This window comes from Rattus norvegicus, chromosome 2, assembly GCF_036323735.1.
Source record: "Rattus norvegicus strain BN/NHsdMcwi chromosome 2, GRCr8, whole genome shotgun sequence".
Lineage (NCBI taxonomy): Eukaryota > Metazoa > Chordata > Mammalia > Rodentia > Muridae > Rattus > Rattus norvegicus.
In genome coordinates this window covers 189,121,933-189,243,828 of record NC_086020.1, presented here as the reverse complement: position 1 = coordinate 189,243,828, position 121,896 = coordinate 189,121,933, and the positions used below count along the sequence as shown (strand labels likewise).

At 42.7% G+C, this 121,896-nt stretch overlaps 1 protein-coding gene, 1 long non-coding RNA gene, 1 other non-coding gene and 1 pseudogene across 7 annotated transcripts; 2 read left to right on the top strand and 2 right to left on the bottom strand.

The window, feature by feature from the left end:
- Positions 1–10,222: 10,222 nt before the first annotated feature.
- On the bottom strand, positions 10,223–93,507 carry Wars2 (tryptophanyl tRNA synthetase 2 (mitochondrial)). 5 transcript variants are annotated; one of them, NM_001168641.1, is made up of 6 exons: positions 93,369–93,468; positions 47,198–47,455; positions 25,968–26,048; positions 23,260–23,345; positions 14,848–14,966; positions 11,972–13,305 (listed from the first exon to the last, which is right to left on the bottom strand). In NM_001168641.1, the coding sequence occupies exons 1-6, from the start codon at positions 93,456–93,458 to the stop codon at positions 12,857–12,859; spliced, it is 1,083 nt and encodes a 360-aa protein (NP_001162112.1). In that variant the 5' UTR covers positions 93,459–93,468; the 3' UTR covers positions 11,972–12,856. The 5 variants fall into 5 exon arrangements, with proteins under 5 accessions (XP_006233090.1, XP_038959090.1, NP_001162112.1 ...); XM_006233028.5 differs by lacking the exon at positions 25,968–26,048 and having other exon boundaries at positions 10,223–13,305; positions 93,369–93,507; XM_039103162.2 differs by lacking the exon at positions 47,198–47,455 and having other exon boundaries at positions 10,223–13,305; positions 93,369–93,471.
- Positions 93,508–94,672: 1,165 nt separating this feature from the next.
- LOC134485938 (uncharacterized) lies at positions 94,673–100,860 on the top strand. The gene is made up of 2 exons (XR_010064358.1): positions 94,673–94,812; positions 99,500–100,860. It is a non-coding gene; the product is annotated as an uncharacterized LOC134485938 (long non-coding RNA).
- A 3,560-nt stretch (positions 100,861–104,420) lies between these two features.
- Rpl8-ps2 (ribosomal protein L8, pseudogene 2) lies at positions 104,421–109,375 on the bottom strand (annotated as a pseudogene).
- A 3,080-nt stretch (positions 109,376–112,455) lies between these two features.
- On the top strand, positions 112,456–112,582 carry LOC120101313 (small nucleolar RNA SNORA17). Its single transcript, XR_005501685.1, has one exon. It is a non-coding gene; the product is annotated as a small nucleolar RNA SNORA17 (small nucleolar RNA).
- The last annotated feature ends 9,314 nt before the right edge of the window (positions 112,583–121,896 follow it).

The following is a 121,896-nucleotide window of genomic DNA, read 5'->3' as shown; positions in this document are numbered from 1 at the left end:
TTCTCCCAGACTTTGCCCCAACTCTCCACCTACCCAAATCCACACCACTTCTTTCTTTCTCAGAAAACAAACAGGCATCTAAAAATGAAAACACAGAAAAGAGCCAAAGAAAAAGCACAAGAAACATAGATTTGCACCCGCAGCACAGAAATTCTATAAAACACAAAAGTGCAAACCATAACACATAGGCAACGGCCTGTGAGGTTAAAAAGAAAAAAACATCACGAGTCAAAACAAAACAAAAACAAAAACCAACCGATCAAATACCCTAAAAAGCACTACTGAGTTCACGAGTTCATTTCGTGTTGCCCATCTACTGCTGGGTGTGATTTCTATAACCAGTGAGACTCCGGGGGAGAAAACTAATTTTTCTTTTGTGGGTGCTTGTCAGTCCACTGGAGACAGCTTCTCGGTTAGCGATTGGAGCTTGTGTTCATGTCCTCTCTCAGTGCTAGGACCCCATCTTGCTAGACCTGAGCAGGCGCTGTGCACGCTGCTATCGCCTCTGAGAGTTGTATGTGTGACAGTCATGCTGTGTCTAAAAGGCCTGGTGCGCTCTGACTCTTACAATTTTCCTATCTCCTCCTCTGCAGAGTGCCCTACGCCCCGAGGGAAGGGTTTGATGGAGACATTCCACCTAAGACTGAGTGTTCCAGGGTCTCGCACTCTCTGCACACTGCCCAGCCATGGGTCTTTATCTGTTTCCATCTCCTGCAGGAGGAAGGTGACAATGGCCGAGCAAGACGCCGATCGATGGCTCTAGGACAATATGGTTTGAGTCACTTTATTTGCAATTTTATTTTATTTTATTTTATATTTTTAAAAAGCACCCTCTGTTAGTTTGCCAGGGCTACTGTAACAAGACACTATAGGCTGGGTGATGTGGCTGACATTGGCTTATGACTGTGGATTCTAGAAGTTGCAGGTTAAGGTATGGGCAGGTCTGGCGTTCTCTAAGGATGCCTTCTGCCTTTGTTCTCATGTTCCGTGTTTCCATGTGCACACTCCTGGTGACTCTTTGGGCATTCCTTTTAAAGACTCTTCATGTGAAGAAAGACACCAGTTGGGTTTTGTTGTAGTGCACATTAACAGACTCAGCTTTTAGGTTGTGTGTGTGTATGTGTGTGTGTGTGTGTGTGTGTGTGTGTGTGTGTGATATACATATATACATATATATTATGTATATATGTATATTAGGTATATGAGTATTTTGCTTGCATTTATCTCTGTCTATACACCACCAGGTGTATGCCCTGGTCCCCTTGTTTGCTGCCATGTAGGCTGTGGGAATCAAATCCAGGTCCCATAGTAGAGCAACGTGCTATTAATTGCTGACCCATCTCTCCAGCTCTAACACACCAGACTAATTTTAAATGTAATTATCTCTTCAGAGAGTCAGTCTCCTCCAGATAGTCTCAGTAAAAGGGTAAGATTTTTCTCCTTCTGTTCATTGCTGTACAGCCAGTGCCTAGAATAGTGGCCACCATACATAACAGGCACTGAATAAACATCTGTAAAATGCTGTAATGCATTTGCATACTTGTCTGCCCCCTTGAAACCATTTGAGTTGACAACATCTAACCTCTCTCCAGCCAGGGTTATTTTCAATCAATCAGCCTCACTTTCGCATCTATTCTATGTGCACTAGTGTTCCTCATGCTAGAATAGTCTAACAAACAAAAACAACAATAAGAAGACACTGACATTTTTGCAATGATTTATGCCAAAATGTACTTACAAATAAGTACATATAAAAGGGGTACAAAGAGTAGTGAGGTGCAAACTTTAACTGCAATAAACAGGCTAGTTGGAAACATTGTAATCAGGGAATTATTATCTATAAGAAAGGGATAGTAATGCTAATGTATTGTATAAAACCAAATAAGCCAACCAAATATCGAGAAGACCAAATAACAGGAACATATTTGAAGAAAGACAGAGATCTCTGGAAGCCACACGAGGCCTCTTGTGGATGGTTTTCGAGGACCAGGAAGGAGTTAATCTGCCTGGTAGTGCCCAGGGACTGTTGGTCCTGGCCAGCAAATGGAAGCAGATCAGAGATGTATTTCTTGTAACATGAGCGCTTGCTGGGGGGGAACGGGAGGGCATGCTAGAGCCTTGTAGGGGAGCCCTCTCTAGTCTGCCCACCACGCTCAACTCACCCTCCATAAAAATGCAATAAAGATCTCACTTGCCTCCACGCTGGGAAATACTTTTAATTCCAAATTATTTGGAATAGCTCTTGTAATTAATATTTTGGGGAAGAACTTAGAGGAGGTTCTTGAAAAGAGAAAGAAGGAGAGAAAGGAGGGAAAACAGCACCATTTTACCAGAATGGATAGCAATTTAATGACAGGGCAGAATTTTCAAAATATACAAGTCAGGGGATAAAGTGACATAAAGCACTAAATGGCAGGCATGTAGAGTAAGTTTGGAGTTGCTAATCGTGGACGGTAGGACCCAACGTATGTGTAGTCCAGAAGGACGCTGGTAATGTTACCTGCCACCTCATCACAGCTGGATTCACAGAACGTCCCTCGCTTAGGTAGCTTTTGATGCAGGAAACACTCCTGCACTGGGCCATCTCTCCGGCTGCTCTTCCACATGTTACTCTAGTCACACTGTAAAGATCCTGTGCTGAACACAGAAAGTAATTTTACTTTGTATAGTAATAGCAGCATTTTATCGTCTGTGAGTTTGTTGGTTTTTCTGTTACTGTAAGAAAATATAATCAATATAATCAATGTAATTAATATCTGATATAATCAATGAATAAAGAGAGAAGGTTGATTTTTGGCTCACAGCTTTGCAAATTTCAGCCCATGGTCAGCTGAACCCAACAGGGTTAGATCTACGGCCAGTCCATCATAGTAGAAATATGGAGAAAACCTGCTCACCTCATGGCTGGGACACAAAAGCAGAGAAAGAAGAAGAAACTGGGATTATAATGTCCCCTTCAAGAACATGCTCCCAATGACTAGAAGATCTCCATTCAAGTTCTACCTTTTACATATTTGTCCCAACAGTACCATGGGCTGGGACCAACCTAAGCTTTTGGGGGGTACAGATACTCAAACCAAAGCATAATTATACAATGCTTTCAATTATCTAGCTGTGTCTTGTTAATAAGAATAATGACATGTTAACTTTATTCTAAAAACTTGATTCTTTTATGAATTGCATCTGCTATATACTGTCCATTAAATCCACCTTTGTATCTAAAATGTGAAGAAGTTTTTAGATGAAATAAGCGCAGGAGTCTTTACCTTACCGAGTCTGCTTACCAGTGCATCACCTGTCCTGCACCCATCTAGTCTGCTCTAGAGTTCTGGGCACTGAGTGTCAAGGAACTTTCCCTCTGAGGTGCTCATGCCAGTCACTCTCAGAAATCATGTGAGCATTCCTAACTTGTGCTTAATACAGTTTTATGACTTTCTCACTCATAAATTTAATCCACGCTCAACTGTTTTTATTTCTAGACCGTATAACCCTTTACAGGCTAATAAGTACTGTAATTTTATTACCCACTGTGTAAATAACTCCCTATTCTTTCTTGTCTTTCTTGGCTTCAGGGACTCTTCATTAATTTCAGCATTGGGGATCGAGAGTCTGTTCACCTTATCTACAACTGTAACTGATTATTTCCCCTTTTATGATCTGCATACACTCAAATGACCCTAGGTTTCAAGATTTCTGTAATCACTTCTACAAACAAAAACAATTCAATATATATTTTTCTGAGTAAATCTGATTATTTAAAAAGGAAAAGACAGGAAATAACAGAGATCCAAGATAACAAGTATTTTTATGACTGATTAACTCTCACCAATGTAAACAGGTTGAAGACAGAGACTGGTTTTTATTAAAATTTTTAAGGCTTCACTCACAGTGGCTCTTAAATGCCTATACATCCATTTCACCTCAAGCTAAAAAACTCATAGCTAAGCTTCATTTCCAGATTCTCATTCAGTAGCTATGAGGTAGAGACTGGATTATATATCTAGCAAGTGCCCAGGAGACCTTAGTACATCTGGACGAGGGTTCATAGTTGCTAGACCTCTGCCTTAGCACACGGAGTGTAACCCACACAAGGTTAAATAAAGCAAGCTGTAGAGGAGCGATTAAGCAAGACACGAGTATGGTTAGTGTCTAGTATTCTGTAACCCAGAGAGCCCAAGAGGAAGTGGCTTAAATGGAACAAAGGTTATTAATCATAAGTAGGTCAAGTGTGGTGGGTGAGCCAGGCAGCTAGGCAGCAGGGCTTACTGAGTGCAGGTACCCAGGCTTCAGGGTCGACTCTTTCCATCTTCGTCTTCTGAGTGAGTCAAATGCGCTACTCCAGGAAGGGAAGAAAAGAAGAGCATTTTCCTTTAAAAGAGATAAGACTTGGAAGGTTGCACACCACTTCTAATTCTCCTGGCTATTGGCTAGAACAAATTCATTGTGCTGGATAGCTTTATGTCACCTTGGCACAAGCTAAAGTCATTTGAGAGGAGGAGGGAACTTCAATTAAGAAAACGCCTCCTGCAGAACTTGTGGGAGTGGCCAACCAATGACTGCTCTACACCACAAAAGGGAGCCCAAGCCTGACACTGCTTGGATGACCTGGAACCAGAACCTGGATATCCCAGAATCCTAGGTGAGAAAAATGATCAAGAAAGTGATTCCTAAAGATACCCTGAAGCAGCGATCACAGCGTCTGCAAAGGTATGTGCCGGGTCCTCTGTATACACGTTACAGTCGTGTAGCTTGGTGACACCTAAGAGAGGTGTCTTATGTGACACCTAAGAGAGGGGCTGGGGAGGCTTCCGACTCTTGTTACTGCTCTTAGGACCCTTTTCCTCCGAATGAATTACCTTGTTCAGCCCTGATGTGAGTATTTGTGCTTAGTCTTCTTGAAACCTGTTATGCTGTGTTCAGTTGACATCCCTGGGAGAACTGCTCTTTTCTGAAGGAAAACAGAGGAGGAGTGGATCTGGGAGAGAGGGGAGGAGGGAGAAAGTGGGAGGAGTGGAGGGAGAGGAAACTGCAGTCAGGATGTATTGAGCTAGAGAGGATTTCTTTTAAAATGCCTCTATAAGATTGGGCTGTAGGCAAGCCTGTAGGGTATTTTCTTCGTAAGTGATTGATGGCGGGAGGGTCTAGCCCATTGTGTGAGGGCCCATCCCTCAGCTGGAGGTCCTGGGTCCTATAAGCAGGCTGAGCAAGCCATTGAGCAGCAAAAGCTTTCTTCTTACACGTCTTTGTATAGGCTTCCAACATAAGGCATGGTCCAGATTAGAGATGGGTCTTTCTACCTCAAAGGATCTGGATTAAAGACATGTCTTCCCACCTCAAAGATCGGGGTTAGAAATAGATCTCCCCACTTAAAATTAAGTGCAAATCCCTCACAGGTGTGACCCCCTACTTTTGGGTTTTAGTTAATTCCAGATGTAGTCAAGTTGAGAACCAGGAATAGCCAACCTACTTACCTTACTGCAAGTTGGAAAACGTAGGGCCTACCTGGGACTAAGAGCTCTGCTGAAATTCAGGGATGGTTCTATTGCTAACAAGGAAGAGGGAGAAGTAAATCAGGAAGAAAGAAGTTATTCGAAATCTATGACAAATCTATAAATAAAGCAGCGAAAACCTGAGCAGCAAATTCAATACTGTGTGTGTGTGTATGTGTGTGTGTGTATGTGTGTGTGTACACATATGTATTGCTTTCTAAAAGGAGACAAAGGGGGCTGGAGAGATGGCTTATGGTGGCTCAGGGGTTAAGAGCACTGACTGCTCTTCCAGAGGTCCTGAGTTCAATTCCCAGCAACCACATGGTGACTTACAACCATCTGTAATGGGATCTGATGCCCTCTTCTGGTGTGTCTGGAGACAGCTACAGTGTACTCATATAAATAAAATAAACAAATCTTTAAAAAAAGGAGACAGGAATGAACCATGCTTAATGTTGAGGTTGTTCACCCTCAGTGTGTCAAACATATCAGTCAATCTGAGAGTTTTTTCCTCAATAGAGGGATGTGGAACACCAGATGGTTTGATGAATATCCAATTGTAGACTATGCCAGACATGGCATGGAAGTCACGACAGTGGCTAGTACAGAAATAACCATAGGGCTAAGAGTAGGTGAGCCATATGGGGTTAGTTACTCTAGAATGGTGGGAGGACACAGGAGTTTAGATATACCATGGCTACAAAGAGGCCATATTGACTTCAGTGGTGTCAGGTATCAAGAAAGACGGTGAAAGAGGGTAAAAAACCTACGGAAATCTCAGGAAAGAACTTCCCTTGGTGACAGGTGGCAATGTGTGAGTTATAAAGTGCTCAGCCAGAAGAACCGGTTGCTTGGCCGTGGGGATATATTTGTTTGGTTTGCAGGTTAAAGAAGGCTGTGGAGAAGAGAAGTCAGGGGCAAATGTTCGTGACCATTCTGTACACGTGTTGAGACACACTTATCAGGGAATCTCCTTGGAACTGAGCTTGCAGCTGAGAAGGACTGAAGACGAACAAAGACCAGCAAGCAAACAGGGCAGGCCGAACAAGGAAGGATCTGCCAAAGAGCCCGCAGCTTTCAGAAACTCATTATTTATTATTGTTTTTTCTCTGTGAGGAGTCAGGGAAGAAACCACCCTAAAACAACTCTGTTGTCTTGTAGGCTCAGGAGTTCTTAGCTCCTCTCCCAGTTCAAACACTGTCTTCTGGAGTAGTGTTAAGAGGTGGGCACTTCTTGCCCATGACTGTCTGATGGGAACACTTCTCTTCCCATGGCTAGCTCCCACAACCATGTGTAAATAACTCACCAAGTTTAACTTAAAAAAATAATCACATAACCTCATCTTATGGGGAGTTCTTGAAAATCCAAGGAAGTCTCAGGATGATCCATTTATTTGAATTGACAATGGTCACGCAGGGCCTTCCTGTGGGACATGCTAGTGTGGTGAGACCGAGAAGTAAGAGCCAGCCCACACTTCTTCATTACGGTACCCATGTACATAAATCAGAATATGGCTTCCTTCCAAGGAAGAACTTGTATTTTTAAATATTACTCAAAAAAGGGAAATCTGTTAAATTGGAGTTCAAAATACAGTCATAAATTACATCATCTGCCATTCAGAAATACCTTTTGAAAATGATTAGTGTAGACCTGATTTATATGTGGGTCAGGGTGGGGAGGTTATAGGAAAGAGTGCATTCTACAGAGCCAACAGTTATACTAGATATTAAATGTTTTCAGTTATGTGAAGACCCCCGAGTGTGTGACATCTTGCATGGTTTGAGTATGTTTTGGTTCTGAAAATTCTGGTGGACTGTAATCCCAGTTGTGAGGTATTGAGAATATAGAAATACTGTTGAAAAGCTGCCTTAGCAGTTGAGAGACCTCTCTCTTTTAGAGCATCTGAGCTGGATTCTCAGCATCCATATAGTGGTTCACAACCATCTATTAACTCCAGTTCCAGGGATCTGATGCCCTCTTCTGACCCCTATCGTTGTCAAGCATGATGCAGTGGATGGATGTAAAACACTCACACATAAAATAAAATGATTATAGTTTTAAAAATATCCTTTCTGCTATCCCTGATCTGTGGTATCCTTCTCCTGAATATCCATGTTAATTGCTCACCCAGCTTATCCAGCACTTGCTAGCTTGCATCTCTGTATGTCTTCTGCTAAATAAGTGTACTGCATCTGCTCTCACAAGGTAGACCGGTCATCACATGATCAGTGTTGAACTACATATCTGAGGGTACATTTGTAATGCACTGAACCCCTGGTCTACTTCCCAGAGAAAGACGCAATCCCCACACAGCCAACAGGACAGAATTGCTGAGAGTTAACATAGAAGCGCTTAAAATGATTGGCCTTGAAGCCTCCCGGGTGCGTGCCCCCGGGTGCTGGAAAATCCTAATTGCTAATGATAGGCAGTCTGTTTTCAGATCCATCTCAGGGAGGAACTGACTCTTCCCGTGCAAAAAAATTTCAAAAGAGCCACCGAGTTGACAGAATGAAAAAAGAATGATCACAGGGGGATAACGCATAGTTAATGAGGACACAGAGACCTCGTGTTAAAGAGACTGAGAACTGCCACATGGCACAGTCTTTCCCGATAACTCACAACAGACATGGGCCACTTGACTGGAAACAAAAGCTAAGGACTGTGCTGTGTACACAATCAGAGTTTTAGGGAATAACTATAGGAATACTGGAATAAGCAGAAAGACCAGGAGAAGCAGGAGTGGGCAGAGAGTGAGTGTAAGGATTGGGAGTCTAATGGAGCACAGAAGAGAAGATTGTGGACTAGCAGGGTCTGACCACTGCCTGGGGCTTGCTGGTCAAGGCATACCTCGGGCTCTCAACGGGGAGAAACCTGAAGTTGAGCATAAGTACGTGGCTTTGGACATACTGCTTATTTAAAGTTTCTCACTTTGAAGACTAGAATTGAGAACTCCTATCTTACAGGGTTGATAGAAATATTAAATGCAATATTGAATCAAAATACACTTAACTCACAGTGTATGGTAATGCATAATGTATTATAACTTATTATGTAAGTGGTGTTTGGAAAACTATGTGGAGAAACTATACTGTCTTCATGAGGACCCCTGAAGGGGTCCTCATGAACATCCCATGCCATGTTCTTAACGTATTCCAAGCTCAAGAAATTCTGTGTCTCACAGCAGCACTGTCCAACCAGCAGGTCCTTTATGGGCAGGTGCTCTATCTGCATTGTCTGGCACCACCCCCACCAGCCACGTGGTATTGTGTCTGACAGTGTTGTTCTCAGGACACAGCAGTCATGTATACCAGAACACATTGTGCCCTGTGGCTTAGTGAGACTGGATCCTGATTACATCCCTTAGAAGCTGGGTTGAAACCCTGCCTCTACCATTATTAGGAGCTGAACTATAGTGGCTACATTTCTCAACCTCTGACAGCTAGTTCACCATCGACCTTAGTCATATGAGGTTGAGAGCACAGTGCTGTCTAATTTATTGGCTGATAAGGATTAAGTGAGAGAACGTATATAAAGCCTAGTTCTCAATACCAGTGGGTACCTGACTCACCTGGAAAGGTGCTGAAATGCAGGTTGCTGCCAGTGTTTGGATTCAGCAAGTCTGAGGTTGGGCAGAACATTGTGATCCCAATGGGCTCCTAATTGATGCTCAGTGACCTGGTCTGGGGACCTTCCCTGGGAAAATTCTGTGTTACATGTTGGATCATGAGTGTTTACCCTGGGTGGATGAGATTAAAGTCTTGGCGCCTGCCCAGCATGGCACAGCTGGGAGGTAACAGAAACACTGAGGTGGGGCCTAGGGGACACACGATGGTCACTAAGGGGTATGTCCACAGAGGGGACACTGGCATCCCGTCCTCTCATCTTCTCTTCTTGCTGGCTGGCCACCATGAAGTAAACAGTTTTGTCCTGTTTGGATGCACGGTCCTGAGGTAGGTAAAAAAGCAAATGGACCAACCAATCATGGACTTAACTCTCAAAACTGTATAAAAGTGAAAATAAATGGTTCCCTTTATATAATTTGTGTAAGTGGTGGGTACTAACATACACTCCCACCTTAAACCATTTAGCACAGTACCCAATAGTCAGCGAGAATCCAATAGTGCTGGGAGTTGTTTTGTGATAGCCACACTTGTGGTGTGTGCATCGGGAAGGGTTTCTTTGGGGGATGGGGATTCCTGGTGGGGAACCACACAGAAACCTCTAGCACATTTTCTGGCAATACTCTGATAACTGTGTATCATGGACTGAAAAGACAAACTTATGAAGATAAACCTCGTCATTGTGGAGAGGGTCTAGGTGGACCAGGTGAATCGAAGTGGGATACGCCAGGAGGCAGTTACAGAGCTGCCGGACAGATATTGCCATCTGAAATGTTTTTACATTTCCATTCATATAATGCTAGTAGGAAATAACAATAAAATTTTCCTTTTGAAGCCAACCATGCTGGTCAGTTGTATTTCCAAATATATATATATTCATTCTTGGGCCAGCATGGTGGTACAAGCCATTAATCTCAGAATTTAGAAGGCAGAGGCAGGAGGCTGTCGGTTCAAAGCTAGCCTGGTAAACACAGTAGACCAGTACAGCGAGGGCTATGTAGAGACCCTGTATCAAGAAAAACAAATAGCTGGGCCTGTAAATGATAATGGGAAGGCTGTGCAGAGCCTTCACTCTTGTCTTCTCAGGTGACAGGGTGTGAAACGCTTTCTTAATTTTACTTTTTTTGGGGGGGGGGATGTCTGAGGGTATTTCTAGAAAAGATTGGAAACTGAGTCAGTAAATGAAGACTTACCCTTGTCAATATGGGCAGGTACTAACCTGTAGATCGAGGGAGTACTTCAAAAACTGTGGGGAAGGTCAATTTGTTCTTTCCTTGAGCTGACCCACCTTGGGACATCATAGACTCTGGGACTTATCACAGGAGTCCCTGTGCAGTCTCTGTGTTCTGAATGCCTTGAACTGACTGTGCACCATTGACTATTTAGCCTTTAACTCAGGACTGGATTACACTGCTATCCTGAGTCTCTAGACTGAAGACAGCATGCTACGTTTCTCCAAGTCTTTGTAATAGTATGACCCAATCCATATGGCAAATTATTATTAGTTTTTTTTATTAAGTATGTGTGCACATGTGCATGAGTACAGGTACATGCTAAAGCCAGTGATCGGACCCCTTAGAGCTGGAGTTTACAGGTAGTTATGAGTTGCCCAACATAGGTGCTAGGAACTAACTCCATGTCATTGGCAAGAAAGTGTATGCCATCGGCTACTGAGCCATTCTACAGCTCCCGGTACACTTTCTTCTGATTCTCTTTCTTTTTGTTCCTTCCTTCTTTTCTTTCTTTTTAAGGATTTGTTTGTTTATTTATTTAATGTAGATTGAGTACACTGTCACTGTCTTCAGACACACCAGAAGAGGGCATTGGATCCCATTACAGGTGGTTGTAAGCTACCATGTGGTTGCTGGGAATTGAACTCAGGACCTCTGGAAGAGCAGTCAGTGCTCTTAACCCCTGAGCCATCTCTCCAGACCCTTCTTTTCTGCTTCTATGTGTCCTATTGGGCTTGTTTCCCTGGGAAACTATAATACATTGAGCAAGAATCTTAATTATTATGGCAAATTTAGGTTTTATGCAGTAAGAGTCTTATATAACAGGATGTACTGAGTGCTCCTTAGAGGTTATCCTGTTCTAATGCTTTCTCTCTCTCTCTCTTTCCTTTTCGTCTTTTGGAGATCTTCTCCCATTGCCTTTAGTTCTTGCTAGACAGAAGTGTTGCTAGGGGGTAGAGATCACAGAGATAAACAGGCGATTGGCCTGGTAGATATAATTTCACTATTCCTAATAGGTTTCCTTTAAAAGGAAAGTGAGAAGGTGCTGGTGGGTTGCCTCAGCAGGCAGGGGTGCCTGCTGCTAACCCTGACAGCCTGAGTTTGAACCCTGTAACCCGTATGGTGGAAGAAAGCCAGCTCCTGCACTGTCCTCTGACATCACACATGTTCTGTGGCATGCATGAGTGAACAGACGCAAATGCAAACAAAGATAAAATATAAGGAAAGTAAAAAGATCTTTATAAGAAATACCCCCAGTGATGCCCTCGGACTACAGACAGCTCCCACTATGATGTAAAAGATAAAACTTAAGGGCCAGCGAAATGGCTCAAGGGAAAGTACGGCTGATGCCAAGCCTTATGACCTGAGTTTGATTCCCAGGACCTATGTGGTGGAAAGAAAGAACTGGATCCCACTAATCATCCTCCGACCTTGACAGGCACTCCTTGGCATGATCCTACTCACACAAACACACGCACTAATAAATAAATGAATTAAGAAAACAGTATGCAACCTCCCCAAAGTAAAATGCACCCTCTTCCTAAAGCAAGTTAGTGTTTTAATCTGGACTCTGGGATATAGTTCCTCCTAGTTCCAGTTATCTAAGTATTGTAAAACCAATCTTAAAATCCAAAAGTAAACATTTATTTATTCTGTGTGTGGGTAGGTGTGTGCATTTCATTGTGGTGTGTGTGTGTGTGTGTGTGTGTGTGTGTGTGTGTGTGTGTGTAAGTTACAGTACAACTTTGAGGAGTTGGTTCTCTCCTTTAATCATGTGGATCTCAGGGACTGAACTCACATAGTCAAGTTTGGTTGGCAGCAAGAGCTCTTTACTGCTGAGCCATCTTGCTGACCCTGCAAAATCAATCTTGATATTAGGCCTTGGTGTGCAAGCCAGACCTGCCCCTCGGTTCCTATGTATTCCACAAAGGGAGCACTTGGTGAGACTAAGCTGAGATGCGTGTAAAAATAGAAGTGCTTATTAGGAATACAACCAGGAATGCAGGCCCTGGAGCTGAAGCAATGTTCTTCCATGATCACCTCCTGAATCACTGAACAACAGTCATTTGCTGAAATAAGTCAGTGTGTGCTTCTCAGGAAACAAGTCATTCAAATACATCAGGACAAACAGCGTCACAGTGACACGTGAGCTGTGAAATCTACCTCTTAATGAGCTGCAAATAGCACTGGACTCGGATTATAGCTTGGGCCTGTACAGCGCAGATGAAGTGCACCTGATACAGTGAATACTGCACAGCAAGCACACTTCATGGCTCAGTCACTGTTCAAGTTTGCGGGAATACTTCAGACCAAAAAATGGGCCTCGTTTAACTTGAGCTGAAGAGCTGTGCCTGCCTCAGCTCTCAATTACAGCATTTGCTGATGGGACTGGAACATTGCTCAGTTGATGGCTTCATCAAATGCAACTGATCATCAAACTGAACTAAATATGGACAGGCTAAAATCTGTGGGAGAAAAGCTGCCTTCATTGGAGTGCAGTGACTGGCTGACCTTCCTACAGAATCCCCACCAACTTCTTCACCTCCTCGAACACAGGAGAGGCTAATTCTTTGGCTTTTGCAGATCCCACAAGTAAAACCTTTCTTAAATGGTCCTTATCCATTTTCAGTTTTTCAATTTCACTTCTGATTGGAGCAAATTTCTCAATCACAGCGTCGGCCACTAGCAGCTTGTAGCGTGCAGTGTCCACGCCTGCACTATTGCGCACCACCTCCTCCACCGAGAGGCCTGACACGGCCGCATGGATCGCCACCATGTTGGAGACACCAGGTCTGCTGTCCGGCTCGTAGGTGACTTCTGACGTGAAGTCCGTCACAGCCTTGCGGAATTTCCGTACAATCTCCTCTGGGCTGTCTGTTATTTGGACAGTGGCCAGTTTGTCAGGGTCCGATTTTGACATCTTGGCAGAAGGGTCACGAAGAGATTTCACTTTCTTCATGGATGCTAGTGAAAACAAGTCACAGAGAGAGATGTTACCGTCTTGGCCTGGAAGGCGCCAACCCCACCAGAGATACTGATCGTACAATGGCAAGCTTTCATCTTGAAGAATTTGTGCAATTTACCAACTATGGAAGTAAAGACATCAGAAACAGGTCTTGTTAGTGCGACATCCACAGCATGCATTGGTAATGGCGCATCCAGTGTATAACTGACACAAATGAAACTATGCTGGCCATGCTGCTATGCTGTGCACACTTGAGGGTTCCACAGATGCAACCCAAGTCGCAAGCCTTGCAAGGCAAGTGCCTTTATCCTCTGACCATCTCTTGGCTCTGTGCACACTGAATTTTTAAATTGTTTTTGTGTATACAAAATATATGTGCAGCTATGCATGTGCCAGGCAAGTCTGTAGCCAGAGAACAACTTTAGGGAATTGGTTCTGAGGCGGGGTATCTCTTGTTCTTCCTGCCACCATGCAGCCGGCCGGTCTCTACCTCCCACCTTGCTGTAACTGTCTGTGACAATCCTTCCATGTCTCTACACAGAAGTATAAATTTACAGACACACCTGTACATACACATACACACAGTGATAGAAACACACACACACACACACACACACACACACACACACGGAGTGGGTGTTGCTTCATAAACAAGTGTTCCTGATAACTGCTTAGTTTATGGCTATTAGAGAAACTGTGGCAGGTTAAACAGCAGAAGCTGGAACACTAATATTTTGCTTATTGCTGTGAAGGAGGCTGACTTCAGTGCCTGGGACGCTCTAGCAGAGCTGAGGCTGGCATTTCAGATGCAGTGGGTGGACTGTCTGTCCCATCTCTCCTGTCTGCTTCAGACAACAGTGTGAGGGTCACTGGCTCGCTCACCGTGTGGATTACGCCGAGCAGCTCTTGCTCTCCCGACACTTCTCTCACTGTGAATGCTGAGAAGGGCGAAGTGCGTCAGTTTTGGGATCAGAAGAGCTGACAGGGCTCAGCTTTGTTACCAACTGGACACACGGCTTGGACACAGCCTTGCTGAGCCTTAGCTGGTGTGTAAAACTCTGTGCAATTTGCTCTATTAAACCAAATGTTATGTATGTATGTTACACATACAATCTATTGACATAATCTTAGAAATCATGATTTTTTAAAAGTTTCTCCCACATTTTCACAAATTTCAAAGATTTATTTATTTTATGTATATGAGTGCTCTATCTGCATGTATACCTACATGTGAGAAGAAGGCATCAGATCTCATTACAGATGGTTGAGAGCCACCATGTGGTTGTTGGGGATTGAACTCAGGACCTCTGGAAGAGCAGCCAGTGCTCTTAACTGAGTCAGCTCTCCAATCTTCACTTTTTAAAAAATGTTTTCTAGACTCCAGTATCACCTCCTATCCCACATGACCCCAGACAATAAGGATTCCAGTTATGAACCCTGAAGCCTGTCAGTGAGACAAAGTCAGGGCCAGTGAAGTTGCCGGTCTGCAGTCTACTCTTCAATACATGCCTAGATATCATAATCGTCTGGCTGTCACTTACTGAGAATAGACCTGGGCAGTGGAAAGAGCTCGCCATACTTCTGGTTGAAACTCCGAGCTAGATCCTGAACTAGTTCCATGTGCTGGACTTGATCTTCCCCGACAGGAACGTGTGTGGACCTTTAATAGAACACAGACAGAAAAGTTCAGCAAGGCTCCTTAGCTGGAAATGATATTGCAAGCAGCTGCATTTCCTGTGCCTACTTCACTGTTGGTGTTCAACAAATGTTCGCCAACTACAGAGAGAACACTGCAGCCCAGTCTTTATCTGAGGCATGTTTGTCTATTCTAGTTCTGTTTCTCCCATTGCAAAAGGGTAGAGCCATCAACACCAGCACGACGGGATCTTGCCGGGAGGGAGCCATGGCGTCTTCAATAGCACATGCTGTGTGCATAATTGTGTCTAAAAGCCACTCCTCATCCCTCACCCAGTTAGCAGATTACTCCAGCCTAGACCAGATGACTTCACCTCAGAGCTGTGGCTCAAACTTGAAAGACACCCTGCCCATTCTTCAAATTAGAGATGGCAGACAGCTCTTCTGGCCAGAGGTTTTCCTCCCCATCAAACAAGACATGATTCAAGACCTCTCTGCAATATGCTTCTTCATTTTCAAGTATTTGTAATTGGAAGATGGTTAACATTGGGGAAACCAAATGAAAAGCTCACAGTACACTGCACTTGGGTCTTAAGACAACATAGAGGGAAGAAAGCAGACTGCAGAGCTGTGAAGGGGACACTGCCATTTGTCTAAGACAGTAGTGTGCAGGTATGCGTGTTTTTAGGATGCACAGGTGTGAGGTGACTATGGAAACATTGATGAAGGCCCTGGGCTGAACCCCCGGGACTGAAAGATGGACAAAAATAATGATCATAATGATGAGAGAAATAAAGAAAATTAAGACCCACCCAAACCACCTTTTGAAATCATTAAATACCTGCTTTTAGAGGTGAGAGAAATGATTTGAGAAAAGGAACAAAGAAGACTTGAAGTTTATCTAATTTTTTTTAAGAAATGAGGATGTGGAAAAAAAACCCACTCGGAACGTAAGAGAATCCATGTATGATGATGTCACTCCCGCGTATGCAGTTCAAATCATGGGATCCTGAGGAGGAATGTGGGTGCAGACAGGTGATTTCAAGGTTTTAGGTTCGATAGCACAAGTACAGCTCCTGACTAAGGAAGTTTAATTTGGATGAAGCAGTGTGCTACCATCTAGAGTTTCTCCCTCTTCCCAAGCCTTAGCGTACCACCCAGCTGGTTTCTAGGGTTACCAAGCCTTTCCTGAGGTAAGTGCTCAATGCACGTAAACAACTGATAAGACAAACACTCACTAACATTTGATACAATGAGGGACAGAACAGGTAAGAGAAAGGCATAGATAGCCTTACGGGAGGCACATTGATTTTTCTCAAACAACAGCGTCTTCGTTTTAATAGCCAACTCACCCTGCAAAACAAAAATACCAATGTTCAACCCCTGACATGGTCACACCCAGTGGCAATCCAGATTTGGGTACAAAACATGCATGAAAGTGATGGGTAGCCCCCACATATAAACTGTTTTACAGGAAATCTAGGAAGTCTGACAGAAGAAAACAGAACAGCAGTGAAAGGGTGAAGGTGTGGCTGAGGCCATGGACTGGCCGTGCTTTCTCTTCTGACGTGCTTTCTCTTCTGACGTCTGAGGTCAGCAGGGCTGTGCTGGGAAGCTGCAGAGGGCCCAGGAGGGCTAAGCCCCCAGCAGGCCAGTGGCTGCTCAGTGAGTAGTAGAGACTCATGGTTACTCTGAACCCTCTGATCTGGACAGGGCTGCTGGGGCTCTTCTCTGGGGTACGCAAGCACATGGCCCGCTCTTGTCAATTTCTCTTTGAATGGTCTTTGCTACTCTTAGGTGGTAACTATAGTGAGACCCATATGCAGAGGTCACCTTGACTCCCCCAGACCAAATTAGCCAACAGAGCAGGTTAAAAAGCAATTACAGTAGCCCATCGGAAATCACAATGGACGGCAACTAACACAGAAAAAACAATTACCATAATCAATACACTTTAAGCACATCAAAATGAATATTTCCACATGTCAAAATGGTTCCAGATTCCCAAAGCCACCCGCTAAACAAAAAACACATTCAGTTTTCATAGTGACGCTGTGTGTGACTCGCTTTCTGTCGGATCCTTGACTCTTTTCTTACAAATCTGTGGGGTTTTGATTTTTTTATAAGAGGATTAAAACCATTTTAATTTTTTTCACCTGGCCCCGCTGCTCCACGTGGAGCCTGCATCTGCCTTTGGTTTGTTTGTTTCTGGTCCCTCCTCCTGCCGCTTTCACCTCCTGTAATTTATCTTGCCCTTTGCTTCCCATCAGCCGAGTTCACACTTTACTTCAGTCAGTCTGTCTTTGATTCCACTCACTTGTGGGGCTTATTCTCTTCACGTTCCCAGCCTCTCTCCCCGTAGTCTGCCTTTCACTTCAAATAATTTAGGGTTGCCCTTTCAAAATTTATATCCGACATAATGATATCCATATTAATACCCCCAACTCTTTCTCTCCTTCCCTTTTGTTCCCTCTCACCCTGGCTGCGCTTTCTCAGACACAACATAAAACAAAGTCTTTCATAATTTTGATTGTTATAACTTCTGTCACATAATAATGCCTCTGATCTTCTTCCTTGGTGACTGGGCGGTTTTTCCTCTGCTTCCAGCCTTACTGCCTGGTTTCCTTGGGCTCCATCCCACCCCTTTGGCAGTATTAGTGTCCAGATGAGTGATCACTGTCTGCGTGGATATTGCTTTCCCTGACTTGCTTGGCTGTGCCTGTGAGTTTTCAGAACTGCTGCCTTTACTTAGCAGGCTGGGAAAGGGGCTTGGAGCTGTCACAAAGGGCTGGTTCTCCCTTACTGATCGCTTACCGGACATGCCTCTCCCTTCCAGTAATTACTTATTAGATACAGATACTCATTAGTTATGGAGTTAAACTGTGGCTTCTGACTAGTCCTCTCCTAGGGCTGCTCAGCTCATTGCAGCCAACACCATAATGAATGTGTGTGGGATCTTCCTCCTATCCCCACCGTCATGCTATAGGCTGGTGAAACAGCCTCCAAACAGCAGGGCCCGGCTACTGCTCTCCTTTAAGCCTTCCTCTGCATTAATTGGTGTTCAATTAGATGGCACTGATGACACCGACCTCACGCTGTCCTTGAAATACACAGACAACTTGCTGCTCTCTCTTTGTGGGGTGCATATTGGCTTGTCTGTTGACAGCCTCCATCCACTCTCCTCTCTAACTCCCAGTTTCTGGGGCCAGAACCTTAGCCTGCCTTGCAATGGAGTTTGTTTAATGTAGCACTGTGCCCTACAGATATCCCAGTAAGAAAGAGAAGGCATGGCTGCATAGGCCGTGTGGTAGAACTAAGCTGGGGCAGCAGCTTTCAGGGTCCTGTAGGACAGGCTAGGTTCCCCAGATCAACGTTTTAAAACCTGCTCTACAAATGCTTGCTCCCTGTGGCAGCGCCTCCACCCTCAGACAACAGGGAGACTCTCCTGGAAGCTGAAGCCACCAAACTCAAGTTCCGGGCCACTTAGCCTACTCTCTACATTGCTCCTTTTCTTCCTTTGCACTTTGTACTTTAAATGTCCCGCCAGAGACCATGTGCTAAAGGCTTGGTCCCAGTCTATGGTGTTACTGGGAGATGTGGAGCCACTTAAGAGCTGGGCCTGCTAGAAACAAATTAGGTGTGGTCCTGGAAGGGAATTTGGGGACCCTGACCTGCCTTCTCCCTACACCTCTTTTTGTTACCATGAAATAAAGTAGTGTTGTCCCACCATGTGTTTCTGCTATGACATCTTGTCTCACTCTACACTTGAAGCAATGGAGTCAACCAATCATGTGCTGAAACCCTGAAACCTACCGTGGAAAGAAATCTTTCTTCTGTCAAGTTGATTTACCTTAGGGATTTTGTCACAGCATAAGAGTTTTTAAAGGCTCACTGCCTCATTCTCCTGCATCATTGCAGGCTTTGTTTACACATGTTTATTTATTTATTTAGTGTGTGTGTATGTGCGCGCGCGCGCATGCGCGCGCGCATGTGGTCAGAAAACAACTTGTGGGAGTCAATGCTCTCCTTCCGCGTGGGTTCTGAGGCTGTACTCGGGTTGTTAGGCTTGGAGGTAAGGGCCCTGCCCTGCTGAGCAACCTCACCAGGCCCATTCCAACTTCTGACTTTTCTAGTCTCAGCCTTTAATCCTGTTTGTCCACTCAAATTCTTGAGAAACATTCATTAGGCGATCCCTCTGTCTATTTGTAGAACTTAGCAAATTACTCGGAAGAGCTAACTTCTCTTTCTTTTTAAAATTTAAAATTATTAGTTGTATTATAACTATTAATTAGATAACTAATTTAATTAATACTTGAATATTAATTATTAGTACGCATTTTTGGTGGCACCTCACATATACTAGGGAAGTGCTCAGACACTACACTATCTCGCCCTGAAACCTAATTTCTTCATCTGGAAGTGGGAATATCACCACCTGTCCCACAGAGCATCATGGGAATTTGAATGTTATCTATCAGCTATTAGGATACTTGGAGAATGCCACTTGGCACTTGTCAGTCCTTCCTTCTATCCCCTTCAAGGGCATGCACAGCGGCACTGCCTAGACCTGCCGCATTACAGGTACTTAAAAAAAGTGTTGACTATGAGTACACCGTGTATCTGTGTACTATGTATACGTACACAGGAAGAGACAGAAAAATAAAGTACATATTTACTTAATATATGGCCAACCATTTATTTTTTTGAGAATCTCATAACAGGTAGCATTATTTACATCATTTCTACTCTTCCTTCTCCTACCTCCAACTCTTCCCATGTTCACCCCAATGCTACCTTTTCTTCTATAATTATTGTTACATGACACAGACTCATAGATTCAGACACACAGACAAGGCAGACAGACAGACACACACACATACCCTCTGAGTGCATCTAGTGTTGCTCCTACATATGTGTTCAGGACTGAGCAGTGGGGGCTGAGTGACTCTCAGGGGCTTGCCCTGAAGCAGAGTAATTTTCCCTCCCTGAGCAGCAGTAACTGCCTATAGCACTTTATCTTGGGTTGAAGCCATGTGAGATTTCTCCCATCCATGCTGGGGTGTCATCTGGCGATGTCATTACGTGGGTCTTCTTTAGGTGACCATCTTGTTGAGATACCACAGGTCTAGCTTCCCTGTGGAGTCTAGAAGACATTATCTAGCAGCAGGCCTTCTGGTCCTCTGATGTGCCACTCCTTAAAATCGGGCGTTCAGATAAGTAAGGAATATATCAATTAAAATTAAGGACTTTTGCAATTTTCAAGCTTTGTCTTTTTCGCATATCTGCTATTACTGTTATTACTGGTATAGAGACTGAGCCTGGAGCTTTGTGTACACTAGATAAGCTCTCTACTCCTGAACTACATCACTTACCCTCCTATTGCTTTTATTTTGGGACAGGGTCTCACTAAGTTACTCAAGCTAGCCTTGAACTTATTCTGTGGCCCAGACAAGTCTTGAACTTGTGACCTTCCTGCTCAACCTGGTAAACAGCCAAGACTACAGTCCTGAACCTCCAGGCTTGGCTTAAATTTCTGTTGTTTATGCTCTCCAGATAAGATAATCTCAGCTTTCCATGCCTGGGTTCCTTAAGCAGCTCCTGTGGAAACAATTATGCATGTCTTTTATAAGCCATCTGAAGCTGCTTCTCTGTTCATTTCCTAGCATGTTCCCTGGCTTACCACAGCACTCATTCTGATGTTGATTCTGATAAAAGCAAATACAAAATCGGTATCAGACTCACATCAGTATCTTATGAAGAGGCCACATAGACCTTCAGGTGGCTAGCAACCACAGATGTTGTACCTGTCCTTCAATCTATCAATCTACCAGTGTTTATAATATAAATATTCCTAGACATTTCATGACTTTTCCTAGATCCAGAAATGTGTGAAACAAAACAAATACAAATACAAAACCCCCAACTGCACAGATGGTCTAGTCCAAGACTAGACAGAAGGGAATGCTGGGCTGTTTCTTTTAGAAAATGGACACGCAGGTGTCCATATCTGTAACCTAATCATGGCTTTAGATCTGGCAGAGAGTTTCTAGGCCAAGGAAGGAACTACCTTGCAGTAGTGATTGTCAGGTCTTAGAAAGAAGCATTTTAATCTGTTATCTGAACAAAGAATCTCTACAAATCAGAACAGAACACAAGAGCTTTACCACGAGCACCCACCACCTTTCTGAAGCTCAGGAGAAGCACTGTTCTAACCACCAGTGAGACCTGTAAGGGTTAAGAAGGAACACTACAGAATGGGGAAGAAAGGCCTACCCTGGAAATACTTAGGACTTTCATCAGTGAATCCTGCTGATGTTGGAGGTAGCCTGAGACAGAGAGGAAGCCAGCATGAAACTCTCAGGGATACCTGCCACATCTGAACCATGGACGGTTTTGTGTATGATACTAGGACATTTGCAACCTAAGACCTGACTCTAAACATGGTATGTAAAACATGCTTTGAGATCTTAAAAGTCTACTTCTCTTACGTCAGCCTTCTAACGGTGTTCTCCTGTATCTGAAAATAATAACTGCATAGCACTTCGTCGTGGGTTGAAGCCATGGAAGATTTTCCCATTCATGTTGGTATATCATCCCATGTCATTATGTGGGTCTTGTTTAGATGACCATATTGCTTCAACCATGTGCTATCAGTCTTACATAATTTGCTCAATAACTCTGAGAGGTGTTCCCTGTTTATCTATCTTGCAAATAAAATAACTGCTAAAAATAAAATGACATATGTTTATATATATAAAATGTATATATGTATATATGTTATCATTTTGCCAATTATTTGGGAAATTGATAAAAATATATCTCAGTTGCTTATCACGGTTTTAGCTTTTACAGCTTCAGTTACCTAGAACCAACTGTGGTCTAAAAACTTACATGAAAAATCCCAGAAATAAGCAATGTTTTAATAAGCACACCACTGCTTTAATATGCCCATCGCAGTAAGCAGTGCACGGTCCTTCCCCTGCCTGTCATCAGCCATCAATCAGCACTTCCATGACGCATGTGGACCTCGACAGGCACATGAGCTGTCACATCGGTGGCTGCAACCCCACAAGGACTTACTGACATCATACTGGTCCCAAAGCACATGCAGTGTTGCTGGCAATTCAGATATGCAGGAGGGAAGCAGTGAAAAGATGGGTGTTTCCAACTTAAGGAAAAGGAAGCAATTGTGTTTTATGACTGCTAAAATCTATACTAAGAACTAATCTGTCTAAGAAATCACAAAGAAGGAAAAATTAAGTTCGTGTTAATTCTACCGAACTAAGAAAGCATGATAAGCACTCACTCCCTCTACTGAAGTCCGACGACGTCATCTGACAGCAAGAGAAGCAAGGCAGGCACTGCATAGAAAAATAAACTTGGCGCTGGGCCTGGGCGCAGCCTCTAATTCCAGCTACCTGGCGGCTGAGGCAAGAGGAACATTTATTTGAAGGCTGTATGAATTCACACAGAGTGAATTCAAGGCCGGTATGAACAACTTAGCCAGACTCTGTTTTTGAAGCCAAAACTTAAAAAGGGACTGTTAATGTATCCAGTGGTGGGGTGCTTGCAGAGCAAGTGTGAGCTCTGAAAGTCAATCCCCACTATAGAAAACAAAACAAAACAGATACATGTAGAGAGTGACCACTCATATGACTGCCACACCAGATGAGCATTGTACCTGTTCTTGCCTCCTGTCTTCCTTCCTCCTTGTCTCTCCCCTCTCATCTCCCCTCCCCTTCCTTCCCCTCCCCTTCCTTTCCCTTCCCTTCCCTTCCCTTCTCCTCTCCTCTTTTGCTTCTTGGCCACAAGATGAACACTTTGTGCTCACCCCTTCAGAGACCCAAAGTGACAAACCTTCCAGATCTTAGACTGAAGCCCTTTCTGAATCAGACCCTTGCTCCAAACCTTCCTAGCTAGCATGACCTTGGATCTGCTGCTCACCACCCTGAGGCCCAACCGTGTCTTCTAAGGAACAGAGTAACAGTGATACATTTTACAAGGCTGTTATCAGGTTAGCACACAAAGAAGACTTATTGAGGTCTCTAGCACAGAGAAGGCATTCTGCACTAACTCTGAATGGCACTTGTGAGTCACTGAAAGATACATATTCAGTATGTTATGTCGGCTGGTATATCTGATCCTTTTTGTACTCCTCCTCCACAAATCAAACCTTCTCCTGAAGAGTTAAAAACACTCCCATGTGGCACATGCCTGCAATTCCAGCACTCAGGAGCCTGAAGATTACAAGTTCACAGGGAGACCCTGCCATGAGCAAACAAACAGACATTCACACATGGGGCTGGCATCCTCCTTACTTGTAGCACAGAATGTCTGCCGCCTGGAGTACAGGGTATGTGAGCAGGCCTACTGTCCCATCATGCTTCTGCCTCGCAGCCTTCGCCTGTGGAAACAAGGAGAGAAGAGAAAGACATCTGACTTCAACCTGATTATATTGCTCAATTACGAAACTTTTAAAGCAAGCAAAGTGTGCTCTGAGCCACCTGTAATAACATATATTTCGGCCCATTCAGCAGCTCTAACATCATCAGGCCGCTTATCGTGTTCATGTTCCTGGCTTCAGAAGTGAGAGGGAGGGATCTGTTTTCCTATCTCCATGGCATTTTATTTTATTTAGGGAGCCAGGGCCTCCTTTGTGCAAAGCCCACCCAAGCTCTACCACTGAGCTACACATGGCCCCTTGCCTCAGGGCAGATCCTATACAACCTCCATTTCTCATTCTTTTCATTAAGGACAACGGTGTTTTCTAGATTCCGAATCTGTTAAGTTCAGAAATTATTACAAAATTAAATTTTTCAAAAATACTTATTACAAAGTTATTGTGTATAAGATTAATTTAGAGAGGAACAGTTTGGGAAAAGAAACATAACCTCACTTTTGAAAAGCTGCTACCAGGGTGGGCAAGGCAGTTCACTGGTTAAAGGTGCCTGACACAAAGCCCAAGGACCAGAGTGCAATCCCCAGGACCCGGAGTCTGGAGGCAGAGAACCGAATGCAGCAAGCTGTCCTTGCTCTCCACATGGCACCGCTCACCCGCCACCACCGTCCATGATAAATACAGATGTAAGAGAGAGATTAGAAAATGAAAGCTGTGCTACATTAATTAAAAAAAATTATTCTTATATTTTTAATTTCATGTGCGTGGTGTTTTGCCTGAATGTATGCCTGGGTGAGGGTGTCAGATGCCCTGAACTGGAGTTATAGGCAGTTGTGAGCTGCCATGTGGGTACTGGGAATTGAACCTGGGTACTCATGAAGAGCAGCCAGTGTTCTTAACCACTGAGCCATCTCTCCAGCCCTAATGTTGCATTAAATTCACAGGTAAATTCTATTTATTTATTGATTGACTGATTGATTGATTGTGTGTGGGGTGTGTGTGTGTGTTTGAACCTGTACATGTGCATAGGTGAAGGCATATCAAGCTTGCACGCAGAGGTCAGGGAAGAATTTTTGGAGTCAATTCTCTCCTTCTATTGTGGGTTTTGGGAACTGAATACAGGTCCTCAGGCCAGTGCTGAGTCATCCTGCCATCTAATTTATAAATTTGTTATTATTATTATCCTTGTTATTACTTATGTGTGTGTATGTCTTTGTGTGTGCAAGCTACATGTGTGTAGGTGCCTATGTAGGTCAGAAGAGGGTGTAGGGTCACTGAAAGTTGGTTTTCCAGGCTGTTGTGAGCCACCCAACGTAGGTGCTGGAAGAGTAAGAAACGTTTATAACCCCGAGCAGCCACCTCTCCAGTCCTGGGTTTTTATGTCAGCGCTGGTCCCTGAACCTACAAAGGAAGTGAAGTAGAGAACACTGGTACTTACAGAGTGCTGTTAGCCTGCTCCAGGTGCTTTCCCCATCCAGCCTGCAGAGAAGCCTGACCTGGGCAACCCTGACCTGCCTTCCCATCACTCCAGCTGTGTTTGCTGTCCCAATTGGAACTGCTCTTAGCATATCCTCCCAGAGCGAGGAAATTCACTTCATTACTAGGTTCAATCAGGAATTAGTGGTATAATGTTGTACTAAAACAATGAAGTCTCGTCGAAAATTAAAACGCTAGAAAACATTATAAGATGTTGATTTCAATTCCCAGCATGTGGTCAATCTGCAGCTTCACCAATAGTGTGATATTTAGTGTGGGGTCTTTGAATATGTACAAGACAGCCATTTCTGCTGTGAGCTACAGAATAGAAATGGAGTCAGGGAATACAGGATTAAGACAAAGTCCAGAGCTAGGGAAGAGACTCCACTGCCACACCCCCAAAACTGGTGAACGGTGCCTCCTTCCATGTCCTTAGCATGAGAGAGGGGAAGTGGCTTGTCTCTAAGAACAACAATCCCGTTTAGTGAGAGACCTACCCTTCTTATCTCAAGTCCCAGCTGTTGGGGGTTGGGAGAGGGGCACATACTCAGACCCAAGGATACAATCACTTCAGGGGGCTTCTTTCTGCAGTTTCGGGGATGGCTTCTGAAGACCTAAAAATATGCTCAAAAGAAGCTAAAGCTAAAATTATTGCTGACATAACTGAGACGACCTATGTCTAGATACCCAACTGCAAAGGTAGACAGCAGGAAAGCACTATGAATTATCTAACTTAGCTTTCTTTGTAAATGTCTTACAAGACAGCCTTTTTTCTCCCGCTGCTGTAGGTTTGAGCTGTTGCCTATGTTGTCTCTCATCCCCACAGGAAAAACATTCTTAATTCCAGGGGAAGGAAGGCAATATCGGGGGCCGGTGTCCCAGAGACTCTGAGTGTAATTATAATGCAGAAGGTTCCACGCCATGACCAATCCTATCAAAGTACAGAAAAACAAACAACAGAACGATTCTGAAGTCAGAAGGAGCCTGGTGGACCCTTCTATTTTCTGCCTGACACCGGCAGAGCTGTGAACGATGGGGCTCTAGCCAACAGTGGGCGGCGAACCAGGGTGGTGAATGAACTTGGACTCCCCGCACCTGGCACAGCACGGATGGAACCTTCCTTCCCGTTAATTCTCATGCTCTGGCATTTACCTTCCACTGGTGTAAATGCTGTAGTCGAGGCAGTCTCACCATGCAGGTGAGGATCCAACTTAACTGAGTGTGTTCAGACACCTACAAAAGAAAGAAAGGTGGCCATTGTCTTTCTGCATATAAGCAGTACTAACTAGACAACAGGGACAGGCTGAAGTAGTTGAAAATAACCCAAGTGAAGGTTATTAAAAGGGAACAGGTGAAGGGCTGGGCCATGATTCCTGGGGCACAGATAAGGATAACTAAGAAGAAGTTATTAAAAATCAAAACAAAACCCAATTAACACAAATAAGAGCCTACTGTTAAGTTCTTGGCACTTCAGTGAGAGGGCCAAAGCTCTTTCAGTGTCTTCGGTATGAATCCTGCTATATCCTAAAGCATCCACCCCCTTGATTTTTTTTGTTTGTTTTTCAGGATGGTTTCTCTGTGCAGCCCTGGCTGTCCTGGAACTAGCCCTGTAGATCAGGCTGGCCTAGAACTCAGATCCGCCTCTGTCTCCCTAGCGCTGGAATTACAGGTGTGCACCACCACTGCCCAGTTCATCTATCCCCTTGAGATGCCAGGCTAATCAATAACTCCATCAAGTGTCCTGTCCTCTCCTCTGTTCTCTCCCCTCCCTCACATACATCTGAAGTCCTCTCTGACTCTCAAATCCCCGACTGTAACCACAATACTTTTCACTTATATGGTAAAGCAAGGCACCCACTCCAATGGAAAGTCTGGGCCTCTTCAGATCTTCAGCAATGAGAAGAGAGCTGATCACCTGCACCCCCTGTCCTTCCAGCTCCTCCTCTCTTTTCTCCACCTTTTTTTCTCTTGTTTTTCTGCCGCCTACCATTAATCATCATCATCAACAACAACAACAACAAAAAATACAAATTCTCTTCAACCTAGTTTTGTTTGAATCAAGTTTAATCAAGTAAGCAAAACCTGGCAAGGATTGGGATGATTCTTGGGCCCAGGCCATATTCTAACTGATGACCTAGATTGTGAGCCCTAAGCATCCCATTTCTGGGCCCTGGGGATTCTGAGTCTATTGATTGTGGCATTTTGTGTCCATATGATTCCCTTAAAAAGCAGAGACTCTTGCCAACTCTGCAAAGTGGCCCCAAATGTGTTCTCTGTGGGTTTTGCAAAGGGAACATAAAGGCCTGGGGATGAACCAGCCCAGGCCTGAATCACTAGCAAGGATTCACAAGCGCTCCAACATCTGGAGTAAGATAGTTTCTCTCTCTCTCTCTTTTTTTTTTTTTCTTCTCAAGTTATATAGAAAGAAGAGTTGTTTTTTCACATGCTTGACAAGGAATTGCTTTTAAAGTTTTGCAAGTCGCTGGATGGAGTCTGTCATCTTTCTTTTAAGTGGCCTTTGGGTTTCAGTGAAGGCAGTGGCAATGACAACATGTCCAGGAAGACTGCTAACTCCTGCTGTAAACAAGCAGCTATCCTGGCTTATCCGGCACAAACAGTAACCCAGAATGTAGCTGAGGGAATTAGAGTTGCTCCCAGTCACCAGAGCAAACACACTCCCATTCCAATGCAGCTATCACGCACTAGCTTTAGGCATGAAAAAGGGGAGAGGCTCCTTTTTCCTCTTTGATGAATGGAGGAAAGGCATGAAAACACAGCAAGTGACTGTGGATGTGTGGACAAGGCGAGATGGTTTTCCCTTCAGTGCCGGTCCAACACAGGCTTGGCAACACGACCAAAACCTCACAACTGTGTCCCCGTGAATGGAAGTATTTTGCTTAGAGTAGCTTTTTGTTTGGCCATATGGGATGAGAATTATTTAATATTCACCAGAGATTTTTATGTTCAAATTAGCATTAAATTAATTCAAATCAATTCTAGTAGAGAAAGAAGGTAAAAGGTCAAAGCCAATTAACTTTTTGCCACTCATCTTCAATAATCACATGAGAAATAATAGAAATGGTTGTCATAGTCACAATGATCACATGGAAAGGCACAGAATTCTGTTTGCAGCAAATGCAAAAGAGATAAATACCTAAATATATTATTTTCCTATATTGCAAAGCTACAAACAAAACAACTAACTATATGACCTGTAGCTATAGACACACAAAGGTACAGGACAGCAATTGGCCTATTAACCATCCACAAACAAGGCAGCAGCCATCAACAGAGCAAGACAAGCCTTCTTCAGTCACTGCAGTTTGCCAGTCTTGTTCAACCCTGTAAAACCCAGGCTGATGCACCAGAAGCTGCAGAAGAAACGAACTTACAAACTAACCTGTGGATGCAGACAGAAGCAATTTTATGGGAGTGACTGCAACGGAAGCTGAATTATAGAAGGCGAAGGGTAAGGCTACAGGCAAGATGTGAAGACAGACAGGATGGCAGTGAGACTTAAAGCTTTGTCTTGAGAGCTTGTTTGAAGGTAGCACAGCTCAGGGGAGCACAGGTATTTTTATACCCTTGACAGAAGCATGGTCCTCTTCTAGGCGGGAGGCTGCCCTCTCAGACTGGGTGTAGGACTTGAGGGAGGGGGGAATGAGACCCCTGCCAAGCCAGTCAGATCACCTCATACCCAAGAGCTTCATCTTTTGGAGGAGGGGAGCTGGGTCTGAATCCTAGCTCTGCTCCTCAGCTACTCCGGGCATGCTACGTCACCTCCTAGTGGCCCACTCTCAGTACCTATGAAGTGAGGCTCCATAGAACAATAGCTAGCACAAAGTCAGTCATTACTGTTATATACTGAAACAATATGGCCTCCTTAGTGCATCCTGTCACCTCTGGGCCAAACCTCCCTCCATCTTTGCTCTTGGAGTCTAGGAAGCTGGCCTTTTTATGTTTCTCACCTCGGTAGCCTTACATTGGCTCTTTTCTCTGATGGAAGTCTCCTTCCTTACTTCACCTTAAGTCTACTCAGCCTGTACCTCATAAGGCTTACCAGATCGCACCAATAGAAACAGCCATCTGTTCCCTCACTCTCATTGCCAATTTTACTTGATTCTTTTCTTATGCCACTTATCGCCTAATATGATGGTCTAGATGAAAATGGCCTCCACAGGCTCATATGGATCGGGGGGTGGGGGGGGATGTGTGTGGCCCTGCTGGAGGAAGTGTGTCAGTGGGCTGGCTTTGAAGTTTCAGAAGACTCACGCCATTCCCAGTGTGCTGTCAGCCTCCCGCTTGTGGATCAAGATGTGAGTTCTCACCATGCCTTAGCTGCACCACCATGGACTCTTAACTCTCTGAACCTCTCAAACCAACTGAACGCTTTCTTTTATAAGTTGCCTTGGACGTGCCTTATTTTGTCACAGCAATAGGAAGGTAACCAAGACACCTTCTAAGAGAATTTATTGTTTGCTTATATACTATTGTTGCTGTTTATTTTGCTAAACCAACGGAAATGATTTTTCATCGGAATTATTCAGTGGCACAGCATGAGCATTTAGGACACAATAAGTACTCATTATGTTTTTGCAAAATTTATGAGGAGGATTAAAGTCACACAGAGAAATGACAAAATAAGTGTGGCAATACAATGACACATGTGGTCGTCACAGTTCATCTCAACTGTGAACTTGATTCGATTAGGCATTAATACTATTAGGTATAGTAACAGGCGTGCTTACAAGCAGCTTTCCAATGATAATTAATGGAGGAGGGAAGACTCAACTCTGAATGTGGGCAGCACCAGCCTAGATCTAGGATCCCGACAATAAACATGGGAACAGTGGTATACTGGCATCCCTACTATGCTTCTGATCCACTGAGATGTATGCATGCAACCTCGAGGCCCCACGGTCACAGAAGAAAGCCACCCTGCCATCCTGCCTTCCCTGCCATGACGCACTGTGCCCTCAAACTGTGAGCCATAATAAGCCCTCCCTCCCTCCCTCCCTCTCTCCCTTCCTCCCTCCCTCTCTCCCTTCCTCAAGTTGCTTGTTTTCAAGCATTTGGTCACAGCAATGAGGAATGGACTGAGTACAGTGGTGTAACGATCTGAATCATAAATACATATCATAGAAATATGCCGTTCTGCCAGGTGTGGTGGCACATGCCTTTACTCCAAGTCCTTGGGAAGCAGAGACAGGTGGATCTCTGTGAGTTCCAGGCCAAAGAGTGCTACAGAGTGAGACCCTGTCACAAACAACTTCCCCCAATCCAAATCACAGTGTTCTGTGAAGAAACTGTGAAATATATTGTACCACAATATATTATGTTTGCAAAATGTTTGACAGTTACAAAACCAAACAGCATTATATATCCTCAATGAAGTGTAAAATACGTTTGTGGAAAAACAGTATCAATTATAAGCTACACTGATCATATGAAGTTTAAGATTGTGGCTGTCTAAAATGAAAGGAAATGAACTTGAGGAGGCGAGATAAAAGGGATATACAGGGAAGGATTTTAAAAAGTTGAACTTTATCTATGACTGTAAAAGTTTATGCGGCTGGAGAGATGAAGCACTGGCGTCCTCTGGGTCCAATTCCCAGGACCCACATGGCGACTAAAATCCATCTGTAATTCCAGTTCCAGGAAATTCTACATCTTCTGGCATAACATGCAAGTGGTGCACAGACATACATGCAGGCTAACCACACATACTCATAAAATTAAAAAGTTTACGGTGTATATGTGTGGGTGTGTGTGTACAAAACTTACATCCTAGGATTGATAAAAATTAACATATTATTGAGTATTCATACTAACTCAATCAAAACACATTTTCCCCAAAACTTTCAAGTAGGATTTACCTTTTATGGACTCAGGAAATGGAGTGTAACAAAAAACAAAGCACTGAAAACACTTAGACAGACACTTACCCAATAAAAATAAAGGTCTGCTCCTGGCCTTTTAATAAAAATAAAGGTCTGCTCCTAGCCTTTTAATTAGTTGGAGATAAGATTATACACTCAAATATCCATAAACCACTGTCAGATTCTTTTAAAAATTTCATAAACTTTAAGGAGAGGTATCAAGCACATTTTAAATTTTAAATAGCTATGTGTTTTACATTTGTGTATGAGTGAGTACGTGTGTATGAGTGTGTGTGTATGAGGGCATGTGTGTGTGTGTGTGTAAGTGTATAAGGGGGTGTGTGGTGTGTGGTGTGTGTGTGTGTGGGGCATACACACCACACACATCATACACACATGCATACTGGACTTCTTTCCTCTTCATTTTTTCAGATTGAGTCTCTCACTGAAGCTGGAATTTACTGATTTGGCTATACTGGCTGGTGAGTGAGCCCCTGCAAGGGTCACTCTGCCCACTTGACGCCAGGGTTACAGAGGTGTAACTGGCTTTAAGGTGGGTGATGAGGACCTGAATCTGGGTCCTCATACTTACAGTGCAGGCACCTTACCAACGGAACCATCTCGCCAGCCTCATCATCCATAATGTTTTTTTAGCTAAAAGGAATGGGAAGCAAATACGATAAGACACTAACAACATTCATCTTTGTGCTGAGGACACCAGTGTCCCACAGGCCATTATCTGTATTTTTCTATATTTTTAAAATAAAGAAGAAATTAAGAAAAAAAAGCATAGGGGGGCTGATTCCAAAATATATATTTGCTAGATATTAATCAGACCTAGCCAATTACCACCAGTCAGTAATTCTTGGGTCAAATCTCTGACACACTCCCAGAGTTCCTTAGGACTTCTCTAGTTCCTGTGCAAATGCCACCTTCCCACGAATCTGGTCCTGGAAGTTTTAGTAAGGACACTTGTAGTCTATTCAGACTCGCAAATTCCCATTTATTGCTTCCTCTCGGAAACGTGCAATTTCATGCTGAGTTATTTTTATTAGACTCTTATCATCCCCATGACAAATCCCTTTAACAAGAACCTTGTTTGGAGATCTGATTTTAATTAAAAGAACATACTATCAGATACTTTCTCCCTCTCTTCACTTGGGTTGCCTCCTGTCAGTACTCACATTGGCCAATCAGCATTGGGCTGTGCATATCAAGAGTTCACTAACTCTCTCCTTGTCTAATATTTCCCAAGCAACATATGCTGGTTCTATCTGTCAGCTTCAAAAGTCATCTCTCTACACCCTGTGACTCGCTGTGTACATATGGACCCCTGTGCATAGTTTTTCTTATTCTGAAGTATTTTATTTATCAATCTATTTAGGATAAACTGGGTAACAAATTGCTCTTGATTTTAAGAGACATTCTCTCCTTCTTATTTATAATATAGTCTGATATCTATAGATTTTCCTTGACTTTGTATTTCCTAGACTTCATTTCAGAGTCTAGCCTGAAGGAGTAGCCCTTTCTCTGGAACTCCCCATTCTCATCCTAGAGGGGAAAACAAAGAGAGCTAGAGCAAGCATGGGGTGCTTAAAGATTCCTCTTGGGTAAGTGATAACGAGAAAGGAATCAAAGATTGATACCACAAAAAACAAACAAACAAAAACAAACAAAAAAAAAAAAAAAAACACTGACTCACAAAAGGGGCCAAGTGAGGAAGAAAGGAAAAGATAGCCACAAAACAACCAGAACAAAGACCAAGACAACATTAAGTTCTTCCCTGTCTGTAAGCTGAACAAATGGATTAAAGTCACCAATCAAAGGGTACAATGGTCAATAGGTAAAAAACAACATCCAACCATCCATATGGTGCTAATGGGAGACCCAGGCAGCACAGAAGCTAGAAATGAGTTTCCACACAAACAACAGCTTAAGAGAACAAGGTGGCTTTATTTCTATCTGATAAAATAGCCTTTGAAGCCTGGCAGTGGTGGTGCACAGTGGTGGTCCACGCTTTAATTCTAGTACTTAGGAGGCAGAGGCAGGTGGATCTCTATGAGTTAGAGGTCAGCGGGGTCTACAGAGAGTTTCAGGACAGCCAGGACGAGAGAAGCCCTGTCTTAGAAAGAAATAAAAAAAAAAAAAAGCCTTCAAGAACCACTCTTGCTTGGCCATGATGTGCACGGTGTCCCCACCTTCCAGTGGCTAAGGTACATCAGTAGACACTCCCACTCAAGGAAAACCAAAGAGTGTGGCTACTGACAGCGTGTCTGCTTTCTCGGGCAAATGTGAATTTTAGGAAACGTGCACCATTCATCCCCCAATACTTAAAGTCTCCATGAAGAGATCTATGATGAAATTACCACCTCGGGTTTTTAATATTCAATAAAATGTGACGAATCCCTGAGTTTTATGTAACTCAGACTTACATGTGAAGAACAAAACTCAAAAAATCACTTTGATGGTAATAGTTCTCTAGCATTAAGCCAAAGGAGAATTACTGAAAACCTACATCATAGGAACTCAACCACAGGGGGAAAAGGCCTTTCTATATCTATAGCTACTTGTCTTGTTGCTGTGACAAAATACCCAAGGAGAGCAACTGAAGGAAGGGTTTACTCTGGAACGTATGGCAGCCATAGCAGAAGGCAGTGGGCACACTGAATGCAGGATACAGAATTTAAGGATTCTTGTGGTCAACTACCTTTTCTTCTCTGATTAGGTTCAGGACCACAGTGCGCACAGTGATGGCACTACTACAGTAGGTCTTCCCATTCCAACACACCCAATTACACACACACACTTACACACACACATACATACATACATACACACACATTCACTCACTGAGTAAAACAGCATATAACAATGGGTTAGTATTCAAAACATGTAAAAAAAATTTTTCAAATTAAAAAAAAAAACACAATTTCAAAACATGGGCCAAAAATCAAAACAAATGAAAACGGACAAGGAAAAAAAACAAAATGAAATAAAACAAAAACAAACAAAAAATAGATATGAACAGAGGGGTTAAGAGAAAGATTGTTTAGTTTCAACCAAAATGCAAATTACAACAAGACAGCACAGTGCTCATGGAGGAAGGAGAACACCTAGTGGCACTGATGTAGCTGAGGACACTGCTGAGGGCTGAGAGGCTCTGAAGTGGGAATGTAACAGATCCAGTCCGGCAGTGTGAGCAGGTCTACGGACGTGCATCCTCACAATTCTGTTCTTGGTAATGCACTTAGAAAATCATCTTCCAGTGCAGTAAGGGGACTCAAGCCTGACTATGGAGCTGGATCCCAAGGACCCATGTGGTGGGAGGAGCAAACAGGTTCCTGATAACTGTTCTCTGACCTCCGCATGCAGGCCATGGTGTATGCACGGTCCCCTTCCCCCAACGCGCACGCAAACAAAAAAAAAAATTAAGACAACAAAACAAAAATCAAAAAAACCTTTCTCAAGTGCACAAAGGGCATTTTCAAGCAGGACCATAGTATGGTTGTTTGTAGCAAAAACAAAAAATAAGTTTGGAAAAAAAACCTAAATATTCTTTGCCAAGGGGTAAAAAAATTGTGGGGCCAGAACACTGTACAGCAAGAGAACCAATGAACAGATCTCAGAAGTAAAAGATGCGGGAGACTTGCAGCAGGACATCATTTACATAGTTTAAAACTGTGCAAAGAAATAATATAGATTATTTATGGCCATATCACATGCAATAAAAATATAAACACATATGTGGGAATGAGAAATACCAAATAGATATAGGGGCTGCCTCTAGGGAGGCAGAGTTTTGGATGGAATTTGAGTGAGTTAAAAAGTTTCTGCTAGATTTGCAATGTTTTATTTTGAAAATCAAAACCTGTATGAAGGAAGTTAATATTTCAAAAGGCAGTCATTCATATTCACACTTTTCTGAGTGGCTGAAATATTTCTTTATTATCTAATAGTCTTGAATATCCAAAATATTCCTTGCAAAAGAAAAAGTGAGCAAGAAGTTTCTGAAAATATTTTATTAAACAAGACTAAAAAGAGACAGCCGTTAGCTGCATGGCCATCTGCCAATCCACTTCAGACAAAGCCTTTGCAACATCAAGGTGCCTGTGGGTAACAAGAGGCACACAATGGCTAGTGATCGAAAGTTAGCTTTTGCCAAATGTGACACCTTGTTTTTTTGTTGTTTTTTTTGTTTTTTGTTTTTTGTTTTTTAAGCCCCTACTGTGGTCACTAACAGGAGAATTTCAGAAGAAAATTCATTATTTGTCAGTTGTGACACAAATGAAAAGAGACAGCAGTGACATTCAGTCCAATGAAGAAAAAGTGTATACTCTCCCTCCCTTATTCTGAGTGAGGCAAGACCTCTTCCTGAGGCATGACCAGTCAAGCTATGGTCCTGTTCCTTCTCATCGAGTCAGACAGGAGCCAGATGTAGCCAGGAAGCAGTACCTGTGGTTCAGGTGGGAAGTATGCAGAGAAGAAAACACATGTAGAGTCTGGCTATATAATCATTTCTTCAACTTACGGTTTATTCCACAGGCCATTCAGAGCCTCACCTCCCCCAGGAACTCCAGAGGCATTGCCAACTTTACAAATACATTCCCAAAGACCACTAGTCTGCACAGATGTTTGTCCTCTTCGGTGACGAGCTGAGCACACACTCCTTGTTGGTAGCTAACAACTTGGAGAGCTCAGCAATCGTAAGCATATATTCAAACGCACTTGCAAAAGTACCAGGATACACAGAGCTCATGTGGACTCTGCCTAATTTTAGGACGTGGCTTCCTACGTCTCCGGGCAGAGAGGCGTCAGGTATAATTGTTATGTGCATATACTGAAGCAAGGTCCATGCAGTTAGTCCTTTTGGCCTTCACTCAGAAACTGATTCTCCCACAGTACCCTTTAATTTATTATTATTATTGATTTTAGTTTCCTGGGAAACAAAACATAAGGCCAGAGAATGAGGCTACATTGCAAAGGTTTGGATCCAACCTGCTCCCCTGACTTTTTCTGGACTGTTGTGGACCTTGAGTAACTTGATATTGGATACTCCAAACCTCCTTTTGTCCTGACCTCTGCAAGCAGCCAGACCTGAAGGCCACGTCTTCCGCTCCTATCTTCCATCCACAGGGTGGTTATATCGTGGGGAGTGACAGGAAGACATGTCTACTTCACAGACATCTGTGGGACTGAGACTGGATCTGTGCTCAGGGCCGCTGAAAACAAAAGACAAAGCCTTTGGCTTCGCCATGGAAACCTCTGCCAAATGCACACACAGGCCTTCTCCCCACTCCACCCTTCCCTAGCACAAAATGCACGTGTGAGCACAGTCATGTGCACATGCATACTCGTGTGTACTCTCAGATGCGAAGGTCTGCAGGCTCTCCACACATGGCAAGCATATTTCGGGAAGCACTGTGAGTGCAGGCCAGTGGGAGAGGAAGAAAAAGAAAATAATGGGGAAAATCTTCAATACGCCTAAACTGTTCCAGTCAGGCTGCTGAGAAAGAATGCAAAGGATTGCAGATGAAAAGTATTGGTAAAATCAGCATTATAACATAGCCGAATTCTTTCCCCATTGAAAATGACTACGAGGCCTTTTCTAATGCACAACCGGGCACATGGGAAAATCGTCACTCAATGGCTACACCTAAGAACATTCTATGGTAGAAAAAAATTTTTTATCTAGTTCACAATTTCAAAAACTATTAATTCTATTTGTTAATAGTATCAGGCATAAATTATCTTAATTGGCCTCAGTTCCTAAATCTTGATAATGATTTAATAAATTTATGTTCTTTCTGTTATAGCTTTGCCAATCAAATGCTTACAAAACTGCCCAGATAATGGAAGCTACAACACCAAAACCACCTACTAATGTAGATACATGACTGGAGCACTACCTGTCCCTACATTAGGAAGTGACTTATTAAAACTTCTCAAAATTAAAAACAATCTCAGTAGAGGTTCTGACAGTTATTGGTAAAAGTCAATCAGAGCACGAGACACAAAATAAACTGAAGTTGAGTTGATGTCGCTCTGGTACAAGTAGCGTGGTGTGTGTGGTGGTGTGACAGAAGGGCTAAGCTGTGTCCTCCAAGGCTCACCGCTGAAAGCTTTTCTAGCTAAATTGGGGTAGGGCTTGGCCTCAGGGTAGGTAACAGGCTCGTTCATACCTAGTGGAGAGAGGCCTGCAGCTACCACTTGGTGATGCAGTGTCACTCTGAGAGGAGGGCCAAAGCCTGAGTTTCCCACTGGCCCTCTCTGCTTCCAGCTCCTTAGGAGATAGCACATGGAGGGCCAGCAGGTGGGGCAGGGGCATGCCCCAACCCATCACTTCATACACATAATCCCATACTCTTCCCTGTTATTTTGTTACTTATTTTAGACTCCACAGGTTCATTACTTCAGATCTCTTTAACTGCTTGCTATACTAAAAAGTGAGATTACATGTGTTGGCAAAATCCTGGAAAAGGGAAATCATGAGTGGGAATGGTGGGAAAGCACAGTGTTCTTGAAAACAGCTCAGAGGTACCTAAGGGAGAACACATAAATACCTGTATAACCCCACAATGGATGCGCCCCCAAGGCTATGAAGTCAGTGTGTCATGGGTAATGGGAGGTATCTGTCCTCCCTCCCATCACAACACCTTTCACAAGCTGCAGGCCCACAGGTCAGGCTTGGATTTCCATCAACAGACTAAAAACTGCTACTATAACAGCTACTCTAGTATATTATTCTGTCTCTAAATAGAAGGAGCCCTGCCATCTGCAACAATATGGATAACCGGGGAGAGTATATGCTAAGTAAAATAACCCAGGTGTAGAAAGACAAATGCCATGGGGACCACATACAAAAGAGAAAGAAACTGAACTCAGAGCAGGTAGTTATCGGGGGACAGTAGTGCGGAACTGGGGAATTGTCAAAGGGACGGGCTGCACACTTATAGTTAGACATAAAGAACAACTTTAAGAGACCTACTACAGGGCTGGCGAGATGGCTCAGTAGATAAAGACACTTAAATACAAGCATCAATACCTGAGTCTCATCACCAGAACCCAAGGTGGAAGGAGATACACATGCACATTACACACACACACACACACACACACACACACACACCCCAAATTCATACATGCACACTCCAAAACAAACCCCAACAAACAAAAAACCCAATGTATGGACCTGGGTAGATGACCCAAAATAATTTTGGCATTAGATGTTAATTATGTTTGTCATCACCCCATAGGTGTAATGATAGCACGGTATTTCTACACAACGTTTCCTTGATCTATGCAGAGGTGTACTGAGACGTCTGAGGAGAGAAACGCAGGTGTACGCAGTAGCTGCTCTAAGGGACACTAGAGTGCCAAGGAGGCAAATAAAATATTAACAATGTGAGAGAACAGCACAGCACTCTGCTCTTCGCTGTTCACACAAACATCTCAATATTTTCTTTTCTTTTTTCCTTTTTTAAAGATTTATTTATTTATTAAGTATGAGTGTTCTATCTGCATGTACATCTGCACACCAGAAGAGGGCACCAGATCTCATTACAGATGGCTGTGAGTCACCATGTGGTTGCTGGGAATTGAACTCAGGACCTCTGGAAGAGCAGCCAGTGCTCTTAACCTCTGAGCCATCTCTCCAGACCCCAGTATTTTCTTTTTCAATATTAAAAAAGGAGAAGGCAGGAAGTCCCACACCGGCGGATCCCGGACCGCAGCAGCTCTCTGCTCCCAAACCCCGTGGGAGAGAGACCCCACCACCTGATCAGGTGGGCACTCCTGAGGCTGCAGAGCGGAGGAGACCACCAACACTGCCCACTCCTGCCCACATCCCTGGCCCAAGAGGCAACTGTATAAGGCCTCTGGGTTCCCGTAGGGGAGGGCCCGGGAGCGGCAGGACCCCTGCGCCTGAGACACTGCCAGAACCTGAAGGAAACAGACCGGATAAACAGTTCTCTGCACCCAAATCCCGTGGGAGGGAGAGCTGAACCTTCAGAGAGGCGGACACGCCTGGGAAACCAGAAGAGACTGCACTCTGTGCACATCCAGGCGCCAGAGGAAAACACCAAACGTCATCTGAAACCCTGGTGCACGAGGGTCCCGGAAGGAGCGGCACAGATTTTCCGGGTTGCTGCCACAGCGGAGAGGACTTAGGCAGTACCCCACGAGCAAACTTGAGCCTTGGAACCACAGGTAGGACCAATTTTTCCCCTGCAAGAAACCTGCCTGGTGAACTCAAGACAAAGGCCCACAGGAACAGCTGAAGACCTGTAGAGAGGAAAAACTACACGCCCGAAAGCAGAACACTCTGTCCCCATAACTGGCTGAAAGAAAACAGGAAAACAGGTCTACAGCACTCCTGACACACAGGTTATAGGACAGTCTAGCCACTGTCAGAAATAGCAGAACAAAGTAACACTAGAGATAATCTGATGGCGAGAGGCAAGCACAGGAACCCAAGCAACAGAAACCAAGACTACATGGCATCATCGGAGCCCAATTCTCCCACCAAAGCAAACACGGAATATCCAAACACACCAGAAAAGCAAGACCTAGTTTCAAAATCATATTTGATCATGATGCTGGAGGACTTCAAGAAAGACATAAAGAACTCCCTTAGAGAACAAGTAGAAGCCTACAGAGAGGAATCGCAAAAATCCCTGAAAGAATTCCAGGAAAACACAATCAAACAGTTGAAGGAATTAAAAATGGAAATAGAAGCAATCAAGAAAGAACACATGGAAACAACCCTGGACATAGAAAATCAAAAGAAAAGACAAGGAGCTGTAGATACAAGCTTCACCAACAGAATTCAAGAGATGGAAGAGAGAATCTCGGGAGCAGAAGATTCCATAGAAATCATTGACTCAACTGTCAAAGATAATGTAAAGCGGAAAAAGCTACTGGTCCAAAACATACAGGAAATCCAGGACTCAATGAGAAGATCAAACCTAAGGATAATAGGTATAGAAGAGAGTGAAGACTCCCAGCTCAAAGGACCAGTAAATATCTTCAACAAAATAATAGAAGAAAACTTCCCTAACCTAAAAAAAGAGATACCCATAGGCATACAAGAAGCCTGCAGAACTCCAAATAGATTGGACCAGAAAAGAAACACCTCCCGTCACATAATTGTCAAAACACCAAACGCACAAAATAAAGAAAGAATATTAAAAGCAGTAAGGGAAAAAGGTCAAGTAACATATAAAGGCAGACCTATCAGAATCACACCAGACTTTTCGCCAGAAACTATGAAGGCCAGAAGATCCTGGACAGATGTCATACAGACCCTAAGAGAACACAAATGCCAGCCCAGGTTACTGTATCCTGCAAAACTCTCAATTAACATAGATGGAGAAACCAAGATATTCCATGACAAAACCAAATTTACACAATATCTTTCTACAAATCCAGCACTACAAAGGATAATAAAGGGTAAAGCCCAACATAAGGAGGCAAGCTATACCCTAGAAGCAAGAAACTAATCATCTTGGCAACAAAACAAAGAGAATGAAAGCACACAATCATAACCTCACTTCCAAATATGAATATAACGGGAAGCAATAATCACTATTCCTTAATATCTCTCAATATCAATGGCCTCAACTCCCCAATAAAAAGACATAGATTAACAAACTGGATACGCAACGAGGACCCTGCATTCTGCTGCCTACAGGAAACACACCTCAGAGACAAAGACAGACATTACCTCAGAGTGAAAGGCTGGAAAACAATTTTCCAAGCAAATGGTCAGAAGAAGCAAGCTGGAGTAGCCATTCTAATATCAAATAAAATCAATTTTCAACTAAAAGTCATCAAAAAAGATAAGGAAGGACACTTCATATTCATCAAAGGAAAAATCCACCAAGATGAAGTCTCAATCCTAAATATCTATGCCCCAAATACAAGGGCACCTACATACGTAAAAGAAACCTTACTAAAGCTCAAAACACACATTGCACCTCACACAATAATAGTGGGAGATTTCAACACCCCACTCTCATCAATGGACAGATCATGGAAACAGAAATTAAACAAAGATGTAGACAGACTAAGAGAAGTCATGAGCCAAATGGACTTAACAGATATTTATAGAACATTCTACCCTAAAGCAAAAGGATATACCTTCTTCTCAGCTCCTCATGGTACTTTCTCCAAAATTGACCATATAATTGGTCAAAAAACGGGCCTCAACAGGTACAGAAAGATAGAAATAATCCCATGCGTGCTATCAGACCACCACGGCCTAAAACTGGTCTTCAATAACAATAAGGGAAGAATGCCCACATATACGTGGAAATTGAACAATGCTCTACTCAATGATAACCTGGTCAAGGAAGAAATAAAGAAAGAAATTAAAAACTTTTTAGAATTTAATGAAAATGAAGGTACAACATACCCAAACTTATGGGACACAATGAAAGCTGTGCTAAGAGGAAAACTCATAGCGCTGAGTGCCTGCAGAAAGAAACAGGAAAGAGCATATGTCAGCAGCTTGACAGCACACCTAAAAGCTCTAGAACAAAAAGAAGCAAATACACCCAGGAGGAGTAGAAGGCAGGAAATAATGAAACTCAGAGCTGAAATCAACCAAGTAGAAACAAAAAGGACCATAGAAAGAATCAACAGAACCAAAAGTTGGTTCTTTGAGAAAATCAACAAGATAGATAAACCCTTAGCCAGACTAACGAGAGGACACAGAGAGTGCGTCCAAATTAACAAAATCAGAAATGAAAAGGGAGACATAACTACAGATTCAGAGGAAATTCAAAAAATCATCAGATCTTACTATAAAAACCTATATTCAACAAAACTTGAAAATCTTCAGGAAATGGACAATTTCCTAGACAGATACCAGGTATCGAAGTTAAATCAGGAACAGATAAACCAGTTAAACAACCCCATAACTCCTAAGGAAATAGAAGCAGTCATTAAAGGTCTCCCAACCAAAAAGAGCCCAGGTCCAGACGGGTTTAGTGCAGAATTCTATCAAACCTTCATAGAAGACCTTATACCAATATTATCCAAACTATTCCACAAAATTGAAACAGATGGAGCCCTACCGAATTCCTTCTATGAAGCCACAATTACTCTTATACCTAAACCACACAAAGACCCAACAAAGAAAGAGAACTTCAGGCCAATTTCCCTTATGAATATCGACGCAAAAATACTCAATAAAATTCTGGCAAACCGAATTCAAGAGCACATCAAAACAATCATCCATAATGATCAAGTAGGCTTTATCCCAGGCATGCAGGGATGGTTTAATATAAGGAAAACCATCAACGTGATCCATCATATAAACAAACTGAAAGAACAGAACCACATGATCATTTCATTAGATGCTGAGAAAGCATTTGACAAAATTCAACACCCCTTCATGATAAAAGTCCTGGAAAGAATAGGTATTCAAGGCCCATACCTAAACATAGTAAAAGCCATATACAGCAATCCAGTTGCTAACATTAAACTAAATGGAGAGAAACTTGAAGCAATCCCACTAAAATCAGGGACTAGACAAGGCTGCCCACTCTCTCCCTACTTATTCAATATAGTTCTTGAAGTTCTAGCCAGAGCAATCAGACAACAAAAGGAGATCAAGGGGATACAGATCGGAAAAGAAGAGGTCAAAATATCACTATTTGCAGACGACATGATAGTATATTTAAGTGATCCCAAAAGTTCCACCAGAGAACTACTAAAGCTGATAAACAACTTCAGCAAAGTGGCTGGGTATAAAATTAACTCAAATAAATCAGTTGCCTTCCTCTATACAAAAGAGAAACAAGCCGAGAAAGAAATTAGGGAAACGACACCCTTCATAATAGACCCAAATAATATAAAGTACCTCGGTGTGACTTTAACCAAGCAAGTAAAAGATCTGTACAATAAGAACTTCAAGACACTGAGGAAAGAAATTGAAGAAGACCTCAGAAGATGGAAAGATCTCCCATGCTCATGGATTGGCAGGATTAATATAGTAAAAATGGCCATTTTACCAAAAGCAATCTACAGATTCAATGCAATCCCCATCAAAATACCAATCCAATTCTTCAAAGAGTTAGACAGAACAATTTGCAAATTCATCTGGAATAACAAAAAACCCAGGATAGCTAAAGCTATCCTCAACAATAAGAGGACTTCAGGGGGAATCACTATCCCTGAACTCAAGCAGTATTACAGAGCAATAGTGATAAAAACTGCATGGTATTGGTACAGAGACAGACAGATAGACCAATGGAATAGAATTGAAGACCCAGAAATGAACCCACACACCTATGGTCACTTGATTTTTGACAAAGGAGCCAAAACCATCCAATGGAAAAAAGATAGCATTTTCAGCAAATGGTGCTGGTTCAACTGGAGGGCAACATGTAGAAGAATGCAGATCGATCCATGCTTATCACCCTGTACAAAGCTTAAGTCCAAGTGGATCAAGGACCTCCACATCAAACCAGACACACTCAAACTAATAGAAGAAAAACTAGGGAAGCATCTGGAACACATGGGCACTGGAAAAAATTTCCTGAACAAAACACCAATGGCTTATGCTCTAAGATCAAGAATCGACAAATGGGATCTCATAAAACTGCAAAGCTTCTGTAAGGCAAAGGACACTGTGGTTAGGACAAAACGGCAACCAACAGATTGGGAAAAGATCTTTACCAATCCTATAACAGATAGAGGCCTTATATCCAAAATATACAAAGAACTCAAGAAGTTAGACCGCAGGGAAACAAATAACCCTATTAAAAAATGGGGTTCAGAGCTAAACAAAGAATTCACAGCTGAGGAATGCCGAATGGCTGAGAAACACCTAAAGAAATGTTCAACATCTTTAGTCATAAGGGAAATGCAAATCAAAACAACCCTGAGATTTCACCTCACACCAGTGAGAATGGCTAAGATCAAAAACTCAGGTGACAGCAGATGCTGGCGAGGATGTGGAGAAAGAGGAACACTCCTCCATTGTTGGTGGGATTGCAGACTGGTAAAACCATTCTGGAAATCAGTCTGGAGGTTCCTCAGAAAATTGGACATTGAACTGCCTGAGGATCCAGCCATACCTCTCTTGGGCATATACCCAAAAGATGCCTCAACATATAAAAGAGACACGTGCTCCACTATGTTCATCGCAGCCTTATTTATAATAGCCAGAAACTGGAAAGAACCCAGATGCCCTTCAACAGAGGAATGGATACAGAAAATGTGGTACATCTACACAATGGAATATTACTCAGCTATCAAAAACAACGAGTTTATGAAATTCGTAGGCAAATGGTTGGAACTGGAAAATATCATCCTGAGTGAGCTAACCCACTCACAGAAAGACATACATGGTATGCACTCATTGATAAGTGACTATTAGCCCAAATGCTTGAATTACCCTAGATCCCTAGAACAAAGGAAACTCAAGACGGATGATCAAAATGTGAATGCTTCACTCCTTCTTTAAATGAGGAAAAAGAATACCCTTGGCAGGGAAGGGAGAGGCAAAGATTAAAACAGAGACTGAAGGAACACCCATTCAGAGCCTGCCCCACAGGTGGCCCATACATATACAGCCACCCAATTAGACAAGATGGATGAAGCAAAGAAGTGCAGACCGACAGGAGCCGGATGTAGATCGCTCCTGAGAGACACAGCCAGAATACAGCAAATACAGAGGCGAATGCCAGCAGCAAACCACTGAACTGAGAATAGGTCCCCCGTTGAAGGAATCAGAGAAAGAACTGGAAGAGCTTGAAGGTGCTCGAGACCCCAAAAGTACAACAATGTCAAGCAACCAGAGCTTCCAGGGACTAAGCCACTACCTAAAGACTATACATGGACTGACCCTGGACTCTGTCCCCATAGGTAGCAATGAATATCCTAGTAAGAGCACCAGTGGAAGGGGAAGCCCTGGGTCCTGCTAAGACTGAACCCCCAGTGAACTAGACTATGCGGGGAGGGTGGCAATGGGGGGAGGTTTGGGAGGGGAACACCCATAAGGAAGGGGAGGGGGGAGGGTGATGTTTGTCCGGAAACCGGGAAAGGGAATAACACTTGAAATGTATATAAGAAATACTCAAGTTAATAAAAAAAAAAGAAAGAAAAAAAAAAAAAAAAGGAGAAGGCACCTGGTCCTCTAAAGAGACACAATTCGACTGTCTAAGTCAAAGCACAAGGGAAAGGTGAAGACTCAGTAGGCCTTGTGGCTCCAAGGCCCCCGAGGAAGTTTCCACATGGGTTTTGAGGGGAGGATTGCGGGACATACATAAAAACAGTATATTCCTCATCGTTTACCACACTAACTATCAAAATAGAGGCAAAGCAGCGTAGCAGTGTTAGAGGCTGGAAGCTGCGGCAGGCAGACTCTCATCATCACCACCTCTCCCTGACTAGATTCCTAGCCACCTGGGGACCACTGAAGAGAAGGTGAACACTTATTTCTCACTTATGGGACCACGCACATGCACTCTGTTACACTGTGGGCTACTTGTACTTAAACGTTTTTGGCTAAAGAAGTTCTCTCGGTTATTGAATATTTTATGTGTCTATAGAGGCCACTGTCATAAGTCTGCTACAGAGAAAGAAATATTTATAATATGCTAATATGATGTTGAATATTATCATATGGTAATTATCCTTGGAGGAATGAGCTGAAAGTACAGTTCTTGGATGCGGCTTCAAAATAGTCTTTAATTTAAAGATTACTTCAAAAGGTAACCAGGCCAGCAGTTACCCTGGGGAGGGTAGACATATTCACCTCCAAGAAATATGGCAATAGGAACTTGTGGCTGAGAATGCAATTTTTAGGAATAACATCAAATAAGGATCAAAGAAGAGGTTGTCTGAAAAGCAGCTTAGGTGGAGTGAAGCCGATGTGCTTTGAGAGATGCATTTAAATGACGTCCTGAGGATGAGCAGCTCTGCAGTGCTGGAGACGGGGACAAAGGTTGCACTGAGCTAGAACCATGGACCACAAGCATCACAGTCCTTCAGAAAGAAGGTGACGTGCTTCTGAGGTAGGATGACTGACAGCTCGAAAGGACTGGGACCAGCAGCCTGGAGACAGTAAGACTGGGGCAGGGGGAGGACGCATGGTGAAGAGCACTGTCTGTTCTTGCAGAAACCAGGTTCTGTTCTCAGCACCCATGCAGCAACTCCCAACCATCTGTACTCCAGTCCCCGCTTCCGGCCTCCACAGGCACTGCGTGCACACGGTGCACAGAAAAACACGCAGCCAAAAGATCCATACATAAAAAGTAAGAGTAAGTCATGGTTTAAAAGGAAAACTGGGATAAAGATGGTGCGAAGTAAATGTGCGAGTGTTTGAGGAGCGGGTGCGCAGGGATACAGATGGTTCATTGCTGCTTTTTAAAAAGCAAAAGTTACCGCATAGAAATTATTGAGGAGGCCAGATTTGTCCAATTTAGATAAATACTTAAGATTTGTCCAACATTAAACTTGAAGAGTCCTAAGCAAAAGCCTCCTGATCAACTGTAGAGAAAAATCCAGCTAAGCTGCCTGTACGGTCCTGTCGATGATGGCATCATTTTACTATGCATAGGACTGACAAGCTTACATCGAAGACTTTATTTTTGAAATGCATCCTTCATTTAATGTGAGTGTGCTTGGCCTTGCTGGGGACTCAACTCAGACTCTGAGCATACTAGGTAAGTATTCTACCCCTATGCTCTTTAGCAGTAACTCTGTGATCCATTACAGTATGTTCTGGGTTGATAAAAACATATATAAAAACATATATTCAGTAGAAAGAAGCATGTGTGTGATCAGGAGAGGGGACGCTGAGACTTTGCTGTAGGTTAAGGCAGATATGTAGCAAGGGTGCGATCCAGTAGGAGTTCTTGTCTTCTTTGCTAGCCTGTCTCTAAATTGCTGTCTCTGGGCCAGGATCTCTTCCTGTCTAAGGCTAAACTGACTCATCCATAGTAAAGGTATGAGTCAAATATTTTGGCTTTATTTATTTTGGCTTTCTGAAGACTTTCTTGGCTTATACACAAAACTCTGGGACACTCTGTCTTATTTCCTGGCTTGTTTTATCAGATCCCTTCAAAAGTGATTATACAAAGAATGAACAATGGACATTATCCAACAGGCCTTCCAAATTCAGTACTCAATGAACTGCCATTGGAATTACAAAAAATTGTTAGTCACAAAATTCCCGCCTGATCACAGGGAGCTTAGTGACCAGTGGGAGGTCACTGGACTGAGGGCAATCCAGCACAGGAAACAACCCGGGGTCCAAAGGACGAATGTGACATCACTTTAATAACCCTGGGGCAGATGAGAGAGATGAAGTACAGTAGGAGAAAGCTGGAAATCAGTATTAAAGACAAAGATACTGTATGATATGAGTGTATGTAAATATCAAACCGGAAACGTCGCATTACATGAAGTCATCCTTGAACAATTAAAGATTGTGAACATGGGCTTCAGATGACACAGAGCCCCAAGTCTCTGGCTCTGCTCTGAGGTGCTGACCTGAGACTGCTGGAAAAGGATACTTCTCTCTGGGTCTATGCCGCAGGCAAGGAGCACGGCAGTCATGTCCAGGATGCTCTGCTGCAGGATGCCGGGGTCTTGGGGGACAGTGATGGAGTGGAGGTCCACAATGCTGTATATCACCGTGTCATACTCCTCCTGTAACTTCACCCAGCTCTCGATGGCTCCAAGGTAATTTCCCAGGTGGGGGATTCCTGTAGGCTGAATGCCAGAGAACACTCGCTCCCCGCTCTCCTTCTGTAACAAAGCAAAGCAGACAGTTGCTCCAGAGGATCACCATGAACTCTGTACGCCTCTCACCATCCAGTCCTGTTTCTGCAGTGTCGTCTGGTGGCCTTCCCCTTGTGCTGTCTGTGTGCACTCTGTAAATCACTATGCTGGGCACTGTTAGACACAAAGGCACTTAGGAAAAGATCTGCTTGGCCAAAAGACAGCACTCTGGTTGAAGACAGAGGCTGTATTCACCCAAAGGTGAGATACAAGGTGGCAATATGGACATGATCTGAAGGAAGCAGAAGTGAGGTAAGTGGACAGCAGTTCCTAGGAGGCAAAGCTTGGCTTTGGTCCCAGTAGGCACCGCGATGCTGGCACACACATACTCCATCTCATTAGACATTAAAGAGCCTTAGGATTTTACGAGTAGTTTCACTTTTTTAGTTAAAAAAAAAAAAAAAAAAAAGAAGGCCACAACATTAGGCTGAAATATACTGTCACTTAGTTATTTCTTATTGTTGATACTATAATTTAATGGGTAGGATCTTGGGCTAGAATGAGAAGATATACACTTCATTGCAATATATTAAAGATAGTTCTTTTCATGCTTATTTTTGTAATCATATTAGGTTTTACTTTACCAAGAAAGTTTTAGAAATTTGTACAATTTTCTTAATTGTACAAATATTTTTTTAATCACAGTCATATGTTCCTTTTGAGTAAGATTTTCTACTGTGGTTATTAAAAAAATGAGAAGAAAAAACTAAATTAGAGTAACATTATTTTTCTGGAGTGATTTACTATTATATAGTGACAAGTCAAAAAGTTTTGAGTGTGCATCAGTTAATGTGCAGACTAAATGTTTACTGGACAATTATGCTGATAGCATTTATGCCCAGTTCTTCGCATACAGGATCACATTTCATTGAGTGCCTAATGCTTTAGGCTTATTACTACCTCTGTTTGCAGATGGGAACCTGAACCTTACGGATATCAAGAGACTGCCCACGGTCACACAGCAAGGAAATGGCAGGTGTGGGACTTCGGTCAGCCTACTCTTGTGGTAGTTTGATGAGGAAATCCCACCTCTGCTGGTTTACCATCTGAACTCTTGCTTCCCAGTGGGTGGCACTGTTTGGGTGAGGTTATGCGATGCAGCCAAGCCCTAGGAAGTAGATGTCGCTGGGGATGGGCTTTGAGATCACGCACCCTCAGCCCACTTACAGTTTGAGCTCTCTGCTTTGTGCTTGTGGCTGAGATCTCAGGCTCCTCTCCTGCTCCTGCTGTGACTGCTGTGTCCTCTGCCATGATGGACACAGCCCTCTGGAACAGCAAACCAAAATGAACCCTGTCTTCTTTAAGTTGCCCTGATCCTGCTGTTTTATCACAGTGACAGAAAAGGAACTACTACAGTCAGCTACCATGATCTCTTCACGTCGCTGACTAAGACTTTATTGTTTTTGGTAAAAATAATTCTGTCATTTTCCTGTAGGTCTGAAAATTTGCAAGATGGTTACAGAAGAATAAAAACTATTGTTACAAACATCTCTGCAGGCCACTTGCCAGTTACTCCATAGGTAGGGGTGAGATCGCAAAATCAGAAAGTATATCATGCGTCTTCAAATACGTCAGAGCCTGTGAGCTATTCCCAAGTACAGAGTCAGTTCCCATGACTCCGGATTCCCACCCTTGGTACTACTTATTCTAGTCTTTTCAGCCAACAGAACAAATACAGGCAGAGTTTCACTACAGTTTAACTTCATCTCCTTGATTATTAAAGATGCTGAGAGTCTTCTATTATGGTCTGGTTTTACTCATATTGTGAAAAGCCTGGTCAAGCTGTTCAGTGCTTTATTTACATGAGTTGTCTTCATTATTTAAGAACGTGCTCTGTTCTAGATACACAGATGATAACACGTAGAGGAAGTGCATTCTCAGAGCACGTGCTTAGGCTTCCTGCTATCTTTTGATGAAGAGAAGTTCTTTAGTAGGTAAATAAATATAAAGTGGCTGACTATAGACTTGAAAAGCAACAGAAAGGTACTGCAGCCAGCTACCATGTTCTCGTCAGCATCACTGATTAAGACTTTATTGATTTTGGTAAAATACTTCTGTCACGTTTCAATCTTTCAATACTATAAAGTCCTGAAGACATATGCACATACATACATGTATGTATATTCATATAAATTGTATGTGTGCATATAATGCTTCATTCATCTTTCATATCTAGGTCTGGATTATTTGGCATGTTTTCGTTTGTTTTACATAACGTATGAGGTAGGAATTACATTCTCTTTTTATGAGAATCTGATTCTTCCGGCACTATATGTGGAAAAAGCCTGTTTCTTCTCCTTGCTCTAGAATGCCATCTCTGTCTTAGGAGAGTGTGAGGAACTGGTTAGAGCCTGAGTGAGACTGGTTGGGGCAGAATGGACATCTTTATGACACTAGACTCTCCAATGTGGGAAAACATACAACATACTACATCTGTATCTGTTTTCTCTAACAATAGGCCCTGTGAGCTAATCTACTTTAAATAAGTGAGTGTCAAGGCTACTTAAGTTTTTCTCTTCTCTTTCTCCAAGAACTCCAAATTCTACAAATATAGTTTGTGTTTTTCTCCACTAATAAGATGACAGTGCCAAAATAGAATGTTACATCATATTTCCACGGTCCAGTATTGAATCTAATCCAAGCAGTCAGCAGGGGGTCCAAAAGATTTGTAGCTCTGAGGATATGAGAAATGCCATTCACGTAACTATGAACAAATATAACCAAACAACTGCCAATGTCATCCCCCTTCCTCACACAGTGTCCTTTCAATGAGCTCTTCAAACCACAATCTATAAACAGTGCTGAACAGATTTCCAGGTCAGAATTGAGGGAGGTGAAGAGGGAGAAAAGGAAGAGACTGGGAGAAGGGCAAAGAGGGAAAAGAAGAATAGTGACGGAGGGAGGGGGAGAGGGAGGGAAGTGAACAGAGACTCGGTACTCGGTACTCAGAGGCCTGAAGTAGCCCGGTGTGGGAACAAGAATGGGTTTCCAGAGCTCTGAAGATGATTAATGACTGATGAAGGGGGAAAGTAAGGGAGAAGAGCAAGCCCGACCTTTAGTAAACGGAAGTGAAAATACCATCCGGAAATACCTGACCAGGAAGAAGAGCGGCTGTTTTTGGTAATATAAAGAGAGATCAGGAATATTGAGCTGAGAAGAGGAACATGAATAATTCCACATAAATTTCTCTATGGTCAAACTCAGAAACTGTGCCCCAGGAGAACTGGAGAAAATAAATTCTTGAGAAGACTCAAAGAGAAAAGCACAAGAGGATGGACTGTGGGAAAGGGGCCTCATGAGCAGTGGGAACGGATTAGCCATGAGCTAATACATCTCGTCCATTCCCTGGTTTCTGAGATTCTGTACATCAGCGCAGAGGGAATGATGTTACCAAGAAATAAGAGCAACAAGGAATGTTTTGTTCAGTTTTCAAGGGGCTATTAAACAAATACAGCCTCTAAATGGGATCTGGATCCCTGCTCTTAAAATATACAGAGAGCGTCCTGCTCTTCTGCGCCAAGTTTATGTTGTAGTCGGTTCCTCAGCAAGAGCCAGCAGGCGGTCTGACGGCATGGCAGGGGAGACAAGCCTGGCACCATGAGATCACGGAGCTGGAATGTGGACTTCGGGTGGTGGGAGGATGGGGGTCTCTGTGTTCAAAAGCACTATAGTCAGAAAAGAATGAAAATGAAAGGAACATAGGCTCCCCAGTGGACAGCAGGCAAGCCACAAAGAAAACACCATCAAGCCTAGCCCACAGGCATGCATGCGCTAGCCAGGCGGATTCCACTGTAGTAGACAGAGTAAGGGGAACATTTTATACCTCCCTCATTTTTAATTTCAGAAGCCACCCCTCAAGCAAATTAACTGGCTCACTGTAGCCCAAACACTGGCACTGGACAATGATGAAGCCCAGAAAAGAGCGTGGGAGATCCAATCAAAAGTGGCACAGGTTCACCAATTTCACAACAGAGCTGAAACTCTTCTTGCAGAAGGTCCTGGGCATACCAAAACCTATACCTCTATTAATGTTAGCGACAGCACTCAGAAGCGACTGAAAAATCCCAAACTGTTAATTACTGCAAAAGATAATACTTGAGATCACTCAAGAGAAGAGAGCTTTTGCTGTTAATCCCAAGTGTGCAGGTTACAGCAAGTGAGTTCTGTGGAATGGTTCCTCCTCCTCCTCCTCCTCCTCCTCCTCCTCCTCCTCCTCCTTCTTATTATTATTATTATTACTTTTTTACATTTATTTATTTACTGGGGGATGTGCATTTGGACACCTTGTAGGAGTCAGTTCTCTCCTTCCAGCATGTCCCTGTGGGTCCTGGGAATCAAATTCAAGCCCTGAGTTTTGGCAGTGAGCACCTTAATCGATGAGCCATGGCTCTCACACCAGGAAACCCTGAGAACAGTGGTGGGAAACAAAGACTCAGCAGCATTCCTACAAAGTTCAGCCATGTACAGGGAGAGCATTAAATGCCCCATCGCCAGATGCCTTTTAACTGTGGTCATCAAAGGCAAACTCAGAGACGTAAATGAACAAACTCAAAGTCTAACAGGTTATCTGAAGGGCCACAAGGGATCAGAATGGCAGCACACTGTAGTCCAGCCAAGCTACAGAGTAAAATCACGCTTCCATATAAAAAAAAAGGTATTAAAATCACTCATTCACTTATACACTTACTTACTGCATAAGCACTGGCCACCCTGCTAAAGCCTTCTAGGGGGTTACAGTGGGTTTAACTGGAGCCAACAGTGCTTTTCTATTTATTTACTTGTTACTATTCTTAGATCAATATATACAGTACTGGGCTTTGTTACTGTGTTGCCAGACAAAATTAGCTTTTGTTGGTTCTCCTCCCCCTGGTTGGCTCCTCTGATGCTTGTCCACATTTCCCTCAGCCTCCTTTCCCCTTCCATGTCATAGGCCCCCACTGCCCTCCTCACATCCTTAACTCTTTCTTCTGCCGGGCAATCTTTTTGTGCACCGGGGTAGTCTTTGTATTATTCAAACGTTGATTTCTGTATAGCAGAGAACTGAGTACAGTCCGGACTTTAATATTGCTATTCTTATAGATCATCACTTGTATCAGTATTTTTTGTTCTTTTATATTATTTTATTTATATGCATCTCAAATATTCCATCAGTATTCTGTAATAAAGATCTGATGCCCAGTAGCCGAGGCAGGAGAGGAAAGGAGGGGCCTGTTGGCAGAGATAGGAATCATGGAAGAATCCAGTGGGAAGGATTCCCCAGTGCAGGATGGATGTGGTCGGAGAAGGATCAGGTGCCAGGACTGAGTGAGAGGTGTTGGGCCATGTGGCAGAAGTGGACTAGAACACTTGGGTTAATTTAAGTTAAGAAGAGCTAGCTAGGGGGTAGCCTTGCTACAGTGTCTAAACGTTCATAAGTAATGGAAAGTCTGTCTGAGGCAGTCTGGCAGTACTTCTCTCTTAATTCCCATTCTCATTTCATTATCTATGTGATTTCTGTCTGGATTTGGGTTACCTTGCTTAATCTAATATTTTCCAGCTCTATTCATTTTCCTTCAAATTCTTTTACAGATTTCAGGATGCTTTCTCATCAGTGGTACCCACATGGGAATTCCCAGGAAGCAGAGAGCTTCTTAATGTCAGCTACCCGAGCAGAGCAGCAAAGGATACGGGACACATGAATTTTAATTGTGGGTACTGGCGCACTTCGGATTTCCCAGAAGTGGATAATCAGTCAGCTCTGGAAATTCCAATGGCTGAGCCTGACCTCAGTTATGGACCAGATCAACATGAAAGACATTAAGGCAAAGGATGCCACTTGACAGAGTGGGATTCATGACCAGAAGTCAGATTCTACCATTGGTGCTATGCTGTTCTAGCCTTGTGGCTATTCCACTAATGTCAAAAAGCACACGGAACTTACTGGGCTATTCACACCACTCCAGAACCAGAATTTATGTTAGCGCTGAGACATACTCCAGCGAGACTTCCTCTGACCAACTGATCAAACAGCCGTGGAAGTCCTCCAGCTAGTACACTCTGTGTTAATCAGAGTTCTGAATGCTGTGCAGGGCTTTCTTCTCACAAGACTTGAGTTTTAAATTGTGACGTCAGAGTGCAGTGAGTACTTTTTTATTTAGTCACTTTTGCTCAACAACAGAATAACCAAAAAATCAAATTAGAAATGATACGCGGATGGGCAGTGCTTTCCATGGTCACTGCCTGGTAGTTGTGAAAGCCCTAGGTGTACAGAGGCGCAGCCACTTAGAAGTGCATGTGCTATTACATCAAGGAGTCGATATTTTCCACGAGTTCCCTATGTATTTATGCCCTTTGTGCCACTCTTGCTGGGGAGCAGAAGTGCCTACAGGAGGGCTTTTGCTATACAAACTTTACTATACAAACTGGAGACCCTCTAGTTTGGTTTTGCACAGTACAGCATTTCTGTATGTAATGCCCCACTGACCAGGCTTTTGACTTTATTAGGTGTTGGCCTTTGCTATCTATTGGGGCCTGTTCTGTTAAATTGTTCCCAAAATTCTACAACTTCACTTTCTAAAACTCAGAACTCTGCTAACTCAGTATGTGGTATTACCAGTTTTATCCAAGCCTTTCTTTCTGAAGAGTTTTGTATTACTACCTATTTGCCAATAATTGTGTGTTATATGTATATATAATAATCTATAATTCATATATAGGTATATATGTATATGAATTCATATAGGAATATATACATATACATATGAATGCTTAGGGAGTGCCTTGAGCCAAATAGCTTCTACTACTGAGGTTACTGAAAACCAATTTCAAGTTCACACAGATTTGCTTTGTCTTGTTTTTTCTACTCTCAAAAGGGTCTTAAGTGTTCACTGATGGAAGATACAATTTTATTGTTATCTCTAATGTCCAATTAAAACCATTGTTCATATGTCAATGCCTGCTTGAAGTCCCTTATTCAGCTACTTGTTGAGAACATTAGCTCTTTTGCTAGTGCCTGAGAGTTGTCTACTTATATGAAAGCCCTTAGACATAATATGTGAAGAGTAGACTTACACTGACTTGTTTTAACTTTTCTCTTTTTCTTTCTCCCTTTATTTTTGGTTGGATAATAGAAGAATTAACAGGTGTCTTTTCATTTGTTTGTCCCAGCCAACATCAGAGATCACTTCACAAAGTCACCCAAATCTATTTGGCGCAAGGAATTTCCTAAGCATTCATGTGTGTGTGTGTGTGTGTGTGTGTGTGTGTGTGTGTGTGTGTGTGTGTGTGTGTGTGTTCCTATATGAATATATATATATATTGTAACACAAAGCTCTTAAAAAAGAAAGGGTGGGATAAAAGTGGAAATACCACATACTGAGTTAGCAAAAGTTTTCCTTTCTTCTCTGGGATAAGGTCCAACACCATGGCAGTTCATACCATCCGATCACTATATCACTATGCAGGGAGGACCACGCACATACCCCTCAATTCACACTCTCTTTATCACTATAGAATACCTCCTTCCTTTTCTACCACAAGCATACTTCCTGATCATCAAGCAATAATAAACTTTCCTTAATTTTATACCCATTACACCCCCCCACACACACACTTGCAGGCATGCAGGCATGCACACACAGGCACATGCATGTGCAACTTTATTTCCCACAGTATCCTTCACAAGCAGAACAGATCTCTTCATCAGTTTCCACTGTTGAACATATCACATCAGAAAGTTAGCAAATATTTTCTTGTTTGCTTAGTAAACACTTCCCAGCTAGGGTACAAGCTCCTCTGGGACAAGGGTTCTCTCTTTCATCTTGCTTCCCTAGTAAATAGCATAGGACCAGGTGTATTCAGGGCACCTAATAAACGTTAGCTAAAGGCAGGACAATCACTTCTGTACCACTCTTGCTTTATATGGAATGGGCAAGATAACTGTAAACAGTTGAATTGCTTTTTTGAAATGCAGAAATTTAATTCTCTAAGTGGTGACTAAGCCCCTGGGAGGCAGCTCATCAAAGGCCCTCGAGCCCACAGAATTCCTAAAGGATGGTTGTAACAGCATGATCATCTTGGTTATACTCAAACATTTATGAAACTATTTTTGTGGGAAAATGAAATCCAAATCTTACACTGGGATATCAAACCCCATCTGGCTTTGTCTCTAACTCTGTAGTAGAAGGGACTTAGGGGGATCAATGTTGTACTGGGAGGCATTTGCTTTTGCATAGTCCATTGTCTGTAATTAGCTTGGCTGAGTTTTTGGATATGAGTGACATATTACGCCTCCTCTAGAATGCAGAACTTTTACAACACTGAGAGTTTAAATATGGACTGCTTGAGGCCATTACCCTGAGCATCCCTGGTAGAGAAGACCAGAAGGAAAGTGGGAAGAAGAGGTCAGACCAGAGGCTCTCAAAGTAAAGTGTATTCCTGGTACCAGGAGTATCATTGTAATTTGGGCACCTAATAGAATCTCCTAGATGTCTATGAGGAATTCTAACAGGTTTACCACAGAAAAGTTACACAATGCCGGCTTTGACACATCTCTAGGGTGATTCTGATACATGCTATAGTCTGAAAGGTGCTTCTGAACAATGTGATACCCACTATTCAGCTGAACACCTAGGAAGTCAGACCCCGAGCACACACTCGTAGGGGTTATCTAGACAACAGGCAGCCTCTGAATTGATGTGGGAAGACCCACTTCCTAGGCAGAGAATCACTCAGCCTCAGTGCTCTTTCTGGTTATGGAGATCATGGAGCCAACTCTCTTAACTGCTGCCACTGTGCCTTCCCATCACTACTGTTGTAACCTGGAGCTGTGAGTCAAAATCAATCCTGCCTCTCTTAAGTGGCTTTGGTCAGAGTCTTTTGTCAGAACAACCTGACATCTAAGACAGGCACCATGGTCTGTTCTTTACCTTCATTTCAACCTCACACAAATGTAGAGGGAAACACTGTCTAGGGTTCTCAGTTTTACCTTGGAGCTTTAAAAGACACTGATGCCCAGGTCAGTCAGAGATTCTGATTTAATCAGTCTGAGATTTGCCACGAGCATTTTCAGTTTTAATAGTACTTCAGATGACTCTAATGTGAGACCAATATGGAGAAGACAATAATTTGACAATTAATTACCATATAATTATTCTCTGAAGCTGCTAAACTGTTCAGACACACACACACACACACACACACACACACACACACACACAATTAAAGTGTCCATTTGTCTACAGTTTATGTCACAAAATAGTAAAACTTGTGAAACAATTCATCACTAATGGTCAAAGCAGCCATGTGGCCGCTGTAGACAGCATAGTTGGAAGGTATGTCTTATGACGGACAAAAGGACACCATGACAAGCAAGTGTACCATCTTCAGTCGCTGGTGAGTCTAACTCGGCGAAGTCTAGGTCTATAAAATGTATATGCCTTGGGAATCCAGAAAGCTTGAACGCATTGGACTTCACAAAGAGATCATTAAGACATGCCTGGGACAAGCCTGGCTGGGGCTCTCTGTTCTATCCATGTCCCTGTTTGGCAAGACTTCTTGGCTCCTATCTCTCACCAGAGTCTAGATTCAATACTCAAGCTCCATTGTAATTGATAGTGCAACACTAGATATCCTGTATCGCATATGAATATTTCTAAATATTATAAAAGTAAAGCATTTCTGACCTCCAATGGTGGTTAGGTAAATTCTCCAGGGTGTGGGGCTTGGGTCTTATGAGAATTAGTTCAGTTGGTTGATCCAAGCTTGAGCTAGTAACAGCCAGCCTTAATCAATTGAAGCTGAAAGTCCAAAGATTTTACACAGAATATACAAAATCCCAGCACTCGGGAGGCAGAGGCAGACAGAGCCTGAGTCCAAGGCTAGTCCAGTCTAAAGAGTGAGCTCTAGGATAGCCAGGGATATACAGAGAAACCCCTGCCTCAAACAAACAAACAAACAAACCAACCGCCAAACCCTATGAAATGATTGTGATTTTGTGACTACTTCAGGGTTCTGAACCTTTGGAAGACATAAGGTGAATTTTATGCATGGAAACAAAGAGTACAAAGAAAAGAACTCCAAGAAACTACTATCCACCAGCAGGGGAAGTTTTAAAGAAAGTAGGATTAAAGACATTGTGATTAAAACTTGAGAAATCGTGCCAGATTTCCTGGGTTCAATTTTTTTTTTCTCAAGTAGTCCTGAGCAAGTGAGGACAGCCACAGTACCTACCTCACAAGTGAGGACAGCCACAGTACCTACCTCACAAGGCTGGGAGGCTTTGGTATGCAAACCTGTGGTACCTGTCTCACAGTAAAATCCCTTCATAAGTTACCTTTGGAGACCAGAAGTATGAGCGATTTATTTTTATCCAATCGCTCATTCAAATAAGGACATCTGTCCTACAGAAATATTTATCCAAGAATACAGGGTATCTGGTGTTACATCATCTTTTAGATATAAAAGAACTCCAAGCAACTACTAAAGAAATTTTAGTTTTAAAGATATTATAGTTTTCTGTATCAACATGGGTTAATCAGATGAAGGGAGGAGAGTCCAACATAGCTTACAGTGGCTAGGAAGGGATGTGAGTAATTTACAACAGACTTTCTGATATTTAGTATTAGTTTTGATAATTCTTATTAGTTTTCTAAGGGCAGAATCATATTTTCTCATCAAATTAAAAAAGGAAAGCACTAATCCAATCTGTAAGCATATAGCTTGGGTGTCTGGCCTGTAACCGAGAGTCTCATAGCAACATGAATAACCATGCTCGTGTTTTATGTCCTGGGGAATTAAACTTAGTATCTAGTGGTTTATACAGTTTGCATATTTAAGTTATTAATATCTGAAAACTATAAATGCACTAGAAATAATGTGGCATAACCTAAAGGACATGAGTATTGGGGATCAGAGACTGGTAGGGCCAAATTCCTACTATGTCCTCTAATTAATGTTTATATCACTTAACCTGTCTGATGCTACTTTTTTATTTGAGCAAGGGCCAACACTAGCTAACGTTTAGTGAGAACTTTTAGGAGGTAGCCATATATATATAACAAGGGTTATGAATGGTGTCTCAATTCCTGCAAAAGCTCCTATGTAGTTATTTTACAAAAGAACAAACCAAGTCTCAGGAGGTTGAGAGTGAGTGGACAGGACATAAGAGATAGGCCTTGAACCAGGCACATCAACTCTGGCTACAAAAAATCCTGAGAGGATAGTGAACAAGACAATTATTGGCGTTTACCTCTTGGAGTCACTGATTATGTCAGCCTTCTAAAATAGATGACCTAAATTCTACTTTAATTTTATGTTGTAACAGTCATCTAAGGTAGACATGTGACTCTCTCTCCTTCCCTGTTCCCACTCGAGATAACTGCTGGATGTGCTTGTTTTCACTGAGGAGTGGTGGCCCATACCAGGGCAGGTGACAAGGACAGTGGTTCTCATTCATCTGGGCAGCAGCTTCAGTGCTAATTCTAAACACAGGTGGTGAGAGAGACAGCCAACAGGAAGGGGGAAGGACTCGCCGCTGACATGAGCAACTGGGAAGATTGATGGTTTCCCTCTCTCCTTTTCCCCAATGCGTCAGCCTGGGGGCAGAGATGGAGGAGCCGCTGTGCTGGGGACAGTAAAATACACAGCACAGTGTCTGCCTTGCTGCAATGCTGATTAATGAGACCAAAATGACACCGAAAACAGGCAGTGCTTCAGGAGGAGAACTCACAGGCGTTTCTTTCTTGAATGATTTTGACAAAGCAGTTCCCACAAACCATCAGGTCTGAAGTGCAATAGCCTGTGGTTAGAGCAATGCAGGGGGGGTGTCTGTAGGAAAGTGCGCAGCACAGGGTGAGCACAGGAGGGCGTGACTAACTAGATTCACTTACTAGCCAGTTTGCTCCAAGTGTGTCACAAATTCCTCTTCTCTACTTGGCTGAAAAAAAATTCCACAAAGTTCTAAATACGGTATTTACTTCCCTAACTTAAAAAGGACACTAGAATATACACTCACAGACATTTCACCCTTTTAAGAGTACTGTGCTTTTTAGAAGACAGTATTATTTTCCATGTTTCACTGTAACTTTGAATATTATATTATTCAGAGCTAACAATGTTAACAGTAAATACTATTGCCAACCCATTATGGGCAGCCACCTATATGGCATATCCATTTGCATTTCCAACCTGCTGCCCACCAAGCACAACACTGTATCCCAAACTCATGGCACAACTATCTTCCTCCAAACCTGCTCAGTCTAGGAATAACATAAATCCAGTCCTGATTCTTTCTTCTTCCTTACTACGTCCTATGGTATCAGTCCCTGGCTCCTTTCACTGCTACCTGTGTGAACGTAGCAAGTATTTTCAGTTTCTTCTACTTCGTGGAATTATTACAGGAATTAAACACAGGAATATATCAAACGTTCGTAGTAAGCACTCAATAAATATTAGCTAGCATCATTACCAGCTAAGCAGCTACAAAAGCAGCAGGGATGCTGTCACTTCCCCATCTCTCCTCTGACGTCTGATTACTATGGACTTTATAGGACGCATACCATCAGCTGAACTGTCTTCTCAAAACAGTGAGTAGTGACTCCCAGTTGTTCTTCTCTCAGATTAAGCCCACACCCCTTGCTTTATTGTAGCATGGCAGAGGCAAGTGTCTCCAGGAATTGATCTTAATTCAGCCAATGAAGAATCTCATGGGAAACTTTGGGTTTGTGATTTGCCTTCAACACTTCATTTTTAATTAAGCATCCTTGACCTAGAGTCAATGTCACATTCAACTAGCATGGTAAGAATAGTCAGCAACGGCAGGAGCTGATACAGGGGTCTGCTGAGAGGCTCTGCCAGAGCCTTACGAATACAGAGGTGAATGCTAGCAGCCAAGCATTGAACTGAGAACAGGGTCCCCAATAGAGAAGTTAGAGAAAGGACTGAAACAGCTAAAGGGGTTTGCAACCCCATAGGAAGAAGAACAATGTCAACCAACCAGACCCCGCACCCCACCCCAGAGCTCACAGGGATGAAACCACCATCCCAAGAGAACACAGAAATGGACCTATGGTTCCATCTGCATAGGTAGCTGAGGATAGCCTTGTTGGGCATCAGTGGGAAGAGAGGCCCTTGGTCCTGTCAAGGCTCAATGCCCAGTGTAGTGGGTGGGGAGGTGGGAAGGAGTGGGTAGGTGGGTGAGGGAGCACCCTCATAGTAGCAGGGGCTGGCGGTGGGATAGCGGTTTCTGGAGAGGAAACCAGGAAATGGGATAACATTAAAATATAAATAAAAAATACAATTTAAAAAAAAAGAATAGTCAGCAACCTCTAGGTTGCTGTAGTTCAGTGTCTAAACAGAAGAAATATTTATATAACGACTGGCCTTGTTTCAGGGTAAAATTAAATACACAGTACTTCTATTGCTTACCTATGTTTCCCAGAAATCCACATCTATATGGAGCTCCATATTGTAACCATATCTGGAAGATAAGTCTTTGCAGATATAAACTGTTAGAATGAGGCCATTCTTGACTCAAGTGAACCATAAACAGTTTCCCTATAACAGTGGTGAAAAGGAAAGGCAGCCATGTTGGGTGGAAGGAGAGGCTGGAGTGATACAGCTCCAAGGTGAGTGGATACCCTGCAGACCCCACTTCTGTCTGCCTTAACCCCAGAGTCCTAAGAGACGCTCCTGCTGCACCAAGTGCTTCTTCACAGCGCGGGAGCGCTTTCATACAGAAGTCTTAGAAACCAGGAAGCTCAGCTAGTGCAACAAACACACGTGCACTTCTGCGATCTACAGTCTGGCTACCATAGACTGGCTGTAGATCATATTCTTCTAGAGTGAGCCTGGCACGGAACCTCTTATCCAGAGCTGCAGGGGCCAGTGCTGCAGGGAAGGCAGATCAGCTTAAAAACCCTAACTGCCTGTGGTGACAGGCCACACCACAACTGTACATAGGTAGTGGGCTGTGTGGCAAGCAGCATTATTGGACAGACCACATCAAATAAACAGCACAGATCAACTACGAGGGTGTAATCATAGATGAAGCTGCTGGTATTTTGTTCTAGGATCAGTTCAAAGTTCTAGGGTTATATTTGCATTGATTTCTTAAAATTATTGCACATGGTTTTGACTTTAACTCCACTTATTTCTTCCATTTTAAACAGTACCACTGGAATTTCCATTAAGGATAATTACTCAGAAAAATGTAAATGTGAACTTAGAAATATATATATATATTTTTTTTTTCTGGTAAGAATTACTCACTGAATTTTTAACAGGTTTTCTTTTCTCTTTCTTTCTTTCTTTTCTTTTTTTTTTTTTTTGCATAACCACTATAGTAGTACAAATGGTTTTGAGATATAGGTTTCTTTTAAAAAAATAAACAGTGAACTATTTCTTTAACTTTTGAAAAATCAAGTACACATGCCTGATTTTTCTTTGAAGCTCTTTAGAAAGAATTCTTAAAACACTGTATTATAATTAATAAGATGGGGAAAGGGAATTCAAATTTGCAAATCAGTGTCAGCTGATCATTAATCCCCCATCCCTCTTTATGTTCAAAAGCACATGCCAATAATCTCTGGAACGTCTCAATGACAGCCCATAATGTTAGAGAACAAATAGCCCAATATATTTTTGACATGCCACATTGCTTCCTGCAGGTCCTGTCTTTGGGTCTCTTATAAAACTGTGGAAGAAAGCTGGTAGTGTGCATGCAGACACAGGGAGGATGCTCTCAAAGAGGTACTGGGCTCGAAAGCATTTCAGTTTTCAGTTACACAAACTCACTAATCAGCTTCAGTTTTGCGTGTGTGAAACTTGCCTCTTCCTCTGAAACTGCCCTCAAGGACAGTTCTCTGGCCCTGTGTTCAGTGGCGCCATCCTGAACGTAGCTTACACCCACTGTGCGTTGCGTATGTGTGAAATAACTCGGCAGCCCTACCTGTCTTCAAGCCTGACTAAATTCGACATCCTGTAATTAAGAAAGCCTTCATTTCCTGATTGTTTATAATTTCTCATTCTGTTAAGTCAGCAAATCACATATTGGGGAACTATGGCAATTCCCCACTTTTGAAATAACAGCACATGGTTTTGTTGCTCTCGTTCTAATAATTTGTTTAAAATGTGTGCATTCTCATAGCAATCGAGGTGTGATCATGTACACCAAGGCAGCTGTCCTCTTTCACATTTCAGTTTGCTTTCCTAACACCTTCAGAAGGCTGCCTCTCTTTACCAAGGGGACACTCGTCACATTGCTTTCATAGCATATGCTTTTATTCCGGTGCACCTTCTATACATGTTATTTCTACCTCTCTATTTTATGTTTTCTTCATTATAACATTCATTTTTGTATCCTTTGAGTCAAAACTGATAATTGTTCCTCAACAGCTTCACCACAAAGCAGTGCTCCCTCTAACCAGACATCTAGAAGTTTTACACTGTTCAAAACTCACTACAAGTACATTTAAGTAGGTACAATAATTAGCATAAACGATGCAGCTTCCTCTTATTCTTCACAATGCCACCTGCCCATCTGAAAGTGCACCTTACAGGTGACAATGGCTGTGCTGGGCATCACTGAGGGTAAAATATTTGATGTCACAAGCAAAGGTACTACTTGTGTCAGACTCTAAATCATGGGAACTCTTGTGAAAACCACCAGATTCCTGTTTGATATCAGTGTTTCAAAATCACGATTACATCCCCCGCCCCAGGAAGCGGGAAACAGGGAGGAAGCATGAGAAATGTAAGGACCAGTGGAACAGAGCTTCATGTGGATGGGTGCGGAGCAATCCCGGGTAAAGATCTGAAATGTCATCATCTGAATTGCGAAGGAGAGACTTTTCTCTATTTTTTTATCCTGAGAAAACTTTAAATTTTAAAAATATCACACAGCCCAGTGACCTATCGGGTGATTTAGGTAAATGGAGAATTTCTCAAATCCTCCCGTTTCTATTCACCTACCCATGCGCACCACTATGCTAACAGGACTGCAGCTATGCCTGGACTTGTCTGCTTACTTCTTGAGAAAGCTCCATTGTCTAAACACCATGCTCTTACACACACAGTACTTTCTTCCTGGCTCCCTTCCCCTTCTGATGAATTCCAAGTGAATCTTTGAGAGATCGCCCATTACTGGCCTCTTCTCTAAGTGTCCCGCACAGGACAAGTTACTTACTTGGTCCCATAATCACTTACTTACTGTGCTCTAGCTAGATCGTCTCTCTCTTACATCACCAAGTTGTAATTATCCATGGACCTCTCACCCTCTGTCTCATATGTAACACACTGTAACTTATTCACCCATACACCTCATCAAGCAGTGGAATTCTGGTCCCTAACACCATCAGAGTGGGCAAGTTCCAATGTATGTAAATGAATAAAATGGATGAACAGAAACTAAGACCCTGTGAGGCTTACAGAACATAGCAGTGAGAAGTCTGGTCCTGTGATCTGAGGCACTTAGGAGTCCTAGGAGAGGAGGATGTGCAGAGGGCATTTTCTGAGATCAGCATAGGGGATTTACAAAGATCTTTTTCGGGCTCCCTACACAAATGCGGGAATATCCACAACTACTAGAACATCTTCCTATAGCCTTAATGCAATAAAATGTAACTGAATTTATAATAAAATACCCTTAGAATAATATGCACTTAATAACTACTTTTATAAGCCTTTTAAAGTATTCTACCCATCTTACAGTGCAAGGAATCTCTTAAGGTTCAGTATGGACTGCATGTGATGCTTTCATATGTATTTATCAAAGGAACACAGGGAACTTTGGGTATGAATTCAACCTCATCTGATGAGCTCTGCATTTAGGCAGAGTGTGTGTCTAGTCTACATCACAAGGCACTTCTGCTGCTATGGAGACAGGCACTGAGTGTGTCTGTCCACTGGGTACCAAGGGCGCTCCTAATGCAGCAAGGGGAGGAACACAGCAGGGTGTGGAGAGCAGGATGTTTTGAGTTGAATTATGGGATGGGGTTCATGGGAAAACTGAGTGGAAATGTGTTTATGTTTTTAAAAACTGAATCTTTAAAAAGAACAAATTAAGAATCTCAAAATCAGAATCAGATGTTGGATGATGACTTCAACACAACAAGTAACATCTGAAAACAAAATATTTTGAAATCTAGTTCGTTCTTTGTTCATCTGCTGCTGCAGTGGTTCACAGGGTCAGGACTTCCCCTGCGATGGTTCCTAATGACCAAAGGCCCAGAGAGAAAAGGTTCAGTCCTTTCAGCATCCCCCAAAGGCAAATATCTAATGCTGACCACAATGTAGAGGAGCGCTTATTGAAGACCATAATCATTTCAACTTTCTTCTTTGGAAGTAACCAATTTGAAATATTAGTATGTTCATTTGGACCAAAACAAGACACATACTATTTTTTAATGAAAACTACTTAAAATTGCAAACAAACAAGCCATAGTTAATTGGCCTTGCCTTATAAAATGTTCTCTGTCTTATAGTTGTTCAATATGTCATTATTGTTTTAAAAATTAATCTCTTTGTACCTGTGTTTTTATTTTCATTTGAGTTTAATCACTATTGTTTCTATAGCTGGTGACTGAATCTAGAACCTTATGCATGCTTAGCATATCTTGAAGCACTAGATACATAAAGACTGGATGAATGAGTGAATTACAATCAATCACTTTCCCTTTTCCTACGATAGAGAAATTAAAGGCCATAAGTAACTTTATTCTCCTTTTTCAAACAGAATCTGTCTATGGGCTGGATAGACGGCTTAGAAGTTAAGATCTCTTGCTGCTGCTCTTCCAGAAGACCCAGGCTTGGTTCCCAGCACCCACACTGTGGCTCCAACCATCTAAGTCCAATTCCACCAGATCGGATGCCCTCCCCTGGCTGCCTCAGGCACTAGGAATATACATGGTATGTAGATATACATGCAGACAAAACACTCACATGTAAGACAAATAAATCAATTAAAAAATCCCGTATTATCCAGATCTGTCCTTCCACTTCAAAATCTTTCACTAATTAAAAGGCATCTGTCAGAAACCCTGATGTCCACCTGCCTAACACGAGACTATGACACCACGCCTGGCTTCCCTTCCCTACCTGCTTCCCAAGCCCTTCCAGTGTTTCTTACTGTGAGGAAGCATAAGGAAGCACAATCCTACCCTGGGCTATCTCTCCCTCCACACTATTTAGACATTCCAATGACAGCCATATACCTACCATTCACCTTAACTTGGCCTACAGTTTGGTTTCTCACCCAAAGAATTACTAAACTCATAATTAAAGTTGAGGCGGGATCTCACTACATAATCCAGGTTGTCCTCAGACTCTCAGTCCTTTGCCTCAGTCTCCTGAGTGCTGTGGCTAGTTTCACGTGAGCTGCCATGCTCAGAAAGCACTTCTGAAACCACAAGGGACCCCTTACCCTAATCCAAGGCCCACCTTGCTCTGCTGCTGTTTTCTTCACAGATCTCTTTATATTTTTCAACTGACACTTTTGTCATCCTTTTTAATGTCTATTAAAATGTCATGATAAAATCTATTATTTTATATGTTAACCAACAATTAATAACAATAAAAAGAACTGAAAAAAATCATGAAACAATGACTTGTTTATTCTCAGTAGATCAGTAGACTCAAGACTACTCTACTGCGTTTCCAACTTCTTCCTGTTTGGCAGGTGATGTTCATCGAAAGGAAAACCTCCTCTCTTCATCTGCTCTTGTTCGGGGCTCAGATGAAAGGACTCTGTGGAACTGATCCATGGCTAGGCCATGCATTTAGCAGGGGAGCTTATCCTACAAGTCAACGCTAAGCCTGGCCCAGTTCTCTGCCTCCTCCCTCATCCAGTAGCTCGGGCTGGTCTCTTGCTCCCTCTATCTAAGGTAGCTGGTAACTCACATTCCAAACTTTGAGTGGGTGGAGAGCCTTGGGCAAACCAAGACCACACGGATACCAGAATAGTCTTTCCGTTCTCACATGCTGCTGCCGCCGCTGCTGCTGCTACTGCTGCGCATGCATCTCCATGGAGCTTTCTGGGGGATGCAAACTGGCTGTTACAGAAGCATCCTTCAAATTTCAGGTTAGACTGTCTGCATTTTCTTCTTTTCTTCACTTCATTAAATTAACACGGACCTGCCGTACTTGCTTCGAATAATAAGCCAAATCCAAAACCACATAAAAGAGCTTCAAAACTCCTCTTTCCTTCTTTATGTTAGACCTGGCTAACACCATCAACAGTAAGACAGGAGTAAAGCCTACCCACACTTTACTAAAGTCAGTGGTAAAGGCACACCAGGCAAAACTGCTCTTGTGGATGACTCTGCATGACTACTGTATGTGCCAGCAACCTGCCAAGGGCATCCTCCCAGGTCAGCACATGGAAATGGAGCACACTTGTTAGAGTTACCTCATGCCCACCCATGCAGCAAACTCGTTATAGTTACCTCGTGTCCACAGTATTAGGGCCCTCTCTCCCTCCTCTGTCTAAAAGCTTTTCTTCGAATCTCTTTGTCTCCATGCTCTTCCTCTGGAGAACCAGAGGGCACAGGGTTTTTTAAAGTTATAACTCAAATCGCAAAACACAGTTCCAATTACTACAACCTTAAGGTCCTAATATTATGGAGCTTAAATTCCAGGAAAAGACCTGGAAAGAAAAGATAATTGTGATAAATGAAGACTGTGATTAGGACCAGGAAGGAAGACAAGGCTGGGGCAGGAGCACAGTGAAGGAACACCTACTTCAGACAGATCATTGTGAAGAATCCCGGAGTACACGGCATCTGAACTCTGGCCTGAAAAGTCAAAGAAAAGCCAGGCATGCTGGGAGACGCCAGGAATTCTAGAACTCAAAAGGCAGAGGCAGACAGACTGAGTTCTTGCCTCAAAATTTTAAAATAAAAAAAAAAGAAAAAAAGATTATTTTAAGAAGTGAAAGGCAAAACAAATAGAGCAAGAATTAAGAGGAGGCAAAGAGGAGGCCAGCCTGCATCCCTGGAGTGCAGCAGTCCAGGGGAGACGAGCATGGGAGGGGAGGCGGAAAACAGGGCCAGCAGATGATTGACGGTCTTGGAGCTTATGGCAAGGAGCCAGATTGGGAACTGATTCAATGACCCTAAGTAGGAGGGGACTGATCAGATCTGCATCTTTTAAGGATGAGTCTGGTCTCTAGATCAGGAAAGAACGGGAGGCAATCAACTGGTAAGCAAGGGAGCCATAGAGGAGCAGAGGCTTTGCATAGGAAACAGTCAAGAAAACAGAAAGGTACAGGCAGCCTGCCTCCATATTTGGAAAGGGTGGATTTGCTGCTGGAATGCACAGGAGAGATGAGAGAGACTGAGGAGAATGGAGGTACCAAGGATGACCCTTACACACTGCCCTGCAAAACCAGCGCCTGGGAGCACTTTCTGTGGTAGATCAGAAAAGAAAATCCACACAAGAAAATCACCAAAAGTTCTTTGTATATTTTCTGTATTTTATTTCTATCTCTCTTTCCCTATAAAAGCCCCTTCCCCACTTTTCTACTCAGAGGACCTGACCCAAATTTCTGAATCAACTTTAGTTGGCAAAGCTTGTCCTATAAATTGCTGTTTGTAGAAATAAAACACTGAAGCAATACTTAAAAGTTCCATTTCAGAGAGTCAACGTTTCAGTCTTCTACATGGAAATGGTGGATGCAAATTTGGTACTCGTGGGAGAGCTGGAACTAACTGAAAGGAATGCACCAGCATGTGCTGGCGCTTAAAGGTTTACTTATTTATTTATCCATTTATTTGTATGCATGTATGCATGTATGTATGTGTGTGTGTATGTATGTATGTATGTATGTATGTATGTATGTATGTATGTATTTGAGACAAGGTTTCTCTATGTAGCCTGGCTGTCCCGGAACTCACTCTGTAGACTGGTCTGTTCTGGGACTTGATCTGCCTGCCACAAGGCATGCCCCACCACCATCTTAACCCAGCAATTTATTTTCAATTGTGTGTGTGTGTGTGTGTTACTGTATGCCACATGTGTGTGCTACCAAAAGAGAGTGTCAGATGATGGCCCGTATCTGGAATCACCACAAGTTATGAGCTGCCTTGTAGGTGCTGGGAACTGAGGCTCTGGAAGAACAGCAAGTGCTCTTAACCACCAAGCTCCCTCTCCAGCCCCAGACTCTGCATTTAAGGCAGGGAAAGAAGATGGCACCACTTAGGAAATCAACGTGGGAGAAGCTGGGGGTAGCAGAGGACCCTTCACAGGTTCTGTGTGGGCTTGCATCTCACGTAGTCACCAGCCATGAACTGACTGTCACTGCTGAATGTACGGTAAGAAGATGCTAAGTTTTATAAGAAGCCGTCTTTCAAAGTGTCTCCATTTTATCCATGAACAGCAGATATATATTCTCCTCTCAGGTTCATAAGGAAAATCCACCAAGACAGACAGCATCCTGAATCATCAAACGCTTCTTTGTAAGTTTAAAGATCAGAACCATATAATGCCTGACCATATGGAATCAAGCTAGAGATGAGTAATAGAAAGAAAGTTGGAAAAAAACCCAGGTATATGGAGATTAAACAACACTCTTCTAAGTAAGTGGTCAGAGGAAAAACACACAGGAGAAATTTTAAAGTATTTTGAATTGGCTAGGCTTGGTGCTGCCACCTGCAATCCTAGTACTCAGGAGACAAGATTACAAGTTCGAGGCCATCTTGGGCAACAGAGTATGTCTAGACCAGCTTGAGCTACATGGTAAGATTCTCTTTCAAACTAACAGAAAACCATTGAATTAAAGGAAAATTAAAATGTAGTTTATCAAAGCTCACAATATGAGGGCAAAGCAGGGTTCCGAGGGAAACTCATAATAGTGTATATACATGTTAGAAAAGAATAAAGATTTAAAATTAATAATTTAAGATTCAACCTTAGGAAACCAGAATAAACATCAAGCAAAGGAAACAGAAAACAAATACACAGTCAAACTGTCTTTTAAATAGCCTCTGTGGACAGATAGGTGATGCTCTCAGCTTTGATCAGAGAAGTGTCTCACTGCACAGGGTGATGGCTAATGCAGAGTCACAACTGTTAAAGTCCCGAGAACAGTGACTGTTTAGTCTTCAGCCCCAACCAGGACGTTTATAAGACCCCCTCCAAAAACCAGGAAACATGGAGGGAGAAGGGGTGGAAAGACTGTAGGAGTTAGCAGTTAGGAAGAAGTCCTATGAAACGTTGTTTTCTGGATGCAGCCATCAGGAACATGAAGTAGCAGCAGCTACCCGCATAAAGCCTGCCTAAAGCAAATACATGAGAATGGGAGGGGACTGGCTGGGAAGAGGGTGAGAAGATCATTAGAAGCGGGAGGGGACGGAAGGTGGTAATGGAGATGATTATCATCACCATGCACTGTGTGTGCATGAAACAGACAAAATAATGAAGCCTTAAACACGTAAGCAAAAGAAAATAGATAGTGAAAATTAGATAAAATATCAATGTCGTCAGGCTATGAGTAGAACTCTAAGTGATAGAGAACAAGAACCTGGGCTCATGCAATCCCCAGTGCTAGAAAAAAGGAAAAAAATAAAAAAACAAAAAAACAAAAAAACCCAATGAAATCAAAATTAGGAAGTGAGCAGACAAGACTTAAAACCAGAAGGTGATTCTTTGAAATGATCCTTAAAAAGAATCATCCTTGAATCCTGTGGTAAAGGGAGGAAGAAGGATTATAGGAGCCAGAGGGGTCAAGGACACCACGAACAAAACAAAACAAAACAAAACAAAACCCCTACAGAATTAACTAACCCGACCTATAGGGGCTCACAGAAATTGAATTGCCAACCAGGGAGCTTGCATGGAGTGGACCAGGCCCTCTGCACATCTGTTACAGTTGTGTAGCTTTGTCTTCTTGTGGGACTCCTAACAGTGGGCTCACGAGCTGTCTACTCTGCAGCCTGCCTTTGGGACCCTCTCCTCGTACTGGGTTGCCTTGTCTAGCCTTAGTAGGAAGAAAGGCACCTATTCTTAGTGCACCTTAATATCTATGGGAAGTCTGCCCGTTTCTGAAGGGAAATTGAGGAGGGCATGGGGTAGGTGGTAGGAAGAGGGTGGTAGGGGGCAGGACTGAGAGGACAGGAGACAGGGGAAACTGGTGGGGATGTAAAACAAGCAAACAAGCATAATCACTCTCAGTGAGGACAACTAAGAAAAAAAGAGGTCAGCTGTATTTTTAAAGTCTTTACAGAAAATCAAACAAGTGAAGAAAAGGAGTGAGGATGTAATTAAAAAAATTAAAAGGTCAGTCATCTGGTCCCCTAAGGATGTCAATCATGTGAGCAGCAGTACCACATCTGGATCTCTGTGAGCTTTACTTTCTCTGGCCACACTGGGCGCCACTGGAGAAGCATGCAGGGGGATTGCTTCAGGATCTAGGCATTGACACACACTTTCCATGCAGGACTCCAGCAGCTCGGGGAATAGGAGCAGGAATGGCATGGGAGCATTATTACCATGCTTCTGTACAGCTTCCTCACAGATGAGTAAATGGGACAGAGGTCACCAGGCACTCGGAAGGGGAGGAGAGTTATATACAAGGGTAAGGATAGCCTACAATGTTCTATGATATCCTTCAAAAGAATTTAAGTGTCTAAAGATTCCCAGTACAGAAAGGAGGTTTGATGAGATGCAAATACACATAGTAACACTAGTAAAATCATCATATAGCCCTAAGTATGTAAAAACATTATGGGTTAACTTAAATAAATTAAAATAACTTCTGTACACCAACAGGAAAAGAAACATGGAGCAAACAAACAGAATGAAGATCAAGGAAAAATTCTTGTTCCAAAGACTCATCTGATAGGAGGCTACTACCTGGACCACAGAGAACTCAAAGCTTCAAATAACAACGGAACTGGTACAGAGGATCAAAGAACAGACAAAGAAGTGAAAAGGCAAGTTCGCATCCTTAGCCGTCAGGCAACCACAAAGCAACAGTCCCCTGAAATTTACCTTAACCTCGGTTGGAATGGCTCCTACTAAGAAAATACAAAATAAAAGCTGGTGAGGATACGGGGAAGACCCCTTACATGCAACACACACACACACACACACACACACACACACACACACACACACACAGAGTTTATAAAGAACACAATTGTGTTATTTGCAGGGAAGTGGATAGAACTAAAGATTGCCATGCTAAGTAAGTAAACCAGTCCCTTAAAGGCAAGGATCACAAGTTTTCTTTCATGTGTACAACTGAGGGGTGAGGGAAAAAAGGAGCATGAAGGTAAATGGGGAATTCCTACGAATGAGGAAGGGCAGTGGAAAAGGCACAGTGGGGATGAAGAGAAAAGAGTCATAAAGATGTATCAGCATTTATGCATATGCATAAATATATAGCAATGTCAGAAATAAAGAAGACACTAATCACTAATATAAAACTTAAAAGAAACGTCAAAATAATGGCCATCAAAAGGCTGAAAAAAGAATCTTGTGAACGTAGAATTCTATATCCACAAAATTAATAACATTGATCAAATGAATCAATTCCTTGAAATGTACAATTTATCAAAATGTATACAATAGAAAATGAACAACTTGAATTGGACCACAAGTATTAAGGGGATTGAATGAATGATTAATAACTTCCCAAACAGAAAGCACCAGGCCCAGGGTGTTGGTATCAGGAACTGCTTTCCCCCTCCAGCAGTCACATCGCCTGGTCACCTGTGCATCTGTTGCCAGCAAGGGACATACATTCCCAGCATACCTTTGGTTCAGCTCCCACCTTCACCTGGGAGCAGACATTTTCTGTCTCTCCTCTCTCTCTCTCTCTCTCTCTCTCTCTCTCTCTCTCTCTCTCTTTCAGACATTTTCTGTCTCCTCCCCCCCTCTCTCTCCTCCCTCTCTTACCCCCCCCCCCATCTCCTCCATTCCAATAAACCTCCTCCATGTGAGACTGTGTTGGTCTGGTGTGGTTTGTCTGAACCCGAGCCACATTTCCATCCCAACAAAGGGGACCTCACTAGTGAGGTCTAATAAATATCTAAGGAAGAAATTATTCCTATTTTCTATAATCCTTAAAGGACAGAAGCTGAGGAAATAATCCTTGACTCATTCTGGATGTCTAATATGATTCTGTACCAAATATAAATTAAAAATTACAAGAAAATTATAGATCAATGTGAGCATGGATGCAAACATTCTCATTAAAGACATTAGAAAGTCAAACCCAACACTGCATAAAAAGGACTACACACAAGGAAAAGGTTTTTATCATGTACTTATTGATTACAAGAAAATTTCCACTAAAATCAGGAAGAAAAGAAAAATGTCAGCTCTCAGCACCCTTTTTCAATATTACCACAAATCCTAGATAATTAGGTCAAGAAACTATTCTAATTTGAAAGGAAAAGAAAACACAAATAACATGATACTCTACACAGAACACACAAAAGAACTAATAATATTAAATAATAAACCCTATGTCAGCTAGGAGGCAGGACACAAGTTTAACAAGCAAAAGGTGATGTCACTGTTGTAGCCATCAAGAGCAAGGAAAACCTGAAATTAAAATACAGCCTGAGGCTGGTGAGACAGCACAGAGGGTGCGCTCTCCATGGGTGCCTGACAACCTGAGTTTGATGCCTAGAAAAAAGCCAGATGCTGTGGCATGCACCTGCAATCCGCTACTCCAACCATGAGATATGAAGGAAAACTGGAGACTCACCAACAAGGTCTCAGACCAGCTAGCCCGGAGTTAGCAATGCCACAGAAAAAAGAGAGACCCGCCTCACCGCAACAAGGCTAAAAGAGAAAACCAACTCCAAAGGTTATCCTGTGACACCTATATACACATATATGTGCATGCTCTCTCTCCCTCCCTCTTACCATATTTGAAAATAAAAATATACATTACTGTCTGTATTGGTGCCTTCCAAAAAGAAATGTTTATATATAACTTTCAGAAGGTATGTCTATGATCTACCAGAGGAAAACAATAAAAGTCTAGTGAAAGGTGTCAGAGAGCTAAAAAGAAAAAGACATTCGTGGGTATCAGTAAAGACTCGACTTAATCCTAGTTCAAACTCCAGCAAATTATCTTATAGATTTCTACAAATGTATTCTAAACTTTATATGGAGAAACAGAATAGCCAACTCAATTCAAGAACAAGAGTTGAAGTGCTGCCCAAGTTTAAAACACCATATTGTCACAGCATTCAAAACAGAGAGGACTGTAAAAACCAGCACTGGTGGACTGGGACTCTCACGTCTGGAGGACTGGGACTCTCACGTCTGGAGGACTGGTCCTCCCATGTTTAAAGCATGCTGTACTAATCAGGACAGCAAGACTGGTGAAAGGACGTGGCTAGAGGGATAACATCACCCTTGTTTAATACAGTGTAATGCTACAGTAATCAAGACAGTATGCACACAGAACAGATAAACAGATCCATGGAACACAACAGAGAGCACTGTGTCAACTGATCTTTCTCATATAGAAAGAACGATTCAGCAAAGCAAAGAGTCTTTTCAACAACTAGGCTTCCACTCTTGACTAGGCTTCCATGTGCAAAACAGATACAGATATTAAATATTTTATAAGAATTAACTCAAAATGAACCCTAAGTCTAAATACAAAATGCTAAAACATGAGATCCTAAAATATGGAAAACATTACTGACAGTGGATATGGTGATGATTTTTCAGATGCAGCACCAAAGGCGTAATCCACAAGGAAATAATTGATAAGCTGGATATAATTAAAATTATAAACTTCACCTCAACAAGTTAGCATGCCAAGACAATGACAAGACAAGATACAAGTCTGGAGAAAATATTTGAAAAAGACATAGGGCCAGGGAGATGTCTCAGTCTGTACAGGCACTTGCCACCAAGACTGACAACTCCAGTTAGGTACGGAGAACAGGTGTGGTAGAAAAAGAGAACTGATTCTTGCAAACTCTCCTCTGTCCTCCACATACCTGCTGTGGTGGGCTCACCACCCACAAACAAATGACTACATAAAGAAATAAATACATATACCAGAAAATAAATACATATACCAGAAAATAAATACATATACCAGAAAATAAATGAGAAAGTATAATTAAGGTCTTTAAAATGGGACATATCTGTCAAAGGGTTGTTACCAAGAAAATATAAAACACACACACACACACACACACACACACACACACACACACACACCCCTCTTAAATCTTACAATAAAGAAGAGCAGAAGGGAAAAGAGGGCAAAAGATCTGATCAGACACCTCAAGAAAGATATGCAGACAGCAGGGAATATATTTTAAGAAAACATTCAACATTATTTGTCATTAGAAAATTGCAGGTTAAAGAACAATGGGACATCAGTTCACATATCACAGAGGCCCAGAGCAAGACACAGTATTAAATGCTGGCAAGCACAGAGAAAGACAAGGACCTCCATACTAATGCAAGAAACCCAACGTGACACAAACATTTGACAGTTCAGTGGTTCCACATGAAACTAAACACACTCTATCACACATGTGTCAGAGGAACCCTAAAACTGCCCATCTGACCCCTGCAAGACTCAGAGATGGATACAAGTGAGTCCTATTGCTTAAGCCCAGCACCTGTGCACTTACTGTTAATTCTACCCTAGAGCCTCAGTTTCCATAGCAACAGAAGGGGTGGGTGTTGTTTCACACAGATGCTTAAGCCAAACTGGAGTTTACTGATACTAGGGAAGAGGACAGATGTCTTACTTGGGGTTTCTAGTGCTCTGATAGAACACTATGACCAAAACAAGTTAGGGAGAAAGTGTTTGCTTGCATTTCCATATCACAATCCATCATCCAAGTCAGGGAAGGAACTCAAGCAGCTCTGGAACCTTAAAGCAGGAACTGAAGCAGAAGCAATGGAGGAGTGCTGCTCACTGGCTTGCTCTCCATGGTTTGCTTGGCCAGTTCTCCTATAACACCCATGGTCACCAGTCGAGGGGTGGAACTGTCCACAGTGACCTGGGATTCCCATGCCAATCACCAATCAAGGAAACACACCACAGGTCTGATCACAGGCCAATGTAGTGAGACGTTTTTGAAATTGAAGTTCTTCCCAAATGATTCTAGTTGTATCAAGTTGACAGAAAACTAAACAGCACAACAGATAAGGGCAACGAAATGTATAGAAAGGGGAGGGGGAGGGAAAAGGGGGCTTATGGACAGGAAACTGGGAAAGGGAATAACATTTGAAGTGTAAATAAATATATCCAATAAAAAAAAAGAAACACACAAAAAATGTATAGAAAGAAAAATAGTAAAGAAAAAATAGAAAGAAAAAAGTTAAGAAGTAAAATCTTTAACTTCTTTTTAAACAATGGGGTGGGAGGTGCCAAGGACCAGCCTTAGCTTGGAGAGGAGTTCTAAGGAAGAGGTGTTTGAGAACAAAACGAACAACTCAAGTCAATCGTGGGTTACAAGCTGGTAGCCTATGCTGTGCCTGCTTTTGCTATTCTAAAAACTCTGGATAGCTCATCTCCTGCAGATCAAAATCCCAGTCTTTTATTTATATATCCATTCAGTCATGACCTTAGGCTTCCTTTTTTTTTCTTTTTATTGGATATTTTCTTTATCTACATTTCAAATATCCCCCTTCCTGGTTTCCCATCCAGACCCATCCAGGCTTCCTTCTCATTATCCCATGAATCAGCATCTCATGAGCCCAGCCCCTTGATTCTTAGAGAGGCAGCAAGCACATTTTTTTTTTTTTTTAAGCACAGACAATAGCTAGCTGGGTTCACAGACATAAATAGCTAGCCAGGTTCACAGACAATAACTAGCTAGGTAGCAGCCTGCCCAGAAATTACCATTCCTACCAGGTCTGGGCCTGGACCTAAACTCCCTCTGTCCCAGGCTGACCTTGAACTCAGGAATCAGTCTTCCTTTGTATCTTTCTGACAAGCTGGCTCATAATGCTGTTGCCTCTGCTTGTCTAGGTCCACGAAGCCGCTCATATAATTCATATTGTATCCTTCTATTTTGCATAGTTGAGAAATTCTGTTTTTGAACTCCTACATTAAGCATTCTTTCCCACATCTTTAAGGGCTGTCCTGAAGTTTACAGCATTCCACCATTTTGCTAAAATATTAGACACACCCTTACCTCTGGGACTTGTGCCATCTCTGATTATCACGGAATCATTAACCTCGGCAGAGAGAACATTCCTCAAAGGAGGAACGTGAAAATATGTACTATTATTATACAAACAAGCCTTACAGCCACAGCAACAATCAAGACTCCAGCACTCCTGGAAGCCCACACAATGCTGGCTCTGATCCAGGGGTGGGAGCCATGTCATATCATCCCTTATCACTGCCAGGCCGGACTTGGCAGGGGTGTTTCAAGAACAACAAGAACCAGTGTTAACTGCATAAACACACAATGAAGCCCCTTCCTCAAAGGGCAAACACGTCCCCACATACAAGCAAGACGACAATAAAGAGATTAAATCTTTGAGGTCCTGGATTTTGTGAGGACTAAACTACTAGTTTTTGCTAACTGTGGTTCTACTACTCCAAAGCTACAAAGATAATAACTGAATTTGCAAGGCTCTCCCTTGCTCCATTATTTCCAGTTTGATAATTCTTGAAAATTTTCAGTAAAATTCAGGATAGTTTCATTTATTGTTATAAAGGCTATATCGATAAATACATCAATAAAAGACTAATGATGATTAATGGTAAAATAACCCAATCCTTTGTGCTTTTTTTGTAGTCTATTGTGACAAAATACACAAGACAACCCGATTAACAGAAGAAAAGTTTGTATTGATACAGTTTCACAGATTTTAGTCTCTAGCCATCTAGTGCTACCACTGTGTTGGCACGGTACATCACAGTGGGAGAGCCTGATCGAGGGGGCCTGTTCATCTCACATAGCTAGAAGAATAAGAGCCCAAGAGACAGAAGTCCCAGTACCCACGAGGGAATGTCTCCATTGACCTAACTTCTTTCACCTAGGCCCTCCTTAAAATTTCTTCTACTTCCAACAGTGTCTCAGGATGGGGGATAGAGATTTTTACATGGGCCTTGGAGTTCATTCCAGACCCAGAGTCCAGCACCTGTTTATATAAAAGCACCAAATAAACACAGTGACAGCAGTAAGTACACCTTGAGCGTTTGGCTGCACCACGCTGTCCTCTTCTCCTACAGTACTCATCTGTGGAGACTAAGCTATGTACCACAGCCCATCATCTAGGGGATCTAGGCACAGATAGGCTGGAGACGGTAGTACCAGGAAGTACTTGTGTCTGATGACCTAGGACTGTCTTAACATCTTAGCGACGCCACTCTCCCCCAACTTTTAACTTTTTTCTTTCATCCTCCTTTATTTATTTTTTTTTCTCCAAAGAAAAGACATCTGCTGTTAAGTTAAACAGTAGAAAGGAATAGAACTGTACGAAAAACCTGTGTGTGCACAAAGCTTAAGAGCCAGGCCATGCTGCAGAAGCACAAGGACCTGCATTCAGACCACAGCATGCATGCCAAGGTTAAAAGTGTGCACAGCTGTAAGTTTGGCCTCGGGTGGGGATGGGGCATGGAGGAGAGGGGAGAGAGGAAGATCTTTGGGGGATGCTGGCCTAAAAACAGTGAGCTCCAGGTTCAGTGGGTTACACTGTCCAAAATAAAATAAAATAAATAAAATAAAATAAAATGAAATAAAATAAAGGTTGCATCTATGTATTTAGAAATGTATATATTTCTAATATATATTAGAATGTATACATATACATATACATATATACATATATACATATATGTACATATATACACATATATACATATACATATATACACATATATACATATACATATATACATATATATACATATATACAAATATATATAAAGAACAAGCCATGAATTGAGGAGAGCATGGGAAGGTACAAGGGAAGGGTTGGAAGGAGGGAAGGGAAAAGGGATATGATATCATTTTAATTTTAAATGTAAAAAAAAAAAATAAAAAAAAATAACAATAAGATGGAGAACAACAGAGGTGGCTAACCAAAGCCCTAGTTAGTCAGGGCATACACAGCCCCACACACCCTGCATACACATGCACAGGCTGTGAGAATCCTAAGAGTCAGCTTGACCATGGTAAGAAGAGATTCTATTTGTTAGACTTAATCCTGAAGAATTGTTTCTTGTTCCCAGCATAGAAAAATCAAAAGGAAAAGAGGCACAGAAGATTCTGAGCAGAAGGCCCTCCGTGGTGAGGAGGTGGAGGCCATGACCTCCTGGAGAACACAGACAGAGTGTAAAACCTAGGAGCGCAGCACATGCCTTCTGATGACAGCCGGAATTCAGACACAGTGACTCCAGCTTCCTCGGTCTGAGCAGGAAATCTGTGACCTGCCATTTGTTTGAGATGCAGGCTGAGGATAGCCCTTACCACAAGGAAACTGATTTTTATTCTTAGGCTTTCAAGGTTGTCCTGTGATCTTGTCTCACCATAAGGGATGCAAAGGCAATCCCCTATTGCTGCTTCTTCCTACTCCAGCATAAAGTTATGGCTGGGTGCATCCTGCAGAGGTCCAAAGCGAAGCTGCTGTATTGAGAGTCCAGCATTAGACAGCCTTCGTTACCTCAAAACACAGCCATTTGCTTGCTGATATCACACGTCCTAATCTGCAAGCCTCCTCCCCATCTCTGGGAAGACACAGACATGCTGCTGCCATTACTTCTTATCCACATTTAGTCAATCAATCAACCAATCAATCAATTCATAATAAAAACAACCTAACCACAATTGGCCCCATTGGTGTGAATAAGGAGATGTGGTTATTAGACTCCTGGACAACTGCGGGCACAGCATTAGCTGGCCAGACACCAGGCTCCCTTATAAAGACAACAATGAGTACTAACTATTTAAATAAGGTCAATTTTAAGATTTCAGATTGGGAACTTGGGTATGGAATGAAACAGTCTATGAATTAGAATCCTTCCTGGAGTAAGTAAGTGCTGTCCATGAGAAAGATGGCAAATTGGAATAGAGAGAAATGAGCTTTGGAAATCAAGCTTTGCCCAATTGGGAGGACATATGATAGAGGAACCCTACCTTTGACAAGCTGGCAGTAAGCCTTGTGATCTATTTTACTGGGATATAAATTGTCACTGCAAAAATGAAACATGCTACAAGACTGGAGCACAGACCCTGCCTGTGATCATTAGGCAGAATGGACCAAGAGCCTCAAGCCTTTGATGCCCTGACAGATTATTTTCTGGATGGTGTCCAGCAACCCACTGCAGAATAGCTTTTTCTCTACTGTATCCAGATGGTAAATGGAAGAGATCAAATTCAACAGTTTCAGGGCTGACCTTAATGGATGTGAAAGGCTGGCTCCTCCACTAGCTTTTCAGGGATCGACGATACAAAAAGGCCTTTGAACAAAGAGACAAATAATTGCCTTCCCCCCACACCCCTCTTTCTTCAAAACTAACTCATAGAAGTGGTAATCTGGTTCAAATCCATCTTTTGGTTGAAAAAGACAGCCAAATATCCAATCGATTCTAATCACACATTCTCATGATGCTTTCTGTGAAGCTCTGATGGATGGTTCTGCTAATATTCTAAAAAGATTTTCATTCCTGTCAGGAAAATATTTTCACTTCTATTGCCATCAAAACTATAACCAAATGTGTGTGAGTACTGTGTGTGTGTGTATTCATGTGTATGTGTGTATGTGTGTGTGTATTCATATATGTGTGTGCACAGGCTCTAAATGTTCAGGCAGCATCATGTCACAGGTTTTCTTAGGAAAGACTGAACTTCAGAATCAGCTAGCAACCTTAGACATCTGTGCTCTCGTGTGAGTAGACTTCACTGAAAGTTACATGGAGAAGGTATAACGGTCTGGGCTCCTGAGCCGAGGATTTACTCACTGAAGTATTAGACACCTCTTCGCTCACATACTGTATGTGAAGGTCAGAACAACTCTTGAGACTTGGTTCTCTCCTTCCATTGTGTGCATCCAGTCAAACACAGGTCATCAGGCTTTCCTCCCCCTCCCCCTCAATGCTTCCTAAACATACTATGATCACACATCCAACTTCATGGTAACTTCATGCATACCCTACTAAGAACTCTTAAATGTCTGTCTCCCCCTATACCTCTCTGCTGAGCTGGTCTGAGGTATCAGTCTGCCTGCCTAACAATTCCATGGAAGTGCACACCAGGCATTTCAAGTCAGCATACCTACCCGATCTCAGATACTCTCTCCGTATAGTGTTCCTGTCATAAACAGTCGTTACCACCTCAGGGTGAATTCCTTCTGTTTAGGTTGTCCTGGCTATAATCCATTGAACTACAGATGGCCAGAAAATCTTGCTAATTTCACTTCCATTTAAAATATCCAGAACCCAATTACTCCACCCTGCTCAACTCAAGGCACCATTATTGTTCACTTGAATCTCACAGTTGTCTAATAACTGATCTCCCTGCATGTACTCTTGCTCTTCTGCATTAAACTCTACCAAAGCACCCACAGTGGAGGCTTTAATACCTATGTCAGACACTACCAGGTTACTCAAGCCTTCTCATGGCTTCCCAACTCCCATCTCAGTAAGGCCAAAGTCTTTTATTTTAATGATTCATGTGTGTGAATGTGTCTTAGTATGGGTTTTACTGCTGTGAACAGATACCATGACCAAGGCAACTCCTATAAGGATAACATTTAATTGGGGTTGTCTTACAGGTTCAGAGGTTCAGTCCATTGTCATCAAGGCGGGAACATGGCAGATGTGGGACTGGAAGAACTGAGAGTTCTACATCTTCATCCAAAGGCAGACAGAAGACTGGCTTCTAGGCAGGTAGGACCAGGGTATTAAGCCCGAGCTCACAGTGACACACCTACTCCAACAAGGCCACACCCACTCTAACAAGGCCACATCTCCTAGACCAAGTATATACAAACCATCACAGAGTGTTTTTATGCATACATGTATGTGTACCAGTGCATGCATGGTGCTTGTGGAGCTCAAAAGAGGACATTGGTTTCCCCTGGAACTAGAGTTACAGATGGTTGGGGGCTACCACGTGAGTGCTGAGAACTGAACCTTGATCCTCCCTAAGAATAGCAAGCACTCTTTATTTTTATTTATTTATTTATTTATTTTTTATTAACTTCAGTATTTCTTATTTACATTTCGAGTGTTATTCCCTTTCCCAGTTTAAGGGCAAACATCCCCCTAATCCCTCCCCCTCCCCTTCTTTTTTTTTTTTTTTTTAACTTGAGTATTTCTTATTTACATTTCGAGTGTTATTCCCCTTCCCGGTTTACTGGCCAACATCCCCCTAATCCCTCCCCCTCCCCTTCTTTATGGGTGTTCCCCTCCCCATCCTCCCCCCATTGCCGCCCTCCCCCCAACAATCACGTTCAGTCTTAGCAGGACCCAGGGCTTCCCCTTCCACTGGTGCTCTTACTAGGATATTCATTACTACCTATGAGGTCAGAGTCCAGGGTCAGTCCATGTACAGTCTTTGGGTAGTGGCTTAGTCCCTGGAAGCTCTGGTTGCTTGACATTGTTGTACATATGGGGTCTCGAGCCCCTTCAAGCTCTTCCAGTTCTTTCTCTGATTCCTTCAACGGGGGTCCTGTTCTCAGTTCAGTGGTTTGCTGCTGGCATTCGCCTCTGTATTTGCTGTGTTCTGGCTGTGTCTCTCAGGAGAGATCTACATCCGGCTCCTGTCGGCCTGCACTTCTTTGCTTCATCCATCTTTTCTAATTGGGTGGCTATGTATGTATGGGCCACATGTGGGGCAGGCTCTGAATGGGTGTTCCTTCTGTCTCTGTTTTAATCTTTGCCTCTCTATTCCCTGCCAAGGATATTCTTGTTCCCCTTTTAAAGAAGGAGTGAAGCATTCACATTTTGATCATCTGTCTTGAGTTTCATGTGTTCTAGGCATCTAGTTCAAGCATTTGGGCTAATAGCCACTTATCAATGAGTGCATACCATATGTGTTTTTCTGTGATTGGGTTACCTCACTCAGGATGATATTTTCCAGTTCCAACCATTTGTCTATGAATTTCATAAAGTCATTGTTTTTGATAGCTGAGTAATATTCCATTGTGTAGATGTACCACATTTCCTGTATCCATTCTTCTGTTGAAGGGCATCTGGGTTCTTTCCAGCTTCTGGCTAAAATAAATAAGGCTGGAATAGCAAGCACTCTTAGGCCCTAGCTGCCTCTCCAGCCACAGCTACTCCTCTCTTAGTGCTCAACTAAAAAGGCAGTGCAGCATAAAACCATCCCAGGCGTCACAAAGCATTGATGTTTTCACCTACTTAGCCTTTATTGCTATCTCCCACTTCTTGGATATGCTCTTAAATTTAATACAGTTTGAGAATCTGGTTCTTGTCAAACTCAACTATCCAAGGGAGCGCAATACCAGGCATTTGAGTCATCTAGCACACTAGCTTTCGATACATTTGTCTGATTTCAACTAACTGTTTAATCCATGCTGTACCTGAGATCTTAAAACCATCCCACCATCTTAACATAAACGTCAATATTCTTCCACTTGGACGGTGCACCCATGAGCAAGCTCAGCTCCATGTCCCACCGGCCAAGCAAGACTCCAATTGGATTAAGGCTGGTAAGCTCATTAGATATTTAAATGCTAAGTAGTTTTGGCAACAATATAAATGTCAAAACTCTGTAGAATCTATACATAAAACCAGTTTCTAGTTATAATTTCAGGTAGCTTCTCAACACTGCTTACCAAATATTTTTTTTTTAAATTTATGCTATACAATGTCCCTGATGCTGTTCTAGACTCTATCAACACTAACTCAGGTAACCCTCACAGCAACCAACACAGGAGGAAGCAGTATTATTGTCTTCACTTTACAGATTATAGGAAACTAGGCTCACATACTGGCAGCCTGGCTGTAGAGTTCTTGCAGTTAACTCTGACCTTGCTTATCTTGCCGAGGAAGACAACAGTGAGCTACAAATTCCAGTGCTTGCCCTGGACCCCAACTTCCATTATGTAATTATCAAGTGGAAGAACTTGGATTAGAACAGTCTGTGACCTCACAGCCCATACTTTAACCCATTAATCTACACCATTTCTACATCAACCCCCTTGGAAGAGCTAATGCCCGATAGGTTGGGAAATCCTCCATTGCTCACACTCGTTCCAGCTCAACTAGAACCGCACTTCTCCACCCTTCCCCAGAGATGGCGTTCTCTCCTCCCCGCTCTTCAGTCACGCTGGACGGTGCTTATTCATTCCTTATCTCCAACCGCTCCATCTTCTTTTATACTTGCTTTTATAATCATGGTCAGCTTTCCTAGATCCTAAAGACAACCCCAAAGTGGGCTGAGGGTGGCAACTTTTACAGCTCCCTTTACCCTCTGAGGCAGTTTGTGCTCAAGCAGGCTGTTTAAAGGGCAACCCTCACTTTCTCAGCTCTTGTCTCACTGAGAAGAATTTCCAGTCTCAAAAAACATTCAAATAACATAGTTATTGATGCTATCATCCCTGGGTATAAATTAATTATAAATGGCATATAAAAACTCCAGTCTTTATTTTACTATATCAATACCTTACCTTAAGTTGATTCTTGAAGATCCCCCCCTGGAGTCCCTAAGTTGACCCTATAATGATTATTCTTCTACCTAGTTTCTTTTTACATTCTTCAACTTTTACCTGTAACCCCGAGTTTAAATTTTTGTTTGTCACTTCATATGCCTATGTTCCTTCTCTCTCTCCTTTTTCTCTCCCTCTCTTCCCCCTCCATTGCTCCCTTCCTTCTTTTCTTTCCTGTGTGTGTTGTATGCATGTGTGTGCACAGGCGCATGTATGTGAGTGTAAATATCTGAACTTGTCTGTGGAGGTCAGAAATTGGCATCAGGTGTCTTTCTCCACCACTCTGTGCCTTATTCTAAGAAAGGGTCTCTCACTGATTGGCTAGACTGGCTGGCCAGAAAGCCCCTGGGATCTTCCTGTTTACCTCCCAGTACTGGAATTAAAGACACACAGTCATGTCAACCTTTTTACATGGGTGCTGGAGATTTGACTTAGTTCCTACCACACGCACACTATCTACTAAGTCATTTCTCTATCCCCATATGACTTACATTCTTAATTATCTTCTTTAGAAGACCAAACTTTAAGTGTCATTCGAATGATAGTAACTTCATTAGTGATCATAGCCTTGTCGCTTAATTTTTGAAGAGCCAGCCACTTCCCGGGACCCTCTTCTACCTAGCATGTGAGCCAATGGAAGTGGCTCATCTTGTATCCTGTATCCATATGATCTAAAGTGAACATGTAACTTTCAAAATGAAAAAAATCACTGACCTGATCAAAAGTCCCACTAGTTAGGAAAAAAAATCAGAGAACAAACTGTGTCTCTATTTAAGGCATAAACATGTTAATATATTCCTGATCAAAATTAAGGACACATGGTCAGCAAAAGAATTTCTGCTCCATTTTTGAATGTGAAAAACAGCTGGTAGATGTCATGTCAACACTGAAACATTGGAACATCCAACACATTTCAAAGATTTGTGAAAAAGTTTTGATTTTATAAGATGTTTGACCACTGAAATCACTTACAAAATAAACGATGCGTAACACCAAACTTTATGTTGCATCTTAGCTCGCAACGTGATGGCAGGGAGGTGACTAGGTCAGCAGCGGGTGGTTCTCACACACTGCTGTCCTTCTGAGACGTCCTAGGGAGGCCTCATGCTCTCCCCATAGTGAGATGGCAGCTCCCTATGAACTATAAAGGAGCCCCTCACCAGAAACAGAATCCATTAGCACCTTGATCTTGGACTTCTCAGCCTCCAAAAGTATGAAAATGATATGGCTGGTGTTTAGGCTATCCTATCTATGGTAACTAGGCTATCCCCCATCTATCCTAACTAGGCTAAGGCGCAGGACATGTTACAACCCATCCTACTCTCTTTAAGAAACACGATATTCCATGATTACCCTGTGATTACATGGGTTGATTTAAGGCTTATTAAACACACACACGACAAATTAGTATGAGAGTATAACAATAAAGCTTCTCTGAGCAGATGTCAATGTACCATGAACCACTTCGAAAGAACACAGAAATGTTTTTAGTACTTGATCATACAAAATCTAGCATTATGCTAATCCACTCTTAACATGGTACAAGTAAAAGCAAGGGCACATTACATTAGGAGCTTTGAGCCGGGCCACACCCTGTCTATCATGTGCTTGCAGTGAGACACATTACATTAGGAGCTTTGAGCCGGGCCACACCCTGTCTATCATATGCTTGCAGTGAGACACATTACATTAGGAGCTTTGAGCCTGGCCATACCCTGTCTATCATGTGCTTGCAGTGAGACACATTACATTAGGAGCTTTGAGCCGGGCCACACCCTGTCTATCATGTGCTTGCAGTGAGACACATTACATTAGGAGCTTTGAGCCGGGCCACACCCTGTCTATCATGTGCTTGCAGTGAGACACATTACATTAGGAGCTTTGAGCCGGGCCACACCCTGTCTATCATGTGCTTGCAGTGAGACACATTACATTAGGAGCTTTGAGCCGGGCCACACCCTGTCTATCATGTGCTTGCAGTGAGACACATTACATTAGGAGCTTTGAGCCGGGCCACACCCTGTCTATCATGTGCTTGCAGTGAGACACATTACATTAGGAGCTTTGAGCCGGGCCACACCCTGTCTATCATGTGCTTGCAGTGAGACACATTACATTAGGAGCTTTGAGCCGGGCCACACCCTGTCTATCATGTGCTTGCAGTGAGACACATTACATTAGGAGCTTTGAGCCGGGCCACACCCTGTCTATCATGTGCTTGCAGTGAGACACATTACATTAGGAGCTTTGAGCCGGGCCACACCCTGTCTATCATGTGCTTGCAGTAGAGACACATTACATTAGGAGCTTTGAGCCGGGCCACACCCTGTCTATCATGTGCTTGCAGTGAGACGTAGGATTGCTTTCTATGCAGAGCACACCAACACCAACAGGGTAAAAAGTGCTAGGTATGGTTCAACACACTGCTTTAAAGAGACTTCAAATTGATAACTCAATGAAAACAAAACAACCCATGATTAACATATGAGTTCTTACTTCCTTCCTGAAAGGTAAAAAGCACATCCTTATTCATAACAACAGAATTATAACAGTAACTACTGAAGATAACACAGCATATTAACTGAACTAGATGGTTCCTTGAAGCAAAACTGGTCTCAAAATAAAAGCTTTTCATCTTAATTGTGAATGTTTACACTTCCCAGAATACAGAGCTAGCAAACTTTGGTATAACAAAACCCCCAGCGTAATTAGTAGTACCATGAACGATAAGACTAGAGCTGGCAAAGTTAACTTCAGCCACGGGAGGAGGTTAGAAACCAAAGTCTACTTGGATGATCACCGAAGCGCAATTGCCAGGCCCTTCCAATAACATAAATGCCTGAGAAGGAACGACTCCGCTCACCACCTGCATCAGATGGAATCAATTAAGCACGAAGTACATTAAGATGTACGGTTCCTATTCAACAACATGCTTGATACCAATACTATGAATTTTCTAATGTGCCCCTGCATTGACTATGTTTTTCACGGACTTCATTCAATGAATAATCATTAGGGTTTTCTATGGTAAGAATCACAACTCCAAGGATTTAAGTAATGACTCATTTATCACACATACTTATCATAGCTGTGATTCAACAGGAAGGGCTCATCCTCATCTTTCAGGACAGGTAAGGCCTCCAGGAATACAACTCTACATGTTAAGTGAGGCCTACAGATCACCTGTGAAACAATGTATACCTAACTGCTTCCGGCTGGAGTGTCCCAAAATAGTCTACAGAACAAAGGCATGATCTTCCATCTGTCTCAAGCAAATGTTTTTAAACAAAGGCAGACTATAAAGAGGCATGTGTTCATTTCTAGAGACGGGGATGAGGGCTCATCCAATTTCGAAATGGAAGATATAATTTGAAACTGGAAGTGATTACCTCCAGCTTCAGAACATTTTCTCCGATGTTTTAGTACAGTTTTTGTTGCTGTTTTGTTTAAGCCACTCTATGACTAAAGTTCAAAAAGCTGTACATAGGTTTGCAAAGTGGTGAAACAGCTAAGCAGCATGATGCATGACTGTAATCCCAGGGAAACAGAGGCAGGAGGATTGCGAGTTAGAACCTAGCAAAAGCTATAAAGTAATAGCAGAAATCAAGTAAAGTAAAATGAAAAAGAATGGCAGAATACAGATAGATATAGATGGAAGAAAGGCCATTTTAAAAAACAATATACTATTAAGTAAAAGGGGGTGGCTCTAAGCAAAGGGGAATTTTATGCAACTCTCGATCAAAAATCAATTGTAATAGCAATGGCCTGCAGAAGATTTTAAATGTCATGAGGAGTACAGACTTTATGAAAAGTGACAGTCTCCTTCTGGGAAATTAATCTGGTTGGGTGTAAGGGGAAGGAAGGACTGTGTGGAGATGAGGAATACTATTGATCAAGTAGGAAGAGTCCTCAGGAAAGGAGGAAGATCTGTGGTAGAGTCTCAATTCCACATAATATTCCTACCATGCAAACACTATCATTTTTGTGAGTGAGAAAACCAAGTTTCAGTTCAGGTAAACCAGGTGGCATCACACAGACATGTCTGTGGAGTAAATGGCCGCTCTGATTCTGTATCATCACGCTTCCTTGTCATGTACAGCCTGGGAGAACAAAGGAAGGATGGAGGTGTTCAATCAACTTTCCGACGTCAAGAGTAACATTCATGTGAATGTTTATCTTTCATAAACTTTCTTCACGGAGTTAGAGACCTGGCAGGCTCCAGTGAGTGGCATGTGGTGGCTAGAATTAATTAGCAGATATTGGAAGCCAATTTTCTTTTTAAGCCAAAAAACCTTTATGCAGGAGAGTACAGTCCCGTGATAGTCTAGGCCTTACTACTTCCTTGTAACACCCCGCCCCCTTTACTGTATACCTGACCCTAACCCAAGGGGCCTCTTCTATCTTGTAGTATCTGAACTACCCGTTAAGATCAAATCAAGGAATTAAGGAAACATCTCCGTTTCTCTTCTCCATTAGGTCCTTCTGCTTTCTAAAAGAACTCCTGAGTGAGGATGAATGAATTTGAATAGAATGTCTGCGGTCTCTATGTACAGAGAATATAAGGCAGAGCCCTTCATTTATTGTACCGGTCAGCTCAGACCAACAGTGCCGGCTGTAAAGCCTCATCCCAGCAAGTGTACTGATGGGTAACCACTCAAATCAATACTCTATACTTAGTGAATTACAGACCTTTTTAAGAGCCCCACTAACAAGTAAGACTCCTTATCCTCTGCAGGCAGGGCCAAGGGAACTAACTACTTCCACCTCTCATGCCTTGCTACCACCCACTCTTACTCCTTCAAGAGAGTATTCCCACCATAAATCACAGCTACAGCAGACAAAGATCCCCCAGACGGCTCAGATTTAACATATCTCTCTATACACAATGTACATATCAATACAAATGTATAAATCAATGTACATACATGCATACACACACACACACATACACACACACACAAACAACACCAATTCCTCTCTGTAGACAGTTCTGCACATGCAGGTATGAAAATGACAAATTGAGAAAGAATCTGAAGGGTGGCAGCTCTCCTACAGCCCTTCCTGACTGGAATTTCCCTAAGAGTTATCCATGGTTCTTTCTCTGTTTCCAGCAGAAACCTTCAGTTGTTTTTATCACCTGTTCCAGAGATATTTTTCAAAGACCTGAGATATTTGTATTTATACTAAGTCAATCTACACAAGAAACTAATCTAAAGGGCATTTTCAACAAATCTTTTTATTTCTTAAGATAGGAAAAAGCTATAGGGTGGATCCATAGGGCCCCGCCCCCCACCCAAAGAGGCAGAACTGAAATAGTCTGACCAAACTGGCACAGTTGTCAACTAACAAGACTCTGAGCTGGTTGTGGCAGCCCCTAAAACCTTCTATGAGGATGAAGCAGGTGGACAGACCACACAAACAAAACTGGAAAAAGAACTGAATAAAAAGTCACCAGGAACACCCCAATCTCATGGCATTGTAATCACAGCAACCTAAACAACAATCATAAAATGCAGAGCGAAACACCCACAACCAACTTTACCATGCCAATTCCACCACTAACTAACCAGGAAAGTACTTAAACAAACTTATTTTCTAGTTCTCAAAGTGCTAACCCCTGCCTGGCTCTTCTGTGTATTCTTGCTGAAATCCGAAGCCCTGGCCTCATGCTGAGAAACCCCTCTAGGAAAGTCCACCTCAAGCTATCCCAGAAAACATCTGACCAGTGCCCTTAGGCAGTGGCAAAGGTAGCACTTTCAATAGTGAAAACCAGAGTAATCCATGTTGGAGAACAGCAACGAACCATGGGAGCCTGCATTCGATTCAGGATGGAGTGAAAAGACTGTTGGAAAAACTGGCAAAAGTAGAATGTGGCTTATATATAAGGCAAGGGCACTGCACAGATGTTAAGTTTAAGTTGTAATAATTGTGAGCATGTTAGACAAAGCATGGCGCACGCAGGCCAGACAGGAAGTTATTAAACATTCTGCAACTCGGGTAATCTTAAGTTATTTTAAAAGTTTTATCATAGAACCAAGAATTGTAATACAGTGGCTCTTTCTTCTTTTTGAACACATTCCCTCCATCTAATGGAGGGGTTCTCAACCCTCCTAATGCTGCAACTCCTTAATACAGTTATTCATGGTGTGGTGACCGGAAAGCAAAAATAATTTTCATTGTTACTTCATAAGTGTCATTTTGCTACTATTAAAATCGTCATGTAAATATCTGATATGCAGATGGTCTTAGGCAACCCCTGGGAAAGGACTGTTCGAGTCCCACAGGGGTCATGAACCACAGGTTAAGAGCCGTGGATCTAATGGCTTTGTTTTGACCATCAGCAGGAGAAAGAATAGGGCAGTGTTGGCCAAACCTAGGTTGCAGAAGGCTAAAACTGAAATGAGGACTTTCCATGTGTGAACTGAATGACTATAAATAGCCTTGGGAAAATCTTCTAACCAAGAATATCTCATTGTTTTCCAAATATAATCATGAATGAGTGCTTACAGAAGGACAGAGGTTGTGTTTAGTCAATGATGACAGGCTTAAATGTACCTAATACCATCAGTCTTTAAACATCACGTCAGACTTTCATTTCTCTGACTTCGTGATTACGCTTCTCTCATCAGGATTTCAACAGTCTTCTGTCAAGCAACACCTGACAAAATAAACCATTGCCACCTAAATTGTAGACATGCGCAATGAATATGGTAGGATGTGTTCTTATTCATATTTTCTTTCTCTATACCCCTCTTCAACACACTAAAGATTAAACCTAGGACCTTTCCCATACCAGGCGAGTACTAGCTAACCACCCCTCTAGCCCTTTCTTGCTACTCTGAGTTTGAGTTTACATGTAGCCCTGAGGAGTAAATACGTCACACTTCTGAGCAACGCCACACTTCTCATCCAAGACCCTGTTAAAAAATTTCCCAAAGCATTAACACAACTTAAGACTCACAGTGCATTCAGTCAGTTTCCAACAAAAATATACTATGCTCATCCGTGTCTGCTCCCGCCTCAGGGGGCAAGTGCACAGCCTAAACCAATAACCAAGTAACTTCACCATTCCTTGGTTTCATAAAACCACCTCTATGATAAATATGCATTTCTTTCTATTATAATATGCTCTTACAAAATAATGTTTTGTTTTCTACAAAGGTTATGAGATGTCATAAAAATGTCCAGTGCATCTGGTTTGAGAATCCAATTCTTTCTTCACATATTTCTGCATCTGCTCACAAAATCCCTTTGACTTCAAAGGCTGCTTTTCAATAGAAAAAGAAGACACACACAGGAAGAGTGGCCATAAATTTTTAGGAGTCCTTTTCCAAGGCCACTTTAATAATGGCCATAGAGGACAGGTATCTCTTTCAGAAATCTAAAATGCTCAAACAGCGTCGGTGACTATAGGTCTGTAGGGAGATTTATGCTTTCAAATTTTTCTGGTTATAAAAGTGATATATCTACAATTTGAAGTGCACGAAACAAAGGTTTAAAGCACACTTAAATTACTTTTAATCCACTATTTAGGATGAACAAAGCCCATCAAAAATGGTTGTTTTCCATCCAGTTTTTCTTCCTATCTGAATATACTGATGAACAAACACTACTGCAGTTATATTCTGAATACAGCGTTTCATCTTTTAGTCTTTCAGGAGAACATCATTAGTGCTTCTGCGCCTAAATCATCATGTGTACTGGGCAAGCACACTGGCACTTAGCTATCCTCTTTTTATTTTGAGACAAAGAATTTCACTTAATTACCCAGACTGGTCTTAAACTTGTGACCCTCGCCCCTCTGCTTCTGCCCTCAGAATAGCTGGGATGACAGGCCTCTGCCATCAGACTGGGCTTGCCTCATCTTCCATGCCATCCTTTCTAACTGATGTGCGTTATGACTTGGCAGAAACTAACTTTAATATTTAATTCTTTTCATTTAAAGCTAAACCAGGGGTTCTTAAACAGCAATCTGTCCTAGATATTTTTGGTTGCATACACATTAATATGTCTATCATAGTCTAGAAAAATGAAATTCCCAAACCTCAAGGAAAACACTGGATGATTAAAGCTGGAATCAATTCTTAACTAACACTGTCTCTTAAAATGTAAAGTAACATTGAAACAGTTGTTTGCTGAGTTTCCAGTACTGTGTCTTTTGTTCTTATAGAATCTTGTGAGGTTTACATTAATGAAGAAACAGAAGTCCAGAGAATGAACAGTGTGGATGATATGAAATATACTATTACATGTTAGTTTTCATCTACTCTTGCTGGCTATGTTTTCTTCATGGTCATGAGCCCACATGCTTTGCAGGCTTGGAAGTATATGAACATGCCAATCAGTCCTATTCTCCCTCTCTCCCATCTGCTAAAGAAAATGAGCCCAGAGGATTGCGATTGGTTCTATAACACTGCTAACAAATGTGCGAAAAAGCCAGAAACTTTTACGACCCAAGCCAGCATGCCTTTCGATAATACATCAGTTAGAAGATGACATCCTCGTGTCATATCAGTGATCAATGGCTATGAATATGCACCGTGTAAAAATTACTTCATCACAGAAGTTCAAATTTTCTTCCCGCTCTCAGACATTACTTCCGTGATCATCTATGTCAAAATGCCATAATTCTAGAATGTTTTGTGTTTATTTGAAAGCATATTTCCTGCTACTTTACGTCTCCGCGGGTACAATGCAAATGTGGCGGGTGTGGACATAATGGATCATGCTCGTCAGCACAGTCATGGTAACCGCAGTGCTGCCAGGCAGGTAACAGTATGAAGCACCTTGGCAGCTTGTTGCTGTTGTTTACAGGGCCTGGTAGATGCAGGTGCCTAGTGGTACAGAGGTATTTGCTCGCGTTTCACACCCTAGCTACTGCACCAACCTAAACAACCCAATTCCAAGAAAACTTTTCTGATTTCTCCGCTGTTCACGGGGGAGTTGTTAGGGGAAGGAGGCTAAAAACTTAATAGAACGGTCGCAAAGCAATTAGGCCTCTGATAACGTCACGCTCCTTCCAGATGGCTTCCCGCGTTGCCTGGCAACGCTGGCCACGTGGCCGGGCGGCGGATGCTTTCCTGCAGCAGCACCTCCTGCTGTCACGTGTGTGTGCAGCGTTGCTGCGCTGAGTCGGGGACTCACAGGCTAATGGACCTCGGAGAGAAAGTGTGGAGGGCTCTTTACAGGAAGCAGGAAGAGAGAAATAAGTGGCGGAAGGGAAGGGGAGCGGGAAGGCGCACGCAGGACCGCAGGCCTAAAGCAGAAGGTCGGCTCGGGTTACCTGGGGAGCCGCAGTAGCTGTGGGTCCTTTATGAAGTGCCCGGATGAAGCGCCAGCACTCACGCGCCTTCCGCACGGAGAACAGCGCCATCTTGAGAAGGGCGGAGCCGCCGACTCAGGATGACGTCTGCAGGCGAGCCGAAGTTGTGCTTACTGCGCATGCGCTTGTCTTCTGGGCTGCCGCTAGCCGAAGTAGCTATAAAGGGCTGTTCCTAAATTGCAGAGCAGGTGCGCCTTGGAACGAGGTAGCTCTGGACTTTTGTGTTTTCCCCACCATCTTTCCCTTTGAGCCAGCTTCCTTGAAGGAGACGTTGTCCCCTCCGGAATCAGTTGCTGCACTTTAGACGTGGAAGTAAAGGAAATCACTCACCCTAAACCAAGGCTAAAAACAGACCCATGGCTCCTGGAATCCTGCGATTTCTCGGAGATTGAAAGTGGAGAAAATAGGCAGTTTCCCACCCTGAAGTTTCCAAAAGCAGTCAGTGACTCTGGCGAAGCCTTGCCCCACCGACCTGTTCTCTACTACAAAACTACACCGCTTGCTCTCCTGTGCTCACTGAAACTGAACCTAAGAGCACCGACCTCTAAGATCAATAAAAGTCAGCTCTTCTGGTTTTGAGGTTGAACTGGGTTGATTTTATTTTCCTTTCATTGACTTAATTCTTACAGGAAAAAGTTAAGTAGGTTGTTGTTTTGATCTAGCTACCTGATGCAGCTTTCTTTTCGTGTCGAATGAAGCCTGCTTCTCTTAGAGGACCACAAGGGGCTTTTTGAGACCTTCACGGTGGTCATCGGGTCTACAACTTCAGTCTAGTGCCCTGAGTGAAACACTGATGGATATGTGTGTACCTTGCCTTCTGGTAATGTGGGGTCTAATGGGTAGCAGATAATGAATTATGCATACTGATGAGCTGATAAAGAAGCAAGTATCAAGTTCAGAGTGGACAATGCTTAGAGCTGCAGTGCTTCATGGTGGTTCGGTAACAATGTAATGACACCAAGGATGCCTGATGGAAGATGTTCTGTGTAAAGATGGTTGACTTCTCTCGGTGAACTGGAAACTCTCAGATTAAGCATTGGTAAAAATATATTGAGCAGATTTGGCACGATCCCATTGCATTTGTTATATTAGTCTAAGAAACATCTATGGAAAATTATCAAAGGGTCATGGGAGGTAAGCTGTGCATGAGATGCCTGAGGAACTGAAATCTAAAGATAAAACTCGAGTCAGACTATAAAGTCTGTGAAGCATGCAATTGTCCCTGACAAGTTGGAAGTGAGCAGGAAAGGAGTTAGAGGTATGAGGTGGAGAAGCTGAAGAAGCCATGGTTCCTCCCTCAGTAGAACACAGCAATACGATTTTGGTGCATGTATTTCCGGGTGCAATGCAGTTTGACAGCATACCCGAGTATGGAGCCAAAGAGACACTTGAGCTATGAAACATGGTAATAAAAGCCAAAACATGAATAAACTAAGTAGAATTTAGAATTAAAAGTGGTCAAGTAATGGAAATAAAAGTGGCCAGGAGTTAATAGAAAACTCAAAAACACCTGGTGTAGCTGAAGCCCAGGACAAAGCCAGTCAGGAGAAGAGATAGACAAGGCTACCATAGCACGGGGTTTTATAAATGCCTTAGGTGTCCAGTCTTCAGATAGAAAGCAAAGAACTACTGTTTGAATAGTTAAACAATTAATTAGTTTATAACCCTAGGATTTAACTTCTAACATTCTTGGCCATCCAGATTGCAGAATAAAAAACCCTGAGCCAGTGGTGCCAGACTTTTTCCGAGTCTTCTGCCCAGGTGCCTATGACTGGTAATGTTTTAATGGGAGAATATCTCCAGTATACATTCCTGGTAAAGATAGTTTATCAATCCTCTACTTCAATAATGTTTGAATAAGTCATTTGCTGTAGTGACTCATTATTAGGAAAACATCTCTCACATTATAATGAATCCCTTACATACTTTTGCTGGATCTCACAGCTAAGTTAATAATAAACCTTGAAGTCAATAAAGATTCCTATGCTTCCATATACTCAGCCAGTTTTGTTTGTTTTTTTCTTTATTAACTTGAGTATTTCTTTTTTTTTCTTTATTAACTTGAGTATTTCTTATTTACATTTTGATTGTTATTCCCTTTCCCTGTTTCTGGGCCAACATCCCCCTAACCCATCGCTCTCCCCTTCTTTATGGGTGTTCCCCTCCCCACCCTCCCCCCATTACCGCCCTCCCCACAACAATCACGTTCACTGGGGGTTCAGTCTTAGCAGGACCCAGGGCTTCCCCTTCCACTGGTGCTCTTACTAGGATATTCATTGCTACCTATGAGGTCAGAGTCCAGGGTCAGTCCATGTATAGTCTTTGGGTAGTGGCTTAGTCCCTGGAAGCTCTGGTTGCTTGGCATTGTTGTACATATGGGGTCTCGAGCCCCTTCAAGCTCTTCCAGTTCTTTCTCTGATTCCTTCAACGGGGGTCCCGTTCTCAGTTCAGTGGTTTGCTGCTGGCATTCGCCTATGTATTTGCTGTATTCTGGCTATGTCTCTCAGGAGAGATCTACATCCGGTTCCTGTCGGCCTGCACTTCTTTGCTTCATCCATCTTACCTAATTAGGTGGCTGTATATGTATGGGCCACATGTGGGGCAGGCTCTGAATGGGTGTTCCTTCTGCCTCTGTTTTAAACTTTGCCTCCCTATTCCCTGCCAAGGGTATTCTTGTTCCCCTTTTAAAGGAGTGAAGCATTTGCATTTTGATCATCTGTCTTGAGTTTCATGTATTCTGTGCACCTAGGGCAATTCAATCATTTGGGGTAATAGCCGATTATCAATGACACTCAGCCAGTTTAAACTGCCTTTAAAAGAACAAGGGAAAGAGGAAATGCTAAATTCCAAAAAAAAATAAGTAAAGAAAGCAATGAAATAACCAACCTTACTCACCTTGGATTTATTTCCCAGGCAATCAACTTTTATAACCTGAGCTAATGCTTTGCTGTAATCTTAAAATAAATACCCATCTATGCCTCTGACCTAGAGAGCAAAGGATATATGTATGTGTGTGTGTGTTATATGGTAATCATTTGTTGAAAGGAACAAGTCTGTAGGAAGGAACTCTATAACAAAACACAGCACAAATGCTGGAAACAGCACGCAGTTATTGCTTGGTGGATTTTGTTTCTAAGTGGGTTGGTTGGAATCAGTAAAGGTTCGTCCTTTGTAACGTTTTGTTAAAGATCCTGTATGCATTCCTTCTCTATGAAATGCTTTTCTGTTTCAATAGAGAACAAAAGCCCTTTGCAAGGGACCCACAGACATAGGGAAAGATTCACATGACATCATTCAGATGGGCACAGATTCAGACTCATACAACAGACAGATTATAAAAGCGAGGCAACAGAAAACACAGAGAAATCTGGACTCAGTCTTGGTAAAAGATTTATGTTTTGATAACTCGCCATCAACGTACTTCCAGTACTCTGAGGATATTATTGTAGACTGTAAGATGTTGTTAGAGTTTAATTTTTTTCGGCACCATCGTGGTAACTTTGTAACTCAAGGTATCACTCAGCAGAGTTGTTGCACGAACAAGGACTGTACAATATTAATTATACTATAAAATGTCACAAATCTTAACATTTCTCCAATCATTTATGAAAGGATCTTGCACAGAGCACTTATATGTTTGAAATCTAAATTTTACCAAGTTATATGACTTGTGGTTTAAAAAAAATACAGGGATACTTTTAACAGAAGCAACAACTGAAGGTAGAGCCCATTCTGTTCAGTTTGCTACTTGGTTTTTATAGCAGCATATTAGTAGTGGAGCAATAATGACCAAAAAGCTGTCACCTTCTAAACCACCTTCTCAAAGGAGAACTATATAGGGACTGCTTAGTTTAACAAATATCTTGAATAATAGTGACTGCGAGCCTTTAAAAGTTGTGTAATTCACTTTAAAAGGGTTTCCATACAAACCAGTTAATACTTTAAAAGGGTTACAATACTAAACTTGATCATACAGAAAAATTCTCTGAGTTAAGTGACACTCTGTGTTTAATGACAGCATTTTACTTCTGAGATCATTTGAGTAAGATGAAGTGTTTTCTTAAATCGAGAAACAAATTAATTACTAGAGAAATCCTCAGACATCTTTGAAATATTAAACTTTCGTATTCTTAAACATGTAGCACGTACCATGTGTCTACATGTGTTCATGCTTTGGAGTTTGAACACTTGTTTAAAATTTGATTTCTCATCAACACTTTTATTTTATAGTAAGTTCTGGTAATTTTGCTCTCTTCCTAACATTCCCAGAAAATCCTCCCTTGCAAGAAACACCAGATTAAAACCAGACTGGCAGTTGAGGAGCTGTTTGTATTGCAACCATGTGTGTCAGAAAGGAGGATTGGGTTTCCTCGTCTGAGAACATCAAGGGAACCCCACCTCAGCAGACGCACCTCTCCTCCCCAGTAATGGAGAGTTTATACCTAGTTAGATTTAAATGGGATAAGGGAAGAGTTTAAACCCATTCTTAGCTCTAGTAGTATAATCAGCCCCCAAGTTTCAAAGTATCCAGTTCTGTTTCTTTAATTTAATTCTAAGTGTCAGGTTAGCATTAGGTGCTGATCAAGGTAATGGAGAGTCACCCTACACATTTATTCACTTAAAGAAGAATTTGGCAGACTATAAAAATTAGATGGCAGTTGTATTCAAAACTTACTTTAAGCATAACCCACTCACCCCAACCCTTCATGCATAGCAAGTACACTTTTTTTCAATGTGGAGGAGGAGATTCCATGATAGGAAAAAAAAAAAGGTTAATTATGGGAGTAGAGCGACAGCTTTCTGACCACACCATCTCACCCTGGACAGATTATATAAACAGAAATCAAAGTGGTTGGTGGGAAGCTACTCACGCATGAGATAACCGCCATGCACAGGAAAACGCATGCGAAACTGATGGCTTCTTTTTCAGTTTTGGCTTCACCTTAGTTCTGTGACTCACAGAGTATGAAACTAGTCCATAGATAGTATTTATCACAAACCATTCCACAAATAGGAGCAAGAATATATACACTTCCGTACGCGCACACACGCGGCACACAGGCACGCACGCACGCACGCACGCACTCACGCATGCACGCACGCACGCACGCACTCAGCTTAATTTCACTTCCATACTAGTGTCCTGCTAAGAAAACTGAGTTAGATCTGTTCCAAGTGAGGAACAGTCTCACATGAGGCCATATTCTGCGTGAGGCTTTAAGTCAGAATAGAAAGTATCTGATTTTTAGAAAGGTGACGCTGGTCTCCTCCTCATATTGGAAGACACTCTTTCTCTAGGGTATTAGGGTGTGTGTGTGAAAATTATCTCATTATGAAAACCTCATCATGTTTACGATGTGTTTACGTGTTTATGATCCTACGAAAGACTCATTGTGTACTTCGAAGGCCATTTTACACTCTTAAGGGAGTAACCACTGTCTCTTCCAGACTTTGCAATCCTGTAAGATCAAGGGAGAAAGAAAGGGATGTGAATAGAAAGAATCTTAAAGACTTCTTCATTCCCACTCCACAATATTTTCATCCGGGCTAACAGGAAGTGGGGGAGGTGGTGGAAAGAGATGGAGCATGCGCAGTAAGCAATTTGGAGGCAGTGCCTTCAGAATAGGAACTCCTGTGGTCTTTAGTATGTAGCAGCTGAATGAGAACTGGTTACATAGGAGTGATGTAGGCCGAACGGTGGCCGTCGGCTATACTATTTGGATCTTTCTGAAGCTGCAGTTTTAGATTGTGAGAATGGCTTGAAAAAAAGGTAGAGAATGCAGATCCTTAAATGTGGCACAATCGTGGTGCCACGTGCCTTTAATTGCAGCACTTGGGAGGTGGAGGCAGGCAAATCTCTGTTTGAGGTCAACCTGGACTACAGAGTGAGTTCAAGGGCAGCCAAGGCCACACAGAGAAACCATGTTTCAGTGGGGGGAAAAAACAGAACTGCAAGAGACTAACTACTCTTAGCCTTTCCAACCAACACATTCTCTGTGGAAGAAATGGAACTTTAAAATTAGCAAAATAAAACTTTGGAAAAAGCATTTTATTTTGTTAACCATCTTTGAATGCTGTATTTTTTTCCCCAGATGGCATGGCACCGAAGACAAGATCTGTACGTTCTCTGCACTTGTTCTATTTTCAATCCATCCTTCGCTCTCGGTGACTTCATAACTGGACTGGACAGACTTCCTACTTTCAAATTGATCTTCTATACGGCAAACGTTGGCAAGGTTCCCTTGGAAATATTTCCTGGAACCCAAGCATAGTAGCCCACACCTGCTAAGAATTCTACTCTGTCTGTCTTAGGCAACCTCTAAAGGATCATTCCACCACCACAGAGGTCACAACCCACTGTGACCTGACCCTTGACCTTGAGTCTTCTGTGTGACTCAAGGTTGAGGACCCCTGACCTTGAGTCTTCTCTGTGACTTCAGAAACTCATGCAAATTGTTTATGCCTTCATTTTCCTGGAGTTAAAACCAAGAGATTTTGATCTTTCTGAAAATAGTGTATCAACTTCATTCTGATGCTATCAAATTCATCAGATTTCCCCAAACCACTGACAATTACAACCAGTTATGTTTTTTCCCCCCTTTTCCAGTTAATAAACAGAATAATATGGCATTTGAGAAAATCAGCATGCTGGCCATGTTACCAATCTCCAAGAGTCACTTAAACTTCAGATGCCTTTTTTTCTTACATATAAAATAAGTTGAAAGTTTTGGATGGTTGGAAGATATGCATTATAACATGTCAGTCTAGACAACTGGTTTCCGGCGTCCTAAAATGGAGCTATTTATAAATTTTTAAAAATAAGTATTATAGCCAGGATTCACATCGAGCACTTAGCTACTGACTCCATGTTCATGGGCAATACTGGGAGACAGATGGCTAAGAAGGACTTTTCAAGTCTAGTGCAGACTTGGGAAACTGCCTTAAACATCATCCTCACCCCAGCACGACAAGTTTACAGATGGGGAAAAGCAGACTGGACAGTGCTCGGCCAATGTGAACACAGAGCGATGTTTCTCGCAAGCGTCACAGGGTTGATAGGATGTTCTTATTTTCCTTACGTTCCTCTCTAGCTACTCTAGCAAGAGGTTTCCTTAAGTTCTCAGCTGTTTGGCTGGGTAAGTGTTTGGCCCATTGCTCATTCTGTTTGATACGTACTTGAGATTTTCTTGTTGGCAGTCACAATGGCTTGTATGACAACTGCTAGCCAGAGAGAAAGTTCTTGGAGGAGGCTACTCAGTAACCATTTAGGAGGGAAATGGAGTTACCATTCCACACCAGTTTGTGTGTGTGTGTGTGTGTGTGTGTGTGTGTTCTAAATCCCACTGTTTCTATCTCTTCTCGTGTCTGCCACACACCTTCTGATGTGTTGCTTCTTCAGTTTACAAACCTCACAACAATAAATAATCAATAAAGATTCAAAAAGTGAAAAAAACTTATCTGGTCCATGTGGGTGATGTCTATGTGTAGGTGAGGGCAGGCACAAGATAAGGCAAGGCCAGTGATTGGGCAAGAAAGACTGAGAATTTTAGAGACAGGACAGAGAGTATGGATAGGGGAGAAGGAAGGAAGATGGAGGAAGAGAAGGACGACCCAGATCTGTGTGGCTTTAACTAGCCACAGGTAGCTATGAATATCTTATAAGGGATGGATGGTTACAGGACTATTTGTCTTATCTAGGTGGGCAGATTATATCAATATCAATTGGCTCTGAGTTTATTGTGTGGATGTTTTGTGCGGTGAGAATTTACTGATATAAATCTGATTGATAAATTACAAGCTTCTAGAGTTGGGATTCTGGGAATTCTGACTAAAACCACAAGGGGTGGATGGCTGGGAATATGAGCAGAGTTCAAAGCACGAAAGCCTCAAGTTTGGTGGTCTGTACATGGGGGTAGCCATAGAGGCAGGGAGACCACTGGGGCCAGAGAGTAGCCGGCATAAGCGTGTGATGGTGTATCCTTTCTTATTTCCCGCTACAGGTCTACAAAGTTCCTCTGCCACACCCAGAAATGGAGACCAGGATGGAGATGGTGGGTGGTGGATCTGGAGAGGGTAATGGAAACCCTCTGGACAAAGCTATCTGTTGACAGGATTAGAAGCAAAATTGGGGATTCCCTTAATCGTAGGTTAGCTTTTAATGAGACATCAAAACTTCTGGAAATAAGACCTTTACTATATGGGATCAGTAAATGTTGCCAGGTTAATTAACTGAACAAATGTTCCGTGTGTGTGTGTGTGTGTGTGTGTGTGTGTGTGTGTGTGTGTGTGTGTAGGGGGTTAGGCAGTCCTATGGTAGGAGATTATAAAGATAAACAGTTTAGGGAATTAGGGAAAGGTGTGTGTGTGTGTGTGTGTGTGTGTGTGTGTGTGTGTGTGTGTGTGTATGAGAGAGAGAGAGAGAGAGAGAGAGAGAGAGAGAGAGAGAGAGAGAGAGAGAGAGATCTGTGTGTACACTAAACCCTGGAAACATTTAAAATTGTACTATATATGCTTACCTTCTTGTGGTTTGCTCTTTTGGCTAAATCAGTGTACATAAAATATTCTGATTACTTGAGGGATATTACTTAGGTTCCAGCTAATGTTTTCTATATAAATCGAAATCACGGCTCTTCCTCCATTTTGTCTTCCTTTTTGTTTGGTCAAATCCCTGTGGGAAGAAATAGCATTCCTGTGGGTAAAATAATGTCTATGGAAATTATTCAAAATCCAGTTTCAGTAAATGCTGTATGAAAAATGGGATGCATTTCTGGACCCAGTCCTTGAGTTTGCATCATCTCCCCACTCACTGAAAAGTTCTGTGGGCCAGCACTTTATTTTGAGCATCCATCCCAGTCAGCGGTGTGTCCACAGAGGGCAAATGTCCCTTGGGAGGCTTAAGGCAGTGGGAATCCTGGAATAACATGCCTGGAAAGAGTGAATGCACTAAACATAAGTAAGTAAGTAAGTAAGTAAGTAAGTAAAAGTAAACAAGCACACAGATAAACAGAGGGTTTTATTTCCCACTGGGCTGTGCTGTCACTGGTAAAGCCATCTCATAACGACCTTCCTCTCTAAGCCCCTTTTGTTATCTGACTAAATGGAAGCTGTAGGACCAAATGACTCTTGTCAGTCTTCAGCTGTGTCAGCTTGCATCCCAGTAGGTGTTGCATCCATAACCCAGTGATCCTTCTTGCTTTGGAAATAACACCCAGGATGTCATGCTGAAACAGTCCTCCAATTTTCATTAAATGTTTCCATGGCAACACGAATAATCCTTTGATTTATTAAAGTTATTAGAATTAGTATGGATCTGCTTCCCACTCAAGGCTTTGGGATGTGTGTGAGAGAAGGAATGGAAAATTCTAAGAAACAGAGGTGGTGCATGCCTCCAGGGACACAGCATTTTCCAGACACAATGGGGCAGATGCACGTATGAACTCAGAGACTGTGACAACACAGGTAGGACCTGCACAAGCTCAAGCCAGACGTAAGTCCCAGCATGGAGAAGGGGAAGTAGGCCCAGAGTGCCACCCTTAAACAAATGTGAGTGAGTCTGTTCCCAGTGTGATGTGCATAATGTATCTGTTGAGTTGAAGGGGCCAAGTAGGGATCGGGTGACTAAGGAGATCGAGGTAAGGAGAGATGGGAGAACCAGTTAACTCTCAAAGCCCTGGGGCAACGACACTAATGCTCATATATACTGTTCACTCAAGCAAAAATTACTTAGTGTATGCTATATTCATACCCTCAAAGATAAAGGACAAAGTGCTCTTCCTGTCACTGTCACAAGGTGGCTGTTTGGTGATCACAGGGTCCAGAGGAAGGTGTTGGATAATGTGGAATTGGAGTTGTAGACAGTCATAAGCCACCATGTGGATGCCTGGAATTGAACCCTAAACCTGGTTGCCCTAAACGAGTCACCAATACTCTTAGTTTGTTTTGGGGTGGGTTTGAGACAGGCTTTCTCTATGAATCCCCGGCTTTCTTACAATTCCCTCTACAGACCGTGCTGGCCTCAAACTCAGAAACTGCCTATTTCCCCCGAGTGCTAGGATTAAAGGTCTTGGCCACCCCACCCAAGCAATCAATGCTCTTAACTACTGAGTCATTTCTCTCTGGCACCTAGACCATGGTTTTAAGCTGCTATATACTCTGTTTGTTGCACATTAACAGACTGGCTGGGCAGGCACGGCAGAGCCAGTTTTCTAATTTGTGATCCAGTGACGAACAACTGATTGCCGCCCCTCCTTCCTGCCCCAGATACTGAGTTTGCTAAGATGAGATAAAGAACAGAGTCCTTGCCCTCAAGCAGCTTACAAAGGATCAGAGGTAGCCCTGGTGAACGGTTGCCAAATTCTGAATTCAAGCGGGTGGGATTTTTGCCTGACTAGAACCTGGTGTGTGTGTTCCTAGGCAGATGTGTGGAGCATCCTCCTACGGGTGTTTCCAATATCCACATTTTTTTCTGTCTTTGCATCTGCCACCCAGATAGCTGCAAACTTGGGAAAAAAGCTTCCAAGTATGGCTTATGGCTTACTCAAGAATGCATCTCAATAAGGGAAGGGTTTTGAAAGCTCAGCAGGGCCTGTGCCTTGTGTTAACACCAGTGTCATCCGTGGTTCCTGGATCCTTTAGGTGCCTTCTGGTGGTTCGCTTGACTACTCCTTCCCCTCCTCCACCTCCTCCTCCACCTCCTCCTCCACCTCCTCTACCTCTTCCTCCTCTACCTCTTCCTCCTCTACCTCCTCCTCCTCCTCCTTTTACTCCTCCTCCTCCTTTCTTCTCTTCTTTTTCTTTTCTAATTGTTGGTTTGCTTTCTCATTTATTTACTTTCTTGAGATGGGGCTTTCCTCTGTAGCTCAGGCTTGCCTCACGTTTGTGACACTCCTTTTGTATCAGCCTCCCTGCGGCTGGAATTACAGGTATGTTACACACCTGCTGGCTGACCTGACATCAGATAATCTTTTCTTAGGTTTTTTTTTCTACTATACTTATTTACTCACATTAATCAGTTCAACCAGCTCCAAAAAGCACACAGTACTTGTAGTAGAGGGAAATACCAGAAAGGACCTGAAAGAGCAACTTTATGCCTTACTTTATGTCCTATTCCGCCACCACCCCAAACATTGAGATTAAATTGCGTGTAATTTTCTTTAACTGGGTAGTGTGTGTGTGTGTGTGTGTGTGTGTGTGTGTGTGTGTGTGTGTGTGTTGATATTAGTTTTAAACGGAGAAATGTGGACCTGCAGACATGGTTCCGTGGTTAAAAGTACTTGCTGTTCTCCTAGAAGAACTAAGTTCCAGGACCCCCCACTGGGCAGATCACATTCACCTGTAACTCCAGTTCCAGAGGATCTGATGTCCTCTCCTGAGCTCCTTGGATGTCTGCACACAGGTAATGTGAGAAAACACACACACACACACACACACACACACACTTTAAAAGTCCTTAAATTGGAGAAACACTTTTGAGAGTCACTTTGAGGCAGGCTCTGTGTTTGACTTGCGCAGAAGACAGAGTCCACGCCACGCAGTACACACTTGGAGAATTACCATCCAGAGGAGGGAATTTCTCACCTTGGGAACAGGACTGGGAGAGGAGGCTTAAAGCAAGCACATTTCCACAGAATAGCCTGGTTGTTTTGGGTTTCCTTAGCCTTGCCTACCCATGGCCTCAGCTCTTTTGCTAACCAGTGCCAGCTGTGCTATGGGTTCCTTTCCTGGGGACCTGGTGTCCCTGCTTGGTTCCATTATCCCTGCCCCCCCCCCCAATGCTCTGGTGTGACACAGGCTTTTGCAGTGCTTTCCCCAGGATTCTATTTCGAGCCAGTGTCCTGAGCAACTCAAGAGGAGCCACAAACTCCTGATGTGAGAAGAAGAGGAACTTGGAAGAAACCACTGAGCATGGACAAAGCCGGGGGAAGTACTAAACACGATAATTTCACAGCACTTTCTATAACCCAAACTGCATGTTTGTCTTCAGTAGCCTGAAGGTGTAAAGCCATGTGAAATACACCCAAATGGAGCTAGTACCCCTCTGATGCCCCACAGTACCCTATTCTCCAGATCTCACAGGTTCTCTCACAGCCTGTCCTACCATTGGCTAGCTGTCTTCTCCACGAGCCATTAATATCTTCTGGAGAAGAAACCAGTCTCGCTCAGTGTTACATAGATAAACAACGCTTGCACGGCAGACGCTCAGTAAACAGTTGTGACTGAGTGGAATGGGACAGAAGCAGGTTGGTGGCAGTTTAGGCAAACTTTAAAGTACCTGGAGTCCAACTACTATCTGGAAAGACTAGGAAATTATTCTCAATCCTCGTTGAGTATATCAAGAAAGTATACCGTTCATACAATTCTCAAGTGAACATCCATCGATGACATTTTTGTCTTGGTTTGCCAAAGAGGCATACGGGCAGAGCATATCCTAAAATCACTGCTGCAGTCACTCTTCAGTTCATGCTTGTATGTGAAGAAGGGACATGGCACATGTGAGAGAGGAACAGGTCTGAGGTGGGAGGCAGGTGTCAATTTGTTCCCACATAAGCAACACAGACACAGGTCGTGCATTTGGTCACCCAGAGACTAAGGCTGGAATCCTCAGTCTCCAGACTAAGGAGTCTTAGGAGGGCCGTCAGCAGGCGTTCTGGGCTTAGGTAGGGTCAGGTTGTGTTCTGGAAGCCAGAGTGGCCAGGGTCCTATCAGAAGTGCTCTTGTTTTTTCCCCCTACTCAAACAGGATCACAGTATTTTAAAGAACTCGTTCAATGGCACACTTTGAGACAGCAGTGCCCAGACTGAGAGACAGTCCTTTTCAAAATATCAAGCAAGTTATCATACCAGGAGGCTGGGTTTGGTACTGTGCCTGTGTCTTGTAAGCAGTTGAGAGAAGCGGACGTCTCTGGCAGCAGCAGCAGCAGCAGCAGCAGCAGCAGCAGAAGAAGCAGCAGCAGCAGCAGAAGCAGCAGCAACAGCAGCTGATCCTTACTTTACAACAACCCAGGAGCTCCCTGTCCTCTGGGGAACTGCAGCATACTAGTAAATATCCTAAATTGTGTATTGAGATTTTATGTACGCTGTCCAGTAGTTTAAGAAGATATCAGTGCTGAGGGAGGAAGTAACCAAGCATCACGCAGAAGCTTCTCAGGATGCTGATGGCCTTGTAGAGGTTCACCCTGGCCAGCTTGTGAGGGTGAGCTTGGCCTACTTGTGTGGCTATCATTTGGGGGTTCAAGATCGTCTGGCAAGTTCTAAAAATTTCTGGTCCTCAAATTAATATTGAGCAAATCTTCCCCGATACCAAAGTAATTATGTGCCTGTGTTTTTCAACAGTGTTGTGATTTTGATAGGAAAAACTATTTTATGATCCCCAGTATCTAGAAAGGAAACCATTAATAATGCTAAGTCAGTGTTAGTAGGTTAGATGTTCTGTGCACCTCTGTTCTAAACTTTCTGCAACTTTCAAATTTCTTGGTAGGTTTCCTGGGAGTTTAAGTGAGTCCTTCCAGCTGAGCAGAAGAGAATTTTATGAAACAAAGCCCTACTTCAGAACTACTACAACTTAAACAAAGCATGCTGATGTTCCTCTATTTTGGAGACAGATTTGAAAAGTAATGATGTGAGAAACCACTTTTTTTTTCTGGGAGTGGTAGTGCATCCCGAACATCTCCAGAGGAAAGAAGGGATGAAGGAAGGAGGGAAGGGAGGGGAGAAAGGGGGCAAGGGAGAGAAGGATGGGAAGGAGGGAAGGAAGGAAAGGAGAGAGAAGGAGGGAGAGAGGAAGGAGGGAAGGAGATAAGGAAGGAAAAAGGGAGGCAAGGGAAGAAGAAAGAAGGAAAAAGGAGAAGGAAGAATGGGAAGGACAAAGGGAAGGAGAAAAAGAAGAAAAGAAGGAAAAGTGCTTGTTGAAAATATTACCATCAAGAGGAAATCATTGACAGGGAAATTCAAGTCCTAGGACTAGCAGACAGCACAGCAGGTAAAGGCGCACGCCACCAAGTCTGATTCCCCGAGCACCTACATAGTGGGAACAAAACTAACTCCTGCAAGTTCTCCTTAGACATCCACATTGCACCAAGGCATATGCAGAGCCCAGCATACACAGCACACCTCTTCATAGCCGCACAGGGTAAATTCATAAACTGTAGCTTTTCAAAAAAGAAAAGCAAATCATAAAGGAAAGGACAAGAATTCTCTTCTCAATATCGTTCTTCAACCTGAATTCCATTGCCATGAAAAACACTGCTAGTGTCTGGTGGTGCATTTTACAGAAGTATTCTATGCAGATTCCGGAGAGGACAACAAACTTCACTTCAGTGGTTCTCAAGCTGTGAGTTGAGACCCCTTGGGGGCATCAAAAGAACATTTTACAGAGGTTGCTGGAGGCCACCTGCATATCAGATATTTACATTATAACTCATAACAGAGACAAAAGTACAGTTTTGAAGTAGCAATCAAAGTAATTTTATGGTCGGGGGTCACCATAACAGGAGGAACTGTATTAAAGACTCACAGCATTAGGAAGGTTGAGAACTGTTCTAGTATTTTCTTCCCTGCAGGATGTTTCAGCTCCATTCCTTCAGGGTATTAATCTCCCCTGTTCCCAGCATCCGTGCCTGTGTACAGCTCAGGCTTTAAGGCCAAGCAACTGAGCTGCCAGCTGGATGTTGACACCGTTGGCATCTGGATTTGTCTGTTAGTGGCATCTGGATTTGTTGTTGCTGTTTTTTGCTTTGTTTCCTCTCTTCCTGGGACCAAAACCCAGCTCTGTGCGTTCTGTGCAGGTGCTGGTGGCTTTGCACATACTGTGCAGGTGCTGGCACCGCTGAGATACATCCCCAGCCCCGATCACTTTTAGATAGTTATATGCTTTAATGAAGGTTTGAAATAGAATAAAATAAACCTGGCATTTTAGAGCAAATTTCTAAAAACGGGATGACTGTGAGGTTATGTGTTCTTTCTTTCTTTTTTTTTTTTTTAAGATTTATTTATTTATTATATATAAGTACACTGTAGCTGTCTTCAGATACACCAGAAGAGGGCATCAGATCTATTTACAGATGGTTGTGAGCCACCATGTGGTTGCTGGGAATTGAACTCATGACCTCTGGAAGAGCAGTCGGGTGCTCTTAACCACTGAGCCATCTCTCCAGCCCTCTCTCTCTCTCTCTCTCTCTCTCTCTCTCTCTCTCTCTCTTTCTTTCTTTCTTTTTTATTAGCCAAAGCACATACTTTATTAGCTCCTGAACTCAAGTTCTCCTTCTCCTGTACAGTTTTGGTTCCACGTAGCTGTCCAGTCCGGCGGGCAGCAATGAGACCCACTTTGCGCCCAGCAGCGGCATCTACCACCTCCAAAGGGATGCTCCACAGGATTCATGGCAACACCCCGCACACGTGGCCAGCAGTTCCTCTTTGCCTTGTACTTGTGGTAGACACGGCCAGCCTTTAAGATAGGCTTGTCAATTCTGCCCTCACCAGTTATGACACCAACAACAGCTCTGTTAGCAGAGGAAATGACCTTCTTGGACCCTGAAGGCAGCTTCACTCGGGTCTTCAGGAGATGACTGTGGCATAGTTTCCGGAGGCTCGTGCCAGCTTGCCCCTGTCCCCAGGCTTCTCCTCCACACAACACACGATAGTCCCCTCAGGCATGGTGCCCACGGGCAAAACATTGCCAATATTCAGCTGGGCCTACTTGCCCCAGTACACAAACTGTCCGGTGTGGATTCCCTCTGTGGCGATGAACAGCTCCGTCAGCTTCTTGAATCGGTAGGGATCACAAAAGACTACTTTCGCGAGGGTAGCGCCGTGGCCAGGGTCATGGATGATGTCCTTCATGATGCCTTTAATGTAGCCGTGTCGCTCCGCGAAGTCCACCGCACACAGACACGCGGTGCTCTTACGGTGCTTCACGTGTGCACCAAACACAGAACCCGCACCTTTCCTCTGGCCTGGGATCACACGGCCCATGGCGGCGAGTCTGCTGGTAAGCAAGGCCAAAAGAGCGAGGTTATGTGTTTTTATATCTTAATAAATATCCCTTGACTTATCTCCAAAAGTGTTAATCGATGGTGCATGAGCACGTATTCCCAATTTCCCCCATCACTGAGAATTTGTTTCACTGATATTTAGTAAAAACAGGAGGTATACAGTATCATGCTTCTGCACTCAGGGAAGAATCCCTCCCCCCTTTTTTTAAAGTCATAGTGTTCTGTTTTAGTTTTTTGCTTCTATGACAACTTATCTGAGAGAATCAATTTCAGAGGAAGAAAATGTGGGTGTGGTGTCACGCACCTCAAATCCCATTCATTCAGGAGCAAAATACAGGCAGTGGGCTATTGAATCCAGTGTAGCCTACATCGAAAGGCCCTACTTTACAGAAATTGGCAAAAGGATGGAGAAGAAATACAAATTCAGCTGATATGAAGAAAGAAATAGAGGTGGGTCAGTATCTTTTCCAAGGCCATGCCTCTGATGTCTTAACTTCCTTTCTCTAGGTAACATTTCCTGAAGATACCACACCTTCATACCTATACCAAAAATGTTAGCTCACATTCTGGGAACCTGGCTTTCAATAAATGAGCCCATGATGAACAGTGAAGATCAAATTACATTAATAGCTATGCCAAAATTAAATACAGAAAGTTTTTTCCATAAATAAAAAATTAGAAATCCAGAACATTTCAATAGAAAACTTCTTAGAATAAATTTTCACTTGCAAAATAAAAACTAGAATATTAGATTGTTTATCACAAAAGACTATGAGGGGACTCACTAGAGAGCTAACACTGCACAGAACACAGAAGGTTCTGGGGGCTGGAAGGCTGCTCGCCCCAGAGAACTACAGATCATACTGTGTGTTAGTCAAATTTAGGAGCCCAGAAGAGGCTGTGACAATGGCTAATATTGCTTTCTCCCCAGGTACACAATCCCTGAATGAGGCTGTACTGTAAGGGACAGAGGTCAGGCAGAATCCCTAGAATGAGGCTGTACTGTAAGGGACAGAGGTCAGGCAGAATCCCTGAATGAGGCTGTACTGTAAGGGACAGAGGTCAGGCAGAATCCCTGAATGAGGCTGTACTGTAAGGGACAGAGGTCAGGCAGAATCCCTAGAATGAGGCTGTACTGTAAGGGACAGAGGTCAGGCAGAATCCCTGAATGAGGCTGTACTGTAAGGGACAGAGGTCAGAGGACAGGTAGAATTATACTCAGTTCTTATTTCCTGTACCAGAAACATACCTGTGCCTCATTCCAAGGTCTAGAAAGAAGCCTGTTCAATCCTTCTCTTCTCTCGCAGCCTTGGAGACCTGGCCCCCTCAGGACCCATCTACATGTTTACACACATGCATTTTTCTATTCGTTCAGAAAATCCACCCGTGCCACGCTCCAGAATCAAGTCGTTAGGAGAGGAGATGCGCAGGACAAGGAGTCTGTACCTGACCAGTTTGATGGAGGGAAAGCATTTGAATCCCAACAGTGTATGTGTGCTGCCTGGCTTCAGAACTGTTTCTGTTCGGTTTTGTATAAGCACTTGGTGGAACAGAAAAAGCACACCAGGGTAAATGGAATCTGTGGAAACGGAGCATGAGTTTCTCATCAAGGAGTCCAGGAACCGGAGGAATAAAATCATACCCTTCAGCATGAGAGGGAAAACTATCAGTGTGGCTGCTGATAAGTAATACTTCTGAAAAAGCTGTATTGTAAGAAAATTAAGATAAGTGTGTGGTTATTGATGTCAGCATAGAACTTCATAAAAACCTAGTGCGGTGGAATTGGACAGTGTCTGGGACCTAGCTTTCTTGTAGACTGAATTGTAGCAAGCTCACATTCATATGCCAAAGCCCGGGCTCAGTCAAATAAAATGTAACTGTTTGGATGCTGAACCTTTAGAGTTTAAAGTCAAATAATGTTATTTGTGTCGACTCTAATGCCTTTAAGAGAAGATTAAGACACATAATTTACAAAGGCCAGGAGAAGACATAGGGAGGGATATATAAGCTAAGAACGTAGGCTAGTCTCCATGGCATCTTGCTCTTGCCCCTGGCTCTTTTTCAAAACTCTGGAAAAAAAGATTTCTGTTTCTGAAGCCATACAGTCTAGGACATTTTTATTATGCAGCCCTAACAATTGAATACACCCATGGACACAAAACACTAAGATACACTTCCACAAAAATGAAAATCACTCACTATGGCAATGTAATTATTAATAAAATAAAAGGAAAAGAAAGTGGAAACAACTCGACATCTTCTCATATGAGCCCATCAAACTAGGGCATTTTCCTCTAACACCATAGTATCATGCAGTCATGAAAAGAGTGTAAAAGCCTCCATGACCTGTTACAAGGCGACTTCCAAAAGATGCTTGTGATTAAAACCGAAAGTCCAGATGAGACAGAGCAGAGATAACACGTCACCTTTGTGGCAGAAGAGAGAAGTATAACGGTGTGCACACTTTTCCTCATTTACTGTGAAAAGTAAAAGATAAACCAGAAACAAAACTATTTACCCAAGGGGATGGGAGAGGGCCACAAACAGCTCTGACGTGACAGAGGTGTGCCTTCCACGTATCTTCTGTTGTAGACTGGATCATAAGTACTTTAAGATTCAAAACTGAGCAGAGGGCCAGTGGGACTGCTCCCTTGCTTAAGGCACCTGTTGCCAATCTGGTGACCTAAGTGTGATCCCCAGCATCCATGAGGTAGAAGGAGAGAACTGACTCCTTTAAATTGTCCCCTGACGTACCATGGGTGCACCACGGTACACGCACACTTAGTCAATTAATAAATGCAATACAATTAAACACTGAACTAAATTCAAATGGCTAAAGAAGCAAACATTGACTGTTACCAGGAATGAGAACCCTCACATATATCATGTTGATACCATAACCATGCAGGTGAGAAGAGTTAAAATCAGTTCAAACAGAATGCAAGTGCCATTGAGCCTAAGAACTAAATGGTCTGTTATACAATCTGGAATTTAGTAGGCACGCTGTTAGAACAGGCATCAGGACTGCTGCCATTCTATTGACTTCAGGAGAACACTAGGTCCCCTACAGGTGTTGTAGGTGCGGCTGCCATGTCAGGCACATTAGTAGGTGACAGAGAGGAGAGAGGTTAGGTCTGCACTCAGTGTTCAGACCTGTGAACACCTGAAAGATTAATAGTCTAACATTCCCTGAAAAAAGCAAGCCTGAGATGACCACCAGTCTGGTGCCAGGCAGGACCAGAAGGGCTCTCAGGATGAGGAGCGAGCGGGAAACTAGAAGAACCCTGTCTGGGACCATGGGCCCTGGCAGAGAGTGAACCCAACACAGATGCCCTTGTAAGAGACCTCTTAGGCAGGCCAGGTGAGGAGCAAGCCTGAGACACACCAGTATGGAGCCATGGAAACCCCAGGCAGGGAGCTAGCCTGAGATGACCATCAGTCTGGTGCTACACATGTCTGAGGGGTCCAACTGTGCATGAAATGACCTGGCCGAGTGTCTTATAATGCATGGGTGGGACACAGCACTCCAGAGACAACTCCTGAGACAATTTCAGACACCCAGAGACCCCCACACCACTAAGAGGTGCAAGTAAGCGGTGGAGAAATGGAAGAGAAAGAGGAAACAGAAGGATGTGGGCACAGTGAAGAGAGGCAGAACTGAAGACACAAGGCTAGTGAGGAAGAGCCTGATTTGAGCAGCCAGTGCGGTCATCGAGGGGCCCTGTGCTGACATTTAGGGCCATATCTGGACACATGGCCCTGCAGTAGCAGGGATCTGTTGCTGCCAAACGGCAGGCAGATATCCCTGCTCTGGGCTATCACCCGGGGATGTGTTTATGCTTCAGGGCTGTGCAGACCAGTCCTATCCTTTGCCTGGTTCTGGGAGAGTTGGCTTTAGGGCATGAGAGAAGGAGAGTGCCTCCACCCCTAGTCATAGTACTCAGGGAGCAGGCCCCACATAATCTACAAAGCGCAATAGAGCTGGTTTGCTCTGTTTGTAGGGGTTGCTGGTGAGCCGGTCCTTGAGGGTATGGGTGTGGGAGAGCCAGCCTTGCCACCTGTCTCCCATATGGTGACATGGATAAGAGAGAGATATCGTTCTTCCTCTTTACCCCTCACCACCTGTGACAGGCAGGTGACCTGGCCCTGGGGTCATGAAAGCACCAGAGCTATCCCTGCCCCTCACCCGCTATAGCACTCACTTGAGCAAGGCCTACACCTCACCAGGGAATTACAGCATTTGTCTGCCATGTGGTGACATGGCAAGGGAGAGATGCCCCTCTCCTTCTTCACCCCTTGCCACCTCCAGGTAGCAGGAGAGCTAGCAGTGAGGTCATCAGAGCAGGGAAGCTGGCCCTGCCCCTCACCAACTGGCGCCTTAGGGAGAGCAGACTCTGTATGTTGCTTGGGCAGTGTAATAGACCTGGCCCTGAACGTGGAGGTTTCCGTTGAGAGAGTCCCAAGGATGTGAACATGGAAGAGCAGGCCCTGCCAGGGTTGTGAAAGCAGGAAAGCTATCCCTGCTCCTCACCTGCTGTAGCACTCAGAAGAGCTAGCCCTGTCCCTCACCTGGGCAGCACAATTATATCTGACCCTGGTGGTGGCAGGAGTGTGGGTATGCCAGGTGACAAGGGCATGACATCAGAGAGATGGCTCTGCCTCTTGCTGGCTGCACCCCTGGATGAACCAGCTAGGGCAGAGCAGGAGAGTTCACCCCAGTGGAGTGGGTGCAGGAGAGCTCACCCCAGTGGAGTGGGTGCAGGAGAGCTGGCAGACTGACCAGTCATATACCTCTCAGATCTTTGAATTGGACACACCAATATCTAAAATTAATGACCTATTGGAATGCATGAAGGGGTTGGCCCTACACAGGGCAACAAAAGGATATCTGAGAGTCATTCCAATAAGGTTCCAGTATTGACAGATTATTTGTAGAAGCCAGAGGCCTTGTATCAGACTAACAAGTCATTGCAAGTAAGCAAAGAAGTGTGGCCCAAAGGGCATACTGTGACATACTGCAGCTTCCACAAGAAAGATTAGATTTCTCCTCTCGTTGTTGGGAAAGATTGGGGGAGGTGACAAGGGTGGAGGGCAGACATGAGGGGATGGGGAGATGAGTGGGATTGGGGGGGCCTGATGTGAAATAAAGAGCCAATTAAAAACAAATATAATAGGATTAAAGAAAAAGATATGGTTCAACGTCCAATTTTCTGAGGAACCTCCAGACTGATTTCCAGAATGGTTGTACCAGTCTGCAATCCCACCAACAATGGAGGAGTGTTCCTCTTTCTCCACATCCTGAGGACCCAGCTATACCTCTCTTGGACATACACCCAAAAGATGCCCCAACATATAAAAAAGACACGTGCTCCACTATGTTCATAGCAGCCTTATTTATAATATCCAGAAGCTGGAAAGAACCCAGATGCCCTTCAACAGAGGAATGGATACAGAAAATGTGGTACATCTACACAATGGAATGCTACTCAGCTATCGAAAACAATGACTTTATGAAATTCATAGGCAAATGGAGGGAACTGGAAAATATCATCCTGTGTGAGGTAACCCAATCACAGAAAAACACACATGGTATGCACTCATTGATAAGTGGCTATTAGCCCAAATGCTTGAATTACCCTAGATGCACAGAACACATGAAACTCAAGATGGATGATCAAAATGCAAATGCTTCACTCCTTCTTTAAAAGGGGAACAAGAATACCCTTGACAGGGAATAGGGAGGCAAAGTTTAGAACAGAGGCAGAAGGAACACCCATTCAGAGCCTGCCCCACATGTGGCCCATACTTATACAGCCACCAAACTAGATAAGATGGATGAAGCAAAGAAGTGCAGGCTGACAGGAACCGGATGTAGATCTCTCCTGAGAGACATAGCCAGAATACAGCAAATACAGAGGTGAATGCCAGCAGCAAACCACTGAACTGAGAGCGGGACCCCCATTGAAGGAATCAGAGAAAGGACTGGAAGAGCTTGAAGGGGCTCGAGACCCCATATGAACAACAATGCCAACCAACCAGAGCTTCCAGGGACTAAGCCACTACCCAAAGACTATACATGGACTGACCCTGGGCTCCAACCCCATAGGTAGCAATGAATATACTAGTAAGGGCACCAATGGAAGGGGAAGCCCTTGGTCCTGCCAAGACTGAACCCCCAGTGAACGTGATTGTTGGGAGGAGGGCAGTAATGGGGGGAGGATGGGGAGGGGAAGCTCGTATAGAAGGGGAGGGGAAGGGGTTAGGGGGATGTTGGCCGGGAAACCGGGGAAAAGGAATAACAATCGAAATGTAAATAAGAAATACTCAAGTTAATAAAGAAAAAATTAACATGAAAAAGAAAAAGATGTGTTTTGTTAGTTGGATACTCATGCTTAAAAAGAGGAACGTAACTGCGGAGTGGGAAATAATGAGAAAACCTGAAAGGGTAGGAGAATACGGTACATCCTGCCAGGAGCAATGGGCGCCCCCGGAGGCTGGCGTCTTAGTGCCAACCCTTGCCCAAACAAGACTTCAGGTGCAAATGGCTAGTCTAACTTTGAAGAATCGAAGGAACAAGGCAGCTGCAGCTGCCACGAAGGTGCTCACAGCCTGGGAAGACAGTGCAGTGCTTAGACCCTGACCTCAGGTGCCTTTAAAAAGATTATTGTTGTGTCTTTAATTATTTATAAAATAATATTCGTTTCTCTCCTCCAAGTCCTCCCAGGTCCTCCCATCTCTCGACTCACCCAACTTCGTGTTCTTTCTCCCTCCTTCCCAAGCAACACTGAAATATCTAAACAATCAAAAACCCAAAAGACAAAAAATACCAAACATAAACACACACACATAGAGTCCGTTTTGTGTTGAGAGCTACTCCTGAGCCCGAGGCTTGCTCTAGAGTATGGCTGATAGTGTCACTCCACTGAAGAACGCTACTTTCCTTTCTCCCAGCAGGCATCAATTGCTAATAGTTTCTTGGTTAGATGTGGGACTTTGTGCTCATTTCTTCCTTTTGAAGGGATTTATTTCGTTGCAGTAAATCTCCAACCCCCCCCATAAGCCCATGCAAAGAACACAGAACTCATAATATTTATAAGCTGCATGCCTAGACTGGGGAGACTTACCACTACACTACTTTATTCCCCAGCTATGAGATCCCTTGATACTTGTGGCTTCTCCAGGACACGTGCTTCAACTCCATTTTCCTCCCACCACCTCCTCTTCAGTCTTCCTCTCTCTCCTTCCTCCCCTCATTGTCCTCCTCACTCTCTCTCCTTCTCTCCCTCAAACTCTTTTTGCTCTACCTTCCACTGCCCAATCGCCCACTCTCGCCTTTACTGTACAAGTTAAAATGGGGAGAAGGTTCATATGAAGTCAGCCGAGTATGTGTTTATTCCTTAACATCAAAATACAAACAGTACCAGGGCAATCAATCCACAAATGGATTTTATGTGGCTGACTCTGTGTGGGTCTTGTGCATGCTGTTGTCTTTTCTGTGTCTGGACTTCTGTATAGTGCTCCTTTGGTCACAATTGGGAAAATTTGAGGATCCCAAAGAATAACATGTAACACATCAACTAACTATAATTATACTACATATAGTAATATACTAAGGAAAATGTGCTTGTTTTTAAGGTCTTTGCACTCATACTGATATCATAAAAGGAAAGCAGGAGAAGCTAACCACTTCTTGATAGAAAACTGCCAATTATTGTATGTAAAGTAAATGTTAAAATGACAAGTTTAGCATTTTTTTTCAACACTGGTGCAATGACTGGTTCAAATAACGTGTATCACTGGTAGGCTGCCTGGAGAGGACAGAATTTGCAGACTGACATGACCTACCACAGAGAGAAAGTTTCTTCACAATGGAGAGAGCAGCTGCTTCACAAAGTGATTCAGCAGAATTGCCAGAGGGGCAGGCAGACTCTGGGGATATGATGCTAGGGGAATGTGCACCATTCCTCATGTAGCATGGACAAAATATTTAACCTTTCTAGAAGGATGAGAAATTAATCAGATCCATATTGTTGGTGTCCTTCAATACTACTAGCATGGGCTTTTGAAGAATATTAAGCTCATAAAATGAAAAATTTGGGGGTTTGGGGGTTTGTTCTAGAATATAGGAAATAAAAATATATAAAAACTGAGTACAGCGCATATTGCTGGACTTACTTCTGTATTGAAATAAATAGCAAGAAAAGGATATTAGCAGGACAATGAAAGAAATGTGAATATAGACTGTATCATACAATGTTGTCCCACCATATCTTAACTTTATTGAGTGAGAACAATAACAAACAGAGAGGACTTCATTTCTCAGGCACTTGCTGGGGTTGCAATGCCACAAAGCCTATAGCTCGGGTCAAGTGGTCCAGCAAACAACACCTTCAAGGTTTACAATTTTAGGTTTTGCATTTCAACGTATGCTCCATTTTGAGGTAATTTTTAGCACATGCTGCACAATGGATGGAAGTACGTCTTTTAAATGAATGTAAATTGTTAACATATCATTGATGGAAAGACTGTTCTTTCTCTCCCTAATTGTCTTTGCCTCTTTGTCCAAACTGGCACACCACATGTGTGGGATTCTCCCTGGGCTGTCTTCTGTTCTGTGGATCGCTTTGCTTTTCTCAACACCCGTACCATACAGCCTGTTTTATGTTATAAAGTCAAGTGATACGAGTTCTTCAATTTTGTTTTGTTTTTCCAGTGTGCTTTTGAGCATTTTAAGTCCTTTGTCTTTTTATATAAATTTTATGATTCGTGTGCCTGGTGTCTTGGTATGGGAACCCTGTGGAAAGGCTACTCCAAGCCGTGATGTATGGGCTGCCTCACATACTTAGTTGGAAAATATGTAGAGCAGCCATTTGAGCCTTGCCTAGAGACAGCAATTTGCAGAACACTGTTTGTAAATACAGTGTCTGTGATGTGCAACTCTATCTTGAACCTTTTCTTCATGTCTACCTAAATTGCACCCTTAACCAATGTCACTCCATTTCCCCTCCATCCAAACCTGTAGCGGTAGTTAGTTAACCCACGCTGTGCTCCTGATGGGTCACAAGTGCATACTCACCCAAGAGCTGTCTGGATTTGCAACTGAAACCCGTACACGCACATCGTTTAAGTTTGAAATGCTGTGACTGGTTTACTGGCTGGGTGTTTCTAATCCTTCCTGCTGCTAGCAAACACTTCCCTCCAGTACTCCTGAGTTAACACTTTTTAAAATCTATACTTCATCTTTGCTAACCCAAACACAATTGGGGGAGTGGCTTGTGGCCAATTCCCTGATTCTCCATGTTGGTGGTCTGTTAGGTCTGCTCTTTCTTCTTCCCCAACATGACGAAACTCTCTCCCAGTTTCTACCCTATGCAAATCTAAAGGTCCCCCCTCAGTCTACCTGCCTAGCTATTGGCTGTTGGCTCTTTATTGATCAATCAAAAACCAATCAGGGACAAGGACCTTCAGCATTTGGACATGCGGATTCTTGATTTTGAGGGCGGGGATTAGTTCAAAGCATTAGAACCAATCCTCAACAAAGCCTATGATAACCACTGTGTTAGCCTGTGCTTTAATGACTGTTGAATGCCCCTCATACCATGAGTATTTGTCTATCCTGGCTTGTATTATTTACTGTGCCATCTTCCAGGCTCGTTCCTATTACAAGTGAAAGGATCCTTTTTCTTTCTTAAAATTCATTGTACACAGCCACCACATTTTCTTTATCTACTGATTTACTGATGGACGTTTAGGTTGACTCTAGAACTCGGTTCTTGAAAGTAGATATAAGTACAACCAATACAGGAGTGTATGCATATATGGTCTCAAGCCCGTTTGGTAAATGTACAGAAGTAGGATTATTGTATTATATGGTATTTTGTTCTTTGGTTTTTTTTTTTTGATGAATATCTGTACAGTTTTCTGTAATAGTTGAACAAATTACTTTCCTACCAACAGAATATAAGGGTCATATTTTCTACATTTGTGTTTCTAATCAATACTTTTTTTTCATAGTTTTTATAATAATCTTCTCAATTGATGAGAAGGTGGTACCTCATTGTATTTTTCCAATATTTAGAAATAGTTAATGAGGAGATTATTATTTTATTTTAATTTTTTTGTTTGTTACTTTATTTCCTTTCTCATAGAAAACAGTAAAGATTTTCACTTTGTGTATTTTACTTTCAAGGTTATAATTTTCAATATGTCTTCAATTTAATTTAAAAATTATGAGCATATTAATAACATTATTAATGATAACACCTCACAGAATTTTTGTGAATGCACACACTTGTTCATGCAATTTGATTATGACCTGCCTTGATGTGGTCCTATTTTGTCACGGTTCTTATCGTTGAAGCATATTGGGAATTTCTTAAGTTTTTTAAATTTATTTCCTTAAAATTTTGCGTGTTGCCTTGCCTTCCCTCCTTTAATCGAACACTTCCTGGTCTGTCTGAGGCTGTTCTGTGGACCAGCAATCAACTCCCTGTCACTCAGAGTCTTCAGTTCTTCTGTGCTTTGAGGTGAATGGTTTCTATTTCTGTCTCCAAATTTGCATAGCAATTTGCCTTTGATGCCTAAGCTGTTGTGAATCTTGTCCAGTGCATTTTACCTCTTAGATGCTTAGCTTCCATATTTAGAAGAAATTTCAGAAGAAGGTTTGACATTGGATTTTACAGTAATACCCCAGATACCTTGTCTTGGAATCCTTCTTTCAGTTCCCTGATTGTGGGAGTGCAGGTGTGGTCCACAGGTGCCTAGCTAGAAATAAATTTTAGAGGAACACTCTCATTATCTTTGCTTGATCTATTAAACGTGTTTCTAGTTCACTTCATTTAAATAAATAATTTTTAATGTTTTGCAATTATAATATAATTACATCATTTACCCCTTCCCTCTCTCCAACTCTTCCATGAATCCCCAGCTCTCTATCAAATTCATGGCCTCATGTATGTATAAATACATAAATAAATATGTTAATATTTATGCTTAGTAGAAGGGAATGTGAGAGATTAAAAGAACCAGAAGAACGAAACGTTTGTTGGGAGATTGTGACTCCTTGAAGCCTCACCAGCATGGCTGTGTAAACAAAACCTTGATTAAAAAACCATCCATAGACACGGTATCATGGAAGGAGAAAACTTGTGGAGCCTCCATCCTTTCTTTCTGAAGTACAGAGTGTGGTGTATCTACCACTGAGCCGTATTCTCAACCCCTTCCTCATATTCCCAACATTCGGAGCACAATCGCCACAACTATGTTACTAACCTTTTTTATTAATGTTATAATTTGGATCTTCTTGAATGGAATTTATTTTACTGTTCATTATTATTTTTGCAGACTCTTCTTCTACTTGGTCATTTCTCACCAGATGCACAACATTATGAGATTTGTCTATAAAGGTGCTACACTGTTCTGGAGTATAACCAAGTATTAAGGAACAAACTAATGCTGCAGGATCAGGATAATATTTTGTTCAATTTTCATTTCTCCCCCACAAGTCCCAGAAGCCCCCACTGGCCATGGCTCTCTTTTCCTCTTCTGGCTGTTTTGAAAACTCTGATCACATTGGCTTCCCTGGGCTCCAGTATCTCCACCCAGAAAAACCACCAGCGGACTCTGTCCTGGTTTCTTCACTGTGTGGGTGGGGGCAGCTGTAATTGTGAGATAGTCTTGGCTTGAATAAACTGAGGAATTTGACCATTTTTATTTTAAGTTTATTTAGTTTGAGAACTTAAATCTAGAACTCACGTGAAATATATGCTGTGCTGCTGATCTGGAACATGTGCAATTTTTGAATATGATTGATGCACGCTTGGAAAAATCAGAAAATGTATAAGGACAGATATTTACTGATGTTTTACAAAGACCAGTTATTTGGTCAGGATTTCTTGAGGGCAGGATTCTTGTTCTGTGTCAAAACTTCACTTTGCTTCTGTGATGGAACAAACTCATCAAACTCCAGGTCCTGAACCTCTGGGTTTTAAGGTCTGAATTCAGTCCTTAATGTGCAGCTGCTGCTAACTTTATAACTTCTGCTCTGTCTTTCTGTGGAACTTTGTCCATCTTTGATATAAGGAAATAGCCAGAGAGAACTAGAATAAATGCTCAAAATACCATAGCTTTCAACTGACTCTATGAGGATTTCAGATATAGACTTGGTGAAGAGGCTTAAGCTCCTCATCTTGCTTTGCTCTGACAGTGAAATCAGGCCAGCTATTGGTTGTCTGAAACACAGGAAGCTTTGTGATGCTTTTCTCTGCAGGGACTCTTTTATTTGGCTGTTCATCTGCTCAAAGGAACGTCATTGAGGACAAGACCATTTGCTAAGTGTCAGAGTTGGTTGATAACCCACCCAGGGTGCTTTAAATTTGCTCTGGGATAATATTTGAACTCAGACATTACATATAGTTGTATTTTGACTTAAAGGAAGAACGAGTTGTAGTTAGTAAACAAAAAGTAAACTCAAAATTTGCCAGAACCTATTCCCTTATGAAT

Excerpts from the sequence above, each read along its gene's own strand:
- Wars2 (NM_001168641.1), bottom strand. The coding sequence starts at position 93,458 with ATGGCGCTGTTCTCCGTGCGGAAGGCGCGTGAGTGCTGGCGCTTCATC. Across the intron at positions 26,049-47,197 it reads TCCTTTTCCAGCAGTCTCAG|GTGTCTGAACACACTCAGTT; the intron begins GTCAGCACCTCA and ends TTTCTTTTGTAG. Across the intron at positions 14,967-23,259 it reads GCAGACATTCTGTGCTACAA|GTCCACACACGTTCCTGTCG; the intron begins GTAAGGAGGATG and ends GTTCTATTAAAG.